Source organism: Cygnus atratus, chromosome 4, assembly GCF_013377495.2.
Source record: "Cygnus atratus isolate AKBS03 ecotype Queensland, Australia chromosome 4, CAtr_DNAZoo_HiC_assembly, whole genome shotgun sequence".
Lineage (NCBI taxonomy): Eukaryota > Metazoa > Chordata > Aves > Anseriformes > Anatidae > Cygnus > Cygnus atratus.
In genome coordinates this window covers 17,904,246-18,028,463 of record NC_066365.1, presented here as the reverse complement: position 1 = coordinate 18,028,463, position 124,218 = coordinate 17,904,246, and the positions used below count along the sequence as shown (strand labels likewise).

The 124,218-nt window shown below is 36.6% G+C and overlaps 2 protein-coding genes across 4 annotated transcripts; one reads left to right on the top strand and one right to left on the bottom strand.

Annotated features, from left to right (window-relative positions):
- Positions 1-5,626: 5,626 nt before the first annotated feature.
- MICU3 (mitochondrial calcium uptake family member 3) lies at positions 5,627-53,455 on the bottom strand. Of its 3 annotated transcripts, XM_035541315.2 has the most exons (15): positions 53,145-53,455; positions 42,934-43,087; positions 38,649-38,680; positions 37,724-37,802; positions 34,092-34,139; positions 32,580-32,662; positions 28,806-28,877; positions 27,442-27,480; positions 24,272-24,367; positions 20,488-20,588; positions 19,989-20,160; positions 18,249-18,357; positions 17,121-17,278; positions 14,063-14,137; positions 5,627-8,093 (listed from the first exon to the last, which is right to left on the bottom strand). In XM_035541315.2, exons 1-14 carry the CDS (start codon positions 53,430-53,432, stop codon positions 14,069-14,071), a joined length of 1,500 nt encoding a protein of 499 aa, XP_035397208.1. In that variant the 5' UTR covers positions 53,433-53,455; the 3' UTR covers positions 5,627-8,093; positions 14,063-14,068. The 3 variants fall into 3 exon arrangements, with proteins under 3 accessions (XP_035397208.1, XP_050566618.1, XP_050566619.1); XM_050710661.1 differs by lacking the exon at positions 27,442-27,480; XM_050710662.1 differs by lacking the exons at positions 24,272-24,367; positions 27,442-27,480.
- A 7,643-nt stretch (positions 53,456-61,098) lies between these two features.
- FGF20 (fibroblast growth factor 20) lies at positions 61,099-65,097 on the top strand. Its single transcript, XM_035541098.2, has 3 exons — positions 61,099-61,411; positions 63,364-63,467; positions 64,852-65,097. The coding sequence occupies exons 1-3, from the start codon at positions 61,099-61,101 to the stop codon at positions 65,095-65,097; spliced, it is 663 nt and encodes a 220-aa protein (XP_035396991.1).
- The last annotated feature ends 59,121 nt before the right edge of the window (positions 65,098-124,218 follow it).

The window sequence follows — 124,218 nt, the reverse complement described above, 5'->3', positions numbered from 1 at the left end:
CTGAAAAGGTAGTTGGCCATATAGCTGTGGTATTTTTATGCAATGCAAAACCGCATGCTCCTCATTGTTACAAGATGAGGCTGAGGAATTTGAGTTACCCTTGGTAAACTGGGTGACTGAGCAATGCAGAATTACATACTGAGAGGGAAGCATACAACTATAAAATATGCCAAGGCAGGAAGTTATCTTTACCTATTCAAGAGAAAGACTTGTGTATCACTGTGAATGGCTCAGTGAAACCATCTCGTCCCTATACAGATATTATAAAAGAAATGAACAAAATATTATGCCATGGAAAGACCGGAATATAATAATTTATGGAAGTGCTCTGTGTCATGGAATTATGGTATAGAATTTGCTTAAAATAACTTCTGGAGTTTGATATACATTGCAGTGGGGCAGTCTAAAACATGAAAAGGGAGAGAACAAATTACATTGAAAATGTAGAGATAGCGAAAGGTACAGAAAAACTAGATTTGATATTCTTACATACTGTATTTCATTAAACAAGAGGAAAGGGACCAAAATCAACATGATATAGACAATAAAACCATTTTATTTCACTTAACTAATTTTACTGTAATTAAATATGCAAGTCATTGCTGAGGCCAAAATTTTAATAGAACATTTAAAGGATTTGACTTTAGTATGCTTAATGAAAATACCCATGGTTATTCAAAACAGATCTTAAAAGAATAAGGAGCAAAGTTACCACTGCTTGAAGGCACACCTCATGCTTTACTGGCAAAAGCTAAAAGAAATGAAGGCAATTTAATCCCGTTGATGGCTTTTCACACACATACTTGGAAGTAAGTGACAGGGACCTCTCTTGGAAAAGGCACCTGGTGTGTTGTGTTTTTCTAGGGAATAGCTGCTGGAAACTATATGCATAAGTGAGAATAAGTTTTTGTATTGTACCCAGGGGCTATGGAAAGCTTCTTAATACTATCACTATTTTGTATATATTATGTGTTATTTTACCAATCACCATACATACATTGTATGTTTGACCTAATTCTCTAATGTTCCAATATCTGTCTCTTTGTCCCCTCATGTGTTTATGAAGGGTACAGGAAAAAAGGAACAGTAATGTCTTGGCTTCTGTTTCCTTACAGCTCTCTAAGTGTTCAGACGGCACCTGCCATGCTGCTGTATGTATGCCAGTAAAGCAGTTCTCATGACATTAGAATTCTTCCGTAAACCATTTTAAAATGCCGTATAGGAAACAGGACAGACAACAACACATGCCAGGGAAAGATGCTAAATAGAGAACACTATGTAACATAGTAATTAATTCTTTACGATAATAGTAGTTATACAAAACTAAGTATATAGAGAGGTGGCAGGTTGCCAGAGATGCGGGAACAAAAAGATGAAGTGTTACAAAGACCTCAAATTACATCATACAATTTCTGGTTAGAGGCATGTTATTGCCCCTTCACGGAAATGGACTTCTGTAGTCTGGCTTTCTAACTTTTTTAATGGCCAGTACCATTCTCCTCTTGCTGCTCAGATTCTACAAAAATTGGGATTTCACTGTTTAGTATAATTATTAACATTATTGTAATATAGCATTTACTAGAGATGCAAAATCATGGTCATTCTGGTTCAACGCTAGTCATCTTTATATCCTAGCACGCAGTAGAAAAACTAAAAGATACTCCTGTGCAAGTCTGGGGGGCTCCATTTCATTGAGAGCACCACTTTTAGATGAAGAATTACATCGCAGTTGTTGTTGCTGATAATGAAGAGTTCCTTAATATGCAAATTATTGTCAGATCATGCTGCATTTCTACAATGTCCATTGTGTATGGATAGCTATTCAGAGCATTGGGGTGCATTTAGGAAGTGACAAAACGTACTAGGACTTCTGATCTTAGCAAGTCATCTGGCTAGAGCAAACCGTAGTAAAAGGTATGTGGACATCTAATGAAATTACACAGGCATCTTGAATGTATTTTAAGATGTGATAAGCAGTTTCTGATAATCAACCTTGTAAAGTAAAAGCAGCAAAATAGAAGGAAATGTCAAGCAAAGGAGAATGTTTAATATATGGCGGAGAGAAACAATCTGTTATTGCTAATTTGGCATGAAAAGCCTCCTCAAAGCTCAGTTTTGTACCAGTTTGAATGGTCATAAAATTTTGAAACAATAAGAATAAAAAAAAAAAGCAAGATGAACCACAAAAGAAAATAACTCGAAGAACAGCAATTATGTAAATTGATAGCGTTCTCCTTAATGTATATGTGATTTAAATACCGGAGTACTGCAGTGAGAGACCATTTATCAGGCTTAGATTGGGAATTACTTCAGCATTCATTTAGTTTCCTGAGGATTTAATATCCAAGGCTGGCCATAGGCATTCACATTTACAGCCCACTCATGAGTTACAATAAGTAGCTGGAAATACAACATGTGTATCCAGCTCATCACATTTCAGCTATAAAACTCCCCTGAACTCTTAAGACTATCATTACAACAACTGAGTGTGAAATAACAAGACTTCATATTATGAGCTCCTTTTAACGTCACAGATTTACTGAATGCTAAAATCATTTGAAAGTGATAAAGCATTGTTCTTCCTACAGTCTCATAATAACTTTAATTTGATCTTAAGTGTGGTATTTTAGAAAAATAATGTTTATTTGGTCAATTAAAAACTCCTGAACTAGGTATATACAGAATACAGTGAGTGCTAAATAAACACACATGAAAAATACTCTTATATTTTTTTTCATAGAATCTGACCAGGAATTTATGGCTTATAGACTATGAACATCTTCTCCTCTGTGTAAACAATCCACTATGAATCGTTTCTCCATCACCAGTTGTCCCACACATGAAGTAGAACGGGAAGAGGAGGAGGGACAACAGGACAGGAGGATAACTATTTGCCTTCACACCAGTGCAATACACGGACAAGAAGGTAAAAGCAGGAATCTGCATCGACACAGACACCCAGACAAGCTGACAGACATTGCTAATTAGACAAACCAGTGGCTCTGCAGGGATGTTCTTCAACCTTCACAACAGGCAATGTGCTGCTTGCTTCTCTCCAGTGTTTGGGAGATGGAGCGCTCTTGCTGCACATGGAAAAAGAAATCTCTCTGCAATGTCTCCTTCCTAAGAAACCAATTAGAAAATGCTTGTTGCATCCCAGCTGGACTCAAGTACTATCTGCCTACAGTTCGTGGTTCTCAGCTGCATAAGAAAAGCCACTTGGTAGCCACTCCTGTCTTAACTATTCTAGCCATAGGACGTATTTTAATTGAACCACTGGCCCACAGGTATTCACCCTCTTGCACCCTATCTAGGTACTTAATAAATTACAACTGTTTGCATACCAAACCTAAGTGTTGCTGTAAGCTTTATTTATATTCTTTTTCACTTTCCAGCGTGTGGAAATTTGCCCGGTTCTCCACGGGAGAGGCTCATTTAGCTAGTTTTCAAGTAATGAAATCTTTCCTGGTGATTTCCTGATTGCTGCTCCAGACTGATATAATACTGTATTTGCAGAGTCTGCCCTCAGGGATGTTGTTCAAAGCCGTATTTAGGCTTATTATCCACCCACTCTTCTGTCACTTTCAGCAGTAATTTTTTCAATGTGTTGTTTATCCCCCAAACATATTGATCGCTCAGGGCTGACCTGTTACGCAGTGTAGTTCATTTGCTGATTTTAAATGGTTTGCAGTATTTCTGGACATTGTGCAATTCTCTGTGTGCATTTGTTAAAGAGCATATGTGGCTCTGCAGAGATTTGAATACCTGAAATATATTTTTTTTCCTTACAGCACCACCTCTCTTGAATTCAGGTTGTACCTTCTAATTCAGGGTTAGAATGAAATGACTTCATTCTTTCCAACCAGAAAATACAACCTCAGGCATATCACCTAAACTGCTTAATGGTAAAATCAGTTATTAAAAAAACACGGCTAATAGCTATAGCTGTTTAAAAAGGAGAAGGATTATAAATCTATTTTTCAGAAGGAAACTGTAAATAAAAAGTTTGCAATGGATACTATGAAACAGGAGCTGGAAAAGTTCTTCTGCAATGATGTTATGATGTTCATTTCATTTATTTTTTAAATTAGGGTGAATGTAGGTACCTCAGCTCTGTGTACTTTCTCAAAAAAAAAACAAAACAGGAGTAATAACGTGTTTCCTTATATTGAATAAATAGCAACTTATTACTAAAACTTAAATGTTGAATAAGTTCCTGTTTATATACATGTTTATATATACAGATTAGGTATTTTATATTACAATTTTTCAACTGGATACTAATATTCTTATGGAACTTTTCTAGTTAACAGTGTTGTTCTGTAGGAGGAATTTATAAGTCAAGGTAGTGGTAAAAAATAACATTACCCATTCAAGATTAAGGCATGCTCCATGTATTTAATTGCCTTTTTGTGTGTAAGAAGAACTTAATATATCCAAGGGCACCATCTGCTGACAGGTTCAGGGTGCTGAACAAATACTTTCATGGATTTTCAAATATTGGGAAAAAATACTATACATTCAGACCTCACATATATTAGAAAATACATTAACTTTGGCTTGATTTTAAGGGGCGTTCAGACTTGATACTGCTATAGTCTTTTTTCAGACTGATTTTTGGAATAGTCAGATTTTGGTCTGATTTTTCTAATTCTGCAAGTATTAGCCTGGAGTTCTTTTGCCAGAAACTGTTTCGAATGTGTCCCCAGAGGGACAAGAGAGCACGATTACTTTGAGAGTATAATGCAATGTTGAATCAAAGCAAAGCGAAACATTCCTCTATTGTTTTATTCTCATTTTGTTTGAATGCATTCTTATCCTGGTATTTAGGAAAAGAAGCGACCAAGTAACTATAGAAAAGCAGGCAGTATGACCAACGATATGCTGTTAGTCACCATTAGCTCATATTTCTTCTTCTTCAGCCTGATAACTTTAGAAGAAAGTGCATAAATTTGCTGTGAAAGTAATTGGAACCAACTTACTGTCAAAATGTGCATAGAGAGAATCTGCCAGTGTGATTTTAACCATCAGAATATTAGCAGGGAGCAGCTAATACTGTACAGGATATTCTGCTGGGAAGGAGGAATTCATCAGAGCTCAGACAGAAGCTAGTATCACAAAGCTGCGGGGTTTAGCAGTTACCATTTTATCAGAATTTACAGCTGCACTGCGCCTCAGCGAGTAGTTCCTAGCATCCACTAAATAACTTTTTGCATTATTACAGTCTTCTTAATTTATGGAGGAGACCAAGAGCTGGATTAAAAATGTCAAAGCCTTCAGTTCCTCAACTTTTACTTAGTTGCAGAATATATATTTTCTCTGCTGACAGGAATTTGGAGGATTTTGAATAAGCTTTTTTTGAGCACACTGACTGCTGCCTGTCCGAGGGGTGCCCCCCGCAGCAGATGGCATGTCCCATTATACTTTGTTTTCACCTGTCTTTCCTTGTATGTCCAGCTTTTTGATACAGAATTCTGTGGCAGAAAAGCATAGTCATCTAAAAAGATCAAAAAAAAGCACTCTTGTGATGAAGAGATGCTCTAATGTAAAGTACTTGCACACCCGTGTTACACAAAAAAAAGGATCAATGACAGAAGAACGTGAATGATATATACTGCAAAGAAAATTAGTTTCAAGTGCATTTATTTTGAAATAAACAAGAATATTATATGCATATCTTCATATTCTACATTACATAAATTATTATTAAACACAAGAAAAATACTCTTAAAAACTAATCTGACATTTTCACATTCTATTTTATATTAAGTGCCTACAATTAGGAACTATATATAGAAAAATGATAAAATTGTCTCTAGCCAGCCTTAAAAGCAAAGTGCACTATTGCCTAGGGTAGTGGAGGAGCCAAGTGATGATGGTGCTGCTGCCTTCTCTATGGTGAGGACCACTATGAAAGGGCAGCAGGGACTGAAGACGAAGGAGGGGAACCCCTTCAGTAACTCCCTATCCTTTCTTCCCATTTTTTGTCCTTCATCACTGAAGTAGCAAATTGGGCTTTACATACACTGACAAGAAGCAGTGAGACAGTTCTGCGTACCAAGATGATACATTGAATACCAATGATTCCCTAAATGATCACACGGGGACTGCAGCTTATCCATGTTCTGTTGTGTCAGTTCAAGAACCTCTATACAAATCTTTCTTGATTTTTGTTGTCAGTGGTTATTAAGCATGTCAAGGTGGAAATTTGGTAAGTATTCATCATGAAATATAAATTAAAATAGCATCTTCCAAAAGCTTTCTGAACTGGCTGTTTCTTAGATTAAAGCCACACCTAAAAAGATATTCTAATTAGCTTCTTTTTTTTTTTTTAATTTTCAAAGTGGAATTTCTTAAAAAACAGCCTGCTTTTCATTTTGTTTTGATTTTTAAATAGAGATAATTCTTATGATAAATTAAGTATTTATGAACTTAGGTGTACTTCCATAGATGCTATACATCTTTTCCACTTGCATGCAATGTTAAGATGGTATTCACACAACATGCACTAAACAGAATTTTGAAATGTTTGCTTACAAGTACTTGGAGTACTAGAAGATTTAAAACCATTATTTTGGTTTTATTCTGTCAACCAAACAAAATACTTGCCTTTCTGGTAACACTAATTTATTGACATTAGTTTTAATGTGTGTCTATCCAGATAGAAATCTTTCAAGGCACAGATTGTTCCTAAACAGATTTATTTAAGGTCCAGTGAACCTTTTCAAGAATGATATAAAAATTGTGTTTGTGTTTCTTTAGACCTAATTCACATCACATAATAATCATTTTGAAAGGGTGTAAGAAAAAAACACTGCTACTGAATTGCAAAGAAAAAAAATTAGGGAAGAGAAAAAATAAATATAACAATGTTCCTATGACTGTTTCCGTAACACCTAAACGTACAGGACATAAAAGGTCATGGTGGCTACTGACTGCCTGTAGTCTCCATCACCTTATTAAAACCCAATTTATGTCTAATATTTGATGCACGATAATCAAATAATATAACTGAGCATTACTCTGAGCTGCTGCATGCATTTATGTTTTCTTTTGCTTTTTAGTTTGACACAAACACAAGTTATTTAACCATTTTTCAGATGCTGCATTCCAGAGTAGCAAATTAGATGACAACAATTTCTACTCAATACCATGTCTTACTTCATATAAAAGTGCACTATTCACAAGAACACATGAAATTTTACTCTAATATAAGTGAATTTATACATACGGAAATACAGTTTAGAATAAATATTATGAAGTGTGTGTTACTTAACATGAATTTGAATATTTTGACTTTCCTTCAGCGTACTGCTTGTAAGATATCTTAAAATCAATATATTTTTTTTAAAGATAAATTAATAAAAATAATAGTAAGACTTAGGGAATCTGAACATTACAGTCCATACAGTACCACTCTCAGGTAAATACCTATCTTTCACATTATGACCATAATATTATTACCATTTTCAAAATAACTGCTTTGTTATAGCTTCTAAGAGTTTAATTTGTACATTCAACTCGTATGTAATTGTTATGCTACATAACGCACTCTCATTTCCAATTCAGCACAAACATTTAGTAGTGTTCTTCTGAAAGCAAATTCACAGTCTAAGTTGATATGGGCAGTTTCTGTTCATTGCCAAAATGTTTTCTTACCCAGGTGTAATACTTCTTTTTTGTTTTCCTTTACGTGACAAACATCTCTCAAAATAATGACAAATATTCAAAATGTGATCTTAAAAAAAAAAAAAAAAAAAAAAAAGACTTCTGCCAATCAGAGGATAGTTTGTCATTTAAATAAATACATACTGAAAACTGGTTGTAAGGGTTCATAACCAGTACTTTTAGTGGAAAAGTTGTCCTCTGTTTTCTAACACAGCTGGAAGATTCACAATTCACCTGGGTTAGCTTGTTCTTCATCCAGAATTTATAGGAATAAATATAGTTCTAACCAGTGCACGTAATCCTTATTTCTTTCTTTATCTTAGCATATCTCGTCTCCGAAATTGCTTCCATAGATCTCTGAGATGTTCACTGGTTACAGTCATCACACAAGAATAATATTCCTTCCAACCAGACTTCGGACTCTCCTGTGAAAAGTGAAAACATAGAGTTGGAAAAAGATATTTTTCACTCTGATACTACATTAAATTTTACTCAGACTCATACAAACCAGATATATGCTTTAATATTAAAATAATGAAAGATCAAATACTTCTATGGCTCAAAAGTACTTAAAATGAGGGTTATAAACCTTTAGGTAGGGTAAGATTTCAAAAAACATCCTCACCTCACAGCACACAGCATTCAACCAAAGCCTATTTGTATTAAAAGCTATAGGAAAGGACTATTCCTATTCATTCAGATGTGTCTCCTACTCTCTATATAGTTTTCTTTCTTCCTTCTTCATGTTGACACTGCGCTAAAAAGTTCACCTCTAGCATGCGCATAGACACCTATTGATGTTCATGAAACTGAGGCATTAACAAAGGCCAAATATAACAAAGGTAGATGATATGAAAGCTTCTTTATACTAGGTTACCATAAACCTAGACTGCATTGTAGCTCAGTAACATTATTAAGCGCCCATTGAATGGAGAGGAATAATGGCCAAAGGCTGTCCTGGGAGACTCAATAGCCTGTATGCTGTCTGCAGGCATCACTGGATCTCCTTATTTCTTCCACTATACCTAATTTCACAAGCCTGTTTTGATAGTGTGTACACAAAGATGGAGCAGGATAGCAACTAGGGAAAGAAGCTAAGGGAGGAACAACAATTGTCGATGAGTCACAAGCATTTACAAGTAATTTTCAATCATAATCCATCAGCATCTACAGGAAAATGGTTACAGTGTCAAGGTGAGAGACTGCCTGATAGCTTGTTTTGGTTAAACTGAGAGAAGTTGTGAAAAATATCGTGCCATCGCAGAATACCAACCATTACAGAATGAAACCTATATTCCCAAATATCCTTATTACTATTCTTATTACTCATCTTGTATAATTAAAAGCATAAAGTATTATGCAGAAGTAGTAAATACTCAGAAAACAATCTAATCCACAGCAGTACTTTAAATATTAGAAATAATACTTACATTAATAAGTAATTTAGTTGAGATTTATGGTCAATTTTATCTAAAAATGCATTACTTGTACAATGCATTGCATTATTTCACAAAAGCACATTCAGTTGATTAACTGGTGCTTTAAGATATGCATTTACTTTTTATTTTATTAAACAGATTCAGAGAAATGTTCATGAAAATCTGTAAAAGAAATGCTGAACTACATGAACTGTTCACCTACTTCTAAATGTATACATTTCTGTTGTATCTACTCTCTGTGTACTACACTTACAGAAGAAACATCTTGTCACATTGCTCTCTAATATCTTCCCATTCCAGTGGAATATTTTCCTCCCACTGTATCCAGAGATGTTTTTAAGGGTCTACTCAATTTTAGCACCAAGTCTGACTTCTGTAACTGCCAGTTACATTTGTAAAATGACTAAGGTGTGGCTATCCCACACTTCTCACTTCTTCTGCTCTGGAGATGAGTTAAGCAGCAGCCACTTCAGTTTTTATTTTTATTTTTTTTAAAGCTCTCTCTTCTGACAGACGTATTCAACTATTGTATATTGGTAAAGTACGGAAACTAACAGCTTTCAAAGTATTAACTACATGACAAACCAGAAGACAAAAGACAGTAATTTATTGTTGAAGTATGAATAAATATGAGGTTCTAAATTCATGCTTAAGTCTTTCACATCTTTCTCAAAATGAAATTTCCTTCCGCAATCCAAAACATGTTTGTTTTACCTACTATTACTTCCTAAAAAACTTAATTAGAAATTTTAAAACCCCACAAAATTCAGATCATCTAGCAAACAGTTTTCGTAATTCAAAAATCTTAAGGTATTGAATAAATCATTGGGATATACATCTCAATTTCTAGTTTTACTATTGTGACAAAGTATTTATGCCAATACTGTAAAAGTCAATACAATCAGAATTACAGCTTAAATACCTATTACAGTTACTGAATATACAGTTTATCAAACAGCATATTTAAATGGATTAGAATTCCTAATGAAGTTGGCCTCTAGCATCCTGCTTCAGAAATGAAAAGAAAGCTGGAGAGGGACTCTTTGCCAGGGACTACAGTGATAGGAGAAGGAATAATGATTTTAAACTAAAAGAAGGTAGGTTTAGATTAGATGTAAAGAGGAAATTCTTTACTATATGGCAGTGAGGCACTGGCACAGGTTGCCCAGAGAAGCTGTGGATGCCCCATCCCTGGAAGTGCTCAAGGCCAGGCTGGATGGGGCTGTGGGCAGCCTGGGCTGGTGGGAGGTGTCCCTGCCCAGGGCAGGGGGTTGGAACTGGGTGGGCTTTAACGTCCCTTCCAACCCAAACCATTCTGTGATGCTGTGATTCTAAATTAGCTCTGGAAGTGCTTTGTTAAAAATTTAATGGATAGCCTTTTCTTAAAATGTTCGAAGTACAGTCGACCTCTCAACTCTACTCACCAATTCTCTACTAAAGTTTTTTTTTCCTGTTCTCCCTACAGTACATACAAAGCAGTACACCTGCTGATGCCCAGCCAGGTTCTGTGCCCTGCAGCAAGAGCAATGTAGAAAGACAAGCTCTCCAACAACACTGTCAGCTCTTTAGACCACAGGGACCTTGTATAATTGATCCCCAAGGACAGATTTTAATTATTTATTATAAGGGTATAACATTCTTTATGCTGTGAAGGAAATGGCATTTATGCAATTTAGAGAGATGCACTGTTCAGCACAATGAACTGTTTATCCCATTTCAGAGTGCCAATTCAAACTATGGTATAGTCAGTGGTAAGTATGCCAAAAATCTGCATTTCTTTCATCAGAGTTCTAAGCTTACCACAGAAAGTATATCGAAGCACAATGATCTTTACATTTACATTTGGAACAAAGTAAAATTCAGTGAAACCACACTGTACCTAACCTTGGGATGCGTTTGCAGCAGATTTTTGTATTTCACATAATTTGTGTTCTGCATTTTGTTCCATTCTGTACATCAGAAACTGTACATCAGACTGAAATTTAATTAACAATTGAAACTTTTCAATTTCAAATCCCCAGCGAATCAGTCTTCATTCTCTTTTCCATTTAAAAACTAAATAGAAAATAATTCTTTTTAGTTCACTTTCACCTCACACTGCATAGCAAAGACAAATTTAGTTTCTCCTCAGTAGCTAACTCTAAACCACTTCTTAAATTTTTGACTGAAGTTTCCATTTCCATTAACAAAAGTTTGTAACTATCTTTAAGAAATACTTATATCGTGAAATTATAAGCTATGTAACATTTTACACAAAAGGAACTCAGAAGAGTTCTAGATATGTTAACGTAATCCATCACAAGAGACAAGGAGCAGTTACTCAAGAGACGAGCAGTGGCTGACTAACATGTCTGTAGGGAAGAAGGAATTTTACACATATGAGGCTTATACCACATTCTTCACTGCACAAGGAATGGATATCTGATATAGTCCTACACAAGCAAGCTTTTGGTACCAGAAGCATCCTTGTTATAGCACCCAGGAGTTCCAGGTGGCAAGAGTAGGCTAAATTAACCAGCAATCTCTACACTACTATCATGAAGTTGCCTGTGATCATGGAATTGCACTCGGAATTACTTTGTTTTCTCTGTGCTGTCTCCCAGTGTGTACTGTAGACATTCTGTTATTCAACTTCAAAAATTTCCCTTGAGAATGACTTTATACAGACAAAATACAGATAAAATCTCCCTTTATAAATCTCCACCGTGTATGTGTGTAAATATCTGTATATGTAAATATATATTTTCTTCTTAGAGTTGACTCTATCTTAACACACAATTTATTGCCTGAATTCAGACTCTGTCAAGATGTCTAGGTATGTAAACTTGATGCATTTATCACAGTCTCTGTTTTTGCCACCAAACTAATTTTATTAAGCATGATGATTAGACATTGGATTCTTTTGTGTCACTTTATTTTGCTCCAGTCAGTCACATAACCTTCACTGAAGGTATCAGGAAAGCATCATGACTGTATAATGTTTTGCCTATGTCTTGTAACAGCTGTTCACTACCTTGAAAAGTTCAGAGTTTAAACAACACTTGCGCAATTACAATGCAGATTGTACCTGGCAATGTAAAATCTAGAAAACCAAAAACAAAACAACCTAATCAATGGCAGAATTAGTGGGGACAAAGAGACACAGCATGATATTTAAAGATATGGGAAAATAAGAAAGGAAATTCTGAAAGAGTCAAAGTTTTAAAGAGATGAAGTTACACACATTTTACCTGAAGCCACAAATTTCCTCTTATGTGATTGTTGAGCTAAACCAACATTTTAGTAATCCAAGTATTTCATTAGCTATTTATATTTCCATTAATTGGGTGGAGAAACTAGACACTTTGTTAAGATCAATTCTCCTTTTTTGTTCCTTATATACTAGTAAAATGTTTCAATATTTAGGTTATACTAACTATATGTTAACAGTTAATCAAAATAATAAAGAAAGAATCCTATGGTTATTATTATTTTAATGTAATAGTATAGTGTATGCAGATGAAATAGAACTCACGTTGTTCTGTGAAGACAAATCAGCTGCATAAACCTGGATATGCCCCAAGCTATCTAGTAATAGTAATACTGCATTTCAAAAAAGCACCCTGCTCAAAAGATGTGACACTTCATTGGAAAAAAAAGGTACAAAAAGTACCAAAGACGACAGCTTGGGACACATGCCATGGGGATGTGTCAGTAGTTTAAATATTATTCTCTCTCCCTTACCTATCTTGCACAGGCATCTACAAAAGAAAAACATCAGAGGGACTGGTGAGCTGGTGGGCTACCAGTACAAGTAAATAGACCACACCTCTCATCCTTAAAGACTTGATTTTCCACTGTGATGGAAGCCAGACACCACCTCTGATAAACAGGATCCAAGGAAAACCTGCTGAGTGATGCTATATTGCTGCCACACTGTTTAAGAGATGTTTAAACCTGAGGCACCCGAAGACGGTTATTAGACAAGAAACCTCAGCTTAATATAGTGCCTCCGAATTAAAAACATTAGGGGAGCCATAGTCAAAACATCTGAGTCAAGAGCACATGAGATGCACTGATTGCTCCACTGGTCCACTCACAAACCACTGGCTATGGGGCTTTGTTTGGTACATCTCTTTGTTCCCCCACATTGCAAAATAATAAATCTGAAACCTATATTAGCTGCTGTTACATTAGCTGCTTCGTTAGCAACTTCTGCAAAGCCTATAAACATAAACAGGAAAAAGGTGCTGGCACCAAAACAGTGAACTGCAAAGGAATAAACTCTTGCCTTATGCAAAGGAGTTTAAGATTCAAACAAACATTTCTGCTTTGTCCAGAGGGTGACTAGTGGTTTTGCAATATGTCTCCAGAATATCTACACTGCAGTTTTTACACTTCACAATACAATTTAATTGTAAGAATGAATATTCATGTGGTAGATACACAGAAACAGCCATGGTGGTCATGTGCGGTCGCAGTGCTTATTTTTGAACACTGCTGATGTAGAATAAATTGTGCCAAAACCACATTTTTGTTTTCAAAAGCAACTGTATAAATCAAAGCAGAATCAAGTTACTTATTGGCCCTCAGAGAGAAAAATTTGCTTTTACAATCTTCATTGGTAAATATTTATTAGCTCTAGGAACCTGAGAAATTATTGAAAAGATGATCACAGGACAGACAGAAAACAATAACAGGAACTAGGAAAGAATAGTTTTCCCTATTCCAAACATAGCACAAAGTTGCAATTGGCTTACAAAACATTGACAGCATGAGTTAGTTATTGCCAACTCCAGAATAAAATCCTACCACTTCAGTCAAAAACACAACGTGACATTTTGAGCTACTACATTGCTTACAATCAGATAACTTAACTCCTGAATTCTGAAATGGGAAACGAAGCAGTGACAGTTTAACATTCAGCCATTCCTGCAAGCATGCCAGCACACTCAGACTGGACAGCTAACACATACCGTAATTTATCTGCTATAGAGTTCCTTCCTCACGCAGGATTTGAAAGTAGTATACCTCTGTATAGGTTTGTAGCCCTGTGGAGCAGAAGATGGAGAAGTGCGCAGATGCAGACAACATGTGAAAGCAGCCAGTTAAGCATAAGACAACAGTATCACGAAAATACAAAAAATGGCTTTAAGTGACGAATAACTAGAAGATACAGTATAGTATTTGCTAGGTAAAACCTTTATCATTTAGTCATCAAGGACTGAATCTTTCAGTTTAAAAATTTAATTTATAGAAGAAGGGGAATCTACTTGGATATTTTTAAACTGAAAAAAAAAAAAGGAAATAACTTTTAAACCAAACAGCAAGCAGAAAAAAAGCTTTTCATTTTAAGTTTATGGCAATACTCTAACTGACCACTTGATGGCAGATTATATACTAGTGTGCTTCAAAATAGTAAAACCATAAAAAGTTTCAGATTATGTTATTGTGTTCAAAAAGACAGAAATTTCATTTGATAAACTCTTTAAGACTTTTGTTTTCTCAAAACCATACTTCAAATACATGTTAAAATGAACATTTATAACGTTTCTATAAGGGGTAGTACCTGACTTCAAGTTCATAAATTTATGGCTCAGTTTTTAAATAGGACAAATAGGACACAGACCTTTCAGAATTCCAGTTTCACCACACTTAAGTAACTCTTTGCTCTTGCTTTAAGTGCCTTTGCTTTAGTTGGATTATATAATTACAAATGCCCTTTTTTAATAATACATGGTTCTAGTAACAAGATTTGTAATAAGCTCAAGATTCTTCTGGGCAAACATTTTCATAAAGCTACTTTAAAAAAAGTTGAATTACTGAGTAGAAAATGTTAACTGTGAAATCACACTTCACATCATAGGTCTGTTTTAATCTGCTATTTTGAGATGTTTTTAGAATGATAATCAGGAACTACACTGACTTGGGTAGGCATTAATTGTAAGATACTTAATATTAAAATCAGGCATTTACACTTGATAACACAGGTTAAAATTTGACAAGGCAAGGATTTCCACGGAGCTACAAACTACTGCATAAGCGGAAGCTATAATGTTCTTTGATCTGTACAATGAACTGACCAAATCTTCATATAGTTTCAAAACATAGTTATTAACAAATAAAAGATTAGTGATTTGTTAGTTTTGATTTAGCACAAGACAATGTTTGAGCCTACCACAATGTAGGAGCTAAAGAATAATTTTTTACTTGGTCTAATCACACTAAATACTGTACAACTTTAAATGTACAAACAACAGGAAGCACTTAATAACACTTTCCACCAATCGGTTCTGGACTATAAGTTCTTATGTTTCTTCTTGTTCCCCTTCTAAAACAATATGGGGGAAGGAGGTGTTATTAAACTTAAAAGGAGGATTTGTGCAGAGTTTTCACATCATAGGCCACTACCCACACACCCAGAAAAATCAGGTTTGTGTGATACTTACAAAACCTTTCTTGAAGTGGTTAACCGACAAGTTTGGTACTGTACCTGTCTTGGAGTACTACTGAGCAGTGAAAAGAAAGCTATTTTTTTTTCCTGAATAATCTATCAAATCTGCATGTAGGTATGTTAAAAAAAAAAAAAAAAAGAATATGGTATTTTTGGTCACTGAGCTATAGGACCAAATCTTTCTACACAATCCAGGAGATATCCAATATCTAATTAAAACTAGACTTAACACTTATGAATGAAGGTGCTACTTGTCTAAACATCATTGCCTATCCTTCATAGTTTTTATACTGTCCACTAGAATATTTTCAAGTGGCCTACGCAAAAGAAAGGCACATGCATAAGTTTAAATAGTGCTGGATGACACTCAAGAATTATATGTGATTTCTGTCATGCATTTTGTGAAACAGAAACATGTAAAAACAATTACAAGAATTGCTTAGTAAGCAGACTGTGCTCTGGTTAAATTAACGTACGCTGCACATTTACATTTAGTAAACAATTAAAACATATAGCTGAACATCTTGAAACGGTTATGAAACAATCATCATTCCCACACCATAAAGGATTTGAGGACCAACAAGAAAATAAGCTCATCACAAATGTAGTGGTTGTTATCCACACTTTTACATTAGGTCATATTACAAAAATAACAAGTAACCTATTAGACCCAACATCACTTCACAGAAAGTTCTAAAATTGCATTTAGAAACCTAATTAAAAATGACTAAAATTACATTACAGAAATAATATACTGAAATGTGAATTTAGAAACCATTATATACTCCTTACAGAGAGGTTAAAGTTCAAAATTTATGCCTAAGGGATTAGGTTGTAGGTAAAAACAGAATTTTGCATTTGGTTAAAAATGTTAACACCTGTTATATGAAGAAAAAAATGCAACTGTTATTGATCATACCCTAATTTAAGTTTTTTCTGCTACTTTACAATTGCTACAGTGTACTATACTACAATGAACCTGAAGAGGGCAGTAAGGCCTATACATTCAACTAAAGGACAAAGTTCTGTGTGTGATTTACAAGCTTGTTCCCTAGGAAAATTTTCTGCAAGTAATTTCCTGCCCTCTAGCTTCTTGTAATTTAATGTGTTAGATATAGGTTTAAATTATCAAAAGCAACTTTGAAGCAGAATATAGTGTTGTTCAGTGTAACTTCACTAATTCTTTATTTGAAAATTTAAACTATCATATGCTGCAACTCTTTCCAACGCTCACTGTCAACACTTGGTATTTTAAGTGTTTTAAAACAGCTGATGGACCTTTAACTGAACTGCCTGAGTTAGAGAGACAAACTCTCTTTCCTGAAAACAACCCAGGCGTAATTAATATCCTTGTTAAAACTCCTAATGCTAATCAATCAGTTGAATGATACAGAAAAAAATACAGTATGCAGTGGATTGCTCATCTCCAATCTGATTTGTTTGACTGCTTCAGGATTTCTCTAACATATGCTTAAACATATAAACATTTAGTTTGCAACATATTGATGCTTCAGATCACAAAGTAAGTAACAGTAAGTAGTGAAGTCAATTAAGGTAATTACAAAAACTAAAATCCTTACCCTAAACCCTCGATTAAGTCTATCTTTCATAATGCCGATAAATTCTTTGTAACTCAATTGGTCATCTCTGTCAACATCAAAAATCTTGAACACTGTGTTCACCAAATGTGGTGAAAGCTTCACACCTGTGGCTACATACACAGCACGCTTGAATTCATCTACATAAAGAAAATAGCAGAAGAAAAAATAAACACAGAAATTTAAACTTGAGAAACTTGGGATTAGGAAAATCATGTAAACTTTTAAACTAAGCTTTCACACTTAAGTACTCAAGAATAATAAAACATGAAAAGTAGAATTGAATTTCACAGGTCTAAAATAAGTAGTTCTCAAATGGTATAAAATAATACGTACGATATCCTTTATTTTGCATGAAATACAATAGCACACGTAGTATACTATATGTAGCAAAATCAGAAAATTTTATTGTAATTCACCTTACATTACATTTATACTGATGATATCTACTTAATTAACAAGAAACAGAACTTGGGAAATAGAGCACAGAGAAAACCATATACTCCTTTAGTAAGGCCACATAAGGTAGGACTACACTGGTGCTAACTTGTTAGACACACTGAGATGCTACTTGGAGTGAGCACACAAGTTTGACATCTTCACATGGTTGTTCATCTTGCACTCCCCAAGCATCTCAACTGTCATATTAAGCATTTCAGCTGGTACATGCCTTTCAGTGCCCACTTACTGATTCGTTCAAAAATATGTCTAATCCCTCTTTGAACCTCCTGATACTGTTTCCTTCTATGAATTTCACAGCAGTGAGTTCCACAGACCCACTGTGTAAATAAATGCTTTTGTTTGCTTGAAACTGATCTCTTACTAGAGTCATCAAGTGCCTCTTAACTCTTGTATTGCAGGATTTGGTGATAAACTTTTCTGCATTCTGCTTATCCACCACTTACATGATCTTGTAAGGCTTTATCATATCTCTTACAATAATTCAGACTTCCCCTTTCACAGCTAGATTTCTAGCCTTTTTAGCATTTTACCTTAGATGCTAAAACTAAAAACTAGGACTCACAGAACAATTTCCTCTCTGTTTTTGTCAACAGTTCAGTATCTTTGTCAACAAATGCAATAATTATCTGACTTTTTAATAATACTTACCCTGACCTATGGAACGACTTGCAAAATTATACATTTGCATTGCAATTGTAAAGTCCTCTAGATTGTTCAAGAACTGGAAAAATGATCTAAACTCATCAAATGTGATACCCTAATGAATAAAAGAATATGTGTATTAGTACCATTAGAATTATCAGTAGTGGTGACAAGTGAATAAACAAACCTTGCCATTACATATGTCTACTTCATTTAATAATAGATATTACATTCACTGAAATAAAAGTTTCTACTGCAGTTAGTGAAGTAAAGAACTGTAGCCACCTGAAGAATGTAAGATGTTTTTCCTGTTTGCCACTGCAATGGACAGTAATTCACACTCAAAATACAGTCAAAAATGCTGTTCCACTACTTAAGGCAATCTTAAAAATTCCAGGAGGATTTTTATGATATGGCAGTAGATACTGAGAATAAGAGTTCAGGTTTGTATAAATATCAGAGTACGTCTACTACTCAAAACCTGCAAACTACTACTAATTCTATGTGTGTGTGCAAAAATACACTGAATTCATAGACACGTTATGATCTAATGTAAGCTCTATACTTTAAGTTGAGGGTTTTACATATCCAGATTTAGCCACATAAATCTCTTCAGTTGATACTCTACATTTTACATCACAGCGCTTGTTCAACTTCAATAAAAACAAACAAAAAAAACCCAAACCCACAAGCAACCTTTTTAATTTTGATCAGAATTCAAATTTCTTCTGTGAAGGTGCTAAGTTGTTAAAAGAACTTTTTTTTTCTTTTCTTGTGGTATACTACTTCCCTCTACACATTCAAAGTGCTGATAATTTACCTCTAAATCATTTGTGAAAGAAATCTTAAACAGACACTTTGAATTGAGCCAGGACTGAATTAATGCCTGCCTCTCATTTGCTAGAATGGGAATACCTTTCTATGTAAAATAAATAAAAAAGTTCAGTTTCCTTTGGACAGATTATATTTTAATACAGCAAATAAAACTGTTATATTAGTGCACAAATTCTGTTAAAATTCGTAGACTTTCCTTGGAAGCTGATATTTGTAGTAGTTTCAGTTAAACAAAAAACATCTAGGAACCATGAAAAAACGAGCTTCATACAATTTCTGTTGCACTGCCTTGGCTTTATATATTAAAAGCTACGCAGACCTTTTACAGAGTACTTAGAACTGAACTCCTCAACAGCTAGACTGGCAACTCAGGAAGGGTCAGTGAGTGTAAACTCTGATCCCACCCACACTGCTTCCTCTTACACCTAATCTGGTACAACAGAGACAGCCCTGCCTTCCCTTTCCATTCCCCAGCCATTAAAAAGAACCACACACCCATTGATAATTATGTATGTGACCCATTATTAAAACTATAATACATCTAGATATGAATCCAATGAAAAAGAGAAGTCAGAAGAAAAGGTTTTTTAAAATCTCATTGTTAGAAAATTGTTTTTTCAAGACGTTTTTTGTTGTTTAAAGTGAACTTGAATGTAATATAAAGCTTCAAAAATACTATTAACTAAATCACATAATGAACACAAATAATTTGATGTTATTTACTCTTCTACTTTGTATTCAGGAAGAAATCTGAAAAATGGAAGATGCACAGATTATTATCAGAATTAATTCCTGGTGCAAATGAGATCTGTGACACAATCTCAGAACTTCAGTCCAGCAAGGCTATGTTTTCACCTTGATGACACTGGGACTTGGTGCTGTGGCCCACTGCTGTCCTAGCTAAACAGTTACCTTTTCTTCAGGAATCCTGCAGCGCATGTTTTCCAGGTAACTTGATGTATTTTCCACATTTGTATACCTCAAAAGAATATGGGCAAAGTCTTCCTCACTGATGGTGTTCATCCCATTAGAATAGGAAAGGAATTCTATTTCTAGAACTTCCGTTTGTAGGTTGTCCATAAATCTGAAGCATAAATATGAAGCAATATATAAATAGCACATGGCTTTTTATTATAGAATCATAACATATCCTGAATTGGAAGGGACCCGCACTGAGTCCAACTTCTGGCTCCACATAGGATCAGCCCCAAAATCAAACCATATATATCTGTTTTATTTTGTTAATTGCTTTATTTTGCTCTTCGTATGTGTAGTACAGAGGAAAAATAACATTTATATCCTATATACGTTATATACACAAATGCATAAACTATATGTATAGTAATGTAATAAACATTAATTAGAGCATAAAAATATTTCTTCACAAACAATTCATAAAATTGAGACTCACCTATAAAAATCTTCAAAGTTCAGTTCAGCTTTTCCTTTCTTGCCAAAAAAGTGTACAAGCAGTGTCGTGTCTGACAGTGAACTTGTAGTATCATCAGCACGCTTAAATATTAGAATAAAAAAAATTAAAGGCCATTATTGGATCAGTTACGGAAGGATAATCTGAGAATGCCTATCAACACAATAGGCCTTTCTATCAAAAGAGTTTGTATGTTTTACGTTCACAGCGTTAAAAAAGATTTTTAGTATTAAAATTAAAGTTAATTTAGTCACACAATTTTCAGGCAGAAGAACTTTAGGCTGTTAATTGCATTCAGTAGAAAACACTTTGAACAACAATCTAATATAACGGTTGAATATAATGAACAGTCTAATGTAATACGATGAAGGTGGAAAAAAAGAATAAAAAAACAAGCTTTTGAGAAAAAAAATGATCTAGTCAGTTGAGGTAAATCATAAGAATAACACCCTCTGTATACAATCTCCTCTCCTTTCTACTAAGCAACTACAAAGATACTAAAAATAGTTACTTCATATAATCTTGTTTTATATTTCAAAATTATTAAGTATGGAACTGTATTCCAGAAACAATCAATAAGGTGTACGTTATTTGATTCTGTATTATAAGTAGCAGATGGCTACAGATCACATGTTCTTGTCAAAAGAGATTGAAAACAACAGAATTGTAAAAAAAAAAAAAAAAAAAAAAAAAAAAATTCCATGGAGGGATATTATTTTCATTTATTCTCTTAGGAATATTCATCATCTCCAGAGTATGTGGTCCCTGCAGAGACTTTTTCCTTAATAAATAACTATCAACTTCTAAGGCACAGAATGACAAGAGTAGAAGCAACTAATTTTGACCATTTGTTATAGGAAGACTTTTAAATATGTGCAACATTTTTTTTTAACTATATAAATATTCATTACCCATAACTGTCACTGTATGTGCATTGATTTTACCGCTTTTACAAGGAGACTCTTCATATACTGAAGAGCTAGAAAAACGGTTCAGTAAAGTAAGGGTCTTAAGCCATAGTATTCCACCATGGGAATGTCCTTCTGTTCTTATGTACATTTGCCAACATTTGAAATTCAAAAATATATGTAGTTTTCTTGTGCACCTGCCTAGGGAGAAACTTCTGTCCAAACTCCCATTTTCTTACAAAGACAAGATCTTATTTAAAAGCAAAGGGTGGGAGGCAGTAGTCCCTGCTAATAGCTTGCCTTGGACAGACAATCAGCAACACCATATTTTTATGAAAGTATGCCTACCGACTCCACTCTTAGAGTACAAAATAGAATATACAGTACAGAAACCTAGCAAGTATTTAGAAGATGACTTATAATATTAGTAATTTATCACCATGACAGATTATAAACATATTGGATTTATTTTAAGTACAGAAATCTGTAAAGATCAGCTTATACAAACCTGCAAGCAGCACTCAGAATCCTTTAAGTCTGACTTTATTTCCTAACTGAAGAGATCATGTATTTATATAATAATGGAGAAACTCTAAATGAGGAAACTACAAAAAAATCTCGAGTGTTCTTGAAAAAAACATTTCAGATCTACATTCTCTGAAATACAGTTTATTAATTTCACATTTATATACTAATTTGTAAGAAAGGTAAAATGCAATATTCATTAATAGTATTTATGAATCAACAACTAGGAAAAACATGAGGCGGTAAAAACACAAAATCTTTCCTTTTAACATCCAAGAGCTAAGAAGTAAGAAGGAAACATTTCTATACTTCAGTATAATCAGTGTAGGATTCTCAAGATTATATTTCATGTGCTCTAGCTTCCTCTTTATTCTCATATTCTTCTCCAGGAAGAAATAAGATGACGTAGTGTATATATAGAGAGGTATTTCATGCCTTTCAGTTAAGTTAGTGAGCAAATTAATTCAGAAAAGTAATCACTATTTGTCTTTTAATATTGTTATCCTCCACTACAGGACACAATATACTGAAACACAGATACCCTGATTTCTTATGTCTTGTAAGCAATTAAATCCCCAAGTAGATTCTAACAATTTCCCTCAAGTACACTGGAAAGATATCAAACATTAAATTATAGCCTTTCATCTTGCAAAAAAATTCAAAACCTTAGACTTAGGTTGCATTCACCCATACCTAAAGAACCATTTAAAAAATACAATCTGTAAGTCTTTTCACAATTCCCATTTGGCTAGCCTCACCAAATGAACAAACCAAAAAAAAAACCTAAAAACCTCCCTAAAAACCTCACCCAGAAACTCAACCCTGTACGCTTCTCCACAGAATTACAGGCAATGAAAAACTCCTTCTGCATTGATAGGACTATATATAAATTCTCTCTCTTAAGGGTAAAAACATAAGCTTTAGTCACTTAAAATTAGTTTATTATTCGCTATAAAGTTAATGTTCTATTTTACATCAGAGAAAATTAAATGACCAAACCTACTTCCATATATAAAAAGATGAAACTATTTTGATCCAGCTGTACTACACTGGAAGACTACTATTACTGTATTATTACTATGAATTATTACTATAAATATTGGCCTAAAACTCAATTCTGTAATACTACATTGAGATTTTTGCAAAAGCAAATCAATTCAAGCTGTTAGAGGTACAAAGAAACTGTATTTGATACCTGGGAAATGCAGATTCTACCTTAAGAGAATAATCAATGACCATGTTTTGTTTAGCCTACAATAATGAAAACTGAGGGCTATGACTGTTTTTATAGACACAACCATGAGTAAAAGAATAACAAAAGGTGAAAAAGCCCTCCTAGAATTAAAGGGCAACAGACTAAAGGGACTATGAGTAAATTTAGCTTGGAAATTGGAAGAAGTCCATCCAACTCCTCAGGTTCTAGAATAGCTTCTGAAGAGGAACAGCATGGACAAAATACAAATTACTTTTAATATTGAGTATACATTGTTTATGAAGCAAAGAAAAAGACTATTTTACTCCGTAGGTCTGTTTTAGTTCTATGTTCTTTCTCATTATGATCCTGCTTATGAAGCATATCACGAGAGAATCAGCAAGGAGTTGCTGTACATCCTTTAATGCCACAACTAGAAAAGCAATCAACTTCACTGTATGGGGCACAGAAAAGCCTAAATAATCTAGTTTTCTGACCCTCTTAAGTGATCAGTACAAATGACTTATCCAAGTATTTGAAAGTAGATCATGAAACAAGAATCTTACTAGAATTTAAAGAACTACGGAAATTTGACAGCTCAGGGATATTGCTAGTCCTCCATAATGATTTTGTAATATTCAATAAGATTGAGAAGTGTTTTCGTAACCTTAAAATATTCCTTTTTCGATCCAACAACTGTGCGATACTGTTTTTGTGAAGATAAGCTTTAATAACATGCATAAAAAGCACATTAAGGACCTAGAGATTAAATCCTTAAGGGGCTTAACTCTCATTTAAATTGTCACATCACTGGACCAAATCTAAATGACAAAGGTTTCCTGAACCTTCTCTAACTGTGAAATAGTGTCACTGTTAATGTTAGAAAATGCTTCCTACAATAAGGACTGAAGAGGACTTGATTTTCCAACTTTTTCAAAAAGTAACTTTGCTTTTACTTGGAAATGAAAACTTTGAGTTGTTGCATTGCATGGAATCAAATCCGTTTCATCCGAGAACTTTCAGATTTAAAGAAAGTAAAGAGAGGAAAATGAACAAAATGCATGAAATAAGAGAACAATCAGAACAGAAATAGATAAAATAGCAATGTGTTTATGGACCAGAGACAGAGGTTGTCTTATACCTCCGCAAGGTCTGAAAAGAGTGCTTGACTTGTGCTACGTCTCAAAGTATCCCAATAGCTTCTGGGGACAAGGTCCTCTCCTTCTGTTTTAAGAACCTGCAGAAGTTTCAAGAAGCACAATAAAACAACAGGTTACAGACTTTTAAATCTTTCCTAACTGATCCTCAGAAACAAGGCTTGATTCTTTTGCTTCTACACAGAGAAATCTCTACCCAGTTATATGACACTTCGTAAATCAAAGCAATACTGGTCCATTATGGCTATTTGATTTTTACTTATGATGTGGCTGTGCTGAAAGTGTCACCAGACTCCATCTACCCAAAGTAAGCAAGCTAGGGAAAGCAGAGAGTGATTTTTTTTCTATAAGTACATGTGAAAATGGCCATCTAAACTTTGTATTTTGCTGTAGGTTTTTCCTCACAATTTTGTTTTGCCTAATATATTAATTTTCCATCTTACAATAAGAAATTTATTTCCTTATTGATCCAAATATAAAAGGCATCATTCAAATTGTTATATTAATTTCATCCAATCACCAGGATGACATTCTTGTAGCAATAAGGAAAAGTAAAAATCAAGCCTAACAAACCTAACTTTAACTGACATACATATCAAGAAAACACTAGGCAAATGATGAACAAACTTACCTTACTTAAATGAAAAATAGGGCGTTTAATTTCTCCAAGGAAAATATGCTTACCTTTTTGCTCTGAAATAATCTGCATTATTTTTGGTCGCCTGAAAAATCCTCCCTTTTTATAAGCATTCCTTTATCTTGCAATTAGTCTTGAAAGATCTATGTAATATGTTGTTTTTTTTTTTTTTCCCTCCCCCAAAGAATCTAGGGGACACGATCCTGATGAAGACAGCAGAAGGCTAATCTGAATTTGGTTAGGGTTATTGTAACTACATGAATTTTCCTCCTTCCTCCAATTAATCTTAAGTAGGTCTCCCATTTTCAGGACTCCCTACTCACGTCCATATGGGCATGCAAGTCAAAAACACAGAATGAGTTTAATCTTCTACATACGATTTTTCTTTCTTTGTATCAGCACGTATTGTTTTATTAGACAATTTACACTGACCAGAATGCTGTGCAATGTGTAACACACACCATTATCACGAAGAATATTGTTTGTATTAATAGTTGACCTTCAACAAGTTGAAGGGTTACTGTGTCTGTGTATTTCACATTATGACATAAACCAGAAATACTAATATACAAAACTCTTTAGATAGCTGAAATATAATAGGATTTCCAACCTTCTCTTTTCCCTTAATGTTCATCAGTACAATAGCTCCTCAGGTAACAGGTCTTCAATACACTTGTAATATTTCCACCAGTGATGCCATTACATGAGTGAAGGTATTATCTAAGAGCTCTTATCAGTGCAGTGGGGCTCAGTGCACGTGGGACTGTCATGTATTAATTTGCCTCAGCTGTATTTCACATATATAAATAAATGAATCTATGATTTCTGTAATTCACATTTTTAATGAATAATGCTCTTAATACTACCAAAGCAATATTTCAGCACTAAGTCAATATGTAATTTGATAAAAAGAGAACCAATGAAAATACATAAAGATATTTAATATACTGTGTTGGCTGCAGAACATTGCAAAATACTTGCTGGAAGGTACTAAATAATCTAAAATACTTTAACTTGTCTACTGCTTCTAGAACTTCTATTATGTACTTTCTCCTCTATCCAATTCAATTCAGCTCCTTCTGTGAATTGTCATCAAAGAAACGTGACAAGTTACTAGGAATTATAGCCTTATTTAATATATACTACACTTTTATTTCCTTTTTGAAAAAATCTGGTTTTATCTTTCTCTTATGGTAGAGTAACTGTCCATATGCTGTTCATATTCACATTATTCTCATACATTCTCAAAACTCCGTTTAGTCCTAAATTGCTAAATTTAAAGGAATTGTTTTACTTCAGCGTGTACAGGATTCGGTCCTTATGGCATCAGTTTCCCTCTAACATTTACTTATATCCCTTTGATATTTACTAGGCCATGTGTTAGAACACCTCATTCTTTTATGCATACAATTCTGTAATATATCTATCTTAAGTACTCACTGAATTTATTCTCTTACTTTAGCTAACAGAATTAGTACTTCAGGGCATGCAGATTTTATTTTCCTTACATGCATCTTATGACAATTACTACATTTCAGTTGGCATTTGGCTAGTAAAAGCACTCATGCAATACATGCTGAGCTAGTCTTAACACACAACTGCAGTATGCACCAGATCATGACTTAAAAGAATTAACCTACAGAAATGAAAATACAAAAATATTTAAACCACTTAAAGCTGCATGGCATGCACCTTATGGCTTACAGACCTTGACACTTCTCAAAAAATTACAAGTGTTGTTAAGGATAAGGTGAAGAAAAGGGCCCAACACAGTACTTTTGCACTATCTCAGACATTTTAGGGCTGTACTTCCTTGGTCTCAAGTATCTTCTACTCCTCAGGGCATTAAGGGAAAAACTGAAAAGGCCACTACAATTCTGGTGAATACATTCAAAAAACCTGAACATTCTTTTTCTCTCTTGCCAGTTTCATCTCTTACTCTTCTAAAATGATCAAAAGTAAGTTTACAGTCACCTACATAATGAAGTTTTTTTTTCTGTAAGATCCTATTCTAGTTCATCACTAAAAGTTCTTGTTTGTTCTGTATGTGAAGCACAAAGGCTCTCCTTTTTTTTTTTTCTTTTTTTTCCTCTTTTTTTTTTTGACAGCATAGTAGGGGGCAGATGACGAAGGTGAAGGTTTCATATAACTTTTGCTATTACATCACATTATACACAAGGAGGCAAGACAGACTCAGGCTTAATGTACCTAGGTTAATTAACAAGATGGCTCTACAATTTTTTAAGATCTATTTTGTCCTTCTTCTAAAAAAATACTAATTCCTTCATTTTATATAAACAGTGAGAACAACCTTTCATTCTGGTAGTCTGGTCTGTTTCTGAATGCTTGCAATGAGCACATGCAACTTTTCATGGAAGTAAGCAACCATCACATTTTTACTGATTAGCAGAAGTAATTGACTTGATGAAAAATATAAATATAGTAAATATTCTTATTGCATATTATTTCACCTTGCTGGTGAAGACTGCATAAATTAAAAATATTTAGAGTACATACACTGTTAGTAGAGGTATGATATCCATAAAGTTGAAGACGCTGACATACAGCAAAAACGGGCCAAGTCAAGTATCACGTCAGAATGAAGACAAAAGAAGGAAAAAAAATAAAGACAACAGAATAGGTTAAGATTTATTTTATATAATATTAGATTTAGTTTTATTTTAAGGTGACAGTGAATAGAAAATGGTTTGCTTTATTTTCATTCATTAAATTTTCTTAAGAGAAATACGAAGTTGAAGAGATTAATGTCAGGAGGAAAGTTCCATTTTGTAATCTTTTTCAAAAACCTCTTCTTCTGGGTGCAAGTTTCCTTGTTCAGAATAAACAGTGTGTGAGAGATTCAACAATCGACCTACAGTTTTGAAAAACTAATAAGGATAGTTCTTCCCTGGGTGGGAAGAAAAGATCCCTTTTTAAACCTTATCTGAGCATATAAAGTATTAATTCTTGGAATTCAAACTTTATACAGTTTCAGGGACAAAAACCTGAGATCCTGAATCAACGGTCTGAAAAGGATACTGGGCACCATGACAAACTTCATAGATATGTCAAAATGTTTCTTATAATGAAGAATTCTTTCCATAAATATGTGCAAATCACAAAAGAACACATTTATTCTGCCATGGGCTTGACAGACACTTGTACCTGATTTTCACTTGTCCACCAGTAAAATAATTCCTGGTACTGCTGCCATCCTCCAGACAAACCACACTAGTCTATTTCTGACTTACCTTTCTCATGCATGTTATAAACACAAATTTGACATTAAATTAAGAATTTAATGTTCCAAAAAAAATCTATTCATATAATATAAACAACTGGAGATGTTTTGCGCCGGTCATAAGCAGTATTTAATAATAAAAAAAAGAATATAAAATCTGTTCGCTTATCAAATTTCATCAGCTATATTAAAACTGCCACATTAATAACAAGTATCAGCATCAGTAGGTCTACATTTAACATTTTTTGTAAGCTATAAGAGCAGGAGTATAGTTTGGTTTTGCTACTGAGATGCCTCACTTTTAAGTGACTGAATGGCACTGCCTCATTACTATTCGGTTTTCTTAAAGATTCCAAGTGGAATCAATGCTACTGTTGCGGCATATAATACAACATTTAAATACTAATTTTTCTTTTCTATAAACCACTTAAGTATTTTTTCCAATAACTGCAGTAACTGTTTTTCTTTGTATATACTTAAAATTATACATATTCTTTTAACGATAAAAATTTATTGCTTCAAAACAAATTGAAAGTCATTAGCAAATGCAATACACATACACACACAATCTTGTACAATTTTGACCTGCATTAAAGAAAATAAACAGGCTACCAGCTGCAACTATTCCGATTTTACTTACCAGCATTGCACGTTTTTCTTCATCTCCCTTTCTTTCTCTCTTCTCATTTTTTTTCCTGAAAATCTCTTGTAGCTACAAAACAAATCATTTTGTTCTTATTTTGCTTTTGGGCCATTTCACATGCATAACAATCATTCACCGTGAGTAACACTGCATGCACTATTAAAACATAGTTCTTCAGTTCCAATTATGTTTTTTGTTTATATTAGTTCATTAGTTCTTCAGTAAAATATCAATGTTCCAATGATGGTGTTTTTTTGTTTGTTTATATTCATGCCTTCGTGAACCTCCTGTCACCTTACGCATAACACAGAAAGGAAAAATTTCTTTATTAGTTTTCCCACAAAATAAAGCTAATAACTCTGTTTGGGTGCACAATACTCAGAACATCCTATTTATCTTTATGTTTTAGCCAGCCTAGGTCTGTACTGGCTTACAACAAGTGGGAGTTTCCAGTCTCTTCCAACTCCTCTAAGCACATCCTTTGTTGTCAGGTACTATTTAGTTTAGTTGTATAGCTATGCAGTCAGCTGGATCAATTTTTTTTCATGTTAGTTAGCTAGATCAGTTCTTATTCCTGCTGGCACAAGCATGGGGTGGAAACACCTGGTGGGGGCGAAACATTCCCTTTAAGCAGCAACAAACTACTACTCAAGAGTAATTTATGAAGTACCTTTGTTTTTTCAAGTATGTTCAAAGAATACTTTTGAGTCTTGTAAAACACCTCCTTCCCAAATTTCTTTATGTTAAGAGCTTTAGACATGACTTCTGAGACAACTTCAAACACAACATTTAAAACATACAGAGATTCTTACACATTTATTTTTAGAAATCGCAATGTCTTCATATTATGAAATGGTCTGCAATTCTATTTCTTTGTAAGTATCAATATACTTTAAATAATTTTATTATTGCAATACTTAAAATATTCCCATACCATTAGAAAAATGACATTATTCTTCACAGCAGACAGAGCAGTATTACAATGCTATTATTGTGATGCCATCTACCAGTGAACTTCAGCTTTTCAAAAATCGCATCTGAAAATATTATACTGCCCTTTGTAGTATGTGTTAATACAAAATGGGCCAAAGAAAAAAAAAAAAGAACACACTGTAGCTGACAAATTTGTCCTATCCAGAATATGGTATTTTTAGAACCAAACATCATGGTATACAAACAGTGGTTTCAAAGACTGGATTTTACCTACCAGAAGTCTGGTAAAAACCCGATACTGATAAAGTGTGTGTGATATACTTCGCAAGAAAATCTTCCAAATTTAATCAGAATAACATATTTCAGAGAATGAAAGACAATGGGATCAGCAAACTCTGCTGCTGTGGTATGATAGCAATAAAATAAATGAATGCAGTGTTATTGATCAAACAGCAAATGCCTTTGTAAGTAACATTTTATGAATTTCCAAAATGAACTACTGTCTTCTGGAACTGTCTATAGAGCAAATACAGACCAGAATATTGTGTGTCACTGTACCTACTTTTAAGTACAGGATTAATTTACAGATCTAGTTATATCTTTTCAAATATTTTTGTAAATTTACAGGCACAAACTACTGTAACCTATGCTGACAAGGAAAGAGTGATGAGAGGACATTTAGCTTGATGGCCTAGAGTATTAAACAGCTTGCAACCCACAACTGTGGAAAGGAAAAAGGTAAATGAAGAGACAGAAGTAGAAAGAAAATACTTTGTGAAAACTGAAGTGACAAGCCATCAAGTAAGAGAGGAGAGTGGCAGTAATTGAACACACACATACCTCCCCCTAAAAAAGAAAAAAATCTAGGGGAAAAAAGGCAGTGCATCTTTGGATGTATTTCCCCTTCTACTGAAGCAAAGAGGGTAGGATTCTGTTGCATTCACCATTAAAGCGCTTGCTAAACTTCTGGAAATGGATCTTTTGTTCAGAAAGAGTGCTATAGGATACCAGTGAGTAGAAAAGCAAATGTGAGAGGATCTGGGAGTACTTTCAGAGGAACATTGTTCGGAACAGGATAATGAGATTGTTGAAAGGAGCAAAACCAAGATCTCCTGTAACAAGGGAACACAATCCTTCTGTTCTCTGACCTCACCCTTATGATATAACCAGAAGGAAAAGCACAAACACATGATGAATTAGTTTACAAAACCACCAAAGCTGTTATCAGAAAAACTAAGTATTTTGCAACTCTTTACTACATGTACTCTTTTTCTTTGGGAATTGTAACACGCGATCCCTACACCAGTCTCTAGAAAGAGGGTTTTTTGTAAATCTGAAAAGTATTAACTTTATTTCCAATTAGCTCTCCATAATCAATGAAGAAGTATTTTGCAAACGTTGGATGTAGTTCAAACGTCTACGTTTACGGTTTCCTGCTTCCAAGCACAGAGGAGATGATGCACACCCATGCAAAGTGAGTACGGATGTCAGATACATAGTCTGCAGCTGTGTACCAGAGAATAACTCTGGTATCACTGAATAAACTTTTATTCTCATATTTACTTTTATCTACACAGACAACATTTATCTACCTTCCTACGTATTTTAGTTTTTCTTACTTTAGATCGAACATTCTGATGTATGGGTTTTGATCTAATTTTTTTGAAGGGTTACTGACACTAATCCAGCAGAGTTAGGGTCATCTATACAAACTTGTTAAATATGATAGGTGGAGAACAGTGTATCTAATGTTTGAAAAGTCTAATTTCTTCTATCCACTAAGTCCGGTAACAGGAAAAGAGTAAAGAGTAATTTTTAATGACTATCGGTGACCATGACAGAGAAGAAATAAAAGCAAGATGTGAAGAGGACTATAAAAGCACGCTTATAAAGAAAGATGTAATATCCATCCCTAAGTGTTGCACTTTTTTCCCTCCTTTATGTATGTATTCGATCCTATTTTTACCATAAGTTTCTGAAAGGCAATGCTTCCTGCTACAATTTTCTCTCCCATCCTAGCTCTTGTAATGCATGACCTTCTTTCATTATTTTAACAGTCTATTCCACTAGCTGGTCTGCATAGTCATGAAAGACAACCTTCCCGTCTCCCAGCAAATTACTTCAATGTTTGGAGCTTTTTTTTTCCTGGAGGAGATGGTTTTTGGAATCAGCAAATGGAAGGAAATGTACCTTTAATATTATAATAGAAAAAATGTTTAGCATGCCAAAATATGCATGTGGCAGCAGCTTCCAAAACAAAAGAGACCTGTTCTGATGGAGCTAGGCCAACAGAAAACAAGTCCTCTTCAGATCTCACTCACTGGCTGTGCATTGCCTCCTTGAAAAAGAGAACTGAAGGAAGTGCAGTGTGTTGAGGACAGTTTCTGTGAAGTTTCCATTTTCTTTAGGTTAGCATAGGTTATTTGGATTGAGCCTTATAGCTTGAGTTGGAAATAATTCAGAAACAGAACACGGGAAGTTAGGGTGCCTTTGTTTTTAATTGTGTTTTTAATTAAATAATTCTACTGATCACTGACATAGCAATATTACTTCAACAGTCTAATTATCTGTGAATGTAGTAGCAATTATAAAGATCCAGAATAAAAACTGGAATTAAGCTTCAAAAACCATTATATACAATATACACATGCACTGTAATAAGAAGCTACTATTTACATTACACTTACTGTTTACATTAAATAAGGCAAATAAACCACTCCAGTCAGTGGAGAATGCCTCATGTTCTCATGATTGCTGACATCATCTTAAGTCTCAATCTGGACAAAAAGTGAATTTCAAGATTACATAAGAACATTGAAGGACTGAAAATATACGTACCACTAAGAATTCCTTTTTGTCCACCATCTCATTGCCATCAGTATCAAACATGTTGAAAGCAATTCTAAAACCTGCATGTGGCTCTGCCAAAAAAAAAAAAATCATTTCTTCATTTGCTCAGAAAAAAAACAAAATTCTAAGAAATTATTTTCTTATTATTAAGAAATTGTCTTTTATAAAAGCCATATCCTTAGCTAATTTAGATTAGTATATTTGTGAACATAGTAAATGCAAATCATAACATCAATATAACAGTACTGTCCATATTATGAAAACATAAGGTATGCTCACAAATGCATAGATTAGGGAAATATACAGTAGAAATAGAACATGAAATATTCAAGAAAAATACATTTCATTAGAGGTTGGTTCAGCAGTTAAAAGAGTGTTAGTTCATAATTAGAGTCCATTTTATTTAATAAAATTGTAGCAAATAAGTTTATGAAAACAGTGTTCTCAAGACACTTTAAAAAGCTTTGCAAAAAAAAAGTACAGGATGCAACTCCTGGTCAAAATGAATGACGTGTTGAAAGAGGCAGAATTTTCTTGTTTACGTGCTTATAGTCATTGAAATTTGAGATCAGGTTAGAGTTTTACATCAGTTCAGAAACACGTTGACTTTGAAGGCAACTGTAAGTGAAGTCTTTGGGCAACATTATGGTGATAATTCACCGCCTTGCAATATGGATGAATTATGGCCAGAGGTTAGTCCAGATAAAGAGATGATGGAAGGATATCCACTGATGTAGCACTTAAGGATTGTACAGGTTTCGGGTAAAGTTCCTGCTCTGTTTGTTTCATAGAAAGTATCCAAGTCATATCTGAATAAAAATCTAATGAATCCAATATAAATGTTTTAATTGTATACAAAGGAAAGACAAAACACTTTGATCCTTCCCAAAAAGCAGCTCTTAAAATATCAGTCGGCATCAGGCTTAGTTTACTCTAGCTATAAGTTCTTCTACTTAGTTTTCACAGGTGGTAGAAGAATAAGTATTCAATTTTGTTAGTGTTTTCTTGCATAAATAAACATTTACTTCAGTTTGACAGATTTTCTAAAATGAAACGTTACTGATATCACTATTCCACTGATGCTATCTTTTACACACTAAGAGGTAAAACAAAACAGTAATAATGTATATAACATATATTCTTCTCCCTATATTCAATGTCCTTTATGACTAGTGAATTCAGTACATTCAATTAGAAATTGTATACGAATTTCAAAGAACAAAGCAAGTTTAAGACCTTTACTGGGTTTTAGCTGAAGTGCCTCAGCTTTCTTAATACCCAGTAAAAGATGTTTCTAGAGAATAAATCACTTAAAGCATAACACAGGATTCTGTAGGACAAGACAGGTTCAAATGAATATAAACATGCTTGATACATTTTTTTTTTTTTTGATATTGGGATATGCAGGAGAGGACAAAAAAACATCCCACTGTCTAGCAATACATTTGAAACTTAAGAATTTGTAAGGAAGCATTTTTTTTCTTTCCCCCAAATACTTACTTGTTAAAATACATAAGAGAAATAAATATTCTGTGTAAGATATCACACCTGAAAACAAAAACAGAAAAAAATATGCAAAATTAGTTTTACTTTGGATTCAAATCTTGAACATATTAAATCTTTGTACAAGACAGAACATTTTCATACATATGCATGTGTATTCATATTTGTTTGCATGTGACCATATTCAAGCTAGTCATTGATTCATTTGACTAAAATATGGATTTTTTTTTTTTGCTGTAAAGTATTTTAGGAGATAGACACATTAAATAAGGCAAATAAACTAGACAGTGGAGAATAGCTCATTAAACAGAAGCTGGTTAGATTTTTAGAAGCTATTTAGCTCTCTGAAAATCTCACCAATAATACATGACAACACTCTTTAACAGGAGAACATTTACTCTGAGAACTTTATTAGTGCTTCCTCCTGATGCATACTGTTTGAAAACAGTTCTTGACTTTAATATATGCTTTCTAAGTGCATGTCCTATATTAATTGAAAACTTGGCCTCGTATTACTTATGAAAGTAGTTTGGGCTTTCGAGTTGTCTTTATATGCACACTTTCATAATAATCACCTGAATTTTATATTAAAATTCTTATTAAATGAACGTGTAGAGTTTGTTAAATATTTTCAAAGCCTATTAATGGAACCTGTGCTGTCATCTTCCACATCCAAAAGACCCATAAGGAATACATCCAAGCTTTTCATCTTTTGTTAGATGTCAAAAGGCAATCACAGTATGAAATGGCATTTCCTTTCCTCTTCAGAAATAAAAAAGGCAAAATTAAAGTTAGTGCTGAAGTCAATATCCAAATGGTACGTCTGGTACCATAAGCTGTACTTCCACTTCTTCATCTCTTGGGTAAAAAGATAACCTTGCAGAATGCATATAGTGCAAGTGAAAAAGAACATCCTGCAGTGCACTAAGAACTGGCAACAGTAACCTGCAACTCTACCAAAAGCCTTTAGCTCTAAGAGTCTTCAAGGCTGAGCTACCAAAACTGGTTCCTGATTTCTAACCAATTGATTCTGTTTTATAAAACCCAAAATCTTAAGTCAGTCCACAATATTAGACTATTTCAAAAGCTTAACAAACAAGAACAAAAAAGTATTAGATGCCTGATAGCAGAGATGTCTAACTGCTGCGACTTTCAAAAGTTAGTCTGACTCCTTTATTTCAGTCCAAGTGAAGTTCATAAGCACTTTTAAAAAACCCAGTCACACCTTCAGATGCTTAAATATATTCAGTTGAGTTAGACTTTAGAAGATATAATGAACTATGTAAATAGTCATCTGAACTTTTTTCACTGAAACACCTACATAATTCAAACTTAAACACTATATTATCCATATAGATTTCACAATTATTGAACAGATTTAACATCAGCACTTCCAGTGCTGCCAAACTAAGAAACTTCAGCATTTTCAATTAATACTTATAGCACAAAAAGTTCCGTATTAGTTCTGTCCGGAAATAATATTCATGAAGACTTTGTCATTTTTCCAGCTTTGCGGTGAAGATTCCCTGCTTTTAAGAACAGTTGTAAAAATCAACTTAGATACTTCTTCAGCTGCATTCCCAAGTAACACAAAGATGTGAATCAATGTGTGGCTTGAATTTACACAGCACCTTGCAGAAATTCTTTGACAAATGCCTACTTGAGTCTGTTTGGACAAGCAGCTATCAAGAAATCAGATACCTCAAAGGTTCTCATTCGGTGATGTAAAACATTCTTTAATAGCCCGTCAATAAATGTAAAAAATGAATTTTTGTTTGTTTGATGACACCTTCTTTGTTGTAGAACGGAGGAAGGAAGTGCAATTGTCAAACAGTCCACCACAGGTATGAAGACAGCAATATAAAAGGCCTTGAAAGCATTCTCTCCTTTTGTTTGTGCTGGTATATTGTAGCTGTAGACAGATAGTTCTGGTTGACTGCTCTGAGTGTTATGGGAGAGAGGCTCTGTACTTTCAACTGAATTGAAAGAAAAGCTTATACCAAGATCAGAAAGAAGAGGTGGAGGTCACTTGAGGGTAAAACAAAAAACTAAGACCTAAGGATGGCTAGCATAAACCTGTGTAGTTTATCTACGGCAAAATATATTGACTTTGGTACTTGCTTCATACTAAAATGTGCATGTTTTAAAGAATATGAGTAAAATAATCTTGAAGTGTTCATATCATATACTAAATGAGAATGAAGGAGACTTGAATTCTATTCCCATTCATTTCTATTCCCTTTCCCATCATCTATACTTACATTATCTATTAAACGGGATAGCAGAACTCACTTGTTTTGTAAAGTGTACCAAAAAGCTATGTAAGTGCTAAAGTTTATTACCAGTGTTACCAGTTTATTACACCAGTTTTGAGTCCTCTTACTTCTATTAGATTCTGTAGAATTTCACTAACAGAAGACTGGAGTAAAATATTGTTGAATCAAGACTGTCTGTTTTGGAGACATCTTATTACAGACTTAGTAAGAAATATCTAAATACATTTTTATAAACTGATAACGTACTGATTTAACAGATTCTGAAGGTGAACAGTCAGCTGTTCTGACTATCCAACTGTCAGCCAAGAGCAAGGAAATCCAATGCAAAAATGTGCCAGTTTCTGCTTCTCCCTGAAGTACTGACTGCAGACTCAGGGCAAAAAAATCTAAATGGAGTTTACAATTCAAGATTCAAGAGATTCAAATCTCTAGAACACGCTAGAGATTTGAGCTTGGGACCCTCCTCTAGAAATAGTGGCTTACTTACTCGTTTAATAAATTTAAGCTGTAGTTGAATTAGACTCATCAAATAAGTGCACATATTTGATTTGAGTTTTGTTGTTAGCATGATTATTTTAAAGATCCAAAAAGTGTCTTTATTTTATAGCAACTACTTGTGGCTGCTTTTAGAAATATTTTTTAAGTTCCATCAGTCCTTTACTATTCTGAAAATAAGCAAAAGAATATGGGGGTTATTTACCATAAGTAGCTTTTGCATTTTGGTACACAAGCCAGCAGTTTCTTTTTTTCAATTTTTTTTAAGTGATACAGAATATTAAAGAGGGAAGAAAAAAAAAAAAAAAAAAGACCTGGACAGTGGCTCTTCCTTTACCAATAAAGTTTTAAAGGCTCAAAAATAGCTTGGTCTGCTCACTTTAAAGGGATAAACAGAATTTCTGAAACTCTTTCTGTTGTGAAGAAAACATTTATTCAATTATATCAGGGACCATCACTGTCTTTATAATCACATCACTGTACCAATTAAAAAAAAGTAAAGACATTTTGCATCTTTTTTAGAACATTCCATATAAGTTCTGTTGTCCGAACTGACAACAGTTCTACAGATGAGTCTTCACTGGAAGAAACTGAATGTGAAACAGTCAAACATCAGTTTAACATTATACTAAATTACCAGTTCACTTAAGAATATTAGCTGGAAGATGTCACAATTAAAACACTGTAGAGACTAAAGGGAACTTCTGTATTCTTTAAAATGTAGAAAGCAACAAATTTTTATTTTTTTTTTTTAACTTGATTACATTTTCTGAAAGATTTAAGTACGATATTACTTCAGCCACAATAAATTAATACATATGACAATTTGGTTCAGGAAAATGAGTTCTTATCCCTCACCTTTCTCATTAAGATTACGGAAAAGTTTGGATGATCCTTTCCAAACTGGTGGCGTCTCCATAAGGATCTGATTCAATTCCTAAAAAACAAGATTTGAAAAATAATGAAATTTAGATATTTAAATGAAGATGTTCTCTGATTATGAGTAAATGCTAGGAAATCAACATGAAAGACAAGAAAGGAACTCCATGCAAATCTACCACTTAATTTAACTTCAGTTTATCACAATGACTTTGTAATTACTCAAACACATACATAAATTTTGCATACATGATTAATACAAGAATTGCTCATCCAAGAAAAAATCTGCATGAATACTAAGTGTTTGCAGAATTGGAGAGATACATATAACATATTGTTGCTGAAATTACTCACCATTGCACATGTTCACTGAAGCCAAGGATGAGTCCCCCCTGGATTTCAGTGAGGTTTTGATACAAGCTCTAGGAAATTGTTCTTTTAAAATACTCAACCTAAACTAAAGCAAACTTCACCCATGAATACAAATGTACTTTACTCTCAATACATGGACACTGAAACAGCCTTCTTGCAGTTGTACAAATATAAAAAAACTAAAATGTGAGAGGTACTTCAACATCACAAAAGGTAGAGTGACATGAGTATTTCAGGCGGCTGTTACACTTAGCCACTAAAGAAACTCAGATACGGGCTGAAGAAGGAACTGACAGAGGTTCGAGAAAGTCAGTAAATGCAACATGACAGGCACAGCTGCTCAAGTATGTTTGAGATTCTGGATTCAAATCAGTCTGAAGTGACAAAAAAGAAGAAATTAAAATTTGTGCATTTTTTTTTTATAAGGATGAAAACCTTTCTTCTGCAACTACAAGTTTACATCATGAAAAAAGGCAGTTGTAGCAAAACATATGGTTATAGGAATTATTCCAGCATAGGAACTATTACCCACCTGCTTTGAAAGGGATCGCCACTTTTTAGCACCTGCAACAGAAAACAAAGTTATGAATATACCAAATTTAGTTATGTCAATATGGTGTCATTAAAATTATACTACATCCACAATCCCTTTTTTCTAGGAAAACAAAAAGTATTTTCCCTACTTTATTAATGAGATAAGTCCTCAGCCTGGTTCAAAAAGTTCTCTTAAACTATTTTTTTCTATTAATAAGATAAACACATACCTAGACTCCTAACTTTCAATTCAGACTTAAAATTTTTAATCAAACTCCACTTTAGCATGAGAAAATACATTCTTCTCCTAAACACATCATTAAAGCATTAAACTGGAAATAGTGAGCATTTGTGTTAACTTATGGTATCAATGAATAGTCTGAACCATCATTTAGCAGCAGTAGTATTACAATTTCGACTGTAAAGGAAACCTAGATTCTGGCCCCTGCTTCAGTTCACTAGCCATATATTTTAAAGCAAATACATAGAAAAAAATCCTTGAAACAACATCAGAAGCTAGGACTCCTTTCAGCCATTCCTAAGAACTTCTTTACTTAGGAAGAACTTCTTTACGGAAAGGGTTGTTAGGCATTGGAATAGGCTGCCCATGGAAGTGGTTGAGTCACCATCCCTGGAGGTCTTTAAGAGACGTTTAGATGTACAGCTTAGTGATATGGTTTAGTGAAGGACTTGTTAGTGTTAGGTCGGAGGTTGGACTAGGTGATCTTGGAGGTCTCTTCCAACCTAGATGATTCTGTGATTAGACTCATGCCCCCTTTTAGAGCCTCTGTTGAGCTAATTTTTTGTAAGCAATTTCAACAAAGAAGCTGAAGAGTTCAGAACTGAAATTGCTCATTAAACCTGAAAACTCATAATGAATAAGACTGAACAGATGCTTTCTTCCTGAAGCCTTAAAATGAAAGAATCCAGGAGCAGATGATACTGGCATTTGACAACAGTTGTCTACAACCACCTAAGAATTCAGAACTTGATGTTCATCGCCACCCTCTCAAGACAAACCTTTGCACACATTCAGTATTAAGATAAAGCACTGCAAATATCAGAATTTACAAAGGTACAAGAAATTGATTATGTGGTCAAATACTTATCTTCTTGGTTAGTAAAGGCTAATTTTTATAGAGCAAAACACCCTCTGGTACTAGAAAACCCTTTCTCATGGTGGTGTCCATGCTTCATTAAATAACAACCAGGGCACAGAAGCTACTCACTGTGGTCTCTTACTGGTTCGTGCTATGACACTGACTGAAATTTTAGTTCTACGACTCAGCAATAGCACTAAGAGTGTCTGCAAATCCCCCTGCAAATATGGTGGGGTTATATCACGCAACATCATAACGTGAGCCAACTTTTTCATATACTTTTCAGTTTAATTATTTAATGTCAATTAAAGCTTTGTCTCAAAATGCTAAAACAACCTCCTTTACCACATAAATTGCTGTATGTTTATGCCTACCATAAAAAATGGGGAATAATTATATCTAGCTTTCCAGTCAGATAATTTCTCATGTTAGATATAGATTTATCCTTCTAGACAAGCAAGTGAAGTTTTCTGTCTATATACATACTTCTTACAGCTCAGTATTAAGCTGAAGTTTTTATAGTTATCAAGAGCTTTTTAGCAAAACAAAGTATTTCCTCTTCTTTTAATTGACTTTCTGAACATATAAACACATATTCAGATGGTAAAAATGTATCAAGCATGACTATTAAGATATATTTTCCCAAATGAAAGCCTTCACCTTAAAGGCAGCAGCAGAAAGTTAATTATACCATTTATTTCATATTTGACTCCAGCTGCCTGGAGTCAAAAGTTACATTTTATAAAAGAAAAATATACTCTTACCATATTAGTTAGTGTTTAATCAAAAAAAGGAAGTGAACACCCTCTTGACTTTTGTAGGGTTTACAAGATTTCCAAAGTAAATCAATCACAATAGACGCATTCACTCCATCAAAAATCTCATTCAGGTCTAGTATCATTAGCTTTTCTATAAAGCAGACACAAAGAGCTACTATTATTACTCTTCAAAGGGTGGTTTTGCTTTCTGACAATATTCAAGATCTTTATAGTCTTCATCCATAAAAAAAAATTAAGCATATGTTCTTCTTTTATGCAAAATATAGACACTGTGGTATGTTGGCCTGCACGGACCCTGCTATTTATAGTTTCAAACAAAACTAAAATGATCCAAAATTACAAAATATTTCTAGCAGGTATTATTTTATTCAGAAAAATACTTTATTTAAACTTACTTCCTTTAGGAGAGCATAAGAAGACAGATAATTAAGATGTGCAAACTGACAAAGCAGTATAAAGATAAAAACTAAACATTCAAAGATCAGAAGCTGGAAATGGTAATAAGTACATGTCATTTCCTTCATTTATTACTTCCTATTTGTCAGCCTTCTGTCCAAGAAGTCAGCCCAGTTCTGCCTAAGTATCATAGATGACTTCCACCATAATGAAGACATCCACTTCTACTTAGTTGCAGCCTCCTACACCATCCCTTCAAATAATTATCTTAGTCATGTAATCTATAAAACTAGTGTATAAAACTTAAAGGCATGCAGGTTAGTTTTGTCTTCAGTCTCTGAGATCAACTGGATACATGGGAAGGATTTTGATACAAGCAAGGTTTTTTACACTCAACTCAGAAGGGTTCTGCACTGTTTGAGTTCCTGATCTCTTCTCTTTTGACATGAGATGAACAGAATATCCTTGTAAGCTTAACACTTTTATTTTTTAAACATCTGAATACTTGCAGTGACGGAGGAAGAAACCTAAATTTAATTAACATGGAAAAGTCTTACAGGTGTACCACATATGCAGTGTAGACAGACTAGTCAAAACATCATAAACTGAATTTAAAACAAAGCGGATTATTTAACTGATGGCCAGTAAATGACAAAAATACTCCATAGACATACATGACTATGCTATGGGATGCACTGCCAATGGAAAAGCTGTTGAAACCCACTTTCGCAATGACAAAAAAAAAAAAAAAAAAGGATGACCTGGAGATCTGGGTAAAGAAAGCAGATCCAACATGCTGATGTGTAATTATATTAATTTTTTTGTGATAAGGAATCTGCTTTCTCTGTTTCAAATGGAAAGCAAAAAAGGGAATGAAGATTTGCTTCCTGCTAAGTGCTTCAAAGTTTTGCAAGTTTTCACTACCTAAGCTCTATCTTCTGTCTTCACTGTCACGAGATTACATCTTTATTCAAATGTTATGGAAGTTTTGATCATGGATGTGCCATGGCTGGCTTCTTTCCTCTTTGTTTCATTACAGTTAACATAACAATGGGGAAAAATCTGCAGAGAGCTTTAAACTCTCGTTGACTATTTTACCTGCTTTTGACTGCTCTCTATATTAGCTTTGTGGTATAGATCTTTCTTCCTGAAGTCTACGGTAAGGTATTATACATGTCACATCTGAGCAGAGATGCTCTCATTTCTCAGTTGTGTGCTGCTACCAATGCCCTGCAAACATGAGGGCCATGAAGTCATATTGGAGCAGCAATGGATTGTAACATTCACTTACTACTTGGTCACTCTTTGATATTTAAAGTAAAAATTTTAGAAAAAGTGAAATGAAGTTGTTAGTTTATTTTTCATCAACTTAATTAACAAGCAGCGCTAGAAAGTGTAGAAAGTAGATTCCCTGAAGGACTGAAACTCCTGCTCAAAGTATGTTATTTAGAAAACCATGACATGGTTATAGAATCTCTGTAGAGCAAAACCAACCAAACAACAAAAAACAACCCCCCTCCCCAACAAAAATGATACCAGATGACAATTTAAGATTGCAAAAATTGCAAACCAATGCTATCCTAAACTATTTAGAATACTGGATTCTTGCCTGCCTATTTACACAGAAAGTACACAGAGAAGGAGGTAAGAGTTTTACAGCAATACTGGTCTGCTTGGAAAGGAACCAGAACTGTAACTGTGTCAATGCAAAAGGTAAACATGAATTTGTGTTTCATGCCCATTAAGGTGTGTGTGACGTCTAAGGTAAGAATGTTTATCTAAAGTTTTCTGAGGGAATAAAGAAAAAAAAGTATACAGATGTTTACAATCTAGTAGAAATCAGGATGCCATCTGCATGCATTTGGATACCATTAAAAATAAAATTCTGGAAGTTTCAGCATCTTTTCACCACAATCAGAAATAACAGTAGTAATCAAACTAAGAGGAAAAATAACATAAACCACTGTCATTTCCCAAGTAATTTTAGCAATATAAAAATCCTGCTTACATTTGGGTTCATCATTTGTGACAGCCTGAATGAAGTCATATGGAGTCATATACAGCTGTCCTTCAAATTCTAAACTGGCAAACCTACGAAACCGTTGCTCCCGAGGTGTCGCATAAAGGTGCAAATCTTCAAGGTCTGATCTGCTTTCTGTAACCTTCGAAGACAGAAGGAAATAATTTTAACGTACAAAAAGTATTGTTTTACAATTGCCACTGCCATTCACTATATAGAAACTGGAAATGTAAAGGTGATAATTCATAAAGTCAAATCCAACCAAATAGTTTTGTACAGTAAGAGTTGAAATTAGGATTTCACTGCTATCATTTTCAGTCTTCTACAATTTTAACAATAAATCTTCATGCACTGAAATTGTTGACACTACTCAAGCTCAAGGGGGGGGGGGAGGAGAAGTTAGGCTCATGAATCAGAGAAAGGAGGACAATTTTAACTCCAAGAAGTCAGTGTAACTGGAGCAGTCAGACTTTAAATGACTCTGTTAAAATTATTTCAGTTGTCTGACATTTCCAGAAGAAAATTGAAAACTTTTTTTTAAATTGCTTTTTCATGTAGAATGCAGCTGTTGACAGTAATAGGCAAAACACCTCCATAACACCGTTTACACAACACAAACCTTCTATGATTATTGCTATTTCAAGTATCTACTGCAATAAAAGCTATCATACTCAGGGAACAGAATAAGAACAGAATTACTCCTCCAGAGCTACAGAAGTATTATATGGCATGGAGTTCATACAACCCATGAGAGGTTTATAGATATTGGCCAATTCTGTTATGTTCATCATCCCACTATTTTTAAACTTAGTAGTACAAAGCTGTAAATATTCTAAATTGTTATATCTTTATTTTATACTGTCAAAGTTTAAAACAGAAAATATACTACTACTAACTGAAAACTTTTTTTTTCTAACCTCAAAGCCAGGCAAACTCCTCCGTGGAATCAATAACTTGAAGAAACTGCATGTTTCTTGAACGTGTTTTCAGAGATGAAAAAGATAAAATCTAGACTGCTTCATAAACGGAAAAGAAAGGATATACCTAAATCCATTTCATAATAGGAGTCTTAGTACTTGGATATTTTACCTAGGACATTTTAGCCTGCCTTCTAGAAGGAAAAAAAGACTACTGAGTACATAGTTCTCTTTCTGGACTGTCTCTAGTCCCTCTGAAATTATTGTGTCTACAGGGGGAGAAGGAAAAGGGAATCAAATTTAGTTTCAATGGCAAAAAACTGTCACAGAAATTATTTATAATAGAAATGCTCATACATTCATTTAATTTTTAGTAGACTGCTTTATATATAAATATTCTATACTTCTGACTGAGAATCAGTCTTCCATGTTTTATCTTTTTCAAATGATTACTCAGTTAAATGTGACCAATAAAAAATATTCTAACAACCAGACCTACAAACTCATTTTAGAATGACACACTCATATAATCACAAGATTGGTTTGGAAGGGACCTTAAAGACCATCCAGTTCCAACCCCCTGCCATGAGCAGGGACACCTCCCACTACATCACGTTGCCCAAAGCCCCATCCAACCTGGGCTTGAGCACTTCCAGGGATGGGGCATCCACAGTTTCTCTGGGCAACCTGTGCCAGCGCCTCACCACCCTCTGAGTAAAGAATTTCTTCCTTACATCTAATCCAAATCCCTTTTAGTTTAAAGCTGTTACCCGCTGCCCTATCACTACACCCCCTGACAAGGAGTCCCTCCCCAGCTTTCTTGTAGGCTGCCCTTTAGGTACTGGAAAGCCTCTAAGGTCTCCCTGGAGGGGGAAAAAAAAAACATGAATTCTCTTCTGACATATCCATATTCAAGCCGAAATATTTATGTGCTATTGCTGTTTGAATATAGTCTTAGTGATCCTTCTACAGTCCAGTGGCATTCAAGCTATGCCTTCATGTGGGATTTACACAACACAATTGTTTTGGTAGAGCTTGTAGTGACATAACTGATTATCTTTGTATTTGAAGTTTAATAATCTTTTTTTTTTGATACATATGTTATTTTATGACTGTTACAAACATGCTTTTGAATAAACACAGGTTGTAAGCATGAGTAATATAGCAGTACCTCTGCAAAGTCAACTTTCAGGAAAGAAACTGCTTCAAGGCCATATTACACGCACAGTATGTGTAATCAATTGTAATCAATCATGCATAATCAGAAGAATCTGTAGGTAATATATCATTCAAGAAATATCATCTCACCTTGACTGTTAAGATTTGGAGAACATGTTGAGTTTCTTTGTTCTCAAGAAACTCACACCATCTCAGGTACTGCTGCTTAGTATTTCCCTCAAGACACTTAAAAAAGCATTTGCAAAATTCTCAGGCATATCTTAACATTACCTTAAGTACCCTACACTAATATAAAACAACATATTGCAAACATGGAATTTTTAAGACACGCTTAGACTTAATTCATGCCAGTACTCCGGTCTCCAAAATCTTAGTTTCCACTTCACTTTCACCAGTCCACACTTCCCCTTTGCCTAAATATCAGTGCCAGTATTTTACACTTTGGCTAAAAGTCATTGTAATCCAATATAAATACTGCTGGCCGCCATTAAGAGCCATACCTCTCAATACCCTGCACGCCCTTAGTCTGGCACTTAAATGCTCTATTTGCTAAATGTCAAACTGGATAAGAGCACTGATCTGAAAATTTTTTGTTTTCGTGGTGTTATTTCTTAGCCAGATAAAATCCTGGATCTATCCCCAAAGCACAGTATTTGTTCCAAAACCTAGGCCGCAGGAATTTGTAGCTTATGGAAAAGAAAGTTTCACCTATTCCAGCAGAAACCTGCACCTACTTCAGGTTAGCACGGTGGGGAAATTACAGGTTTAAGCATAATTTTATTCTAAGGAATAAAAATACCACTTTATTATGAACTTTGTGGCTTCACCTGAAAGATTCAGAACAAGCTGTTTACGCTACTGATTTAACATGAACTCAAACAAATGTATACAGGGCTTAACTTACTTGTGTCAGATCACTGGACTCACCTATCAGGTGTCCAAGTGTCTAGGCAGGGTTTGGCTGCAGAAGACTCTAGGCACAAGCATTAGTAAACCGCCAAGTAAAACCATCTATGGGAATAATATTATTTTTTTCCTGATTTCCTGTTGAAAGCTTTCCTTCTTCTATTACTGCTTATTAATTCATGAAACTTACTTGCATTGAACCTGTAATTGTTAGGAACTACTTAATATGCTAATTAAAAAGTCAAGACATCCTAAAATGTTACCTCAACCCATACCTTTACAGGCATTCACTTAGGAATTCTCAACCTGTAATTACAATGTCTCCTCCATATATCCTCCCCAACTTTAGCAGATTATAATCCAGTGAGGCAAGTATGAGAATTTTCGTGACACCGTGATTTGCTCTCAATTGATTTATTTGATATTTTCACCCAGGTTAGGCAATCTTGTTGTAACAGCACTAGTATCAAATCCGATGGACGCAGGAAAGAGACACAGAGAGTAGATACTGAATACCTCAGGAAAGGTACTGTTAGTGAGGGAGTGAATAGTATTCGGTAAGATTCCAATTTCTATTTGAAGTTTCATGAGCTTATCCAGACTAAATCTCTCTGTAATTACCAACAATCTTCAAAAAAAAAACTTTCATGAAAGTACATCTCTTTGACAAACAAAAGAGGGAAGATTTTTTTTTTATGCTTCTGTTTACTAATCCTCTGGGCAATCCTACCTACAAACTACAATGATCTCGCATCGTGTTATGGTTCTTTTGAAAACTGGACATGGTAATTCCCTTCGAGCAGAACGTCACGAACCTCCCGGTAGCAGTATTATCTTAATTTTAAGCATAGCAGGTTAGTTCCTGTTTATCTGTACACATATAGCAATCTACTTCACTGAACTCGCTGGAAAAAGGTGGCTGACACCAAGAATCCAGGTGATGGCCATAATTCCCATCCTTCCACCTCACAACTGATCAAGTAGATGCCAAGGGGGGAGACTGAGGCTCAGCAGCTCTCACAAACCATGTCTCATCTTCTCCCTGTTCCCACAAAAGCCTAAGCACTTAGAGTTGTAAACAGTTTGTGCCTCTCATCCTTCCGCCCTTCCCCTTTCTAACTCCAGTGCATCTTTGTTAAGGTCGCTCAGCATTTTAAAGTCAATCAGCTCTGAATGCATTCCATGCAGCATCTCTTTTAGAGTGATACCCCCCTGTATTATCTCCCTTAAATCACAGCAAAAACTTAACTGAAGGAAATCTAGGCTGTCTATCAAGCAAAATTACTGTCCCAAACTCACTCCCATTTTGTATTCATAGCTCACATGCTGTGTCTGCCAGCACAGCCAAGTCAAACAGCCCCAAAAGTCCAGTGCTCTCACCAAAGATTTCCATGTATTACTCCAACTGCCTTAAGGCATGGTTTCATCTCCATTTCTAGTCCCACATTTGTCTTACTGGCTCTCTTACCTCACTGATATGATGTCTGAATTTGGTATAATGTGAATTAACCTGGATGGTTATAGTGAAATCCATGCAGTAACTCTACACTGCCGTAAGATGGCCTAACGCAGGACACAAGCTCACACAGTGACATCAAGGTAATTAAAACTGCAGTAGTTATGACCTCAAATTATTTGAAAATATCAATAAATGGTAATGATACTGCTCAGGGTCAGCAGAAGTAAGGTGCAAAAGATAAAACATGAAATCACTACTCGTCCTCTTATAAAACAGAGAAGAAACGTCCTTTGCCAAGTGTTAGTCATAGAACGTTAAGTCAGTAATTCTGAAGTTTTATTCTGTGGCCAAAGATCTATTTTTTCCATAGAGACAAGCTTAAATGCCAGAGACAGGATTTTTCTTTGAAAATTAGAAAAACTGGTGCCTACAAGCAGAAGTAACCCAAAAGAATCTATTATCAAAACCCATAACAATGCTTCAACTTTCAGATCCTAAGAATATCTAAACTAATGCAAAATATTTTACGAAACATGAAAAAAACATACACACTGTGTGTACATGTATATGAAGTGAATGGCTCCAACAGTATCATAAAAAACATGCGTTTGTTGTGTTCCAAGTCAAATCAGTGTTCTTTTGCTTTTCCCAACTGACATAAAGGTGAGACTATTTTAGTTAAAGAAGCCAACATTTGCTACTAAAAGTACCTTTTGCTTGCAGTCAAAAATATGTTATGTTACAGTAGTTTAATCTTTAATTTATTTCAAGTGAGTGAGTTTCTTTGAATTTTTGCTTGCAAAGTAATCTGTCTTCCATCAATGAGAATCTGTGCAAATTATTAAAATAAAAAGGTTTTCAAAGCAATGCTGCTCCTTACTTCCTTCACTTATATTTGACTTCAGGCTTATTTAATATGCTCCCATGTAGATAAAAGTAGCACAATTTTGTTTTCATGCTGGGTGGCCAAAAGGTTAAACGTCAAGTTCCCAGTGTGGGGAAAATCCCAAAACAGTCAAAATTGTTTTGATGCTTAGTGAAGTTATATTTCTAGCAACTACTTAGATGTAGCACAGCCAACAATTTTGTTAGTTGATCTCTTTTCTCTGAGGTAAGGACAATATTATATTAAAATATTTACAAGCATAGGAAGCTGGAATGTGTTTAAAATGCTGTAAAAAGGGCCCTGTTCAAATACAATTCCGTTACAGGAAATTCTTGGGGTAACAATGTTTATCTATAAGCACAGCTATTCCAGAAATCCTCCAAAATAAATATTACACTGACATATTCTCCAACAGTCCGTCTTACGTAAGTTTGACACGCAGATTACTTGAACTTTAGCAGTTCTTCCAGAAGATTCAGTCTGCATGTATACGCTGCTATACACGTCCATATGGTTCGCTGCGCGCGAGACTGAAACACGCTGGATCTGTCTATCCCAAGCATGTATCATCCCTTTTTAACATCCTGAGGAACACAGAAGTAATGCTGAGAGGAAAATGTTCCTATTCCTTCAACAAGGCTCTGCTACAGCTGGCTGGCAAGCACTATCCCTCGCAGGGTGATTACACGGTGAAGAGCATCAGATGTTATCAGCCAACATGCAAACCACTTTCCTACATTCGGCAATTGACCTGCTACGTGAAATGCACAAGGCATGTGGAAAACGGTTAACTACAAGTGACCCTTGTGAAAATGATCCTTCATGCATCTCTTCAAGCAGCATCCTCTTTGAGCAGGCAGAAGAGCCTACTCTCTAGGGGCATTTGCCTTACTTTTTGGAGTTAAACTCTTCTTCATTTCACAGAGTTGGAAATATATGATGTAATCCACTCAGAAATGTGCTGCTACAAATAAACTTGACCTTTTGAGTATTTTCACAAGGAGAAAGAGAGAGTTTCATGGTACTGCTGAGGTAGAAGGAAAAAACCCTCTAGAAACATCCAAAGCATGCAGCTTCCTTCTCCTGGAAAGGAACGTGCCTTCAAGAAACATGATAAGTAAATATTCTGTGTCTGTGTCTCCTCAACTTCCCTTTTAATTCCTAAGTCACCTCTGAAGGAAGTGATTCTCAGCAGCTATTCATAAAAATGTCTGAACATAAGGACCTGGAGTTCACTACCTTTACACAATGACAATACAATTACAGAAGAGATCTCTTTGGGGTGCTAAATATGTCATCATCGGTATTTCCAAGAAAAATTTAATAAGTTGCAGAAATGACACTGGAAGTAAGGAATATGGAAGCAAGGAACTGGAAGACAGATCTTCTGATACCGCATTATTTTCTTCTAGCACTGCTATACTGTGCTGAAAAAGCATGATACACAGCTGTCCTGACAAGGTAAATACTTCATGAACAGAACGTTGTTTGAAATCTTCAGGATAAGGGCTCTTTTGGGGTCAATATCATCCTCAGTTGTCAGTACAGAGAATCTATATCAAAATAACTGCTGTTTCAAGGAGTTTTGTATTCTGCATAAGCATCTCCTAGACCCGCAAAGGAGCTACTCCCAGTCCTTACCAAAACCTTCAGGCATGATACCAGCAAGTCTGGGTGCAGAATTTTACTTGATTCTGAAACATTACGTGGAAGTGACCTGGAAATTAAGTGGAAGGCTTTGCAGACTTTGCTAACGAATTCAACAGCAAAACTGTTTGCCACATAATTCGCCCCATGTTGGTGACACGTATCAGAATTTATCTGACTTCTAGCAAAGAGCAACTTCTTATGTGGCTGTACACAAATTCACAAATCTGTTTCTCACCAGGTTTCATTCTGTAAGCATTTCATAGCACAGAAAGATCTGCAGCCCATTCTGACACTCTCTTTCTCCAGGAGACTTTTTTTTTTTTCCAGTTACTCTCAAATGATGCACCTCATTTCTGAACTGGCCGGGAATGGGGAAGTACCCCCGTCAATATCCACATAATCTTCAGTGTTAGGCCTGCAATCCCAAAACTCTCTTAAGATTGGTTCCATACCAGTAAATACTAGACACCAGGAGTAGGACAAAGCAACTAATTACCAATGTGGGTATGATACTATCATATTCCTAAATATTCCTCTACTACTCCCAAGCATTATTTGCACTCAGTGGTAGAACCTGAAGAAAAACAACCTGCAGTGATACTACCTGGGCCAAGTACAACTCTCACAGGCCATGTGAATGTTACCTGGAAGCAGTTGGCCTGCAAGTTGTTCTTGGAAAGTCACAATAAAGTAGGTTAAAAAAAAAAAAAAACACAGACATCTTTTTCAGTATCTAGGGGGACCAGAAACCTATTCTGCCGCCTACTGGAGCTGCCTAGATGAAACAAGGCTATTCTGCCCATTACACTCCCACAAAAAAAACACCTCAAGAAATAAAGAAGATGTGGGAATTAAGGACTAGCTACGACTGCCTCATCCATATCTATCTTGAATTCTCTTGACCATTTTTAATATTTAAGTACTTTAATATTTGAATACATTGTGATACTGTCTTCACTTACAAGTTGACAGTGCACTAACCGTTAAAAACTAATTTTTCCATTGTCAATTAAAATTTCAGAATCAATTTTTTTGAATGGAAAAATCCATGGGAAGAGATGGATTTTGTGTTGCACACACTAGAATGTTTGAAATCTGTTAAGAATCTCCATCAATTCCATGTTTTGAGGACATGATTTCAGGTTTTGCAAGGGGTGAGCACTTCGATGTCAGGACTGTTCTTTTGAGGGGTTGTTCTAATAAGTAAGTTGTGAGCCTATGAAAACCTTCATCCAAAAATACTCATTTTTTTGGATGGAATACTCATTTCCATCTGCTACATGAAGCCCCAGAGATAAGGCAAAAATCATGCAGTGCAATTCCTTCTAGCAGCTACTGTAGTTCACTATAGCACCAGGAAGCAAGAGCAGAGACACCAGCTGCCTCTTACTTCAAACCAAGTAAAATCCAAGTAAAGCATCTTCCAAAAAAATCTTCCAAAATCCAAGTAAAAAGCATCTGGGAAGGGCATCCTGCTGGAAGGAAGATTATCAACAACACACTACCATTGCACAGTACGATGAATAACATTCATGGTATTTTATTCACGGAGGTATTTTAGAAGCCTGTAATGAAAGAGCAGGCACAACTCGAGGGCAATCATAAATGGCGCACGGATCACTGACCGAGCTCATGGTCAAACTACTCTTGGTAGCTGAACAGCTAGACCCAGTATCAAACTATGGCATTCCTCTGTTGCCACATGAACCCTTCTGCAGGGCAACAGCCACTGACAGAAAAAGAACAATAATACATTAATTCAAACCAAAACTTTCACACCTATTTGATCCTCATTTTGGGAGGATGGGTGGGGGGGGGCAGAATTGAAAGGATGTTCTGTCCCCCGAACGCTGACCACTAAGATCTGCAACTTGAAATCAATGAGAACTCTCATTCAAAATAAAAGATGGAACACAAAATCAATATATCAGTCTGTGCATTTAGTCTGGCTGCACAAGCTGAGTGTACACATTTCAACTTACTCCTTCAGATTTTATCGTTAACCCAACTGAAACCCAAAATAATTACAACCTCTTTTCTCACAGGCGCACAAAAATAAGCATGTTCATTTTTTCTTTCTTTTTTTTTTTTTCCCTCCCTGGTGTTCGACTCTACAGCATTCAAAAATATTCTGTGTATAGAAAGTAGACACATTTTATTTTACATGTTATTTTATATTGGTTCAAATCTAACCTTAGGTCTGACATCTAAGCTCTACACTCTGCAATCTCAACACTTTGGAAGTTATGCATGTAAAAATTCATCATTCCAAGTCACGCTAAATTTATTGACTTTTCAAGGTTGCAGCAGCCATACTTCCTTCAAAAGAAGTCCCAGAATTAAGACTGGGTAAGTCAAATGATGTAAAGTTCTGTCCAATCAAAATGGCATGAAAGGCTGAAAGAGTTTCTTAGGTCCTCTGTGCCCTGGTACCACACTCAAGATAATGAGTAGATGAGGAATCAACAGTATCTGGCTCCCTTTCCCTTCATACATGATGTTGCCTATAGATACTGCGTTTTGGCTAATAACGAAGGCAAAAGTGCTACCAGCGTTCATAACTGAGCCTAAGGCCTCCACTGCAAAAATGCAGAGCCCGTGCCCACACATAAGTTAAACTCGATGTAAAGGAAGCGGGCCACTTGCACCACTGATTTTCAGCCTTAGAAGCCATCAGCCTGCCAAACCACCTAACCACGGCTCTTGACATTTTAACAAACCTGTAATTTTTAATGAAAAAACAGACAGACAGACATCACCACCATATGCTAAGCACAGCAACGTGCAGGATTTTCTCCCTATGGGGGGAAACTTCAGTTTCCAAGGGGATGCCAACTCTTCCTAGCCACCCGTGGCTGGCCAGCCACCGCACCTGCCGCATCAGTCCCACTGCCGCGTTTCTTATCAGCGGCAAGCACCAAAGTTCTGCGCAAACCTTGCAGGTTTTGTGCTACCAGCAGCGGTTCCCCTTAGAGAACAATATTTTATAAAAGGAAAAAAGAAGGTGATTAAGAGCGCCGAAGACGCAGGTCGTTCGCAGCAGGAGCCTCCGGGCGCTGGCTGTGCCCAGGAGTGGGACACCCCCGGGGGAAGCAGGGCAGGGCAGGACAGCCCCCCGCCCTATACATCCCCCTCTTCTCCATCCCCTTCGCTCCGGGACGGGCTTCTGCCGAGGCGGGCAGCGGCCCGGCTCCCAACCTACCGTCTCCTTGGCGGCAGCCGCCACCGGGATGGGGAGCAGCGCCCGGGCTCCGCCCGCCTCGGCGGCTGCCGGCTCCCGAGGGGGCTCCCGCCGCCGCTCGGACAGCCGGTGCCCCGCGTAGCCGGCGACAGCCGCTCCAGCCGCCGCCGCAGCCGCTGCCCAGCCCAGCTCCCGCCGCCCCCGCCTTGTCCCGGCCCCGCCGCCGGCCCACAGCCGCCGGCCGGGCTGGGCGCCGGGCGCGGGGCACAAGCGGCGTCGCCACCTCAAGAGGGTGCGCAGGGCGGCCATGGCCGCGGCTCCGCCCCGCTGACGGGCGCACGGAGCCCCCGAGGGGGAGAAGGGGAAAGCTCGCGAGAAGCGGGGAAGGGGTGGGGAAGCGGCACGACAACGCCCCGCCGCCCCCCCGTCGGTACCGGCTGACCGTGGCAGTCCGACCGGTGTGGTCGTAGCGAGGAGTGCTGGAGGGGCGGCCCTGGTCAGCCGCAGGGTTTTGTGCCCGTGGTGGGCTGTGAGCGGGCGGGAGCCCAGAGCCGGGCTGCTCAGGGCGAAGCGGCAGGGTGGTGTGTAGAAAACGCCCTGAGTGGGGACTGAACTTACTCGTGAGCATTGTGGTGTAGAGTCACGGAATCACAGAATATCCCCAGCTGGAAGGGACCCACAAGGACCCAAAAATCAGACCATGAGTCTGACAGCGGTGTCCAAATGCTTCTTGAACTCTCACAGGCTCAGTACTGTGACCCCTGCCCTGGGGAGCCTGTCCCAGTGCCCGACCACCCTCTGGGTGCAGAACCTTTCCCTAACGCCCAGCCTGACCCTCCCCTGTCCCAGCTCCATGCCGTTCCCTCGGGTCCTGTCGCTGTCCCCGGAGAGCAGAGCTCAGCGCCTGCCTCTCCTCTCCCCTCGTGAGGGAGCTGCAGGCCGCCATGAGGCCTCCCCTCAGCCTCCTCTGCTCTGGGCTGAACAAACCGAGGGACCTCAGCCACTCATCATACGTCTTGTCCTCTAGACCCCTCACCATCTTTGTAGCCCTCCTTTGGACACCCTCTAATAGTTGAATGTCCTAACATTGTGGTGCCCAAAACCACACAGTGCTCAAGGTGAGACTGCACCAGAGGAGAGCAGGACAATCCCTTCTCTTGACTGGCTAGCAATGCTCCAGAGCCTACCTTTTTGTTTTTGTCATTATACTTCTGAGGTCTTCCTTCATAACCCAGCAATATGTCTTTGCAGAAACCTGGAAGCACTAGCTTCAGAGAAGAAAGAGCTTCCAACTATACCTCATTTGCATAACAAGCATGAAGCCTAGACTTGACAACAGCATCAAAATTGTTCACTTTTACTGCTGAGTCAAAAACATCCACTGACCTTAGTTATCCTTACTAAAATGAAGATTGCTGTGAGTCCATCAGTCCCTTAAAACCTACTAATGTCCTGATCCATTTAAAATGTTGGACACTCTTGGGGCATACCAGCTATACAAAGGTCTGCAGCCTGCCGAAACTAAAAATGTGAGGCTTGTTTCAGATGAACTTGAATTAAATGGTGTTGCCTCTGACACATTTAGTGTATCAAGTCATTGTTTTTTAAATTTGTTGGAAGCTGACATTCCATAATTTTTGGAACTGTGCTGTTAAGTGTCCATAGGAGGCACTTGATTACAAGAGGAACAGTTTCTGCAAGTGAAATGTGAAGCAGGGAGCTAAGCGACTAACCATCAAAGAGTAGTGCTGTCATTTAACATTGACTGAGCCATGTAATGTTCTTTTTCTTTGGGTGTTTACTACATTTTTTCCTTGGGACCCAATTTAATTACTTAATTCCCTAAATACCAGTAGGCTAGAAACTATCTGACCTCTCCCTCCAATAACTCTCTCTATACCTCAGGTTCTCCTCAGAAAAGTGGGATTCTCCCACAACCTTTTCAAGCATTTATACTGATCCTTTCAAAGTGACCTCAGACTTCAGTTTCTCCTACCCTTTTATAACTTCGCATTTTGAGGCCTTCTCATCAGTCCCCGAAGGAAACCACAGACACTTGCCATGTCTGCAGCCTCACCTCTGACAAATTTTCTTGGCCACAGTCAGCCCCCAAGCATAACCAAGTATTAAAGAACAGTTCTTAATAATAAGCATGTACTTTTGTCCCTAGCTGGTGCTGATGGTGCATGAACTTGTCAAGCATTTCATGATGCATCATTCTCCACAGTACAACCTGCATTGCCTCCTACGCTGCATTGAAATTTTGTAAGCTGCATACAGACGTTTCAAGTCATTGCACGCCCTATGGCATTTTTTGTAATGGTCAGGTGCAGCCTCATTTTCTTTGTCCTTTAATTGTTATAAGTATGGTCTTCCACAGTTTCAGCTTTTTTTTTTTTTCCCCTAAATCTTTGCTGGCTTTGTACGTTACTACGAACAAGATGTGAATGTGTTACGTAATTGTATATGCACGTTTCAGGAAACACATAAACTAAACATTTAAATACGTTTAAGGCATTTATACATTTTCAATTTCTAAGAAAATGTTCAGTAGTTACCATATTCTGTCAAGGGAGAATTGCGGCTATATTTGACAACAGGCAATCTGACAGTTCGTACAACTGTATGTATGTCCAAGGTTGATTTACCTCCAAAATAGGTCTGGAAAGGCCAGTATTTGGGGTGAATGATAGTCACTGCATTTCTTTTGATATTTTATAATACTGTAAGCCAGTTCATTAGCCACCACAGTAATTGTGTTGACTTCATTATTCCCATATATTAAAAAGTATTTTTTTTAAATGATTACGGCTTTGTTTATAAGTATATGTGTGTTTACACAGTGAAAGGCTCGTCTCCAGATCTGAACTACATCTCTGTACTAAATGATAAAAGAACAGTATTTAGGTGTCAAGGCAATATTGACACCTAGATGTCTAGCAAATTGTCTACTCAAGTATTTTTTTGGCAGTTGCATGACTAAGCATTCAATTTGGAAAGTTTTGTAGAACGTGGCTCTTGGATCTCTTCAGTTCTAGCTGCCTTATTAGGAGACATCATTCAGCAATGGAATTACCTTTTAAAAATAGTCTTGTTTTTTCCATTTTACTGGAAAAGAAATCTTTTGGTTCGCGTAGCATCCCTAAGTAAATCTGTTTGCTGAATGCCTGATCAGTCACTTAAAACTGTAGACAAGAACCATGAGTTATCTTCCTGATCACATTGTTTCCCTGAAATTGATTTAATGACTTTTCAATAACACCTTTAGGCTAAATTTTTTTTTTTCACTTCAGAAAAACCAATACACATCTGTAACTACTTATGTCTGGGTATGTTAGAACTTCCCTGGTGAAGTGTTTGCTTAAGAACAAGAGCACAATTTATTTGTGCAGTAAGTCAAAAACTGTAAGCTGTCTATGCACATAATCCTATGTGCACAGGTTCAGAAACCATCTAATTTAAGTAAATCTATGTGCTTTTTATTTAGTGATCTGCTTAGAGAACTAATATGAAAGTTGTCAAACAAGACATTTGGATGCTGATATATATGGAAAAGGTCCATTCTCTCTGAATGTAACTGGATGTAAAGGTTCCTCGCTACCTAGGTAGCTCACTGCATAACTTCTCTGTCTCATTCCACCTATACGAGAGTTTACCCACAAAAACATGGGCAATAAAATCATGAATCTTAAAAAGCTCCAAGAATTTCTGTTTTCACTCAAGAAACAAACAAACAAAAAAATGAAGGTGCCAGAAAGGTAGAACTTAATTTCTATAGGAAAAAGACTTTTTTCAGCATTACTTTTACCTCCTCTGGGTTTTTTCATTAAACATAGATATACTTACACATATATATATATATGTATACATGCATACATACCTGTAACTACAGCACTTCAGAAGAAAAGGTTCTGGATGTATTTTAAGTCCAAGCATATTGCATATTAAAGGTTTTACATCATCAGATTATGACCCTATTTGCACATGCAGCCTTGAAAGTTATCTTATTCTTTTTTTTTTTTCCTAGTAAATCCTGTATAAGAATACACCTTACTTCACTCAGACTTGCAGTACTCCATAATGCTCTCACTGTAGCTTCATCCTGTTCTGCTCTTCTTGTTGAAATCAGCCAACCATGTTTTCTGGTCCCAGACTAGGAATAATCTGGAAATGACCATGATACACAGATGTCTCCAGCTGGACAAATTTCTTCATGTTCTACTCAGTGTTTTTTGTTCCACCCAGTGTTTGCTTTCTTGTGTATTCATGACCCACCTGCCCCCTTTGTTCTGTTAAATGTTATTTTATAATACAAAAACAATTTTGTGGCTGGCACGGCACTTCTGTAAAGGTGTTCTGAAATTAATAATGGCACAATATATTGCAGTACGTAAAGTTTTACAAGGTTTTCTGACCAACCTGATAGATACATAGAACCCTCTCTCTCTATGCATATGTATACATATCAAAGATTTTGGTGCGTTGCTTTCTCCTTGATAGCCACTAGTTTTTTCCTGTGACAATATGCAATTCTTAGGCAATGTACAGTAATTACATTTTCTATGGAAGCCCCAGCTACTCGCTATGGAAATAAAAACTTGACCACATATGTATTTGTTCAACGACGCTGAAAGTGCAGTCTCTAGGAAGTATACATAACGTTGATTAGATTGCAATGTATACTTTCAGTTCAATAATGCACTCTTGTAAAAACACTCTTCAAAATTATTTAACTTCCCATGGTATAGTCTCAGAAGGTGCATAAAAAAATCTCCAGTGTTATCTTTTCCTGTCACATGACTAGTGCAAACAACAAAAAAAATTCTTATCTTTTTGTTTCTTTTCTCGTACTTTATAAAACAGCATAACCGGTTCAGTGCCCAGACATTAAAGGCTCCACTCGGAACAGATCGGCATTATATATTCAACTCTACAGAAAATGTTTCCACTATATAACAGGAAAGATTTAGCCATAAGGGTCTTCCAGTGGATGACGGCAGAGGATATTGTTTTCAGAAAAACCCTCCTCCATTGGGTGCCATCTAACCAGAAGAGCCCTCTGCTTGGTAGGGCTTGGGGAGTACTGCTGAGACCCGGGAACATTTTCCATAACAGGGCATCTTTTGGCTCAGAATACACCTCCTATATACTTAGCTGTACCATCCAAGTGCTTGTCCTTCAACTTAGCAGCTGTGATGAGCTAATTACAGTTTGATCTTGACCTACCCGTCACGTCAATAAAAATGCTTGATGCGTGTTTCAAACGTTTCAGGTATATTTGAGTAATCAGCGTACAGGCTACTTGAGAAATAGGTGCCATATAGGTTATTCAACTTTGATCTATTTCTTTGATTTAGCACTGCAATTAAGTAGATTTGGTTCAAAGAGAAAGCTCATTGGTTGATGTTTTACACTGATGTGATAATGTTTACACAGATGTGCTTTGAAATCTCGATTGTGGTGGATTTTTGGGTCCCACCACATGACAGGCTCCTGTTATCTGAAAGGTAAAATAATATAACATCTATCTGTAACTGCCTTCAGAGCAGGTCTGCCCGTGCTCTCTTCTGAGGTGATTTATCTGATCATTGTATTTAGCATTAGTTTTTTCAGTTTTAAATCCCTCCACAGTAAATCACTTGCTTTAAAGCGGCCTTTTTATAATTCAGGTGCACACAGGGGCAGTACTTAGGACTGCAATGATGAAAAGGTGTAGCGTTACCTGCTTTAAAGCACCTGCCAATTAATTAGCCCTATACTCTCCACAGCAAATAAAGCTAAGCAGTCAAATCCATTTGATCTCCCAGATTTAGACGGTGACTGAAAAGACCACGGAGCAAGACTGGAGAACTAATCTTTCATGATTCTCTACAACTTTTTTGTTTAAATGAAACCTTAGACCGCCAAGCAATTCTCTCAAACTTCTGAGAGAGTTAACTGCAAAAGATCTTTGCGTTTCGTACTTTAAAACCTTGTTTTAATATTGGCAAGGAACTGCATTGCGCATCTTGAATGCTAAGATGAGCCGTGCAGTTTGAGCCCTAAAATTCTTTATATATGATAGAAAAAGCAGCAAAAAAGGCAGAAGTTGAGTTCTTAGCTTTAATACACCATTGCTTTATCACTGCTAGTAATTAATGTGTTCCGCAAATAAATTTGCCTGTGTGAACCATTCTGCTTTTGTGTTGAAAAATGCATATGCTCAGCTGGAACAGGACAACAAGGTCCCACATTTTTTAATACATCATAGAAAAGATAACAGGGAGCTTTTGGGATATGACATTATCGTTAATTTGTGGCACTCGCAGACTTTGATAACGGTCCTGTTGCAAAACCCAAGGAAGGTGGACTAGATGGGCCATCTCTTGCTCTCTGTTTCTTCATGGGTGCAAGCTTTGAAAATATTTATCACAAACCACACGCCTGCCCATTTATGCTTTTAAGACCGATATACAAACGCCATAGATCAGTTTCATGTCATGTTAATGATAAATTAAATCCGAGGGAGAATTTGCAGAGGGGAAAACACCTCCCTGACTATGCCAATTTCTTTAAAAATTCCCCTCCTTGTAACTGAAGTGATAAAAGGAAAGGGTAATGCATGTACATTTTATTAGCGTTTCAGAAACAGGGAGCAAAGCTGTCAGATCTTTGTGTTTTTTTTCTTTCATGTGTGTCTGGGCAGGTCTAACCCTCAGGTAACGCCCTTTCTCCTTCTTCCCTCCTGCCTCTCCTTGCACCTGTCCACGTAATGCTCCAGCAGCTCCCACACGGGCCCCGCTGTGGACCCAGACCTGGTTCTGATCCTGATCCCGGTCCTGATCCTGGTTCTGGTCCTGGTCCTGGTCCTGATCCTGATCCTGGTCCTGATCCTGATTCTGATTGTGGTCCTGGTCCTGGTCCTGATTCCAGTTGTGGTCCTGGTCCTGGTTGTGGTCCTGGTTGTGGTCCTGGTCCTGGTCCTGTTCCTGATCCCGATCCCAGTCCAGGCCCTGGTTCTGGTCCTGGTTTAGGTCCTGGTCCTGATTCTGGTTGTGGTCCTGGTCCTGGTCCTGATCCTGGTCCCAATTCTGGTCCTAGTCCTGTTCCTGTTCCTGTTCGTGGTCCTGATCCTGGTCCTGGTCCTGATTCCGGTCCCAGTCCTCTTCCTGATCCCGGTCCTGGTCCTGTTCCTGATCCTGATTCCAGTCCCAGTTATGGTCCTGGTCCTGGTCCCAATCCTGGTCCCAGTCCTGGTCCTGGTTGTGGTCCCGGTCTTGGTCCTGGTCCTGGTCCTGGTCCAGGTCCTGATTCTGAGTCCTAGTCCTGATTCCTGGTCCTTGCCCAGGTCCTGGCCCTGGGTTGGGCACTGTCGACCAGCAGCAAAGGCACCTGTGCATGTGTATATGTGTGTGCATGTACGTGTGTGTGTGTACATATACGTGTATGTGTGTATGTGTGTGCGTATATGTGTGTATATGTGTATATGTGTGCATATATCTGTATGTGTGTGCATGTTTGACGTGTCTGTATGTGTGTGCGTACACATGTATATATGTGTGTACATATGTATACATGCATGTACGTGTGTGTGTGCGGCTGCATCTGTGCGTGCCCGCCCGGGGGCCGCCCCTGCCCTGCCCGTGCCCGTTCCCGTGCCCGTGCCCGTGCCTGTGCCCGTGCCTGTGCCGCCGCTCCCCGCTCCCCGCTCCCCGCTCCTCGCCGGGCTGGCCGGGCCGGGCCGGGCTGGAGGTGCGATGCGCGGGGCTCGAGGTTTACAATTTCAAACGCGGCCTCCCCGCCGCGGCCGCCATTAGCATATGTCAGGGGGCCCGCGGGCTATATATACCGGCGCGGGGCCGCGCCGCCGCCACCCCGCCGCCTGGCTCGCAGCGGCTCGGCTCGGCCCGACCCGGCCCCGCCGCGCCCCCCCCACATGCCCGGCAGCCGCCGCCCGCTCCTCCGCCGGCCCGCGACCCTCTGGCCCCGCTGCCCCATGGCTCCGCTGGCCGACGTGGGGCCCTTCCTGGGCGGCCTGGACGGCCTGGGGCAGCCGGTGGGCGCCCACTTCTTGCTGCCGCCCGCCGGGGAGCGCCCGGCGCTGCTGGGAGAGCGGCGGGCGGCGGCGGCGGCGGAGCGGGCGGGCGGCGGAGGGGCGGCAGCAGCGGCAGCGGCGGCGGCGGCCGCGGACCTGGCGCACTTGCAGGGCATCCTGAGGCGGCGGCAGCTCTACTGCCGCACCGGCTTCCACCTGCAGATCCTGCCCGACGGCAGCGTGCGCGGCACCCGCCAGGACCACAGCCTCTTCGGTAGGAGCCGGGGAGAGGGAGCGGGGGTCGGGGCAGGTGCCTGAGACGGGCACCGGGGGCAGGGAGCGCTGAGCATCCCCTCGGTGGGACGGGTGGAAAGCGGGCTGAGCTGAGCGCTCGGGGGCTCAGCCGCCTTCGGGTGCTTTGTTTTTAAACGGGACAAAAAGTTGGAGCTGAGGGACCCATCAATAACCCGAAACGAGGGGAAGGCAGCCCCGAAGTGTGCATGCTTCACCCAACAGCAGAGTGAATCCTAAACTGCAGCTGTAGGAGCTGCGCCTCCGAACAAACCTGCCGCTGTCAGCTCCGTGCGAGTTGTGGTGGGTATTGATTTAGCAGTCGTAAAAAGGTGATTAAAGTGCTTCCTATCGCCCTCCCCACAGCCAAAACAGCCCGCTGGAAGGGCTCGTAATTGCCTTTATAGCACGGGGATGTTTTCAGAAGTAGGAGAGCGGTAGTCAACGGAGTTCTTCTCAGAAGGGAGATTTCCGACAGCGTGTAAACACGAAATAAATCTTTGCTTAAAAAGAAGAAAAAAAAAGTTAGCCCCAGATCAAACATTCTCTGGGCTTTTTAGAAATGTTCTTCCTTTATTCTACCACCGCTCTCTGCAGGTCTGTCTGATGTGGTTGCTTTGTGGGTTGAATCACCTGCTTATTATAGGCTTGAAAAGAGCGGCTTTGAAAATGATACCAGAAAGACAAAATGCCTCCACCTCTTTTTCTGGGGCTTTGTGCTTTAGGAACTGGAACGCTAGTTTGATTTACATGCAATAGAGTTTTTAATGACCGCTCTTTGTAAAGGATTTATACTCTTTGCTGCTTGGTGAGATAACTAAGAAACCTGCCAAAGCTCAATTAAAAATCAAAACACTTGAAATTACTGGATAGTCCAGACAATCTGTCTGCCTTGCAGTGAAAATTGGTCCCGAATGAAAAAGAGCAGTCATAAATATAGCAAATAGACAAAAGGACTCAGTAAAAACCAAATACGCTATTTAAAACCACTTTCCTTAGATTGAGTTTCTTTTACTGTTTTGTGGTTTTGCTGTTGCACAGCAAAATCCTGGGTATGATTCTAGACCAGCTTCTTTTGAGGCTATGTTTACATTGTTAACAACTTCCAAAAAGCCGCTTCACACGTTCCCTTTCTTTCATGTTTTATATGTACTATAACCTGTGCATATCAATTGGTTAAATAGGCTGGCATATGCTTGCCAAACTGCAGGCTTCAAATAGAGCATCATCTCCCAAATACTTTAAATTATTAACATATATCCCATTTCGGGCAGATGTAAGATAAATAATTCTATAATCCAAGCATTAGCAAATAACCGGCATATTTCGTGCACATAAAAAGCCTGCACTGAAGATAGCAAGTTGTGTCAAGACGTGCAGGCCAATGGGCTAGATAAGATGTCTGGCAAATACTTTTTTTTTCCTGTGGGTAGATTCTGTTATATAAAATTCCCATCAGTACTTTGATTTCTATTCAAACGATCTAATAATGGAAGTGTTTTTTTAAGATAATACTATAGCAAAAGTAAAGTATATTTTCAGGTAATCCAAACCTATCTTCCAATGTTTGAGCAGGCAGCTTGGCAAATAGCGTCTAATCATTGCAGATTGCAACTGCATAGTACTGAAGGTTTTAGCCTGAGTGATGAATAAAAACCTTTCATCATCAAAGCAATTATATATATATAAAAAAAAGCTTTCTTTAAATAAAGTAGTATTCTTATACCTAGATGAGCATCTCAGGCTGCTTTCCTGTGAAAATGTTAAATATGTTTCCATACAGTATTCGAAATTTCAGAAAAAGTAGGCCATATTTTTATATATACATTTTCCACTTGCTTTCAACTACATTTTGAATGTTTTTATTGACTTTTGTCACACAAGCTGAATTAAAACAACCTCTTATTGTCTTATTTTTTTTCCTTTGTATATCAGGTATCCTTGAATTCATCAGTGTGGCAGTGGGACTTGTCAGTATCAGAGGTGTGGACAGTGGCCTTTACCTTGGAATGAACGAGAAGGGAGAACTCTATGGCTCTGTAAGTACTACTTTCACGTCAGTTTGTACATGTTGATGTTTTGATTCACTTATTAGCACTGTGCAAACACCTCTAGTGTATAGCTGAGGCAGTCCTAACTTTTAAAACGCTGACATCTTTTCCTGTTGAAATAAACAATGAATTCTTAAAGTGTACAATGTAACCTTGGTTACTAAAGATTTGATGGCAAAAGTTTCTCTATCTTAGATGCAGAGAACTGAAGAGAAACATTCCTCTTAAATTAAGACAAAAATAGCTAATTAAACTAGCCATTCAAAAAGCATTTAGGTTGCCTGGAATCTAATTTGCTTTTCATGAATACTGCAAATGTATCATAGAGTATACTCTATCACCAAAAACATGTAATGCAGGCGGAAAAAACTTGAAAGGATAGCTATGGAACAGTTAAACAACTATTAATATAGTACCCTGACTTATTTTATGTAGATAATGCTCCTTTACAGATCAGCAGAGGGTGCTTCCAGGTACCAGTTTTTAATGTAAAAGCAAACTTTCATAAGCTGGGAAAAAGAGGATAGCACCATGTATCACAGTTAGGTACCACTCTTATTTGAAAAATCGGAATGATGCAAAAATATCGTCAGTACCTGGAGACCCCAACGCTGGAATGCTTGTGCTTAAGAATGAAATTAAGCTTGTACTCATTACAGTTGATTTGTATATGTGGAATAACTTCAACATATGACTGCAAAATACAAGCTTTGAGTTTTCCAGTACCGTTAAGGGTCTCAGACTCTTCTCCTTCCAAGTCTTAAAACATTTAGAGAGAAGTTACTGTGTCTCTCCAGTTAATGCCTCTTCATCACTTCTGTTTCTATTGCTTCTAGGGCTGACCTAGACAGGTCAGTCCTAGACAGGTCAGGACTGACAGGTAATTTATTGCTTACCTGTAAGCGATTAATACCTTCTCTAAAAAAGCAGAAAAGTGTATATTATAATTTGTCACTTTCTTCATTAATCATCTGAATCCATAATGGGTTTTGGCCTAGAAGTATTGTAAAGGCTTTAAATGGGGTGACAATCAGTGTTTTGAACAAATATGAAATGGTGACCTGCTGGCATACTGCTGGCACTTGACCTAGACTAGTAATGACTTCTTAGAGACGGAGTTATCTAATGCCTGTTTAAATCCGAAATTTTGTATGTACATGTCCAGGTTTTAGAAGAAAAAGGGATAAATTAGCCTGCCAAACTCCATGGTGGGTCTACATACTCTTCTTGGGTTTGTTTTGTTAAAAATTAAATGAACAGTAAGGCAGCACAAAGCCTATGGCATTTTGTTTATTTTTATCATTTTTTCAACAGTGTGTTCAGATATCTAGCAACAACTTGACTTATTTTTCTTTGCTGTTTCTTTCTGTAGGAGAAACTAACTCCTGAGTGCATCTTCAGGGAACAGTTTGAGGAAAACTGGTACAACACTTACTCATCCAATGTGTACAAACATGGAGATTCGGGGCGGCGGTACTTCGTAGCACTTAACAAAGATGGTACTCCCAGAGATGGGGCAAGGTCCAAGAGACACCAGAAATTCACACATTTCCTGCCCCGCCCTGTGGATCCCGAAAGAGTTCCAGAACTGTACAAAGATGTGTTAGGATACAGCTGAGGAAGGAGGGAAGTTTGGAAAGAAAACCACACCAGATCTGTTTGATCTTGCCCCTTTATTCATGGCAATACCAGCGTGAGAAACATGGGTACTGGATTTGAAGAAGCTACTTTGTGATGGCCAAACCTCTAATTTCCAACGTTTGGATTTAGGAGACAAAGCCTTAAAGCTGAGAGTGGACCAGCCTCCTTCAAACCTGCCGAACTGTGTGGTAGCCAGTAACAAGACAGAAGTTGGAGTGTGACTTTCTTAAAAATAACAAACTCTTGGCAATTTCATCTGGATTACTTAGGGTCCATAAATTACCAAAAAAGTACCTACATCATATGGATCCAACAACAGCTGGGAGAAATAGAAAGAAATAAACTGTAAAATAGCTTCTTTAAAAAAGAAAAAATCCTGAGAACTGTGTATGAAGTTTTAGTGGCTTCACTTCAGTGATGGACCTTAGATGTCAATGCATCATAGTTGGAGCTGGAACTTTTATTCAGGATGGACCTATTTATACATCTCCAGATAGCATATATTTATTTTATATATTTATTTATTAAAGAGTTTATTTTTTACTGGGATATGAAGAGAATACTACAAGCCCCTAAACCCAATGAGAGATCATTTACAGTGCCAATATTTACTTCGAGTAGTGTCATGATACAGCAATGACATTACATTGCAGTGCATCCAAAACCTGGATATTCAGATTTCATTGTCTATCAGTTACGGAAAAGGTTATATTGTGTGCACATACCATTGCCTCATGACTATCCTTATTTTGGAAAGAATGTTTTGGTTTCTTGACCTATGAGAGTGCCTTACAGAACTGTATTGAATTCAAATGCACATTTAAAAAGGGAATTAAAAATGATTTTACTTTATTGGGTTTACTGTCATTTTTAAAGTGTCTCTTTGCACATTATATGTAACATTGCAAACATGAAACAATTATGAAGAGTGTATTACAGTTACCTCGAAAGGACAAGCAGTATTAGCTCTTGCAGTCTTGATTGAGATCTCATCATGCTTGATTTTTTTTTAAGTGACTCGTACTGTGTTTACTAAAACTCAAATAACTAAATGACTAGAATTCTCTGCATTACATCAAATTTTCATGTAGGATTATCATCACCGTGTAAGATGTTTCAACTATGTATCAATATGTTTAAGGGAAACAGTATTGGAGTAAGGAGTTTCTGATATTGCTGAATGGAAAGCTTCATGTGAGTAAAGGCTGTTTCTCCACTGAGTACAGAGGAGCCTAAGGAAATGACTTTTTAATCTTAATTTCTCCTTTAGGGAATAATTTGTGCAGCAGTTTTTGTGTGAATACTGTCAGCATAAAGATGAGCTAGGACTCTATGCTAGTTATAGCTATATGACAGGGAGATCACACCAATTTGGTTTACACTGATTTAATTCAGGACTGTCAGTTACAAAGCACAGAATCCTCTGAATATTGACTGACTCCATTCTCCATAAAAATACCAAGGGTTAACAACAGGCCCTGTATGGTTTAGCCCTAGCCCTGCTGAAGCTTGTTGTTGGATAATTGCCACCACCTCAGGAAAAAGGTCGGGGAAAAGGACTGGAGGGAGGAAAGGTGGACCAGGAGAGGGCAGCAATTTGTATGTGCTGCTGGAGGTGCTCTCACCTTTCTGCTGCCAGCTCTCCCAGTGGGCTCCAGGTCAAGATAACTCATTTGTGTTCAGTTTTGTGGAAGCATATATGGTTAAGTACTGCACCTGCATCATTTATATCAAATCAAGATATTAATGAAAAGCATTTTCCAGAACATAACACACGTGCTAACGCCATCGTTATACCAGGACTTCCAGTCTATAACGAGAAGTGGATGAGCATAGATTACTGAGGGACTCTGGACAAAATCATTTAACTTTCTGCCAGATAGAATTTGATTGCAGGCACACAAAAAAAAGATGTTTCAGCACTTTGTGACTAGCGATATGTAGCTTACTAAAGTTAAAGGCTTTGTTAAAATTTTCAGAGCAACAGGCAATGGAAGATCTGCTGTGCACTGAATAGAATTTACTAGAGTAATGTTGTAATGCATTTCAATTTACCATGAAATAACAATTTCATGGGTGACAATGAGTCCCATAATAGCAGTAATAGATCAATAAGTAAAGACATAAGTATATGCTTTAAATAGCTAATTTTTTTTCCTCTGTATGTTAAAAAATAATTTATTCCATGTAAATTGTAAGAAACCAGCGGCTGCTGCACAGGACATAGTCCCATGCATTTCTGGCAAACACACTCAGTGTTTAACTCAAACCAGTAAAAGAATTATTTTTCTTTGGATTAGCAGTTTACTGTGTTAATCAAACCATCTACTGGATCCAACCACCTAGACAGTACGTGGATGATGAAGAAGAACAGTGAAATATGCTTGTAATTTGCTTGCCCCACTCCAGTGTGAGATATACGCCAATAATCCTTGAACACAGCATAACACAGCAGGCACTGTGGTGACAAATGACAGTACAAAACCTTTAGAGCATTGGAAAGCTGTCACAATTTCCCTTTGCTGTTCTGGTGTATTTCCACTGAAGAAAAGTATTGCATTTTCCATTTCATTTTGCTCATAGTATTTATTTGCTTTTTGTTTTGAATTTTGTTTTTGAATTGAGAATTTTTAACAGTCATTAAAGCTTTTGTGGTAGTCTTCTAGCTAGGATATAGGAGAACCCAAGTGCCTCTGGAAATGGGTGTTTTTTATTAGATGAGCTGCTATAATTAGAAAAAGTGGACAGCTAGTCTAAAAGGCACATAGTCCTTTCATGGGTCTGAACCATTTGTCTTTGCATGGAGAAGTTTGGACAAGTCTGTATCGTCATGTTTTCTGCCATAAGCTTATTGGTGCTACCTTTCATGCTCAGGTGTGACAGCCAGCTTCACTGACTCTGTCTGAAAGTTCAAATCATTGCTATGGCCATGCACCCTGATAGCACTCCCGTTTTTTGCAGAATTTACTTTCCGATATGAGGGAGTCATTTAACAAGTGTATTTTCAATATAGCTTTTATTGCTAGCTATTTCCATTTCTTAACGTGCTTTGTCAACTCATTTTTCATAGCTATCCAATCTTCCTTGAGTAACTTTGTAAAGTTTTACCTAAACATAGATCTTTAACAGCAGCTATGGGTGTGATTTTTATTTTTTTTTTTATTTATTCTTTTTTTGAGTTTATGTTATCATACCTACTGTGGCTTTAGTTGTACCACTACAAGCCATTACATTTTCCTTACTCCTTTTTCTGTACAGTGATGAACTAAACTGAGGCAAGGCAGTTTTAGGCACTATAAATGCATCTTCAGTATTGCCTTAATATACTGGACCAAGCCTGTGTCATAAATACTGAGAATATACTTAAGTTTTGCTCATCTTGCTCCATACTGCAGAGAGATGCTAGCAGTAAGAATGCCTTTTAGAAATCTTCTTTTCAGTTGCTTTTTTTTTTTTTTTGCTTTTCATGTGAGGAAAACTATTAACTTCACTGATGTAATTAATTGGATTTTTTTTTTTTTTTTTTTTTTTTTTTTTTGTAGTGCAACCATTTGAAGACTCAGGTTATATGAATGTAACAATGGCTGTACAAGATCAGACAGTACCGCGTCTCCACTGCATGGGGAAGAGAGTAAGAATTAGAGAAGTGTTTATTCTCAGCATTCATTGCAGAACCCCAGCTAGGATTAGGACCTGAAGTCATTTCTCCCCTGGGTCCTTACCTTGGATGAGGTAGAAAAGTGAAGGAAACATTTCATGAAATTGAGGGTGGTGGAATTGCAGCCTTCCTGGATGTCTGTATTGACCTGCATTTTATCAGACATTTCTCTTAAAACAATTTCCTTTGCAGTAGTATATTCAACTGTTGTGGTGAAGCTGTAGTTGTTGGGGTGCATCTGGATGTATATGTACCTATCTCAGTACAAGGCAATATATTGCTAGAGAGAACACATTCTGAAGTTGTTATATGCCATCAAGTTGTTAATTAGGAAAATTTGGATTATGACATTAGTTTTAATTAAGTTTTGATAGCATTTTTTTTTCTTTTTTTTTTTTTCCCCAACACTTTTTTGTTACACTGTATGGATTCTTATCAGTCAGAGATTCACAGACAGAGAACAGAAAGGTGTAAAAACTTCTTGGGTGGAATGTATTTAACCATGGCATTGTTTTGGTAAGTTGTGCACAAATAAGAAAAAAAAAGAAATAATAATAATAAAAAAATAAAATAATAAAAATAATAATATTAATAATAAGAAAATAATAATAAAAAAGAAATAATAATAAAAAGAAAATTAAAAAAAAAGAAGAAATTAAAAAAAAAAGAAGAGAAGAGGTCAAACAGTTACTTCTATTGCCATTTGGAGAGAGATTAAGTTTCAAACAGAAATTGGTTGGCAGCTTGCCAAAATACCTATTTCATCTCTAACGTGATCAGATACTAGAATCATTCTGGAAGTTCAGGGGAAAGACAAAATACAGAATTAAAACAGTAGAGACAGTTGCTCTCTGTATTTTGACCATATCCAAAATACAATTGGTACTGCTCTCTTTTTATAGTAAATCTTTAGTAAATACAATTCATAGGGAAAGGAGTGAGAGTGTTAGAAGGTCAGTCTTTTGAAAATGAGGTTAATGAAAAGCTTCCTGTTGTAAAGTCTTTGCTTACATATTTTGTGTAATTATAGGAAAAATGAATCACAATTTCTTCAAACTTAAAATATCACAGGCCACATAATATTGCTTTCATGAATTACTTTCAAGTCATGAATTTTACTTAATGTATGAATAGACACCAAGTTAACTTGCATTTGCCTCCCAAATGGCATCTCTATATACAGAGGTCTACATTAGCATATGTTTGCAAAACATGCTTTTCAAATTACTTACGGGTGTTTCTTCTGTTCCTGGAAATAACAATTTCATCAGTTGAGTCCTTCAAGTAACAGGTTCATGTTTTTATTATTCACACAAGATCTTCCAGCCATCTCTAATTCAAGTTGCTATATGGTACCACTGACATGACCAAGGGTCTCCAGGTGGGTGGACTTGCCATAAAGTAGTTTCATCTATACATGGCTGAGATATCAGAAGTGATAGGAAACTGCTTACTTCTAAGATTTTAACAGTTGACCCCTGATTGCGCTGAAGCTTCTGGGTAGGATCATGAAATAATATTAGCTATTGAGTTATCAATATCCCAATAATGTTAATTCTGTCTTCTATTTTGCTGGAGCAGGAAAATATAATTTCTTTTCTGGAAGAAATATGGATGCAAGACAGTTGGCTGGAGCTTGGCATGAACAAAAGGGAGGTGAAATTGATAGAAAGGGGATTATTTGTAGGACTTTTGCACACACTGAGATGATTTTCACAATTTGTGAATTTCACAACACTAAAATATGGGTGTGTGCTTGTGGCCTACTATATTCCAGATACGATTTAGAGCTGGTTTTCATTTTTAAAATGTCAGATGATAGCTCTTCCTATTCAAGAAACTCACTGATGTGGTTCTACAGAGTTATGCTGTGTTGCTGGCCCTCTTGTCAAAATTTCAGAACTGCAGTTCTTAACAGACAGATCTGAAGCTTCTTCTTTTGTATGAAGACTGCTTGAGCTGCCCTGTATGATTTAGTGTAGGGATACCTGTTTTCCCAAGAATTTCTATTATGGAAGAATTCCATATCATGGAAGATTTCCTATTTTTGCTACAGTCTAATGCTTCTTTGATTAAGAAGTTAGTAAGGCTGCTTTGTCCAAACTATTCATAGTGAGCTAGAATCCAGTACTTAGCAGTCACAAAATGGTCAGCAAATGCTCTTAATTCTTTGCAATTACCTTCATACTTAAACTAAAAATTGCCAAACACTAAACCATAAACCCTGTGTGGTATAGTAGTTTCTCACACTTTCTCTTTCAGGTCACGATGCCATGTGTATATATTTCAAAATAATAAAGTTTCCTGAAGTGAGTTTTGTACTTTGTGAATGCTGAACACTGTAAGGTGCACTATGAAAGTGTCTGTCTCTAAATATGTCTTATGGCTGTATTCAAATACCACTGCAAGCACCACACAGCATTTGATTTGTTACTAGAAACTGAGTCCAAGATACCTGACTTTGTGTAATGGTTGTGGTTTTGTGGCTTATAACCTCATTTAACTCCTGAAGTTTACCGCAATGAGGAGGTAAATTCTTTTATCTAGGAATGTGTCTGCTAATCTTAACTATGCAGAGTGTTCTCAGCTGTTCTGACGATGGTGCTAAGCAAACAAGAATAACATAGAATATATACATATTTCTCTATGGTTTATTCATGACTTATAGACCTTGACAAGTTCAATTCTTCTAATTATAGGTTATTAGCAGAGTTCACCTTAGCCATTCTATCTACTTTACTGGCAATATTTCATATGGTGAGTCTGTCTTTTCTTAAAGCTCTTACCTCCTCTCACCTTCTTTTGGCCACTCTTAATGATGCATTTCCTATCCTTGAGCATCTCTGAGAGGTGATCCTTTGCAGCTCATCAATGCTCCTTAAAAGCCTGTTGCAAGAGAGCAAAGTAAGTTATATCTCATAACCAGGTATTGCTGATTATTTATTTATTTATTTATTTTGTCTTTGTTACTTTGGGAAATTAAGCACTGCATTCAGGGTCAAAAATGAAACCAATGTTGGCCTTGCGGTATACTAGCCCTTGCTATCTTTATATTTTTAGGCAGCTCCTTGACAGTATTTTAAATGAAAAGGTGACAGATGATGAACGACATATAGCACTCTCACATGTTTTCATACTAAAAAAGAGGTACTATTGTTTCAAAACAGCAAAGCTCTTTTATCTCATGAAGAAACTTCAATAGTTCTATGAAAGATTTGGTTGCTTAAAAAGTTGGTGACTGTGCCCATATGTTTTCATATGATTCTTTTATGATGCTGGCCAGCAATGATGAAATTAGCATGTTTTGATCTATATACAAGTTGTTCATAAAGAACTTGAAAGGAGTAGTTAGGAAAATCCAAGTGCTGAAACATTTAAGATGTACTTTCTGGTCTCACTTTTGTGTGATTGTCAGCCAGGGACTATCATGATCAAGGTAGCTTGCCAATTGCCTGCCGCAGATATAATATTTATTGCTGCAGTGGGGATTTCCTATCAGAGATCTGAAGACAGGCTTTTGTACATTGTTTCTCCTAGGTAACCTATACAAATCAGCAGAAGAGATCTGATTGTAAAGAAAAAGTAATCAAAAGATAGATATTTTTGATCTTTGGGTTTATTTGAACTTTTTTTTTTTTTTCCCCACCAAGTTTTCCTGCAGATACATTAAAAAGAGAGGGAAATTGGCTGGTTTTCCTTTCTATATAAAATCCATAACTGTGTAATATTATTAAAAATTAGTGTATTTTGTTACAGACTTACAAGGGATAGGATTTATTTTTCATGCTACCATGCAGAAGTAGATATATGCAGCTTACAGGGAAACTCATTTCTTTCACGTTTGTTGGAAATATATAGGAATACTTAGCTAATCAGTTACGTAATTGGCTAACATTTCTGCTTCTCGCTTCCTGAGACAGAGTTAAGCAGTGGTCCAGAGCACTGAGAATAACAGGACGGCTTTAACATACTCTGACCAATTCCCAGTCCCAAGTCCCCTGACTATTTGGCTCCATCTCCATTTTTCCTTTGCACAAACTATGCTTTTTTTCTGCTGATGGTTTTGCTACAGATGCTTATATTCTGTAGTGCTTCGTGTCAGAGGCACCTCTGGATTTTGAACAGCTGTCCCTGCTTTTGCAAAGAGGCATCTCTTGCTGCTCCCAAGGAAACCACTGCCTTGCCTCCATGGGACGTGCCAGCCCCCTTGCCCGAAGTGGCTCTCTTAGCCTGCAGCACTACCGCTGGTGCAATCCTGTGCAGAGATGCAGCTGAGGCTGGTGCAGGAGAGAGGGCATGCAATGCAGATAGTGCACTGCTCTGCACGGAGCAAAGGTGTGTGTGTGTGCAGCTGGGGGCGGCAGCAGCAGCCTGAGATCAAACTGCTTGACTAGCATTTAGCCCTTGGTTATATTGCTGGGAAGCAGGATCAGAAACTGTCTGCTCTGAAGCAAATCTCATTGGCTGTCTGTCCTTAAAAGGCAGATGAGCTTTTTTCTTTCAAAAACATTCAGTAAAATTACACACCACTTTCCATTTTCTCTGAACTACAGCACCCAAGGCCTTTTGTGGTACAGGTTTTCATACCCCTGAGCGTTCTCTATTTTACTTGCCAGCTAAATAGTCAAATGAGGGTGATTACTGGCAAACATACTGGTGTTTTTCTCATCCTCTACGAACTATATGGGGAGCATGAATTTATTTCATAGGAGATACTGATCAAACTATAGTTTGATAGTAACATTTTTTTTTTGTCACCAATGACTGATGATACAAAAATCTAAATACTTTGTACTATCTCTTCTGTCCTGTTCTGAGATATTTACTCATAGATAAAATGTAATATTAGCTATGTACTTAGATCTCAGATTTACCTCTGTAGTTTTTAATGTTTACAGTTTACACTTCTAAAATTTCCTAAATCTCTTTGTTGTCTCTAGCACATGAATGCTTTCCTAGTACTTTCAGAAAAGATTCTGTTCAAAGATTCTTTTTTTTTTTCTTTATAATTTGAAACATTGATGTATTAGTAAATGTGGATATGATAATATTATGTTTCAAATCTGAGTTAATATCTGATTGTGCCCAACGAGAAGACAAATTTTTCCTGAAGGTACTTCGACATAAAGGCATGATAGGACACATACCGCAGAGCCATTAGTGCTTCAGGTGCACTGGGAACTCCAGCCACCTATGATGCATCTTAAAAACTCATAAAACATGATCTGTAATATCTTATTGTTAGTACAATAATAATAATCCCAAATTTCATTTTTAAAGACCTCATTAAAAAGTTACATTTCTGCTTGCTATATTAAAGCTATCATGAGGAAAACAAAACAAACCAGAACAATTCCGTGCTATGTAGATGGAAAAACACAGGAAAAGGTGGGAAAATGTTTTTTTTTTTTTACATGTATTATCATTGCCAAGGTAACTGTTTTCTTGTTTTGCCTGTGTTCTTTCCTTTTATTTATTGTAGACTTATGTCACCCCATCACATTATGTGTAGACTTCCTGCTCCCAAGAGCCCAATGATAATGTTGGTTTGCAGGTTTCCAATTTCCTGGAACTGAGTAATTTGCAGATAAGGTGAAGCAGAAAATTAAATTAAGAGAATCCTATATTCTTAATGAAGTTTGAAAGGAAAAAATAGGGAGGCGAATAATCATGCTATTTTCAATACAGCAAAAACCAAGACAGGGAACCAATAAGACATTTCTATCCAAGACACAAACTTGTGGCAAAATCTGTGATATGCTTATACCAGTGTATAACACTGGGGATTAAAAAAAGGAAAACATGCTAATTTGACACTGATGGGAAAGTCCAGTCAGCTCTGATATTGTGCATAAATAACCACTAGCCTGAAGTAGGGTTTTGCAAAACATCCACTGTAGCCTTAGAAAGCCACCTTTCATAGAGATGCTTTCCAAACCTTCAGGGGAAATGCCAGTAAAGGACATGGCATTTTGATAACATGCCTTTCCAGAAGAATAGATGGAATTTTAAAGAACCCAAGCTTCTTAAAATGCTTGTCACATCAGGCACCATTTGAAAGATAGAAATCCCTCAAGGAATATTGGGAGATGAAAGCAGTCCACTTTCACACATTGTCTGAGACTTCTGTACACTGAAGGACAGTACAATATTAAAGAGGATGCTGGCTCTGATCAGGCACCTGCAGTATTAGTTCTGTAACCTTAAAAAGTATAATAAAAACAAAACAAAACAATACTTCAGTAACAGTGAAGACAGTGAGAGATGTAGAATACTTTTTAATTGGAATGATTTTTTCCCAGTACAAGTTCTGTTGTTATCAGAACAGCTGACCCCAAAGAAATGCCAAAGGGGAACTAGTGTGGTGCTTTACTATCAGTTTCCACTAGCAATACTGAAACCCTACTGATTCATTAAATAGTATAGTATTAATGTGAGAACAACCACTGAATTAAAAGACAAGATTATTCTTCAGAACCAGCAGCTTACCACTGGCCAGTCTTAAAAATCCATTACCGGAATGGTTGCATTAATAAACTCAAAATTGTCAATAGAGCAGACTATGAAGCCTAAACAGAAATTTATTAATATATTTGATTTACTTCACTACTGGTCATAACAACTGTTTACTGTTACCTTTCTTAGTTTTAGTGTCCCTTAATGCAGACATGTTTTTCTATTTTAATGCTCCATCTTCCTCTTTAATAGATAGTTATAGGAAAAAAGACATGTAAAGGAATTAGTTAAGAAAAAAATTCTGCAGATATGCTATCAGTTCTAGAAAAAGAACATCATCTGAAAAGTAGGACAGCAAGTCTGCACTATGGAGCAGCACAAACCAGATTTTAGGGTAGGAAACAGTACTGTAAAGCAGGCATAAACACCTCTGTTTAACTCTCAAATCTATGATATATGAAACATGATCCTCTAATAATCTCCAGCATTGCAAATGTTCTTGCTGCTGGGGACAACATATTAAACTAGTTCCAAACTTTTATCTGGAGCTGAATTGATTCACAGCTGGCCTAAGGATCAAAAGACCCTAAAAATTGTTTAACTTCTGTTTTGAATGTTACACTGCCATCTAATGAGGTAACTGTAAATTACATGAAAACCTTTCACTGTTTTGTCACGTTTTTGGAAGCAGATGGTACAATACAGGATACAACTTCAATATTAATGACATTTATAATAATAGGAATATAGCGTTATAGAATGAATAGAATTATACTAATAATTAACAGATGATATGGTAAGAGACTGGAAAAAAAGCTCATCTCTTACAGGTGCTATTGAAATAAAACACTGAGTTAAAAAAAATGTAATTAATAAAGTTTCCTCCAAAGGCAAGAAGAATAAAATAAATTAAATTTCATTTCACATGTTATAACAGATTTATTTTTTCCTGGATGTCAGATAGTCCTAGACAGTGTTTACAATGCCAGATGCTGTTTTCATAAAGTAGTGCACCTAAGGACCTGAATGAGTTTTGGGGATGAAGGCATAGGGAGTAGAGGCACCTGGTGTCTATTTGTAGCTATGCAATGTAGTTCTTGAATGAACTTGATAAGTCACTAAGGGAAAATCCTGCCCTACATCTGTCTGCACGAAAGTACTCAGACACTGCAGCTCTGCTGCATGGATGCTGAGACAGGATTAGGGGATCCCCCCAGGGCTCACAGTACTTCGTTTTCTGGGACTGTTGCAGGCCAGCTGGGATTCAGCCCTGTTTGGATTTCCCCCATACTGGTGACTCTGGGGGTCTTACAGAGCTCCAAAGTAGCTCGGTGGCAGTGCCGGGTGCAGGACTGAGAGTCCCAGCCATGAAAGATCCCCACTGCACTGGGGACGGTTCCTGTGGATGTGCACTTGGTGAGGAGAGAGCCTGTGCTCCTTTTCAGGTGTATCACGAGTAGCTGAAGGTCTGAGCGCTGATATCTTGTGTAGCCAAACAACCGGCAAGTGGGCTTTCAGTCTTGACAGCAAAGCCAAAAACCTGCTATTATTTCTAAATATCTACTTGCACTAAAAAGCCACCCTACTCTTAGCCTGCTTCCTACTACAGCAATACTAATCTGAAGTAACCCTATTAGTCATCTTGTTTGTTGAACAAACTCCATCATGAAGAATGCCTACAGATGTTAAAACACCTGACTAAAGGCAAACAAATAACATTACTGATATTTCTTCTAATTCACTACAGTGTATTTTTACTTCAGAGTGTAGCCGTTAATATTTATTTTACAGTCTAAGTTGGTATTACGCTAACATGGCCAAAATGTTAGTTGCTTGTGTTGTAATAATAAACACTTCGATATTCACCAGTGTTGTTGGGGTCAGTGAAACTTGACATAAACAAAGGGGGAAAAGGCACATACGCTAACAAGTATTAGAGTCTCACCAATCAACAATTCTGAGATCTGGCTTTTCTGTGAATGAGAGCATCTTGTTGATTTTATGAACATGAGGATCTTTGCAGAGGGAAGATCAAAGGGCTGCGTTATGTTTCAATGCATAACTTTATGGGACAGATGGAATCCACTCAGAGAGACCCATGACACTCAGGGCCAGATTATCAAAAGTATCAGACACTAAAACCTATTAGTGTGGTCAAACCTTTATTCCAACGCTGTCAGCCCTTTTTAGCTCTGTTTAAAGAGTCAATCTCCATTTTAACTACTGCAAAAGTTCAAATGGAGGTTAGAAGGATGGGCTATAGGAGGTGGCAAGCCAAAAGAAATATTGTTTGCCATTTCTTTGTTTCCACACAGATGTTGTTGAATGTTTGGGGATACAATTAGATAAATTTGGGCAGGTAACAAACATTAAAATTGTGCATGTCCTTGCCTCTGCAATCATTAAGCATGAAAAACATTTTTTGATTTGTCCACCTTGAAAACATTTCAGGAGTTTCTACCAAGTAACCCAAATACACTCTGGAAGAAAGGAGGGGTGAAATCACCATCTTACAAGCATCTCTCCAGATTTCTTAAATTCCCACCTTTGCCTATGTTTTGCTTGAAAATAGGTTGGCTGCTAAAGCCCTCATAAACTCTTTCTTTTTGAGGGGACTCCAAGCAGCATTCCTGGTATGAGTCCTAATGTGCTAAACTGCCTGTCTGCTCTAGAGTTATCCTTGAGGGAGATTTAACTATGAACATTTAGTTCCTTGACTGCACTGGCTTGTCTTGTAAGTACATGGTTTCTGTCTGCTACCCTTTCAAAGGAATTAGGTTCTTGCATCATAGCTCCATCAGCTAATGTAGCCTCAGGAGACCCCTTTCCAGACCCCAGCACTGTGCACACTGATTTTATGGAGGAGAAATATGAATTTGAAGTTGGCTAATAATGGTTTTGCAAAACATCTAAAAATTCTCCTAGTGTTATTGTAACTAGTACAAGAATATACAAATCTAAGTCATGTAATAACAACCACATGGGAGTCCAGCCTCCGTTTCCTATCACTTTTGAACACTCTTAAAGAGATCCTAATGAAACCCACGATCCTCTTCATCCATATCACTTCTTTTCTGAACAGTCAGCCTTTCTCAAATTGCTCTTAAGAAACCCTCTGTATTTAGGGCTTTCTCTGAGTTGCTTCCTGTGCCATATCAAGTGATGACAACTGATCATTGGGCTATTCATTGCTTAATTTATTCCTCTCTGGGGTCCAGGCTTTAAAAATAGATTACCTTAAATTGTAGCCAGCTCTTCAGCTAACTGAAGTGTCATAAGAATGAAGTTTAAGAACTCCCGCTGAGTAGTCCTGTAGATTTTTTTTCTAATATGGAGGCAAAGATGAAAAAAATGCAAATAAGCCGCACATTCAAATCAAGTTCCTGGTATTAGGCATTAAATGGGATCACCTATTTTTAAAACTGAACAATTTCTTTTAATCATCTTGCTGACAAAGTCACAGCTCCTGCTGCTGCTTTATTGATGTGATCATACCCTGGTATAGCTGAGATGTGGGTAAAACACATGGTTTACACAGACATAGCTGTACTGAGTTGAGTCCACAATCTCCACCTCAACCGCACTTTCTGCTGTACGAAGCAGAAGTCTTCCATGTATGCATTATCTCATTTTACTCTAGTATATAAATTTATTGGTTTTGAATTTATTTAGAACTTTGAAAGCAATAATGGAAGACACTAGAATATGGTTTCTACATGGAATGGTGAAAGAAGCAGAAGGGAACATTTACTTAAAATTACATGTAAACTCAGTTGCATTGATTTTCAGCCAGACAGCCAAGCTGCTTTTAACTACAATGGCAATTAACTTGTGTCGATTATGTTAAAAGTGATTGAAGACCTAATAAAGTCACTTTAATTTCTAGCATTGATTATGTCAGGAAGAAAAATTTCAAATATTCTGCTTTTTGAAGGACTGAAGAATAATGGTATGGAAGAACTGCTACAATATGGGCCCCTGTTCATGCTTTTGTGACACATAGACCCCATGCACTTCAGAGTGAAGACTCAGTGATCATGGACTGCAAAAACATTCCTAGCACATACCTTGGATCAGCTGTGGCTAGATGTCCTTTAATCACATCACAGCAGCCCTCTGAAAAGCAGGGAGAAAGATTATACCACTCATTTTTTTAGCAGCAAATGTCTGGTCAGATATAATAACATGTTAACACAAGCATTTTGACAGTCATAGAAAATAGTTCCACACAACTCATATGATTTATTTCCATAATTTTGTAGCTGTGATTAATCCTTTCTAGTATCACTAATAGTCTATCAGGTTAAATAGCCTTTAATATAATAAAATATTCACGTGGTAGATCTGGACAAGAAGGCAGGATGTAGTTTCTACTTCAAAACTGGGCTTTAACATCTTGTTTGATTGCATCATTCTGTTAGAATCCTCTCCTATTTTAAGTGAGGCATTTAAGAAGGAAGAAGAAAGGGTTAAAAACTACGCTCTCAAGCAGGTGTGTTGGTTAGCAAACCCTTTAGCTTACTTCTTGGCCCTCACACAGTGCAGGTGTTGAACATCAGCATTTTCATCCTGTTTGATATCTAGGCTTTGTGTTTGTCATCTGGGGACTTTTACATTAAATCTACAGGAAAACCCCCCTTGCTTTGTTGTTTTGGCTGAATAGGATAAAACAGAATTTATTTCTTACTGGTCTTAAGTTTAAAAAGGCTAGCACAGCTATGCCTGTCAATCTAAGAGGTGGAGGGTTTTTTTAACTTGATAGTTTATATTATTGTAGTTCTTCCCTTACACTAAGAGGTAAAGAACAGCAAGCTGACATTTAAATAAATGTGCAATTACTGATAAATAATGAGAAAAAATATGTAACAACCAAAGTATAAACATTTAATGCATACAGTAAATTTCTGAATTGATAAAAAAAATATGTCTAAAATTGGCTGAAAATCTGATAGAAGTGCTGGCAAAATAGAGAATACTTCTGCTTTGAGAAATAATTTTAATTCAATTAAATATGTTATTAAGGAACAAACATTAAAAGATACAAACAGCTTATCTAACTTTAAAATCCTTCCCATACGTAAAAGACATTTTATAAAAATATGCAAATCTTGTTCCCTTAGACCTGCAGAGGTTGTATGCCTTCAGTGCCAACAGAACCTGCACAGTAATTTCTTTTTCCCACCAGAGCAACTTTTAAGACATGCAGAAACCTACCACTGCCTCCTTCTGCTCCATCTGTTGTGAAGAAGAAAGTACAGCTGAAGGACTTTTGAATAGTTGTGGGACTTAGGCAGCTGCTGATTTAGTCCCTTCCTACTAACAGCATATTTCATTTTTTTGTGAAACTAATTTTGAACTGCTACTCATGACTTTATTTTGCGTGGAGACCATGCAGCGCAGAAACTAAGAGTTTAAGACATGTTTACCTTCCTTCAGGGACTTTTCCGAGATTGAACTACTCTGACAATGAGAATTGTCAAAGCAAACAAACAAATCAAAACCCAAACTCTTCCATTTGCAGCCAAACCAATTTCCGTGTTTTGTTTGTTTGTTTGTTTGTTTCTTACTTGCATTGCAATTATCAGCTTGTTGGTGGAAAAGGGTTTTCAGGAGAGCAATCTGGTGTGCCTGGGTAACATAGCAATAAGAAAAGCAAACAACTGGTTCACTTTCTGTCCCAGACATTTGGAGTTAAGTTGTCATTCTACCTCTGTGATGACTAGGAAATCCTCTTTTTTCTTAGTGAATTCCAGATAGCTGGTTTACTTTGACATTAGACATACACCAACAGCTTTGCAAAGTGTTAAGCAGTAACTACAGTTTCCTACATTTTATCAGCAAGAAGATATTTTGCTACCAGGTATTCTGGTCTTAAGCACCCCGGTACATTCCCCTGCTTGAATATTCATGTCATGCTTGTGATAATATAACAACACGTGGTTTTGGAGCTCTTCCACACAAACTGGTTTTGCCTTCTTTTTAACTTGTCAAATGCTGTTTAAATGTATTCAAAGACAACATTCCAAAAATACTGCCATGTTTGGCAATAATAGGCCAAAAATTTGTGGCATAAGTGTTTTTTTAAGCTGGTATTGCAAAGCACAGTAACATATTCTTATGCAAGGTCAAATTCTCTATTTCCCTCTCTGTGCCACTAAACTGAACAGAAAACCATGTCACTTACCTTACTGGAAATCTATAAAGCAATTAATTTGTTACTTGAAACCAATTCTATAGTCTTGACAAATCATCTCACCAAAAGTTACTGTATATATGGAAGGTTTTATTAGCTGTGTCATAAGCTCAAATAACTGAGAGGGGTTCAACTTGACTTTCTGTCATTTTCTTGTGATGTTTACTGCATTATCTCATCATCCAAATACTAGGCTTGGACATGGAAAGAGAATAAGTTTTATTTATGATTCATTTCCCTGTTTAAATCTTTTTAGTCATTACTATAATCTGTGTTTTCATAATAATACTTCGCACTTTAAGCGAAGATGCATTTTATCATCAGGTCAATGACATTGAAAGGATCTCGCTTTAAAACAGAGAAATTATCTCGATACATCAGAGCCTGCCTAGAACCTGCCCAGATGTCACTGGTACTTCATTATTCATTTTGGTAATGCTAACCAGCTGCCAATATAATGTCTGCTCTTGGAGTCCATTTGGGAATCCTCCCTCTCCTCAGATAATCAGACAAGTTTAACAATTGTTCTCTATTAGCAGACTGTTTTATTGCCCTGTGAAACCTAAACTGAAAGTTGCAAATGTTGTGCTTTGAATCACTTTCATGTCTCAACATGACTGACATGGAACGACTTCATTAACTTTCAGTAAAGTGCATTAGAAAAATTTTGAGCTTGAACTCAGGTGCCAAAAGGGGAGTACTGTTTTACCTTATTGCTAGAGTAGCCCTGATCTGAGTGTTGATAGCAATCACTATTTTAATTTCTATTATACTACCAATCTAACTTTTAAAAAGATTCTTTTCTTCAAAAAAGGTCTAAAAATATTTTGTTAAACTTACCTGATCGAATATATTTAGGATTATTTTCTGAATTGCTGAAGCTGAGAAACAAGTAAGATGAAGCACATTCCAAGTTTAAAGACTGGAGAAAATTCTGCATTCGAAAATAATGGGAAATTCAGTATTGGAAAATAAAAGGAAGTAAGGGCGTAACTTTTGCAGATCCTAAAGTGATCTAAGAGGTACCAATGCAACACACAGCTTATCCATGTAGGAAAACAATAAGTAAGTGTATTAAAATATAATAATAATAATAAAAATGTATTTTTAAAATATAATTTATTCAAGAAAATATTGGCAAATGCATAGATTTAATAAAAAGCAAATTTCAAATAATGGTGGATGTTCACACTTATGAAGACTCTTAGAGGTATTAAAGTGTATGTTTATCATCCCCTAACTCTCAGACTACTTTTTTTCCTACCACTTACCTCGGTGACATTCTGAAATCAGTCATAAACTCTACAAGAACTTTATTCACCCTGCATGCAAATTTCATGCCATTAGTGATGAGAAAAAAAAAATCACACCAAAAACCAAAACAGTTAAAGGTTTTCAGTTACTGTGCTTAAAAAATGAAGATGGTTGCTACAGTTTGTTCTCGGGATGTCAGTAAAGCATACATCTTTCAAACACAGTGAATGTAATTCTTTTTGTACAAGTACTCAACACAAAGCATAAACTACCTGTGAATATTTCCACATGAGACCCCCTCACCCTTTACCCATCCATCCTGCTCTAAAAATCTTTGAATATAAATTTTGTACATCCCCATATTTTTGATGTCTTCTGTGATCTGGTAGATAGTAATCTGGAAAGAGTTTTTATTATTATTTTTTTATATGAAATCTCAGTTGGATTAATCTATTTTTGGTCATTTTGAACCTAAGTTAATAAGGGGACACTCAATGTGGTCAAGTGTTTTTCCATGGTATAGATTGCCTAGAAGCAAGATCAGTAAAGAATGTGAAATTCAAGCAAGAGCAATTTCTGTTAAACAGGGCTGATAATAAGAACATACTATAAGAAGTGTGCTTCTTCATATATATGTAGCTTTGCTTCAGACTACATTTCTCTAAATGAGAAACCTCAGTTTTCTGGCTTTACAAAAGACAGCCACTGTTCTTCATGTATAGCCATGATGCTATACATCTTAGATATTACAATTTATGGCTATAAATCATACAGAAGGAATTAATTAAAAGAATGAAAGAGGTGGATAAATAGGAAAAAAATACATGATACCTAAAGGATTAATGACGAGAAAGCAGCAGAAAGGATTTGTTTCAAATTTCCCCTCCTCCCTCTCCCCCCCCCAAATTATTTTGAACCAGCTTACAAGAAGAATGCAACTGTAAGAATCCAAAGCCTCTGGTGAGCTACTACGACAGTCAATGAATTTTCTGCCTTCCTGACAAAGTACTGGTTTCATGGTCATCAATATCAAATCCATACCCTACAAAACTATCTTATTAAAGCCAGTTTTACTTGGTTCAGATGTAGAAACATCATTCAATTCTGTCAAATTAGCTACAGCATACAGCTGGCTGTATGTAATTAACATTACTTGCAGGAACATAGCAAATGGCCAGTTTGGCTTACAGTTAGAAGCACAGAGACATGTGACACCTGGTTCATAAAGTCTCTCAAGAGTAGTATATCCATTCACACTTTCAAAGGAATAAACCTGAGAGAATGAACTTGAATGCTCCAGCCTTCTGTGTCACAAGGAAGTAACATTTCTGTTTCAGTTGGTGGAGTCCTAAAACGGCACTCATATTCTCATTGAGTTACAACAGCAGTTGGGTTGTCTGAACCAGTAGGTGCCTCACGAGAAAGAAAGCTACCTGGCTTGTTTCTAGGATGGAGAGTTTGTCTCCTATGCACAGAAGTAGTATGCCTCATGCTACTGAAACAAGAAAGCTAGTAAAGGTAATGGAAACAAGAAAGCTAGTAAAGGTGATGAGAATTACAGCCAGTTCTGGATTTGGTTAGAGAATACAAATTCTCCTTTTTCTTATTTTCAACATAAATAAAGCTTAACTTTGCTTGTATATATTCTGAAAGAATATACTTTTGGTTAATTATGAAGAATGTCATGAAGTACTGTTTAATTAAGTTTTTGCACACTCAGGTGCAACATGCATTTTTTCTTGACATCAGTCAAATAACTGTGTTATTTGGAAGAAAACATACAGTTTTTCTTCCATGAGACCTCTGGTTTACAGGGTGAATAATAGTTATCCAACATTTCTTTTTATCCTGTTCACTATGTTCTTTTCCTACACTGCTATTCCTGAGCCTTTCCCTGTCATCTTCTGGCCCTGTACTGCTTACTTTTTTTTCTTTTTTTTTTCTTTTTTTGTCCCTTTCCCTGTTTTTATAATAAAAATATACGTTTATAATAAAATACCTATTATTTTTTTGTTTTCTTGTTTTTTCCCCATATTTGTCTTTAATTAACCACCTAGGTCCCCTATCTACTTCATGAGTTTTCCCCCATGTTCCTCCTCCATATGTGTCATTCCCAGCCCACCGGCTCCTCTGAATCTTCTCTGAACTCCAGACCTTACTGTTTTCCTTACTTCTATGGCCCCTGTATATCCCTATCTCTGGAACTCATTTTGAGAGAAACTCAATTTTCTCTTTCTGCAAATGCTCTCAAACTTGCAACCTGTCTTTCCATGCTTGTCGCTCTTCTGCATTCAAGATAGGTGGTTTCCTCTTTTTTCTTTTTTTTTTTTTTTTTTCACTGTATGGGAGCCAGCTGGAAGACACTTGAGGATAGGAGAAATCAATATTTTTTCTTTCAGCTCCAGGGTCTTGTATCACATAATTAAGCAATTAGCTAGAGCAATCATAAAGAAGTCCTATTCTGTCCTTGCGTCTTTGGGCACCAGTATGCTCACAACAGGTGGAATCATGGAAATCTTGACTGAGCACATGCAGACAGAATTCTTTGAAAATCTCCTGCAATAAGGTGAATTTTTCAGACACAGAGAATGGTGCATCTCACATCAGGGCTACTGCCTAAACTATTTTTCAATTTCTGCTCTTGAAAATACAAATATGATGCTTCCCAGTGGAAGAATTTTTAAGACTGGTAAGTCCCAGAATCTCAATCTCAGAAAAGGCTGTGCTGTTTTGGCTGAAATCTTCCACAAGCAGTTCATACTTGGAAAGACAAATGGAAGTCTGTAAAATGTATAAAGTAGCTTTAAATCCAAACTTATCACCTGAAAATGCAGCAAAATATAGAATCTGGGAAAGAAATTGACAACAATGTGATAACAAATCCCTTATTTTATGATAGATTTTGTTATATTACAAAGGAAAAATAAGACCAAGTTGTATTAGATGCAAAAAAATAAACAATGATCATTAACAGACATTGAAGCCTTTTGATATCATCATTTAACTTTTGACATGGTTGGAGAAGAATTCATAGAAGAGGGTGGAAGTAACACTTCCAAACAAGTAGAGGCACAAAGGAATTTGAGATGATATCCCTAATGAAACCCAGAGCTTCAGCACTGTGAGAAAATTAAAGCTTGGGCCAAGAATCAAAGAGAAGCTCAAAATGCTTCAGAAGGCTTTTTATAGTCCAGGATCAAGGAGGTTTCAGCTTTTAGTGTGCAAAGGGCTAATAATGATCTGCTAATCTATGTGCAGCATTTATATTGTTTTCCTTGTCATTTCTAACAGGCTATCAAAGCCTCCAAGTAAGGGTCTGCATGCTGGAAATCAGATGTGGCTATGGGTCTAGTGTGTATAACACCACATTGGCTTATGTGATGTTCAGGAGGATGTGGAATGCTTTTAGGACTATCTAAAGGTTAAAGACTTTAAATGCTGCTACTCACCGGTCACATTCTGGGAACAGAGAGTAGACAGAGAGCAGAACAGAAGCACCTGGAGCATATTTGCCCTACAATAAGACTCCAGCAAGCAGCTAAAAAGACCTTAGAGCTACAGAATTTGCTTCTGCCTTTATCCTAGACTTTTAAGTAAACTTCCAAAATAATCAATATGGCAGAAAACAGGGAACTTTGAAGTGTAGTTTGAAAAGCAATATTTTGTTTATGCACACCTGAGTGATGTGTTGTAATAACAGTTTCTGGTTCTTATATCTTTTAAATCTTTTCATATATTTCAGTCCAGTAGACACTGTTTATGTCCTTAAATATGGACATTTATCTCAAGTAGGGTGAAATTTTGACCCAAATGAAACGGATATTTTTCCATTTACTTCTGTGGTACAGGACTCTGCTTCCAGTTTTATGTTTTTATAGTAATACCCAATGCAAAGCAAATAACTTTCAATCAATACTCAGTTTCTGCTTATAAATTTCCTACAGCTAGATACTAAATATATTCAATGTGCTTGCAATTAGAAAACACATGATGACCTCTTTATCACATACTGTGAAATTATATAACATTTAATTTTCCCAGTCAATATTTTCTTCTCACTGTAACACACACACATGCTCACTCACACATACCACATCTGTTAGCTATTTGATATGTATGTATGAAAACTTATATGTGTAACTGTAATTTATGCTTCTAATGTCAGCCCCAGTTCTACAATTCAGTAACACACGTTTGCTTCCTCAGAGAAGCATGGCAGGTTTCAAGAGTGGAAACCATCTATCTGTAGTGTATTTCATCCTTGAAAAAAACTGAAATTGTGTATTTTACTTTTAATTTTAACATTTGCTATGTATGCACAGCTAAAAGCATCTGATCAAAGAACACTGAAAACTCATAAATTACCATGGACACAGAATCAGTTGTGAATGTCAAAGCTCATAATCATACTTTCAGACGTTTTTTCCAAGGATGAACTCTTGAGTTGTTCTGAATTCATATGATGCTAAGTGCCTAAATATCACCTTATAGTACCATTATCACCTAAAGTTATGTCCCCGCTGTTATGAAGCTCGGTGGTGAATTTGGTGAATTTTCTGAAGAATCTCTGCTGGTAGAGTACAATCACTCAAACATCTGAAGGAAGTGCAGGAAAAAAAAAAGAGAATGGGGGAACAGTCATTGGGATTAAGAATGTGTGTGATACATGCAGGACCCAATACAATAAGTTTACAGTGTTAATTTTTCAGACCTCATAGAATAAGCATCTGTATTCTTGTATTGTCAGTTCCAAAGACAGAGGCGTAAGTTATTTAACTTTACTTTGTTAATATCTGACTAGTGGTTTTTGTGGTCGACCACTTCAGATTATTCTTGGCAGTTGTTTTGTTATACATGAAAAACACCCCACCCAATAAAACCTTGGGATTTCTTTGTGGCATTTCAATGAGATTTACATATCCACATAAAATGATAACATCAAAAAATATCATCCAATTTGTTCTTCAGCCTGCTTTGCTAAGGAAGTGACAGCAAACACAACACAGGTATGCATTTTGTGGGTAAATATGATTGAGAGCATTGGAAGACCTTAGTACCTTTCAAACAGAAAAAAACAATTTGCAGAGTAAATTTAACACTAGGATAGAGGTGTAAAAGATCTATGAAATTTCATGAAAATAGGTTACCAGACAGAAGAGAGAGAGGCTACATTAATTCTTCTCCTACAGAAAAAAATCTGTATTCTTCATAGATATAAGACAAGTCATACTGAAAGGAGAAAGGAGGGACAGAGTTGGGGAGAGGGAGAGAGAGGTAAGAAAGAAGTGGATAGGAAGTGAGAGAGATGCTACATACATACTGATTTTTTTGAACATTTATAAGTTATGGTGTAATCACTTATTAAACATTAGAAAATCTGCACGGGAGGGGATAACCTTGACTGAGGACAGGATTATCTAGTTTAAAAAGTATGCATATTTTTTTTTTGTGATATAAGCTCTCTCCCCATGTCTAGTCTGTTTACTCATAATGGTTAAGCTCACATTTATTTTATTTCAGTTTAAATATTAACCAATCGTCAAACAGAAATCCACTCAGATATATGAATTTCTGATGATTTTCACAGTTGTCAAGTCATTCTGTCTTAACCTAACTTATCAATTATTTACTTTTAGATTTTACAATGATATTTAGGAAGGGATGTCCCTGCCCATGGCAGGGGACAGGGAATTAGATGATGTTGAGGTCCCTTCCAACACAAACCATTCTATAATTCTATGATTTAGAGACAGACTGTAGAACTCATTGAAAATGAAATGTGGCCTTTTCTTAGGTCTATTGGAAATTACCACTGACTTCAAAGCAGGAATTTACTCATATTGTTCACATTCGCATTCTGGAATGTCACATTCACTGGATGAAATACCACTTGTATTGATGTTCTATTCAAATCAGCAATGGCATGGCATGTTGTGTTATCTGAAGAATTCTTATCCAAGTAAGAGCACATAGCCTGCCGCTACGTAACTGTTAGGAGAAATCAAAACCAATAATTTTATATTAAAAAAATTAAACTATATATACTATGGTATATTTTGTCCAAAAGATTGAAGAAAAACCCAACAAAGTAATAACTTGTTTTATTGGGCAAGCTGCTTTGTAAATTTTGTTTCACTAAATAACATATGTACCAATGCACCCACATAATTTCACATGCTTTGTGATGCACCAGGTTGGTAAGATGAAAATTCCTATCTTCAATTCATTAATTAAATTTATATGTAAGATTTTAATGAAGATTGATGTGATCTGGGCAGTGCAATTCAGAGATTTTGTAGTGTGGTAACAAAGCAGAACTAATTTCTTGTTAGCTTGACAGAGCAATGTGATAGTTGCAGAGAACCACTTATAAAACAGAACAGGTTAAAGCATGGACTATGCTCAGGTCCGAACTGCAAAAAGGACCAGAAGTATAGATAACAAAGGAATAAAGTTTCCAAAAAGTCTCTGGAGAGAGAAAAATAGCAAGCTGTAGTTGCTGACTTGATAACAAAGATAAATGAGTCTAGATCTCTCAAAGTATCTGAAAATGCCTAGGCCCTCGCACTTCCTAGTGACTACAGAGATTTGGGGAAAACCAGACAGATTTAAAGATTTTATTATCCTATTTTTTTTTCTATTAAATGCTTTACAAAGATTGTCAATTAAAATTATTGCTAAAAGCACTGAAAAAAAGTCAAAGCCACAAAGTGGGAAATATGGGGAAATATTAATCATATTAATAATGAGTCAGGATAAGGGCAAGAAAGACATAAGCCATGGTCACTTCAGTGATGGTCTACTTTCAGAGTAATAAAAAAGGTCTCCTAAGTTCCTCTGAATCTTGAGAAAAGGAGAAAAACAGAATCTCAGACTTGATTTATAGCTAAAAGTGAAACCTACTGTATTAATGTAAAAACATCTCCTGCATAAATTGATTATCCTAATGACCACAGTGCCAAACAGATCTAGAGAACAGAGTGGTCCTATGTCATATTCTATTAATAAAAACAAGGAGATTTTCCTCAACTTGCTGTAGAAAAGACAAACCATTTATTTGGCACAGGTTAATGAATGTGCTAGTTCTTTATTCCTGGGGTAAAAAAGAGGTCAATTAATTGTCCTACATTTTGTCAAACATCATGTTTTTAGTGCAGAAGAGATCCACTTCCTTTATAAGTATGTATGCGTACTAACTGTGGAGGTGCCTTACATTCAGCTGCTCCTTCCTTCCCATTGCCCAAACGAATAATGCCAAGAAACAAAAACCACAGAGCAATCATGTTTTGCCAAGATACTATCATAACACTTATTAAGTAAATATTAATGAGCTTTAATTTATTTTTAAATAACTAATTATTTTTCAATAATTCCAAGAGCAAGCATATTTACCCAGCAAAATATGGGATTAATATATTAATTTATTGCTTGTATATCACATTATTTTCTAAAAATATCGTATTGTTAGCTGTCATGAGATGTAATAACATATTTACTGGTATTGTTTCTTATGATTATTTTTTTTTAATATGTATTTTACAAGATGCTACTTAAATGAGTAAGAAATGATTTACTGAAGATATATTTTGCGCTGACAAAACATGATAATAATATGTTTATTATACTGCAGTAGAACTCAGTTTCAGCTCAGGTTATACTGTGCTCTGCTTTCCAATGTATTCCAATATAAAAATCGATAACTGTCTAACAGTGGAACAAATTTTCTTATTACAGTTTCGCAGACAATCTACAGTTTTGAAAAGAGACTATTCAGCAATATAGAAATAGCATATTGTATGGTATTCTCTGAGAAGGTACTACTGTCTTAAATGTGTTTGTCTTTTGTCTTAGGCCCCTTTGAGCCTCAGAAGCCAAACTCTTATGGGCCAGGTGCACTGTGCTCCAAATCTGACTTTGAAAACAGTCCCTTTGCAGTTCTTGCCCCACTACAATCAATCCAGTCTCAGCAAGAGTATGTAAGTGTATTTGTTTTAGGGCAGACTTTGCCATCTTGCTGAAGAAGGAATGATGCCAGATCCACAAAAGTACTTAGGAATATAACCGCTTTTGGAAATAGGCTGTAAACGCTATGAAAACTTTATAGTAGCTTTTATACCTGTTTAGCCCTTAATATCGTTATTGGTCTTGATTGGCTATGAATTTGTTTTGATTAAAAAGACACCGTTGAAAATGGGAATGTTCTTCTTGACAGCAGTAAGGAATCCTCTGTCTTTTGTAAAAAGATGTTTATACAGCTTTTAATAATATAGTGACAATGAATGCTGCAATGCTGCAAATAGCAGTGCAAATGGTAGCATACAAGATTTCCAGAGCTGCTGAATTAGTTGGCCTCTGTGGGCAAGAATAGCAAACATCTCAGTTGAAGTAATCCCTACTTCTGGCAATTGAAAAAATAAATTTTCAAGTTAGATGGCTTGAATTATTACTTTTTTTTTTTTTTCTAAGGGAAGGGTAACCTAGATTGTTTCTAGTTGCAGAATTAAATCTTCAGGGAAACACAGCTTGTAAAAACACAGGCGAGGCTTAGAAATGTTTTCTACCTAAAACTTTTCCATTGGAGCAGATGGATTGAAATAACTTCTTGCCCTCTACAGAGAGGGTGATTCCTACAGGTCAAAACAGGGGTTACTGGCAGGTCAGCTGAGATAGCCATTACTGCAGCTATCTGCACAGTGTTCAGGCTTTAAGTAAACCAGAGATGTTATAATGTGGAACTGCTGGTTCTTGGTAGAGTTTCCAGAGGTCATTAAGAAAAAGACAGCTTATTAAGCCTGAAATCATTGAAGAAAAACACTAGACGCTGTCTCTACACAGAGGTTGTATCAACTTAAGTAAAATTGGTTTTGATGCCTTTCTACCTAGAGTGGAATACACCTGTTTAGACATCAGTGCCACTCAGAGATAGTATTTAACTGCTTTCTTGACTCAGTCAAGCAAGACAAGAGTTTTGTATCTATCTATTTTGTATGTCTATCATATTTCACTTGGTATCATCATTAGCATACTATATTCATGCTTTTCAGGTATGAAATTCATTCATTAAAAGCATGAATATTTACACTATAATGAGAATAAAAGGTCATTAAAATCAATGTATATGACTTCTATACATGTTACAGAATCTAATGTAAATTCTCTTGAAAAATAATGTTAACTTTTTCTTTCTATGTTTTTCTAAAACCAACCGAAAGTGTATTCATTGAACTAATATTTTTGGCATGTCCTCCTTCAGTAGAAAATATATGCATATAGTTATATAAAAGGAATTGAAAATTGGAGAAAACTGGGGATTTTTTTTTGTTTTCAGGTTTAGCTGTGAACAACAAGCAATACAATTATCCATTATATGTCAGAGCAACAGCTGTGAATTCTACTAGAAATTCATCTGTTGTAAGTTCTGAGTACATTGTTTTATGTGTTTATCATTGTTTTAAGTGATCACACTAACTTCAGATGAGATACACTACCTGTTTTCTGAATTTCATAAAAGAAAACATAGGTATTGTCCCAGACAGGAGCTGCAGTATAGTCTTAACAGCGCCTGACCTGGACATTTGTGGAATCATAGTTCCAGGATGAATGGCAGCGTGCCCCAGCATGTACATAAAGATTCAACCTGGATGAAGAATGTGGATCTGTATGTTTATGCTGAAGTTTAGCTCACTTTTAGCTTAATACTTTCCCAACCCAGACAGATCTATGCTCTAGTTGTGTTTTGGCAAACAAAGACAATAGACAAGTTGGTTTATCTATTTTGATGTTATCAGTACTCATTTTTATACAGCTACTGTTGGCTCCAGTTGGTTCAAGCTGATCGCTTGTTTATACAGTGTAGGAATATCTGTAAAAAAATGCAAAATAGCAACCATCAGGAATCAATAATAGTATCAGGGCCCTTGAAACAATCCCTTTGGTTCCTGGTTGTTGTAAGGTGAGCTGCAGAGCTGCCTGTATCTTCCACAGGGAACCTGTGGTTCCTTGATGGGGAATGGCTGCCTGACTCTTAGCTGCCCTCTCTATCCTTTATCAGATAAACAGGTCTCAAATACAGCCCCTTTCTTTTCCCAGACAGCTCCACTTTCCACTTGCAAGAGTTTCTGCACAGCACAAGGCCATTCTTCATGCTAGAAGAATAGAAACGTTAGCCCGTTAGCCGGTTTGTTTTCCTTTACATCCCACTACAGAACAGACCCAAGGGGAAAGGAGGTAAAACACCTACAAAATTAATACACCAAATTCACACCCCAAAAATTCTAATTTAAAAGTTTCTCAAGCTTCTTGGATTTCACTCCACTTAAAAAGAAATAAAACAGACCAAAACAAACTTACCCAAAGCATAAAACTTTCTTTACCATTTGTTTATACAAAGTAATTTACTAGCTCTGACTGGACTTTCCCAGAACAATATCTGATTTTGTGCTATGGTATTACAGATGTAATATTACAATGGAAAAGTCATTAAATTGTTCCATTATAGTTTTGTAAATGAATGGTTCTTTCTCATACATTACATTATGAGTGTTCTTTGGTGTGATCAGCCAAGTATGTGTGGGAGGATGAGTATCTATGCAGTGTGAGCTCTGATTAGTCTCCTTTACGAGAATCAGAATGTTATTTACAGAGAATTTCACCAATGATTTTTCTTCAATTTGGTTATTATCCAGCTTTGTTCCATTTGTAGCAGTGGTGATATTAGGTCTGTATTATGATTATCAGTCCTTTCTGATACTCATGAACAAGTATAAGAACCACATGAAAATTCTTGGAATAAAAGGATCATTATGACTGTACAAATAGTGAATATTAGCTTAACTGGAGACAGGATTCAAACTCAAGAGGGTAACTGGGAAATGCAAATGTTAGTATATGGTCATACTAGATTTTCTATCTCGAGATTCACATCTTCAGTAGAAAAAAGAGGTTTTCACTTCTCCCCCCACAAGAACGAACTAGAAAAAATGCATGTTTAAAGATGTGTCTGATTTAAGTCTGATTTAGCAAAGTGCTCCCTGCATATGCATCAAATTAGAGAAACAGAACAGTATGCAGGGTTCTCATTCAGGTATCCAAACTCCCAGTTACATGACACTAGGGGACACCTGAGAAATATATGTTCCTCAACCTATATGATTCGTTTCCTCTCTCTGTAAAACAAGGTTATTCTGATCACCCTAACATATTGTGAGATGACGATTGTCAAAATTAGGATGAATTTTGAGGTTCTCTGATAGGATATTCTTTATATTTGTAAACTAGTTTTAAATATATTATTAGGAAAGCCACTACATTATTACTTTAAAAAAGTTAGAATGAGCAATACATTCAGAAGAGTAGTATAAGTTCTATTAATGTACTCTGATGAGATTGCTTTGATAAATCATTTTTCTGAAGTTAAAAAACAGATACCACGCAGGTTATTATTATTATTTTTTTTCTAGGATTTTACTCTGAAATTAGTGGTTTATTTATAGATATGGAGCCAGGTACCGTATTGATACAAACCCTCCACGCATCTTTTGAAGTCACTGGGACTGTTTGGATGCAAGTTAGCATCGTTCTTTAACTGTAGTGTGGGTAGGGTTTCAGCGGCGATAGTCAGATACAGTTTATGAACTGTGAAAATGCTACACCTGGAGGACATACAGAGAACTGCAGCACGTTTTAAAAAGATGAGGTAACTGATGGCTTGTGAAAAATCACAGAATCACAGAATCATCTCGGTTGGAAGAGACCTCCAAGATCACCGAGTCCAACCTCTGACCTAGCACTAACAAGTCCTCCACTGAACCATATCACTAAGCTCTAAATCTAAATGTCTTTTAAAGACCTCCAGTGATGGTGACTCAACCACTTCCCTGGGCAGCCCATTCCTATGCCTAACAACCCTTTCAGTAAAGAAGTTTTTCCTAATATCCAACCTAAACCTCCCCTGGTACAACTTTAGCCCATTCCCCCTCCTCCTGTCACCAGCTTCTAGGCCTTCTGTTAAGTTAATGATATCTTAGCAGAGACTGAGCTCTTTATTTCCCCAACTGAGTAACAGGCATAGAAAGATGTAATAACACCATATCACACTGATAAATTAAAAAAAAGTAATTCATGTCTGTATAAATATTCATATCAGTATAAACGAAGCATTATGTTTGTTCTCTCACCAGAATGAATATTTCTTGAAGGCTGCCTTCAAGTCAGGTCTGGGCAGTCTGGTTTAAGATTGATCACTAAGACAGAGGCTTAGAAATACATATGATTAACAGCATAAAAAGTCCATGTTAACTGAAAAGAGAAAAAAAAATTATCATATATCATTGTGTATAACCCAGAGCCCTGCCTGGCTTGTCCCAGCCTGGCCTAGTTGGGGTGGTGGGATGGACCTAGGCTGTGAGGCCCTGCCATGGTGGCCTGGCCCCATGATAGGCCCAGCTCCCCAGCCCTGAGGCAGCAGCTGTGCTGTGCTGTGCCCCTGGCAGGGCTTGTGATAACACCGCTCTGCCACCTCCTTAGGTATCTGGGAGAAGAGAAACTGTGAACACACACACACACACACATTTATGAAGACATACATGTGTATGAAGCTTGGTGACCTTTCTACTGCATTACGGGCTCTATGTGCTCTGCTGAGGCCTCCATGCTCTTTTGGAGTCAGTAAACAAGAAATTTCTTTCAGTAATATAGTTAGCTGACTGGTGCTGTGGTGGCTAGTCAGATCAAGTGACATCAACCAACCCATGTAACAATATTCTAGTCTTTTTCCTGCTGTAAAACCTATATGGCTGTGCTTGCTTGCTGGGGAAACGCAAACGGGGCTTTATGGCAGCCAAGAGACCCACCAGGGGCCATTTTCTTCACTGTAAGGTGAAAGAAAAGTATTAGCATTGATAATGAAAGCTGCTCTCTGTCTGACGGTTATGGTAAAGGGCACAGATAGGAAACCCCTGCATCTCCGCTGTGTCGAGTTGCTGGAGATGTTCCAAGGAAATGGGCAGTTTGACAGCTCGGGACTGGGAGAAGCAAAGGCACTAAGATGCCATTGCCTCTACTTTCCTGGGGTGTGTCATCACAGCTGAAAAGCAGGACATTCATGGTCTGTTTTTTTACTCGCCTAGGACAGACCACTATGGGTAGACGCTACAGTTCTCAGCATTTTTTGCCCTGCTGTGCTTTATATCTGTAGAGACAAATAAAGACATACACATGCTTACATTCAACAGTTAAAACCTTAGTTTGCAAAACATTTTCTGATTTGTAACTATTATAGAGACTACGTTCATTTAAGTGTTTGAAAATTTTATGTAAATATCAGTAAAATATCACAGTTGGATGAATAATTTTACTCAGGAAGGAAATGAAAGTAAACCTGACTTAGATCACAACATGCAAATGGTATTCCTTTTGATCTGGAATAACACAGGTATCACTTGTCTTTTGTTAGGTTCTATAAGCCCTAGTTGTTTCCTAGTGAAGAGAAAGATCAGCACATGAAATGTCACCTTCACCTTTTTCTGGGAAAGCACCCATAGATTTTTACTGAAATGGAACATGATGCCAGATCTCCAGGTAAGCAGAAATATATTGCAGAAAACTGACTAAAAATACTTATCCATGTGGCAATAATATATATAAACAAACCATGAAAGAACAGAGAGAATGAGATGACCCTGTATAACTTGAGGGGAAAATTAGTGTCTGATGGCAATAATACAGTGCATTGTGTACCATAATTTAAAAATTAATAAATTAACTTTTAATGCTGTCTTGCATCTGCAAACTTACTGCACAAAGAATGGAGTTGGAGATTTCTGTTGACAATTCCCAAATTGTTATAATGAGTTACTCTGTTGGTTCCTCTAGAGACTTTCCTGAGCTTAGAGAACTGAAGCAAAACTTACTTCTTTATATTACTAGAGTAATAAAAGTGATACAACTTTTAAAGTGTTTGTGAGTGAAGGCTGTTTTTACATCTTTGTATTTTGCAAAAAGTCTAAACATTTTGTCTGTGGCAAGTGTTAAATTACACAGTAGAAGTATTCTATATGTTCAGCTACCTTTTACCTACACCCGTTTGACCTTTAACTCTCCAGGTATTTCTCCGAAAACAATAAAATGCAGGGGATGGGTGTACACAGTTACTGGGGTTATTATTGTGAAGCCAAACTGAGACCAAAGAAATTCAAGGATTTAACAGAAGTTCTACCTGACAGGGCCTCACAGAGATCAAAGAAGGATGGTTAGCATTTAGAAAATACAGAAGCTTAAGCTAAAGCCCTAGCATGCAAACTGTTGAGATGCACAAAATTTACCTGCCAACATTTGGGATGGAGGCAAAATACAAGCTGATAGGGTTACAGAAAAACTTGTTAACCTCAAAACTCTTCCACTGACAATTGTAAATCTTCAGTAGATTTACATATATTTCTTTTCAAAGTAACAGAGCCTGCAAGGTGGTCTGAAATACTAAAGCTTAGCCAGATGATAAGCTTTTCAGCAGCATTTCCCTTTCTTGTAAACTGCTTCTCATAGACAAGTGATTGCTTATGCAAGTTGAAGAATCAAATAAGGTGAATGATTAAGCCAGGAGACTTAGTGAAAGGAATAGAAGAGACAAAGTGGTCAGAACACCTTGTGTCCCCGCAGTACTGAATGTGGGAAGGGAGCTTTTCATATGAAGGCTTTCTCTTATAGTTCAAGGAACAGAGATTGATGCATATAACTCTGAATGTTCCTGAACCTTTTAGCCTATAGGCCAAATAGTGTCATCTGCAGATTGCAAAATACAAGCTAATGTTCATGTGGCTGTGCCAGAGATAAGTGGAACATGCTTTTGCCCTGTGTTCTAAACAGAAATATGCTCAAACAACAGATTTAGCACAAATGATCTGGGATAACACTGGAAAATGTGGTCAGGATACAAATAGCCTGAAAACAGCCTTTCTGTCATTTTTACATCTTTTGTTGGCTGAAATGTGACAATTTTATTCTATAAACTAAGATCAAACTAATATTTAACTTTCCAGATCTTTTTATAATTGAAAGCTTCTAAGGATGTAGGAGTAATCTAATGGAAGTGGCATTCCCGCAGAGCATACCTAGTCATGTTCAAATGTGTCTGCTTTCTCTGTTTTTAACTTTATAGGCAAAAATGACAAATAATGCAGGCCAAAGTTGTCACTTTCTCTCCATGTTATTTGTAAAATTATATATATATATCTACTATGACAGATGTTCTAACATCTATAGATATTTCGTTTTATAGTTCTAAATAAGTATAAATAAGTATCTTTAAAACAATTTTCCTCAGTAGAGAAAAACAATAATTGAAAAAATGTATTTTCATAATAAAATATGCATATTTTCTAGTGGAAATTAATATTCTTAAGTAATTAATCTTGACCATCAATTGTTTTGTAACCATCTTGGCACATTTCATTGAGCGACACATTAAACTGTAAGGATGAATCACAAAAGGATGTTACTGGAAGAAGTACTCCACCAAGCATGAAAGATGTGAGCTAAAAATTGTGGAGCAAAGAGGTAGCAGTAAGGTTATTAAAAATTTGGAAGTACAAATACTATATTGCAATGTCGGGTAATGTAAGCACAGAGTACTTAAAATCTCCATCACATAAAATTGAGTTTTAGTGTGAGGGGTGAAAAAAAGTCACAGGCCATAATGGAAATGTGTTTAGGTGGTGTGTGTAATGGAGCAAATTTTACGGCTGACTTGCTGTCCAATTCCCTTCATATTGTGCCTCATAAAGAGAATCCATTTAATCTGTTTGCAGTGCATGTTATCTATTTGCTTTTTAAAATAAATATGCACCTGTGTCTCACAGTTGCCTAGACTGTCACAGGAGTAACTTTTTCAGTGTATTTGACTGCTGCAGATAAATAGTTAAATAGCTGAATGTTTGCACAGACATTAGTGTCCTTTAATTGTTACTGAGTACTGGGGGAGGGCGGTGTCACTTGCAGCAGTTACTGTACAAGAATAAATTTCTGTGTGAAATCTATGAGCTTAAAAAGTAAGTTGCTAAAATCAGAAATTCAGTGTGGTGCATGCCCCAGTTCTGGTGGTTTTGCTAAAGAGTGTTCTTAAAGAGTACTAATTGTCCTTGGAAAACTGTCTTTCAACAGTGATTTAGAAGCAAATATATGTGAATGCTTGCAAAAGATCTAAGCCAGGTATAGATTTGGTATGCGCAATATATTTCTCATCTCATTCCTGTTGTACTTGTTTTCATATTGAAAGCCTGCATTTGTGTCTACCTGAACAAAGTTAGTCATGTGTAATTCAAACCTTTGCAGAACAAAAGTGAAGCAATTTCAATAACAGAACTATGCATGCAAACAGCAGGTTCTTTGATTATGAGTTAAATTTAAGTCAGTCTCAACACTCTCCCTAAAATATTAACGAAAATAATGAATAAATAATGTACAGCACTGAAAATTAATTTCAACTTGTCAAGAGATAAAAAGCAAGCTAAGAAATTTATTTGGAAACATGTCTCTATTTTACAAATGCAAATTTTGAATCCATATTTTGAACATTCAGTTGTTGAAAGACTAGAGTAATACAAAATTTTAAGGAAAAATACAGAGACACCCACTCTCAGTCTTGTAACAATAAACTGTGGTGTTTTTCAATTAACTGTGAACTTTACATAAACTACTTTTCTGTGTGTATTGAGCACTCATTAAATTTATTGGAAAAATTAATGGATTTGATGAACAGTTTTCTTTCAAACATTGCAGTCAACAGTGCCTTACTTAAGAAAAGATATTACAAGCAACATAGCAAATGACAAAAGCAAATCTTGCATTCATCACTAGTTGAAGTAAAGATGTTTTTAAAAACATTTTCTTATATTACCTTACTATTTATTCTATAATGCAGTAGTTCACAACTTTAAAATTTGCTGTCTGTATTAACACCAAAAGCTTTATTGGAGTCTTATGTTCATAGGATAAATTCATTCAGTTTGCTAATCTGACAGCAAAACAATCTTTTTTTTTTTTTTTTTTAATAATTTATTTATTTTTCGGTGGGGTAGTTTTCTGTCAGATCAGTTGGTTGAACTGAGAGCCAGCCATGCAGTCATTAATGCAAAGGAACAGGCCAGAGCACACAAGTGGAGGCAGAAATAAGGAGCAAAGATGCCCCTTCTGGTGGCCATTATATTGGATTACACATAGCCTGAAACTGCACACAGTGGCAGCCAGAACTGCAAGAAAAAAGATTACTTTTTTCATACATAACATCACAGACTTGATTTATTCAGCAGTCCTTAGAGCATACATGTTAGTCTGCTGATTCTAATCAGTGAAAGACAAATTTGTTTTTCTACGTTGTATTCACTAGATTTATAGTGAATAAACTGTACTGAACTGAAGAACCAGTCTGCTTTTCACTTTGCAGATATGTAACAGATTAATACAGTCAGGAAAGACATTTCTTTGATTAGCAGCTGATTATCCATTCAGATGGTGGTTTACAAAAGAAATGCTATCAGGTAGGATTACAAAAAAGCCTGCGGTTACTGGAAGTTTTCTCCTAAATTCTATTAGCAGATGACTGATATTTTGTGAAGCCGGCAGAGAATTTTTTCCCCATCGACCCATCTGATGCATGACTGTGGCTAGGTCTATATTTCCAGTATTTTAATAAGCCTCACTAAATTCACAATCTAAATTGTGTAATGTGGAAATTAATTATATGGGTTAGTTAGTACTGTGTATGTTAAAGGATAAATCAAATAATTTGTATAGCAAACCTTTTGACTACCTGCATGTCAGACATCAAAAGTGAGGAAATCTAACAATTTTGCAAGCTGGGGCAAAACTACAGTGTCCAAGCAGGAAAAATGTGCTGTGGTCTGCATGGGTAGGTAATCAGTTTTTGAGAAAAGGACAGTAGAAGGATGGAGAAGATATTCTGCAATCAAAAAGCTTATACCTGTAAGTACAAGATAACACATTAGGTTCTTCACTGATACTGTAATTGAAACGTACTACAGAGTGTTCCTGAGCATGGTTTTGAATAACTACTGAGTTTCTAAGCTTTTTAAATTAATGTAGCAGATATGAAAAACATTTCTCACTTCACAGAATTGTGGAGGTTTCATAAGTTTTATCTATATTTGCAGTAAATATATTATTATACATTCAGAAAGCATCTTTCATTGGTGCATTCATGGTAACCACATTTTACAGCCACTCTAACTTGTCAGAATGAACTTCTATCAAATATTAAATACTGTTAGGAGTAAACTCTGGGCTTAAATATCTGATGACCTTTACATACACCATTCATTGTACCATCTTCTGGTACAAAATGTGCAAAGCAGTGATGAAGAGACCTTATGGTCAATCTACAGCTAAGAAATGCATGTAATAGCCTTTAAGAACACCTCACCATATCCTCCTGATAAAGGAAGAGCTTAATATTTTATTCAGAATATATTTTTTAAACATGATTTATTTAACCCTACTTCATATTTAGAACCCCAACTGGTAGGTTACATTTAACCAGAACTTACAGCATATGTGCTTTTGCACGCTATCCTTTAATTCAGAGCATACACACCTGTATAAGTGGAACTCAGTAGTGTGGAAATGAGATAAAGAGCTCTAAGCGACTTTTGGACCATTGGTTCCTTTCTTATTTTGCTTCTGGCAAAATGTAGGCAGCATCAGTCTGAGTACTTCAGAACACTGAAACATCAGTCTGAGTACTTCATACCTTGCTTTATGGGTGGAGCTCTCATTTGCTCACTGTATTCCTTCAGCCTTCATTCCTGCAGCATGGAATCTATCCCTAGACTTTAGAGAGCTGTGTTTCAGGTCAGCACAGCCATCCCATAGCAATCCTTGTATGATCAGACCCCAGGTCAGGCAGGGCTTTGAGGTGTTTGTGCCTAGACTTTTGCTTTGTAGTTACCCCTGAGCTTTCTTTAGAAGAGCCACTTTTAATTACAATTGGAAGAATAGTGATTCTGTCAGTAGGAAGTGACAGACAGATAGAACAGAAATAAATGTGAAGTGTATCTTTGACAGGTTTTTGCTTCCAGGATCGGCTTTAGCCAGTTCAACAACCTTTTGAGATTCACCAAATGCTGTACAACACCCTCTGCTGCCCTACAAGTACCCATGGCCTACTAAGGCCTGTTTGTTCTGACACTATGTCTGTATTGACAAGTAGTGATGCATAGTAAGAACAGATGTGGAAATTTCTTTCAGACCAATTCATTATGAGGATTTATAATCCACGCTATACATGTTTTGGAGATTCTATTTTCAGACTAGCTCTAGTCTGGCCCCTCTTCTGCTTTACATCTCCTGCTTTAGTTTCATCTAGAGGGATCCATTTTGTGTGATCTGAGACAACTCTGATACAAACCAAAGCATGTAAATCGAGGAGGTTTAGGAGATTTGCACTGAAAGTACGTTCCTGATCCAAACAGAAATGCTAATGCAGGATCACTGTCAGTTTTTGCATGAGTTAACAGGTTCTCACTGCCTTGATATAGCTCATTTATTTGCCTACTAAACCTGTGCTTTGAAATGTTCTCCCCCTTGAGAATGAAGAAAGTTGGTCCTCAGGGAAGAGAAATCTCTCCCTCTCACTAGAGGGTTCTGCTGCACAAAATCTTCTTGAAGAGAGCTGAATACGTACCTGAGAATAAAAAAAATCAGACTGCATTTCGCAGGGAATTTCTTCCACAGCCAATCACTTGACCTTTGTAATTCTTTTTGTATCATGAACTTAATGGGACTTAGAGGTGGTGAGAAAACCCCTTTCTGTCACTAGGTATATTAAAAAGTATGTAAAATAGGCAAAAATAACTTTGAAGAACATTCCCCTAGCAATTCAGGGGGAATAAACCTCAGAAAATCTCATGGGGTCAGGATTTCAGGTTAGCAACCAGAATAAGTAAAAGCGGATGAATAGCATTTTGGAAATGTCTAGACATAACCTGTTTATTGTTGAAATAAACAAAGTGTGGGGAAAACTCAAGCAAAATAAAAACATTTAATTTACTGTTATAACCATGTCTGTAAAATACTATTTTTGGATTAAAGAGTAATTGCCATTTCAACATATTTTGAAGTCTTCACAATGTATCACAAGATTGTAAATACAACAGAAGTGGCAATTTTTCTTAGCCTGAACAAGGAAAGTTTCATTCAGTGAAAAATCTGCCATAAAGAAAAAAGCATTAAGCCAGTCTGGAGAGAAGCTCATTGTATTGCCTTATACTTTTTGTTCTGGGCACCTGAGCAGGGAACAATGCACCACTTTTCAGTAGAACAAAAGATTCCTTCATTGCCCAAACTCTGGGAAAGATGACAGCTGCAAAATCAGAGCCTCGGAGGACAGGTAGCTTGCATGAGTCTTAATAGGAAATGGACTATTCATGCAGACTTTAATGTCTAGCCCTATCTACTTCAAACTGAAGTAAGATTACCCTCCTTTCAAAACACATGCATGTTTAATAGTAATCCTAGATGATTATGGTTGTGAGAGATCAGATGTGAGAGTAATGAAAACAAAGTGTAATACATTGGGGTATATTAGAAAACTTTTCAAATTTTAATATGCTAAAAATATAAATTATATTTCTTTGTATGTGAATTTGCACTCTTTCATCTCCAACTACCTCAAGCAAATTACTTTCTGTTAAACAGCAGACATTAACAGTACATTAGCACATTTGAATGACTTAGTTCTAGGTATTATGTAATTAAAAAAATGTTAAATGTTAATTGAATTAAGGTTATGTTATGTTAACTCTCATGTTAAATGGAAGCCCAGTATTCTGGGGGGACAGAAATATATTATTAGTTCATAAATCTATTTTGAGCTTCCTGCCAGTTGTAGTAGAAGGTGACATAAAGTGATTGTGAATGACCACTATGCACTACATAACAGTAACAGCACTAAATTGAAATAATAAGAGAGTTCAAGGGAGGGTGCCTGGTTTTTACCTCTGCCATCCACCACAGATCTAGGAAAGTTTGCCATTGTTTTGCTCTCCGTGTCTATGAATCAGCCAAACTTTATGGTAACCATAATGCTTGTGTTAAAAATGCTGAGGGCTATCCATACTCTTCCCACTCAGTTATCTTATTATTATTTTTTTTCCCCAGGAGTTTTCACCTGTAATTTGAAACTGAAGTTTAAAGCTGTAGTGAGTTTTTCAGAAAAATATTCAAATCATCATGAAACATTAATTGATTATGACAAAGATTCTGTAAAGTGTTAACAATTTCTGTTCAGTTTTATGCTAGATTTAAATGTGACTGGCATGTCTCCTCATTAAAAGCTTTTTTTTTTTTTTTTTTTTTTTTCACTGGCTGATCCAAAAGGTTTAGAAATAGAATTCGCAAATTTATATTCCTTTTTTTATTTATTTATTTTTTCATGTTTCCTGAGATGTATATATAGGAATTCTATAACAGAGGACTATAGTATTGACATTATCCACACTAAGCATTTATAAAAACAAACAAGTTGAGATGAACTGTAATACTTAACTTTTAGTTTCCTGCCTGTTGATGTGGACACATTTTTATGCACTGTTTCTCTTTAAACTGTTTTTCTTGCATACAGAGTTATTTTCATGAGTATAAAATAGGTCCAATTCAAACATCTAAACCCATGTTAATCACACCTAGTCTCACTGTGCTATAAAATCTGATGGAACTATGATGACGATATTTACTGCGAAACTGTGTGATTCTCTCACAGTTTACCTCAGCAGTCTTTTATGCTGCATCATTTCTTCAAATTTACAATACTCTTATGTTGTAAATTCCTCTGAATAGAGACCGTCGTAAATTCTTTTCCTTTTTTTCTGGTGAGAGATCTAGTACGTATGTGAATGCAAAGAATGCAAAGAATGATTGTAATAAGCATAAAATGTTCTGTTGCATGCTACGCAAAGGATCCTAAGTAATAAATAACATTTGTTGAATTATGAATGTTTCAATAGAGCAATGATTTTAATACACATTAATTCTGAATATTTGTATTTGATGTATTTGTTTACCTTTCAGCACAAATGCTGTTTGTTTCTGCTGCCTGTGTGAGATGTTTTTGAATAACAATATGTATAATATCAGCTTCTGTCTGGATGGTGTTTTTTTCAAAAGTCCAAACATTATCACCGAGAAATGATCAAAAGAGCCACAGAAACAACGGCAGACAGTCAATAACAGACCACCTGTTCTTGGAGATGCCTCCCATGAGTTACAAAGGAGCGAGTGCTCCTGAGTGACCAATGGGTCTATAAAAACACAAAAGGCAAAAATCTGTTTGGGGCAGGATGTGAAGATCATGGATGGCTGCTGAACCCCCCTGCCAACTTCCGAACTGCTGCAGGACATTGCAATGGGGCTTCCACACTGGTGCCAGGAGGTTGCAACAAATGGATCATCTCAGGCTGTATGCTTCAGCATGTAGATAGCAGGAACAGGTTAATACATCTCAGTATTGGGACCGGGATATTTGTTTACATTTCTTTACAGATTGTACTTGTCTGTGCTGCCTGAAAGCAATAGGGCCTTCAGGAAATGAATAGGTTAGCTACATACCAAATTGGAGAGAGAATAAATAAAATTACGTCTTCAAATCACAGAGCTCAAACCAGAGAACACAATTTAGAGATCTATTTAGAGTATCTTTTGTTCTGGCTTTTTGGACTTGGCACTTAAAAACCTTCATAAGAACAGGTAACTCATACCTAGTATTTCAGACATTGAGATTACATATAGATACATATAGATTCAGATCCAGGGAACATCTAATCATAGCCATTATTTTTCAGCTTTTCTGAAAGAGGTGGAAAAACAGAGACATGGAAAGTGAGACTGAAGAGAAAATACGTTTAGAACAATACAGCGAAAGGACAATTCCTCCTTAGCCTACCTCAACTTTCCCTTAATGCAAGACTGTGGAATAATGATGGCCATCACATTTGTAGGTTGGAGAACTGTTTGTTGAAGCTTTCTATCTGACATTTTTGAACCTACTTTTGAGAGAATGGCCCTTGATACCCATCAGTTTTCTAGCTTTTCCATGGAAGAGTCTGTACCTCTTTGAGTACACTTTTGTGCTTTGAGCTTGCAACTAAAGCTTACTGTCAGCTCCAAGACTGCTGTTACTAAGGCACAGAAATGGCCTGGCTGCAGCCTCACTGCAATGCCCATGGCCCAGTGCCCATACCTCTGCCCCTGGCCACCAGTGGGACCAGGCAGTCCTTGGGTGCACAGCCCCTGGGCTGCAGCAGCCAAACCTCTCTGGAGAGGATGAGCACTCAGGGCCCTGGCAGATAGAGAGGATATATGTTACGTGCTACCACATCTTTGTGTTGGCTGTGAAAGAGGCACCTCAAAATACTTCAGGCCATTTAATGATTCATTTTTGAGACTGCTTTTTAGAGTTTCTGCTTGCTCACTGTTTTGTCACATATGGGCTAAACTGGTAATTTTGTAATACTTGAAGATAAAGCTTGTTATTAACTGTAAGCCCATAATGCCTTGTTCTTAATTATGACTTTTCCAGCATTATTTTTATACTTCTTCTGGCAGGCACCTGCCAAAAGTAAAATGAGGAATGGCAATCTCAATTTCAAGGAATTTGTAGTCTTAATTAAGATTTACTCAGTTTGAGACAGGTAGAAAGAGTGCTAATGAATGAACAGAAGGAAAAGTATGATGGTAGGAAACAGCTTGGAGTAAATTTGTTTTTGGTGGGAAGTAAATAAAGTTGTAATGAGGTAAAATAAATGGAAACAATTGAATATGCAGTGGAGAGAAATAGTCATAGTAGAATAAGAGAAGATGAAAAGGTGTTGAGTGAAGCAGAAAAGAAGACTTGGAGATGCCAAATAATCAGTCAGTGCAGGGAGTAAAAGTTCACTCCAAACTTCAGAGCATCCTCTGAGTATCATGCAGCCCCAGTTATGCTGTTTCTGTTCCTGCTGTTACTCTTTTAAACAACCTGAGTCTCAATGGTCTGATGTGATTTTTTATTTTTACTATGCTGTTTCCTCAGTTATGAGTGACAGAGGGGTTTTATCTGCAGACACTTCAGCTTAAAAGGGATGGGGTATTGACAGGCTCCTCTTTGTGCGGTCCTCTGCTCTGGCATTCAGTTGGCTATTTGATCTGGCAGGGCACGATGTCTGCTTTCTAGGCTTTCAAGGACGGTGGGGTGTTCCCAGTACTGGTAGATCTGGACCTTAAGGGAGGTTACTACTAAAGTCTGCCTTTTATTGGTAGGCCTGTAGGAAGGATGGGGGAATGGCCAGATGGCTTGCCATGGTCATTTGGTTAATACCTTTAAAAAGTTCTTGAAAGTTGTGTCTATGTTTTTTGTTCCATACATTTATCAAAACATATTATATAACAATGGGGGAAGGAGTTAAAGCTAACAGAAATACCATGATACTTTTTTTTTTCTTATAAATGTGTTCCCATAGGAACTTTCCTCTGCAGTACAGTGGTTCTTCAGAGTTTAACATTTCTTTGTTAATTCACAAGTTGTCTCATTAGAAGCTGTAAATCTTGTCCTGAGAATAAAATTATCAGTCTTCTGCCTGTAGACCCATGCAAGAAAAACAGTTGTGGTCTAGTGAGAGAAAGAAAAATGTAGTTACATGAAAGTTCATGTTTTATAAAACAGTAACTGGTAATGGTAACTTTTTTTTTTTTTTTAAATGTGTGAAACCAGTACCTTCTTTAGGAAAAATGATTACTTAAGAAATACCTATGAAGAAAGTGTAATATTTGATGGAAGAAGGAATGAAAAAAATAAGTCCATTTTAGCTAGTTTCAGCAATTTCCTAATTCTGCTATTTATTAATACAGCTTTAACTTTTATACCACTGCTTACCATGCCCCTTTCATGTGCAGGGACAAAACGGACAAGAAACTTGTCAGTACTTAGCAACATAAACATATCTCTTGGCAAGGCGTTAAAAGGCTTAGAAAATTTCTGCACCTACATCTCCTTTTAATAGTAAGTGAATAGCATGAAAAGACATCTTCTTAGTTGCCTACTTGGTAAATGGTGTAGGTGGTGGACTTTTCATGACAAAAATCAAAGACCATTTGTGGTCTCTGTCTGCATTTAATGTAGTAATAAGCTTTTGGCAGAAGGATGGTTAATATGGAAGGCCAAAGCATCCATCTTCTAGATAAAAAGTGTTTATTTATCCATGCTCTGTGTGCTCTAAGATATTGGGTCAATATTTTATGTGAATCAATTATTACAAATTTTAAGACAAAATGGTTATCAGATGGTGTTAAATCTCTATCATTAAAACCAAACCAAACCAACCAACCAACCAACCAACCAACCAAAAAAAAAAACACAAAACAAACAAACAAAAAACCAACAAACAAGCAAAACGAAAACCACCTCAGAATATTTCCAATATTTTCCAATATTTTGTATCGATATAGCCTGTTTTACTAAGGATCCCCAAAGTCTTACCAAAACAGAGGCCTTGAAATGGTCCTGTTCAATATCAGCATTTCTCTGAAACATCCATCCTTCAGACTACACTCCTAAATCATTAGGGTTGTTTGCATATGAATTTGGACACATTCATCCTCTAAATTGCTGGAAATTTCTGGACTGGGTTTAATGGCTCAGAAAGAGATTGCCCAGGGAGAAGTCATGACTCCTGTTAAGTCAATATAGGCTCTTTCCATGCAGCTCACTGCTATCAAAAAGTAATATTGTAGGACTCTAAATCTGATAATGAGACAGGCTTTAAGTGGGGTGCTTTCTTTTCACTCATTTTTGCTTGCTTTTTTCTTTGTAAAATGTACTATGCGTATTATAGAAAATCTAGTATCCCTGGGAAATTATTATTTACTCTGGAGACTGCTGTTTGCCTTGAGAATACAAGGGAAGGCTTCCTGTGAGTCCGTAGTAACCCATCCATTATCACCATCATTAGAAGCACTTAGCTGAGGCAAGGAGGAGCCTTGGTGTCTTGGGAGGAGGCTGTCTCATCCTCATAGGATCCTTGGGGGATGAACGCAGGAGTTCCTGTCAGAGCAGGGTTCGAGCCAGTTGTCAAAAAACCATGATTATACTTTCAGACCTGAAAGGTGCCTCTTCTGTGGATAACGTTGTATCTGTCATGATAAATGTACTTCACATAATCTAATATATTTTGCAGCAAAAGTCCATCAATTATTTCAAAGTTAAAAGCTTTTTAAAAAATTAGTTCTTTACCTTAGCCCTTTCAAAACAGGAATAAATGGTCTACTGAGAAAGAATGGCTTTATTGTTACCTCTCTCAGGTGGTTACCTCTCTAAGACTATCTTTTTTAGTCTTAGATTCTTATACATTTCCGTAACATGTAATTATGTTATGGTGAAAAGAATGAGGAGCACTGGTACTGCATTATGTCTAATTTCACACTTAGATATGTGGGCATCATCACATAGAGCTTTTCTGTTGAAGCTTATACAATCAGAAACATAAGGATTATACAGAGTATATCATGTAAATTGTACTACTTCCCGAGGTCTAAAAGATCACAGAAGACAATCGCAGTGCCTCTCTCCAAAATGACTGCTGACTTTCTTTTGTCAAACCTATGAAGATAAATCACATAAGCTTCTTAAAGTTGGAATAATAATCTTTGCTGATTAAAACAGCTGATGAAAGCTTTAGAAGTTGGCTTTTTGCCAGATGCTGATTTCCTGTCATGCCAGATAATTTTGTTTGGCCAATTACTGGCAAAGTGTCCTTCTCAGAGCCTTGCTTTTGTTGATTCTTTGAAATAACAAGTTTCAGCACTTCAGACTTAATGAACCTATTAGGTATGCTCAGTCCCTCTTTAGCTGTTTATAATTCCCTGCAGTGTTAAATTTACTGTGCTAAAATGAACAAAATGCCAATTTATTGCAACCTTCTTGAAGATAAAATAATTCGCTCCAAGATTTAAAGCCAGAACTTTATAGAAATCCTGCATTTCTTACAACAATATTCACTGGCTATGATGAAGCTCAATGACATTATAAATCTTGTTCTTATTTATACAGCATTATTTTAAGACATATCTTGAAGGGCAAAAACCAGATTAGTATTGATATTAATGTTCTATAGTTAACACTGGTGAATGGTAAGAAAAAGTATACATATTTTTTCTGAATAGATTTAGTTCTGCGCTTAAGCCCATGGATGTAACTGTGCTATAACAAATCTGGGCATTTTACATCAATTTCACAAAAATAGGGGAAAATGGAGATTTAAAAATGAAATATGAAAAACAACATCTTTAGAGTAGTCTTTGTACTATTTAGCTTGATTTCTGCTTGTTTTACCTTGTGCCCTCATTCTAAGTTGTCAAGTTTTATCTGACAAGAATTTAGTTATAATAGTTATAAGATTTTGAAAGCTTGGAAAAAAAAAACACGTGGAAGATTTCTATCTAACATTTAGGATGTAAAAATGAGTTAATCAAACCTAGAATTCTGTTAAAATAATACCGATATATATATATAATATAATATATATATATATAATATAATATATATAATATAATATAATATATATATAATATATATTATATATAATAATAATATATATATAATATATATATTAATATATATATTCAGGCTGCTTTTTCTTTTGCAAGGAGAGTTTTGTAAATGGTATTGAGCTTTATATAAGGTTTCAGGATGGTAGCTTTAGATGATTACTGATAGGTTTCTGAGTTATCATATTAGAGGAATGAGGCAATTCACACCTTTCCATTTTTTTTTTCATACTATTTGCTTTCACTCCAGTGAATGTGCAGCTGTCTTCACCATGCTCATGTATGCTCATGTTTATTCTGTTTTCTTCTATCCAAGGCAGATTTTGTAGGTGCAGAATTGCAAAATGTTTGCTTTATGGGACTCCTAATATGACTAGTTTTCTGATGCTAGACAAATTTCTTGGCATGTTTTCTATTAGTTTATGTCCAGATTCAACTTTTCTAAAGTAAATTTTTTTTGGTGTGTGTGTGTGCCAGAATTCCCCATTATACTATATAATATTATAAAGATATTTATCTGATTGCAGTCACTTTTTTTTTTTCAGATTTTTCTAAACCTTTAAAATCACATATCCTTTTGGAAGTCATCAAAACTCAATACATTCCCTGTTCAGTGGATTTTCTGTGCTTTGATTTCTCTCTCTGCATATATTTAAAGTTCATAAAAGTTTCATTTCTGTTACTTCCGTAATAGCATTTCTTGTTCTTGTACAACTTACTCAAGAATTAGCCAATAATATAATATATTTAAAAGTCATACTTTTTTCCTTATCAGATATACTTGTATGCATATGAACATGGGAATGCAAGAAAATTATAAATGGGGAAAAGAATGATAAGCAGGTTTTATAGTAAATGTCTTTCATAAAGACTTGATCTTATTTGCAGTGATTATTTGCAGTGATTTCTTGGGGTAGTACTCAGTAAATCAGGGCCATAAGATTTTACTACTTATATACAGGAATTATTAGGAAGCTCCAAATAAAAACTTGTTCCTTCAATCCGATATATACTCATCCATTTTCAGGCTTCCCTATCATGACAGTGAAATTAATAAATAAATTACAGATGGATATGTTTCTCTTTTTCTGAACTACTACAAATCAGCAGAGTGAGAAAAAGGTGATATTTTTCTGTTGACAACTCTTAAAATGGAATTTAATGTAGGTATGGCAATACAAATCACTGAAAGGACCTCTGTTCTTCAATGCTTGTACTTTGGTTCTAAGATGTAAGAGGCTCATTTTGCAGATTTGAAGCTAGAGTTAAATTAATTTCACTTCAGAGGGAGGGAAATCAGTAGTCAATATAACACACCCTGTCATATAGTGCAGTACTCCTAGTAGTGTGACTGCCTTTTAGCACATTTCCAAAGCCAGATCTGCTTCTTATTTTTCTTCAGAAACACAGCTTGAATTTTTAAAATAGACCAACCTTCCAGGTTATTGTCCTAGTTTCAGTTAGGACAGAGTTAATTTTCCTCCTAGTAGCTGGCAGGGTGCTATGTTTTGGATTAGGATGAGAAGAGCGCTGATAACATGCTGATGTTTTAATTGTTGCAGAGCAGTGCTTACACCAAGCCAAGGACTTTTCAGCTTCTCGCTCTGTCCTGCCAGCGGGCAGGCTAGGGGTGCAGCAAGAGCTGGGAGGGGACAGACCCAGGACAGCTGACCCAAACTGGCCAAAGGGGTATTCCATACCATCTGACGTCATGCTGAACAATATATAGGGGTGGCTAGCCGGGGTGGGGGGCTGGCTGCTCGGGGATAGGCTGGGCATCGGCCAATGGGTGGTGAGCAATTGCATTGTGCATCACTTGCTTCGTACACATTATTATTAGTAGTACTATTATCATTATTATTATTATTATTATTATTTTCCTGTCTTAATAAACTGTCTTTATCTCAACTCACAGGCTTCACTTTCCCGTTTCTCTCCCCCATCCCAGAGAGGGAGAGGGGAGGGTGAGCGAACGGCTGTGTGGTGTTTAGCTGCCGGCCAGGTTAAACCACAACAGTTATATTTGTAATTCTTCTGAGATGACAATATTTATTCAATCAATGAGTAAATTTATATTGTTCCTCAATTGTAGCTCAACTTCCTATTAAGCATGCAAGCCAAGGGAAGAGGTTAGTAGTCATCTACCCATTCCACATGTAAGTCAACATGCACTCATAGTGTGCATTGAAGACAGGAGAATGAGGTCGGCTGTCATGAAATAAGACACTTAGAATAAAAAAATTGATTTATATGGCCATATAGCTGACATCCAGACAAAACTGGGATGATGTATACTAATGGACTCAACTGGCTATTTTTTCTTTAGGAATCTCTGCATGCCCAATTGTCTTCTCGATTTGTTTGTAGTTCAAATGTAAACACAACATTTTTGAAACCTCTTTTTAAATATACAATTCAAATTTCACCTTTAAGAGAAATCATTTTTTAACTTTTGATAGTTATGATCTAAATAAGATTTTCATGGTGTTTATTAAATGTGTTTCAAGAAGCAATAGTTCAGGAGTGTAAAAACATGAGACATAATTTTAGAGGTCAGCACTTATGTTTGACTTATCTTGGCGTAAAACTGTAAACTTATATCTGCACCTTGAGATACATCTTCAGCTGGAAAATTTCAGGCTGCCGTTGAAATGAATAGTCCTGCTCTTCTCCCTGCTTTAAGCTGTTCATGCCTGTCACCTCCCACTTGCAGTTAAAGGGTGTTTGAAACCTTTTTTTCAGATAAATCAGTGAGATGATGTAAGGTATTGCCTGATTGGTATGTACAGTCACGAGGACAGCAGCAGGAATACACATCCATGGGCACTGCAGAGAGCAGCTTCCAACTTCTGGTGAAGGACTGAAAGGAGACTGGCAAAAGCTGAAAAGGAATTAATAGCAAAAGTTTTAAAATGACTTTGCTTGATAAATACACTAATCTGTTTTAAGTAAATTCTTATTCAGTAAACTTCAGGTTTCAAATAAGGGATATCCATTATAATAAAGGTGCTTTAATTCTCGGACATGTAGAGTCAGCTTAACAGCAACTCCTGAGCTGGAGCACACCAGTTGAAGCAAGAGGTTGGAGGCCAGGTGTTTATTTTTAAATTAGAGCTACTAATTGAGCAAGTCCATGAATGTTTAAATTCACATTCAGTGCTTTGGGCGTGAAAGTAGTAGCAGATTTGACATTTAGCTGCAAATTCTAATGGCAGTGCCAGGAATGCTAATTTGAGTCTGAAAAGGTTTAACAGGGCCTTGTTTAATTGATCTGACTGCCCTGAGTTGCCCCTGTTGAAGTTATTTACCATACACTCCACTGCCACTTATTGTAACTTTGTGCCAGCCAGGCCCATCTGTTCCATGGCAAACCCTTTAAAATATATCACTTACCAGAAGCAAATCTATCTTACAATAGTCATCTTTCAAGTAACTTAGAAAAAGACTACAGGCTGCAATTATTTAACTTTATTGTGTTACCAACTTCAGTATTTTAGCTTTAATGGCCTGCCTGACTACACAAACAGTGTTTTGGCATGACTAGGAAAAAAGCGAATACACTGAGAATTGAAAAAATTATTCCCTCTGGCCACAGCAAATAGTCTGCTTAATTTCTTTTTGTCTGTACTGGCAGTTATGATTAGGCATTTCAGCCTTCTTCAGCACCTGCTCATGTTAACATAGGGATTCAGCATGTTCTTCCTTATCAAATGAATTGTTAACACCTAAAGGAAGGCAATGGCTTACTTATTTTGTCATGTTGATGCTGTTAATAACAAGCATTGAGGTTCAGCCCAGACAAGGAAAGCAAACAGACACAAACTTTGTAAAATTGACCATATGTGGTATAGAAGGTATTGGGCAGATGAGCCTTAGCTGATAAAATGCATATCTGTCACTCATATAGCACAACTTCCGTAAGAAGTGTTGAGCTGTTCATGAGTGAATAATGACTTACCTATATTTGCTGCGGTCCTCTATTGCGAACCATCAGTAAACTGATAATACACATAATTTAAAAATTGCGTTAGATCGGGAATATAACATTATCTATTTCTCAGTCTGCTTTAGTGAAATATTTTGTTTCTAAACTTTATATCATAATAATCAACACTGAATTATAGGAATAATATGATATGGCAGAAAATAAAACTATGAAGTGAAATCAAGTCCACTAAAGCAGGCAGCTAAGATGACTTAGTATCTGGCGGCATGAGGAACGGGAAGTAGACCTGTACACAGTAATGAAGTAAAGAAAAATAAGTTGAATTTATTGCCAGATAAGTTTGAACTGAATTGAAAGAAAGAAGTGAAAGAACATGATTCTTAGTGACTTAATCTCCACTAAAATGTTAACTGCAAAAACTGAATGCAAAAATTGGAGAAATGTAAATCTGCTCAAGGTGACTGGTAATATAAGTATTTTCACTGTTTATGCGGCATTAAAAGATGGACTGAATATTTATATTTGAGAAAATTATCAGGGTTTCATAGTAGATTGCCATTTATTTATAGAAATCTTCAAGGACAGATAACCTCTAATTTAAGTATTTTATTCTGCACAAAATATTTATGGATTTAGAGCAGTTACAGCTGTCTGGAATAGATTCACAATGAATAAGATCTATTGTAATGGTGTTAGGTTAAGACAGAAATGACAGGGAAGGTCCTTCATTAATTGTTTTTTATTCCGTATCTGATCTCTCTAGAGACACATTTGAACTTAAAACTTACTATTTTAATACATAAAAATTAAGACCGCTTACTGTAGAGGAACGCTTTGGAATTGGCTCTGCTCTGTTATAGTAGAAGTTGCTGTATGGCTGTATAAGGCTATATTTTTCTGTATCTTGCTTTCTAAGTAAATTTAATGATATATGGCTTGACAGGCACCAGTGAACCTATTGTGTTGCCAATTTAATAAATCAAAAAACCTCTAAAATTCATAGCATAGGTAAACAGCTTTATTTTTTAGACCAGATGGTAAACAACTCCTAAGACAATGTTTAGCTTCAATTTTAGGCTTCTTATGAAAGTCTTAGGTGTATGCCTTAAGATGCCAGAGCATGCAGATTTTGCCTGTATTCTCCTTCAGCCTTTGGGCCTGACTTATGGTGTTCATGTGCTTTTCTTCTTGCTATTTACCCTAATCTGATTCTTCAAGTGATAAAATTCTCTTCCTTCCTGGGACAATGAAGTTCTCTAGTCTGGAATTTTACCCATCTGCTGTCAGTCATTGTCCCTACTCTTCTATAGAGACTTCTGCATTTGTATTGTTGCTGGGTGAAGGTTTCTAGGAGATCACAGGTGTAATGGTAATTAGAAATAAATAAGAACACATTGCACATACACCATATTGATGAAGTATCAGTGGCAAGCGTGTATATGTTTAATTACTTGCACATATTTGAAAAAAAAAAAAAAGTCACACCTCTTTTGACGTATGATTAGTACTCTCCTTGAGAATAGACCTGATCACAATCGCAGAATGCTTGCCATGTCAGGTGTTGGCATCATGAAGAAATGAAAAATACAGGTTGCTTTCTTCACTTTATCAAAGTGTATGAGTCTGGCTCTTAGATGTTGACTGTGTAAGAGGCCTCTGTGAGCTAGTAAAGATTTTTTTTTATCCCATTTCCTTTTAAGTTTCTGTCTGTCATTGGTGGCTTACAGTATCTGTTCACACGCTCTGGATCTTGTTTGCTATCACACCATGATGCTGAGTACAATGCACCTGTCCTTTCAGCTTCAGAAGCAACATTAAAAAAGGGAGGCAGATGAAAACAACGTCACAACGACTTACTAACATTTGTATCTGAATCATAACAAATCATGGTTGATGTATTTTTTTTGAAAGTTCTTATTCTCCAAGTGACACAGAGGCAGTCAAAATGTACCTACAGTTACCTGCCTGAGATTTGATCTTTCAGTAGTGGGAAATATAAATTGGCTTCTTGAGCTTTGTAGACCTCAGTCTACAAAGTATAAGGTACCAAGGCAGAGAATATGAGGGTACAGGCTTGGTACCATCCCTTATCCCTACCTCTTGTGACACATGATGTATTATAATTGAAACTTGAAAATGCAAAGCACAGGCTAGTACTGTAGTTTAATAGGGGCAGCCATCAGTTGGATAGAGAAGGGCAGAAGTAGCTAAACTGTCTTCCAGAGGACGATACTTGAATAAGTAACCACTTTGACTTCTAAGTCAGATTTCATGCTACATTGTCCTAGATAGGACATTGGTTATATTTAAAAATATAAGAATAAGATATAATAAGAATAAGATATAATAAGAACTCGTGCTTTCTTCTGTGTTTGGTGGGTGGATCAAAGTAGGGATTGCTCAGCAACTTCTTGCTGGGCCTTACGGCAGTAAGGAGATTTGAGAATTTTTAATGCTAGCCCAGCAAATTCAGCATGTTAGTTGCATATGGGTTTGAAATTACAGCCTTTCCACTTAGAGAGGAAATCTTTTAGTGTACAGGACTTGCTGAAGAAGTGGAGATGAAATGGAATCTTTCCTGTTACACAATTCCTTCAGCAAGAAATAGTTAAATGTTTCTGCCCACAGCCTCTGAGGCTCCTGAAAGAGGGCATCTCGCAGTGTTTCTATCTGCATCCAACACGGGGAACTGAGGCCAGCTGTCCAATCTTTCCATCATCACTACTGTCATTCACATTCTGAGATGAAACAAAACTAGGACAACGAAGAAAAAATATAAAAGACTTGAACTGCATTTGCGACTTATGTCAAAAATGTTTCAGTCCTCAGGTAATTTTCTCAGTTCTGGCTCCTTTCGTATTTACTTCAAAGCTTCAGTGAAAATGAAAGGAAAGAAAATGGTATTTAGGTTTGCAGATAGCTGTAGTCACATTCTTGTGACTCGATCTTGCCTTGTTGAATGGTGTCTTCCCCTTAAAAGTCGGGAGCTGTCTACACATCTTGAGGAAATATCTTACATCAGGGCTAGTCAAGGATACAACACACCTAATAAATCAAGGGATTGATGTCTTTTTTCCTATCACATAGTACACTACAAATTAATATAAATCAATAAATTAAATTGATTTACCTAAAGGTAGCATCTAGCTCTTATTAGAAAATAATTTATTTGATCAAATGAAAAGTTCGTGCATGAACTTAGAATCAACAAAAGATGGATATAATTCACAAGATGCATAAAATAAAGTTTCATGTTTGCTATCTGTATCAGTAATGCATAGGCAATCTTTATCTAACTTACTGTAGCCCTGTAGTTAATTTTAAAAAGAGTAATTGAGTTGCAATATTCTGACATTAGATCACAAATGTAAAACAAAGAAAAAGACAACCACAACAACAACAAAAAAGACAACAAAATCTGCATCTCTTGCATCTCTACTTTGTACAGTGGACATCTCTGTTTCACCTCCTCAGTCTCATTTTTCATTTCTCTTCATTTCATAGACAGCAAGAATAGGATAGTTAGCTGATTTAGTGCTACTTTGGTGTATGTAAGCTGACTGATTTAGCTCTTTTGCATAACTTTCTGGTACTGCCTGAAGTGGTTTATTGCTAACAAGCTTGTGCTGTGGACAACTAAAATGATTTCCCTTGTCTTGCAGAGTGTGGGTGAATTTTCAACGAAATGACCAGAGATATCTGCATGACGTAAGGGGTCTTCCATACAAGTTTGTAGTGTTTGTTTCAAAGTAGAAGAATGGCGGAATATCTGAACAAATGTCATATATACTTAATCTTGGAGACATACATTTAAATGTATATATATGTGCATATATGTAGAGAGAGAGAGAGAGTGATAGAGAAAGCAAGCATTGTCATATTAACATTGTTGGATGGTTTTAACTGATGTAGCTTAAGTATTATGAAAATACCCATCCTGAGGCATATAGGTGGAATGCCATGAGGCATTTCCTCAAATGTTCTAAGTTTAGCAAAATTGGACTTAAAGGGCAAATTTCATTCAATCTTTACTATATGTCACTATTATAAATATATATATATACTTTTGAGAATATCCAAAGCACCAAATTGTGGCTAAGTATTGAGTGTAAAAGACAAAGACACTTTTTAAAATCCCAGTTTAGCTTAAAAGCTCAATTCATACTCAAGAATGGCTGCCCACACCTTTTAGGTTGGTTTTAAAGGGCAAAAGGAAAAGTTGAACCATTGTATAAGACATCAGCAGTACTTCACTTGACTTATCAAATCAATAAATAGTTAGCAACCTTACCTTAATTGGTACCTTAAAAGTGTAAGGTGAGGCACAAGGACTGTCTCTAGAATCCAGTTTGCATAGTACTTTGTATCAGTGGTGTTTGGTGGTGGCTTGGCCTCTGTGAATTTTGATATTTACCATTACTATAAAATATTGAGCTTATTCCTCGTGTGATCAATACTGCTCACAGTCAGAAGTACAGGATGGCTAGAAAACACTTGCTCAAGGAGTGCATAATCATGATGTTGACTGCGAGACAAAGTTCCAAAATATACTTGCTCCATATTTGCTTATGTTTCAGGTCTCTGACTCTTTTGCAGTTTGCTTGGATTGCTAGTTTGCAGTCAAAAGGTTACACACATCTCCAATTAATAATGGTGCTCATGGCTTTTACTAGGATAGGTAGGGATGGAGGTGGAAGTTTCTTTTTTTTCTTTCTTTCTTTCTTTCTTCCTTTCTTTCTTTTTCTTTCTTTCTTTTCTTTCTTTCTTTCTTTCTTTCTTTCTTTCTTTCTTTTTCTTTTTCTTTCTTTCTTTCTTTCTTTCTTTCCTTCTTTCTTTCTTTCTCTTTCCTTCCTTCTTTCCTTCCTTCCTTCCTTCCTTCCTTCCTTCTCTTTCTCTTTCTTTCTTTCTTTCTTTCTTTCTTTCTTTCTTTCTCTTTCTTTCCTTCTCTCTTTCTCTTTCTCTTTCTCTTTCTCTTTCTCTTTCTCTTTCTCTTTCTCTCTCTCTCTCTCTCTCTCTCTTTCTCTTTTTCTCTCTCTCTCTATCTCTCTCTCTTTCTCTTTCTCTTTCTTTCTTTTCTTTCATTTTCTTTCTTTTTTCTTTCTTTCTTTCTTTCTTTCTTTCTTTCTTTCTTTCTTTCTTTCTTTCTTTCTTTCTCTCTCTCTCTCTCTCTTTCCTTCCTTCCTTCCTTCCTTCCTTCCTTCCTTCCTTCCTTCCTTCCTTCCTCTCTCCCTCCCTCCCTCCCTTCCCTTCCCTTCCCTTCCCTTCCCTTCCCTTCCCTTCCCTTCCCTTCCCTTCCCTTCCCTTCCCTTCCCTTCCCTTCCCTTCCCTTCCCTTCCCTTCCCTTCCCTTCCCTTCCCTTCCCTTCCCTTCCCTTCCCTTCCCTTCCCTTCCCTTCCCTTCCATTTTTTTCCCTGTTATCTGACATGGATTTTTGAAGGGACTTTCACATTTCCCTTCCATTCCTGGCAATACCAATTTCAGGGATGAATCGTCCCACATCCTGTGAACTGTATCCAAAACCATATCTCTTCTTGACTCTTTTTGTAGTGTTAAACCAAAAAAGTATTTTTTTTTTTGAAAAATTTATATTTTTTGCTGTATGCTTGCATCAGGTGGTAGATGGTGTACATGCTTTTTGAGTAATGTAATTTCTGTTCTTCATTACAGCACAGAGGTCAATTACTCCATGGCATCTCTGAAGTCCAGCATTTAGTTGCTTGACAAAATAATGTGACAATAGCAAAAGCTGAGTTCCCATTTTTGGGCACAGTCTTCAGAAACAAGGTTGTACGACATGTGACATCACACTTTTATTGAACCAAACTAAGGTCTGGGACAGAATGTCTGCTGCTTGTGGGGAAAGTCATTATGATGGTGATATGGTTTGCTCCAAAGTTTCCCATTCTAGACACACACCTCTAGAGTCAGTGACTCATCATTTTCTGTCATTAGAGAGAGGTGCTGAACTGCCTTCCCTCCCCCAGAAATGTTTGTATAAGTCCAATTTTGATCAATTGGAGATCTTTTATGGGATTCAGTGGAAACGGCATTAGGACCCTCATATACACAGGTTAACTCTCTTAGGAAAACAGGAATTGCCAGTGCATTTTACACTTCACAGTGAAAAATCATTTACAGAGACATAATTTATACAAATATCTAGTCTCTCCTTAATATGAGAGTATACATGTGCATATAAATGCAGATTTTTCCCCATTAGGATTCAACAGTTCTTGCTAACTTTACTGCAGTGACGTCTTATTTAGGAAACAATCTAAATTCCCCTTCTCATCAAGATAAATAGTTGAGTGATGTGTGCAGCAGGGGCTGCTTTTCCAGGGAATCACTCAGTTAGCATTTGTACAACAACCTGCATCCTTTGTATCCAGCACTTTGAACTGAACGCAAAATGAAACTGTCTCACCCTTAGACCGAGGTAGACAGTTTTTTTCTCTTTTACTATCCCTAAGACAAATTAGGAATGTAGGAAACCTTTCACTCTGAACAAAACGATGATTATAGCAGGTAACAGGACCTCACATTAATCAGTGCTTTCAAAGAAAAGGCCTCGACCTGTGCCCTTTGTCTAGCCTACTGGTAGGTACATTTTTTTTTCTCTCTCCCCCCTGCCCCCCCTTTTATTTTCTTTCAGTGTCAGGGCATTCTCTTTCTGTGTAATACATTCTCTTGGAAAATGTTTCTCTTTTCAGGCAGTCCTTCTGCATTGATCAAAACCCCTCCAGAAAGCCACTGTAGAAATCTGAACTTATAATGATGTTCTTTTATATTTTCTTACAATGAACAATGGCTCTCTCAATACTAATGGCAATGGTACATAGATAGAGGCAACAGAGCAAAGAGTTGGGGGGAAATTGCCATTATTTGCAAGACTTTCTGTTTCATGTCCTGAAAAAAAAATCCTGTCTTCTGCAGCCAAATCTTTACTACCTCTTGTTGAAAACATTCAAGGCCTTTGCAAACCAATGCTGAGATGAGGAAAGATAAGGGCGGATTAACATTTTTCTTTTTGGAAGAAAACATTACTGACAATTAGATGGCAAAAGATCTTAGTTCTCCATCCTCCCTGAATAAAAAGAAAGAGAAAACATTCTGCTTGATATCCTTTTTTTGGTGTGCTGGCCTTGACCTTTGAATCAGTTATCCCTCAAACATCAAGCTTGGAAGTAAATGAATGGAACTGAATGTGGCTGCACTGAATAGAAGACTCCCTCTACTGCCCGAAATACAGACTGCCAGATGAAACAAAATGCTTGTTTATAAAACGGGCATACAACATAGAGTGTCACTGCTTTGTCAGTCTGGTCAGATATTCTTATTTTTAAAGTACTTTTTTTTTTTTTTTATTGCATTTAAAGCTTGAGCAATGCAGAAAGTGGAGGAAGAAATGTTAGGCAAATGAAGTAATGACATCTCTTACCAAACATCTAGAAACAAGACTGCTAATAAACTCACTCTTTTTACTTAGTGTTCATGAGTGCTAGACCAGCTGATGCTTAGCTCCAGCTGAGTTCAATTTATATGGACTCAGCAAGGAAGAGATATCAGTTTCATAGAGAAAAGAACATTTTTCTCTGAAGACAAAGAAGCATTAAAAGTCATTTCACTGGGGAATAAAAGAGGTGCAATGGCTTAGAAAGTACAACCAGAAAATAGACTGCTGCAAGAAAGTGTGGGAAGCTTTGAGTTCCAGAGAGGAACTTTAAATCTGCCCCTGGAGTGAGACACCCAAACCTACTTCACTGGCTTTACATTTAAATTCTGTCATTTCCAGGGCTTAGGTACTTTTACTGCACTGGAAGGTATGACAGATATGCTCAGAAGTGGGAGTCAGTAGAAAGAGATGATTATTTTCAGATGAGTGTTACTTCAGTTGGTAGATATATCATTGTTGCAATTTAAATTGTAAGCTTGCTTGTGGAATAGCAAACATGACAAATCAATTCTGCCTTCATACCAAGATGAATATTAAACTGTATATTCAGCTATAATATTTTTGCTGCTTTGGTATTTTTCCTTTTCAGAGCTACAGAATCAGTTCTTGGAATGCATACACAATTTTAGGCAAATTTAATAAAGATGTAGAGAGTAGAGAAAAGGAGGTAAATAATAAATAATTGTTCATTAGCTAAGTAAAACCTAATGGGCTGGTTGCTGATGTTTATATACTAATAATGTACTCCAGAGTGTAAGTAAAGGCAATGGTGGAACTGATCATATTGGCAATTTAAACCTTCCAAAGCTGTCCATTAGGTTCAAGTGCCACTGGGAATGTGATGCCAAAGTGAGCAGGAGGGGAAACATACGGCAGGCCTGTGCAAATGGAAAAACACAGATGGAATAGCTCAAGAAAATCAGCTGATGCAGCTATTCTGGCAGAAAGGTCTACTTTAGAGAGAGGGTGGCAGCTAAGCTATCAGAATTTCTCAGTATTTCTGACATTTTGCCTCTCCTCAACAGATCGAGTGTTCCCACAAAAACTGCTTGACTCCTTGTTGCAGGAAAAACTGTCTTGACTCAGGGAATTTCAGTTAATTTAGTTGTTGCCAATTAGGTAAACTTCTAATTACTGAGTCAAGTTCTGAAGAAAAAAGTAGACACGAACAATTAAAAAGACACTTAAGGAAACACCTTTCCTCCACCTTCCCAGGGCTCAACTTCAGTCTCTTTGCCTCTTCTTTGCCTTTATAGTCCCTCAGCTCCCCTTCTTTTCACAACAGGTAACAGTCAGTCTGTACTGATCTCTTTGGTGAGGTACTGGGCAGTGCAGGAGACTGGGGCCAGTGCATAATGATTTCTTTCTGCTGCTCCTTGCTTCTTGTTTTCCTCTACTTCTCCTTTCTCCAGACACTTATACTCACATAGCAATTTACACATTCTCCCTTTCTCCTCTCACCTGTCTCCTGCCACCCTTTCTTAAATCCATTTGAGCAGAGGCACCATGTGCTCCCCAATAGTGGAAGTTTGGCACGCAATGGGGTCTTCCCATCTGTTCCAGAGCTGTGTGGAAATGGTGGGACCAGCACTGGGTAGGGCATGGCCTCCTCCCACACACTTGGCACCCTGCAGACCCCTCCTGTCTGAGCCCTGCCAGATAGGCCCAACACATTCCTTGGCAGGGGTTTTTCCTGGGTGGACACATTATTTTCAGAGTGGCAAACAAAGAAAAAGATTTAATGTACTACTAATAAAACATACAATATGGTTTATAGTGAAGTAACTGTCCTCAGATCTGGTAGCTCATATCACAACGTGGTGTGTTAAAACATTTTAAGAAATGGCCTGGTGTAACAACCTAGTTATTATTAATAATTACAGTATTCAAGCATATTTTGGCTACTTTGAGCTTTTACAGTTTGCACCTTTGGAGTCCATAGCAAGCAAAATAAATGCAGACTCACTGGAAAAATAAGATTTTGATGTAATTCTGGATAAAGCATAAAATAATTCTAATTATTATTATTGTCGTGAAAATAGTACTAATTCTTATTTATTATTGTTGTGAAAAATGGTGTTAACCAGCATCACGTAAAACATTTCTTGCCTCCTGACTTCACTCCCTTGTATTCTCTTTTATTGTTTTAAATAATCTACCAGACAAAATGGTTCTTTACTATTTGAATTTAAGATTCTCCTTTTTTTTTTTTTTTTCCCTTCAAAAGGACCTTAGAAAATGACTTGCTGGTTATGTTGGCCTCAATATTTGCCACATATACTCCTAAGTGGCCTTTTGGGAAACTTATGCATGCACACCTACTCTCCTCTTCTCCCAGAATTCTCAATCCCTTCACATCCCCTTTGCTTCTCCTGCTCTGTTACTTCTTGTAGCTAGTCTTCCTGCAGATACTGCTGCCAATGCTCTTGCTCTTCCTGCTGGATGCCCATTTCTTTTCTGTTCATATTCAGAAGAATTAAAATGACTGCATATACATTTATTACGTGCTCTTGTCTATAATCCTGATCTAAGAGTTATAGACATTTCATCCCC

Bases quoted from the DNA above. Each gene is read 5' to 3' on its own strand.
- MICU3 (XM_035541315.2), bottom strand. From the start codon at position 53,432: ATGGCCGCCCTGCGCACCCTCTTGAGGTGGCGACGCCGCTTGTGCCCC. The intron at 24,368-27,441 runs GTATGTACTCTA...AAACTTCTGCAG, and splicing joins ATCATACCTCTACTAACAGT to GTTCTTAAAACAGAAGGAGA. The intron at 20,589-24,271 runs GTATAAGACAAC...CTAATATTTAAG, and splicing joins TCTTTTCAGACCTTGCGGAG to CGTGCTGATGATACTACAAG.
- FGF20 (XM_035541098.2), top strand. From the start codon at position 61,099: ATGGCTCCGCTGGCCGACGTGGGGCCCTTCCTGGGCGGCCTGGACGGC. The intron at 61,412-63,363 runs GTAGGAGCCGGG...TTTGTATATCAG, and splicing joins CCAGGACCACAGCCTCTTCG to GTATCCTTGAATTCATCAGT. The intron at 63,468-64,851 runs GTAAGTACTACT...TTCTTTCTGTAG, and splicing joins AGGGAGAACTCTATGGCTCT to GAGAAACTAACTCCTGAGTG.